The sequence below is a fragment of the Microtus pennsylvanicus genome, chromosome 2 (genome assembly GCF_037038515.1).
Source record: "Microtus pennsylvanicus isolate mMicPen1 chromosome 2, mMicPen1.hap1, whole genome shotgun sequence".
Taxonomy (NCBI): domain Eukaryota; kingdom Metazoa; phylum Chordata; class Mammalia; order Rodentia; family Cricetidae; genus Microtus; species Microtus pennsylvanicus.
Window position 1 is genome coordinate 110,300,229 of NC_134580.1, and position 144,179 is coordinate 110,444,407.

Genomic DNA, 144,179 nt, shown 5'->3' on the forward strand with positions numbered 1-144,179 from the left:
ATGAAAACACGAATCCCACAAAATCAACATCAGTAACGTTTTATGTGCATTGTGTCTCGACGCACACACACAGTGTCACCATTGGTGAGGTGCCTGTGCTATACCACAACGAGAGAAAGGGCAAGCGGCTGGATTCATGCTCACAATCATAATGCTTGCATACTTCTGTGCATATTCTGTACGTTTCTGTGTTAAGTACTGTCAAAGGGCATACCAGGTAAAAGCAATGAATCACTGCCTGATACAGTGGGATAATTTTCACTTTTTATGTCTTTGTATCGATGCATTCATCACAATAAACACATATTGCACAAAACGTCCCAAGACATCTATAAGAAAAGACCCTAAAATAACATCTTTCCTTCTCTTTATTTCTCGATTCAGCCTGGAACTGAGAATGGCCCTACTTGACCCACTGCGGCTTTTCCATGTGTGCAGACAGCTGAGTCTCGCCTGTGGAGGAGGTTGTAGTTACATCCCACAGATAACCCAAGAGCTGGTCAAAAGCTGGGTGTTTGTCTAACAATTCTGGCGACATGATAAAGGATTTGGTTGGTCTAGAAAATGCAGATGAAGTAGAAATGGACCCTACAGTTCTAGACTTGTATACCCAGACCTAAGTTCTGCCTGCCTAATTCATTTAAACACATTAAAATATGACAATCATGGCTTTATAAAAGTATCTCTGTGTGCCTTCCAGACCCGGAAAGGAACTGAAGACCAACGTAATCTAGTCAATCTGTTTTAAAATTTTATTTTTATGTGTATGAATGTCTTGTCTACATGTCTATCTGTATACCACATGCCTGCCTGGTGCCCAAGGAGACCAGGAGAGGGCTTCAGATGCCCTGGGACTAGAGTTACAGATGATCAGGAGCTGCCATGTGAGAGGTAGGAACAAACTCTGTCTTCTGGGAGAGGAGCCAATACTCTTAACTGTTGAGCCATCTCTCCAGGCCTGACTCCTGTCAGTCTTAACCCCTTAAATCCTCCCTGCATCAGGTGTCATTCCCACATTGTAAAGCACAGTGGACTAGAATGTAATCTAACCTGTGCAAAGCACCTTAATTATAAACTGGTTGGCCTATTAGCTCAGGCTTATTATTAACTAGCTCTTACAACTTAAATTAACCCATAATTCCTATCTATGTTTAGCTAGGTACGTGGCTTGGTACCTTTTTTAGTGCAACATTTTCATCTTGCTTCCTCTGTGTCTGGATGCTGTGGGAACTCCTTCAGCCAATAGCCTTTAAGATACCAACTTATTTGGGCGTGGTCTCTTATGCTATAAATGCAGTCATAAAGCTTGTGTGTGCATGCACACACGCATTCTCTCTCCTCTGCTTGATTCTGTTCCTATTCCCCATTCGTGCAGAGGACTGTGATCTGTGAGTCTATCCCTGAATAAAGGCCCCTTTATTATACTCAATCTGAGCCAGTGTGGGATTACTTTATAGCATCCATCTTCAACTGGGTGGCAACTGCAGATTGAGCTTTTCCTCTTCCCAGAATTCTCCTAGTCTGGTCACCCTGCCTGTGATGGAGGAAGATCATTGGTTAAATAAAAAGAAACTGTTTGGCCCTCATTGGTTAGAAGATAGGTGGGAGGAGTAAACAGAACAGAACGCTGGGAGGAAGAGGAAGTGAGCTCAGACTCCACAGCTCTCCTCTTGGGAGCAGACACCTCTGAGGCGCCATGCTCCCCGCTCCCGGGAAGATGCACGTGAAGAAGCTCCGACCCAGGATGGACGTAGGCTAGAATCTTCCCGGTAAGCGCACCTAGCTGTGCTACATAGAATATTAGAAATGGGCTAGTCCAGGTGCGAGAGTTAGCCTAGAAGAGGCTAGATTGAAATGGGCCAAGCAGTGATTAAAAGAATACAGTGTCCGTGTAATTATTTCAGGTAAAGCTAGCCGTGCAGGCAGCCGGGGTACTGGGGATGCAGCCCCACCACTCTTATTACTATATACCTGTACTTCCAGCCTGGTTACTGGCAAATCAGCATTTTATTAAACCAATACGAGTGACAGAACTACAGGGTACAAGAGCATCGTCCCACAGCACTAGTTGGCTACCACCTCTGCTTTTCATCAATGGGCAAAGACAAAGATTGGGATAATCGTCTACTACTGAATAACAAAACCAGAAGCTGCACCTCTAAGCTCCACTACACTTCATGCCCAGAGCCTGGTCACATGCCACACAACCACAACAAGGCTAGTGAGTCTTAACATCCTGAAACTCTAGTGCCGGGTTATTTGGCAGAAAGAGAGGGGGACAGAGCTAGACCCACCCAGACTCTCCCTGGTGCTGAGCAGGACAGTGAGTGTGGAATGACCCAGCCCTCCCCACTGACCACAGGGGAGAAACACATCCACTGAGTCGGGAGTCTGTTGAAGCGGGATCTTGTTTAATGATATCAGGCAGAAACTTATATAGGGTTGTGATGGGAGTGGAGCAGCTTGGGATGGGTTTGAGGCAGAGGAAGAAATAAGAGCCAATAATATTCTGCCACAATAGTGGTGGCTGGGCAGAGGCGGGTCTCGGCTGGGTAGCCAGAGACAGGTCTCCAAACTCGAGCCAGACTCAGGAAGTTATACTGGGCCTCCTGAGGCCCAACACTCTAGCACTATACAGGAATAGGAAAAAGGATCGTAGGGACACTGGCTGGCTGTCCTCCAGGGAAAGGACATTTTGTGCATGCCTAGCCATGGAGCTCACACAGCCTACAGGCGTCTTTGTCATCATTTCCTCATAGGTAAAGCAAATCAGGATTTTGAGGCTCACTGTCCTGGGAGGTGGGGTTGAAGTTTGGGCTTTGATAGGAGAGTTTTCTTGCTCTGCCCATGAGGGTGTCCTCAGACAGACATTCAGGCAAGGCCCATCGTGGGACATGTGTGGTAGGAAGGGGGCACACAAGGGTTGCCACTTCTGGACTAGCTTAGGACTGATGACCAAATCCAACCACCAGAGTTATTCCTCTAGTTTGAGTCTGCTTATTCCCTCAGAAGGATGGCATATTCTAGAAGACGGCATCCAGCCAGCCAGGCCAGTTATCAGGCAACGGTGCGTGTTGTGTAACACCCTCCATGGGCTCCTGCTTGGGAAAGTTGTGGAACCTTTTGGAGATATAGCCTTGCTGGAGGAAGTAGGTCATTAGGGTGAGTGAGCCTTGGGGTATTGTGGTCCAGCTCTGCTCCTGTGAACTGTCCACTCTCATCCAGCTTCCAGACTGGATGCTTTCCCTTCTAACCCTGAGCCAAAATAAGCCCAACTCCCCCTAAGTGGCTTCCTGTCAGATGTTTTCTCATAGGAATAAAAAGTAACTGATATAGGACAATGCGGGTGCCCAGGTCAGAGGTGGCAATTGGCTTCAGGGTATTGGCCCACCAGGAAGCAAAATATTGATGGGTGTGTCCCGGATAGGCAATTCCCCCTGCCAAGTCCATGGGGGTAGCTCTGACTTGTTTAATGTACAGTATTTGGGATTAAACCCAGGGCCTTCTTAGGCAAGCACCCTATCCCCACCCTATACACAGCGGTATCCCCAGCCCTTTTTCTACTGTTTGGAGACAAGATCTCATTAAGCTGGCCTTCAAGTGGCTCTGTAGTACACGTAGGCTTTTTGAACTTTTGATCCTCCTGATTCAGCCTGCTGTGCCTGTACCACTAAGCCCTGTGACTTTGGCTGAGAAAGATTTTGGCTACAAACTGTCATTTTAATGTCAAATACAATTGGAGGATATAAAAGGTTTTATGTTAGTAATATGCAGGGCATGTGTGGGCTTTTCCCATAATCTGTGATATTATCAAGTATTTGTAATTTTATATTTTCTATTGCTTTGCTGTATTTCTCAGAATAGAAAAGCAAAGTTGATATCCGGCTCATGAGATGATCTTCAGAGAAAATTACCAACAGAACTTACTGCAAATCCTACCACTAACCAAGCTCGGACTTCCTTCAATAAATGCAGTCAGAAAGAAACCCTTAAGAAATGCTTCAGCTGCCAGAAGAAAGGTGTGGCCCTGGCAGCCTCTCCTTTTGGGGTCAGCTTTGATGAGATGGTAGATGACTGGTAATTGCCCAAGGTGATTTTTCACCTCAACTTTTTATTTATAATTTCGCATATCCTTTTGTGAGCCAGCACCATGCTCAATATATCTATGGTAGAAGATGTCACTTAAGCTTGATCAATCCCCCCACCAATCCCCTAACCTACAGGAGCCTGACTTTTTATAAAGAAAACAAAACAAAAAAATTAAACGTATTAAGACATTAGCCCAGTTGGTTTTAGATTCAACAAAAATGGTTATTTTTTTCTTTATATTGATTTCTAAGACACTATCAATTTCAGAATACAACACTGGGGCCTCTAACAATCACAGCCCATGCTTCTTCTGCACACCGGAGCTTAGGAGCCTGTGTTAAGATCTTGTTACATAGTCAGATATTTGCCTGGCCGTTTGGTTCATGTGTTTAGTCCATTTAGGCCTGTTTCTTTCTCTCATATTGTAAGTCTTCTCTTTTCCCCACTACCATCTGATATATACGGCCTTACTTTGGTATCATTGTGGATTCTTTCCCCTCCTTTTGGCTATTGCTTTTTGTGGGGCTACTTACCAAGTTTCTTATTGCTGGCCTACCTATCCGTCATCACACACTTCTGTGTGAGGTTGTTTCTCTTCATGTGTAAGGACTTACCCAAAGCATTTAAATGTGAGCTTTTGGCAGCTAAGTTTCGATCTCTTGCCCCACATAGGGGTACACACTTGTCATCTTCACACTTGGGAGATGGAGCCAGAAAGCTTAAGTTTGGTGCCACTCTGAGCTGCACAAAGAGACCACATCTCTAAACCCTGAGATTGTTTTTACGGATTCTGTGTGCTCAGAGGCAGAGGACAACCCCTGGAGGGCACCTTGGACACTGAGAATGACACAGCAGCTACTGTGTCACTATGTCCTGAGCTGTCGGGGGGGGGGGGAAATCGAGGATGGAGACCGGGTCATTCCAAGTCATGCCCAGCTCCACCCTTAGCCCCCTCCCCCCAGTTCCTCAATATCCATCCTCAACCCTCACCCCAGCACACCACTACCAACTGGAGCTTGGCCACAAAAGTAGGTATGTTTGGATTTTTTTTTTTTTGGCCATTCACATGACCTCTTGGTGAGGATACTGTTTATAATGGGCTTGAAATCCCACGCTAAATTGTCCTCAAATCCAGAATGATTATTTGTCTTTGACACCTGAGGCCTGCCCCTCCACATCCTAAGGCTCCTGCCTCTCAGTGATTCAGGATATCCCCACCCCCACCCATTTGCTGACATGCATCCTGGAAAGCTGTTGGACAGGACTATGGCTTTACTGTCACTCTATCACAGACTAGATTCACCTGGGCCGGGGGCCGCACCTACAGAACTGTCCTCATTGCCTCGACTGGGCCTACAGATCACAAGGGGGCACGGAAGGTTTAAAAGAAGGAAGGTTACTGGCCTCTGGCTTGCTTGGCTGGGCCTTCTCTGGACTCGCCTGCTGCTACCGCCAATTCCCCCACTGCTGTGAACCAGTGATTCCAGGCTTCTATCCCGAGCTAAGTGCCAGCATCCTCCCAGGAAGCTTCCAGGATTATGGCACCAGATTGGGCCTGCTAAAGCACCCCACCCACCTTGTGGACTAAGCAACTACTGGGTTGTTGGCCTCTCCAGTGAGAAGCAGCCACAGCAGGACTCTAACTACTGAGGCACCCAGCCTCAAGGACAGAGCAACTACCTGGCTCTTAGCCTCTCAGGCATGATTCAGCTGTTATTTTAATGTAAGCTGACTTAAATTCATACACATACATATTTCAAATATATAATAAATACACAGTTTTTTCCATCAGATAGGTTCTGCTTTTTAAGAACCTTAAAGGACGGAGCTGGTGAGATGGCTCAGCAGTTAAGAGTACTCACTGGCTGCTCTTCCAGAGGTCCTGAGTTCAATTCCCAGCAACTACATTATGGCTCAAAACCATCTGTAATGAAATCTAGTACTCACTTCTGGTCTGCAGGCAGAACACTGTATACATAATTAAAACACACACACAACCCCCCCGCCCCAAAAAAAACCCTTAAAACATGGGGCTCTTAATTGAATTCCAGCTGAAGAAAGAAGCACACGAGAGCAGAACTACATCCAGGAGCTTTTATTTGTACGGAACAATTTTAAAAATACAGAATAAAATAGCTTTATCTCTACTATTATTCACAACATCTGGTCCAAATATTACATATTTTTAAAATACTTAAACGTTTAATGAAGCCATGTTAGAAAAACAATATGAAAATTCTTTTTAAAAACTCCATAAAAGAATTACACATCTCAAAAACAACCCCACCCCAAATACCCTCAGTATGCAAAATAAAAATTAAAAAAAAAAACCCAGAGAGATATATAGGTAAGGTCAGTCACAAAACTCAAATAAAATAGAGGCATCTCTACTGTTCTAAGGACAGTCAGAAACTGATGAACATGTCAAATCACAGTTGTTAGGAACGGACAGAAGAGGATGTCCACTGAGCTGTCAGATGCGTCAAACAGTAACATTGGTATGAATGCTCTAAACACCAGGAACCACAGCAACCTGAGAGTGCTGGGTATAGAGTGGTGACAAGGCAGTCAACCTACTAGAAGGATGGGGAGGTCGATGAGGCTGCCCAAAAGGGGTCCCCAGCACTACTGTGCTTTGGGTTCCATGGATGAAAGTTAAATGCTGGCATGTAAGGGACCTTCTTGCACTACTGGGGTTCTGACTGTAGGAAGAGTGCAAAGTAGAAGATGTCCTACTCTGTGCCCAAATCTTAAGGGACTGAGAATAAAGTATGATATGTGAAACCCTGATCCAAGAGATGGTTTCCTGGAGGCTCTGTGAAAGCTCAGGCCTAGCTGTACATAACCCAGTGTGCAGCGGACAAGCTTGGGTATGCACAGCTGGCATCCTCAACAACTGGGTAATTAGGCCCCTCGCTAATAGCCATGCCAAGCCTGACACCAGCAGCCAAATGTCTATCCCAAGCACGGCTGTCTGCAGGATGCTGCCTCTCTTCCAGTCAGATGGGCTCTAACTGAGGCTTCACCTCTCGGCACTGGCATGACTAATGATTAAACCTGCAGACTTTAAGTCTAAGTTGCTAATATCAGTGTCTCAGCAGGGACATGAATGAAAGAATTGACAGTTTAGATCCGGATCATAAAATACACACACGGGTAAATAAAGTATACACACATACTAGAGGTTCATCAATGGAGAAATTCTATCAGCACATGACATTGTCATGAAAATTATATCATTCCCTCCCTGGAAAACTGTGACTATTATCCTGGGCAGAAATGTTATTTTACTATATGGAAATACTGTGATATTCATGCATAAATCAAGTTGTCATCATGAAAGTCAGTATTCTACAGTATAAAGTAAATCCTGCATGTGAATTTGTTATAGTGGAGATGGGACACCAGTAGGACCCACAATACTTCACTCCAGCTGGCCCAGAAAAAGCCACCTCTCTTGCCTCGATCAATCCCAATAAATGTTAACACTGGAAACCCTCTTAAGATTCTGAGCCAGGTGGTGGTAGCACGCGCCTTTAATCCCAGCACTCGGGAGGCAAACAGAGACAGGTGGATCTCTGTGAGTTCGAGGCCAGCCTGGTCTACAGTGGGAGTTGTTCCAGGCCTGGTTCCAAAGCTACAGGGAAACCCTGTCTCAAAAAACAAAGCAAAACAAATAAAAAGATTCTGAGCATAAATGTCTCAGTCCCAGTGAATCAAGGTTTAACTCATAAATAAAAATCACTTTACAGAGATTAGTGCCATTTCCCACTGCCTTCCAACTGGGTCTCCGGCACAAGGAGCCGGACAGTACTGTCCTTGTTCTCACATTCTGCTTTCTGTGCTGACACAAATGTTTGCTCTCAGGTGGAGGAAGGAAGCAAGTGTTCACCTGGAGACCTAGAGGTGGAATGCCCGGTAAGGATGCTCACATCTGAAATACTCTGGAACCACCCATTGGCATACCAAACACAGCAAGTCTCAGCAGTGAAGATAAGCTGGACACAAGACCTAGCAGACAGACCACACATGGCCACCATGTCCTCCTAAAACTCCCCTCTAGGCACACATTTCCTATGTGTTCTGGGAGACTACAGGCTGCATGAAAAAAACCTTACTAGTGGTCACAGGGTGCCAATCACTCATAGCACAGAAAGTGCACAACTCCATGGAGGAGTCTGATTGGGTTGTTCTCTTTCCTCCCACATCCTGCCCCCTTCCTTCCAAGAATATCAAAAGTTGGCTCTGAAAAAGCAAGAAGAAGAAACCCTGCTTCCAATGGAGATGTTGGCATAGAACTTCCCTGATCATATATACTTGGTGAGCCCATGTCCAAGTCTAATAGTGACCAGAGCAAAATGTAGCCAAATGGGAAGACTTGGGGTGGCACTCAGCAGAACAAGTGTAGCAGGCAGGATCGCCAACCGTTCTCACGCTTCTGTGTGGACTCCTGCTCCTGCTCACAACAGCAGATCCTCAGGAGCTTCCAAACAGAAGCTGGATAAACTAAGCAGAATGCAAACTGAGGCAACAGTGAAGGCAGAGCAGAGCTGTCAAAGGCTACTCACCAGTGTGCTTCCAGAGCACTAATTACTCGAGTAGACATTTAGAAAACATACAAAACTAAATGCAATCAGAAACCCAGTTCTTTACTTAATCTGGAGGAAGATTTTGGCAAAACAATACAGTGGCTCTGAGGTGAGGTGTTATTGAAACCCAAAACTCTCATGGGTCATGAGGGCTGCAGGGACAAAAACAAAGATCTGGCAATATGGTAGTACTGAACCAGCCTAGGGGCTGGGGCAGAGAAACAGGGGGCCACTCAGAGTCACACCTTGCTAAGGAAAGCAGGAATGCCCACTGCCATGCACGATTCAGCCAGGTTCACAGCCACTGAGAGATACAATCTCATGAAGCCAGGCTTTCCTCGTGGCTTGAAAACCAAAGACAAATTCAATACAAGTCACTTGTCAGCAAGAATTTGTGTCCTAGGTTAGAACACTTCATAGATGGCACCTGGTAGCTGTTTTTCTTACTGTCTTCTGCAACAAAATACACTGGCATTTGGCTAAGGGATCAAATCCTCCCTCTGCAAGGATCAAGATCCAATGGACCTGTGACCTGACAACCCACACAAAGTCTTATTAAGTCAAATCTACCAGCAATGACTTGCAACAGAAGGAAATGGCACATTCCATATGGTGATGCTGTATTACTGTCCCAGGTTCCCTTCTTCACCAAACAAATTCACATGTAACTTGACCCATGTTTCTGGGTTCTGGTCCAGTAGTCAGTTGTGATAAATAGATTAGACATTACAGTATTTACACTTTCATGGTATAGAGCAGTACAAAACACACCCACAACAATGGTCACTGGCCTTCAACAGCCATTGCAAGAAGCTTCCCTGATGGTACCCACAGCTTTACAAACGCTGGTTCTTTTCTTAATGGGGTAAGGGGTAGAGAACAAGGAATAGGATGCAAGGTTAGAAGTTCACATGGAAAAACACTGGTTTCAAAAATCCACTATAGTCATAACATTAAATAGGAATAAAACACACATAACAGTTCAGGACAGCAGAGCCAAGACGCCCATAGACTTATCTGTGGGCACTCCATACCCGTTATGCCAGCCATCGGTGAAAATGCCAAATAGGTTGTCTCAGCCAGTAAAACAGACTAGTGTGCACTGTGCTGACCTGGGTGGGGCCAGAGTGGTCAGGAATGCCATTGACTCAGGACCTTTCCATTCCTGTCAATCTCCTACACAGACCTTATGCACGCTCACATCTGGGCACATGGCAGTCATGTCACTACGTTCAGTCAGGTCAATAGGCTCCTGGGTTTTGGGGACAACATAATCACTCTGACCACGCAGATGTGACAAAGTAAGGACATTGGTGGCCCCTTGGCCAGAGGAGGTCTCTGCAGGGCTCAGGTCAAGTAAAGAGTTGGACATAGTGTTTAGAAGCAGAAACCCCTGGGCCTTGAAGTGGCTTGCAGGAAAGAGCACTGGAAGTCTGCACAGCAGGGGACTGAAAGCAGGACCACCATGGAGTCCAAATGCCCATTCCAGCGGCAGGACTGTGATTTCAAGTTCAGTGACCAAGGCCAGCAATGGACATGGAAAGGGTAAGGGACCAATAAGGAGAGAAGTGAGACACCATATTGGACACAATCACTACCCACAAGACAGGTGGGTGCAACCTGTCTTAGCTCTGAGGTGCAGGATGCCAAAGTAGATATACAAACATATATCTTCTTGTTACTCAAGAAGGGACTAGAGATCATGCCTCACTGTGGCCAGGCCACAGGGCACAGCAAAGGCTATACTGTGGCCTGAGAGTCTTTGTCTGAACTCCGGCTGTTCTCACTCTTTCCAAAGCCTTTCCATGTGTAGCCTACAAAGGTTGGGCTAATAGGCAGGTAGCTGAAGCATCTGTATTTTTTAATAATGTTCATGCCAAATGGCAAATTGTAGGACTCCATGCCATCAAGGGACTTGCTCCCTTTGCTCACACCCTTCTTCCATTTCTTGATTCCTCTTTCCTCTGGGGTACCTGCTCCATACACAGAGAAACACAGAAAGAATACTTAATTCCCTTAGAAATGAGGATTGTTAGACAAACAGACACACACACACACCCCATTCTAGAAATCAGACCTGCCCAATGACAGCAACAGAAAACCTGAGAAGCTGAAGATGCTTAGTCCCCAGGGGATCACTAACCCTCTTTGTCAAGGAACTTTGTACTTCATGTCCTCCCTGTCCTTTGAGGTATGACCCAGGCACGTGACTGCTTTCCTGGGTATCATATTGATCCAGTCTCCCGCCTGGCTGTCTAGTCACCTCACCACACCCTCTTCAAAATCTACTATGAAATGTGATGCAAAAGCTGCCTCTCTAATACGCCAGCATAAACTACGACACCTGCCTCCTAGAGCCTCTGCACTCATCGAAGCTCTTCCTGTTTCGCTGCAGTTTGATGTGGGGATAGGAGGTGCACTGGTTCTTGGGCTCGAAGTTTTTAAGATTTCCCCTTAAAACAATCCACCACTAAAATGTCTCATTCACAAGATTTCTGGGGAGCCCATGGCAGACACACCAGACAGGTGGACTGTCTCACCTGTCCTTGAAGGCAGCATTTGACAATAGTACAGCAGCCATCTCTAAGAGACATACCAGAAGCTCGAGACTGTGCAAAGGAGTCCATAAAAGCCCATCCCAGGCTCCGGGCTCAAGTTGAGAAGGGAGACAGAGTCCCAGGATGTACCCGAGCATCCCTCTGCCTTCTCAGCATACGCAGGATGATGTGCTGCTCTTAACAGTCATTTGGATGGAGTGTCATCTCAGCTACTTAGAAGACAGTTTGTATCAATAATACCTTTGAACTGACTTATTCCTATGCCTACTCCTAAGACAGGGTTGTGAGTAGCTGGTACTCACAGGCAAAGGTCACTGAATGCTATTTGTGGTTCTTGTTTCTGTATGGCAGAGTGAGGGTGAGGGAGCCTGGGACTTGGGCTATGCTCCAGAGAGGCTTGTGCATCTAACCCTGACATACAGCACATACCTGGGATGGTGTTGTCCAAAATAAAAGCCACACAGCCTCCTACGAACATTGCAGTAGTGAGAAGTACATTCAGTACTTGATCAATTCCTGCTATACCTGGATAAGAACAGAAGCACCATTAAGGGTCATCACTGTAGCCAGGGCAGGTCTGTCCTTGACTCAGAAAGAGACAGTGGAGTGGACACCTCTGGAAGTCAACACAGGACCTAAACATATAAAATTCTCAGTTGTACACATGCACATACTCTTGCCAGTAACATTTAAAGTTACTATGCAAACTTGCAACAATAATTCCATTGCTTCAACAATGGTGTATAGTAGATGAACTGAATAAAATAACATTAATACTATAATAAATAGTGGAGGTATTGCGGTATAGTCTTATAGATGTATAAAAGATTTAGAACTAAAAATGGCTGTTATGGGGCTTTGCAGTTAAGAGCACTAGCTGCTGGTCCAGAGGACTCAGGTTGTTTCCACATGGTGGTTCATCTGTAACTCCAGTTCCTAGGGATCCAGTGCTTTCTCCTGACCACCATGGGTATTGCATACATATATGATGCAGACAAACACCCATACACATAAAATTAAATCTTTAATAAATGGTTGTTGTAATGCTGCAAAAAATTTACAAGTGAGTAACAAAGCAATTACACTATGGGGAGCGGGGGGTGGTGGTGGTGGTGGTGGGGTGATGCTGTCTATGCAAAGTCTCACTCCATAGCTTAGGGTGGCCAGGAACTCACTGTGTTCAGGCTGGTACCAAACTCATGGCAATCCTCCTGTGTCAGCCTCCTGAGTGTTGGGCTGACAAAAGAGCCACCAAGTCTAGTTGTTCACGCAACTTTTAAAAATGTTTTTTTCTTTTTTCACTGCTGTTGTTTATTTATTTATTATTTATTTGAGACAGGGTCTTTCTATGTATCCCAGGCTATCCTGAAACTCGCTATGTAAAATAGGCTGGCCTAAAATTCAGGCTGCCTGTCCAGTTAATTTGAGATGGGTATGGTAGCACATGCCTGTCATCCTAGCACTTGGGAGGTAGAGGCAGAAGGAGTAAATGTTCAAGGTCAGCCTTGCCTAAATGAGTTCAGTGTCAATCTGGACTACATGAAAGCCTATGTAAGAAAAAATCTTGAAAGAATAATCCTGAATTATTCAACTGCAAAAATAATGTATCAATAGCAACAGATATTTCTTCAGAAGGTTCCTCCTTTGCTCATTCTGCATGGCAGCAGGATTTTATTAAAATAAAAAGTAGGAGCTAAAAAGGTATTCTTTATTTAAAGATCTGTTAATTCGGTGTGTGTGTTTGCCTGCATGTATGTCTGTGCACTATTGGCATGTAACATGAGATAAGAAGACTGCTTCAGATTTCCTGGAGCTGGGGTTCAGGCAATTGTGAACTTCCATACACACAGATGCTGGGAACTGAACCCAGGCCCTATACAAGAGCCAAAAATAGCTCACAATAAGAGCTCACACCCAGGGTTTGGTGGAGAGCTGGCTCAGTGGTTAGGAACAGTCTTATTTCTCTTACATTTTATGTTTGAGTGTTCTGCGTGTATACCTGTGTGCTGGAAGAGGGCATCAGATCCCATTATAGATGGTTGTGAGTCACCTTATGGATGCTGGGAATTGACAGCTACTGTTCTTAACTACTGAGCCATCTCTCCAGTAGTTAGGATCACTTTGCTCTTGTAGAAAACCCAGGTTCAATTCCCAGGACCCACATGTGGCTCACAACTGTCTTTAACTCCACTCCAGCTCCTGGGGATCCACAGCCTCACCTGACATTCTCGGGCATGAGGCACACACGTGATACATATACATACAGGCAGACAAACCTCATACATGATACATATACATACAGGCAGACAAAAACCTCATATGCATAAAATAAAATATAAAAAAAGAAATTAAAAAAAGAGCTTATAACCACTGAGCCATCCATCTTTCCAGGACCTAAATAAGTATTCTTGAATTGAAAATAGAAAGACATATCAAAGTCTGTGAAGTTGAGTTTTAAGGAATTACACAACTTAGTACAGCATGAGTCTGTGAAATCAAAAGTTTTACAGAGCCAAAGGAGAGGTAACCATTAAAAAATGAGACCTCAGGGGCTGGTGAGATGACAATTCATTGGGCAAGGGCATGTTTGGTTTCTAGCATGGTGCCTTTCAAGAAGGTACACACATGCAGAGAAAAATTCATATACACAAAATAAAACAAAAGGTAAGCCCTTGGCACCCATACCAAGTGTTCACCTGGGGACTGCTGATCTGAAGACACCCCATAATAATGTCTGTCAGTGGTCCTGGTGGTTTCCAGAGAAATAATCAGAATAAGACTCAGAAGGAAGCAACATGCACCTGAGTTTCCAAGGTCTCTTCCAACTACAAGAGCTATTTGTGAATCTATGGCTGAACTCCCAACTGCCCTACCCAAGATTCAAGGCTTCTTTCTCCTACCTGTGACCAGAGGGTTTTGTCTGAGGTAACTGGGAAGAACAAGCCCGAAGAATATGGAGAATCCAAGCACAAACAGGTTCCGGGAAGAATTCAAATCAATGAACTGCAGGTTAGAGAGGCCAACGGCTGTGATCATTCCTGGAGAGAAAAGCGTCAGAACACAGTTCCAAAGTTTACCAACTACGACACACTGACAGGCTATCCCAGAGGCTGAGGACAGGCTCCCTGATGTCCTTTCTCTGTCCATCAGAAATCAGCTTGGAGACCAGTGCAGTGCCAGAAAGGGAAGGGCCGGGGCTAACATCTGACCCGGACGACAGCACCACACATAAGCCTCACACTACATCTTTAAATCAAGTAGACAAGTTTTAATTTTTTTAACTTTATGTATGTAAGTATTTTGCTTGCATTTATGACTGAATGAAGTGTGAGCCCAGAAGTCATTGTCAGATGCCCTGTAACTGGAGTTGTGACTGACCATATGAGGGCTAGGAACTGAACGTAGGTCCTCTTCAAAGGCAGCCAGTGCTCTAACTGCTGAGTCATCTCTTACTCTCCCTATTGAAGCATTTTGATTAAACCCACACTAGAAATCTGGGGCATGTCCACAATGACTGTATCTGAGTGATACAGATCAAACCCAAAGTCGCATAGTGAAAGTGATCAAATTTAAAGGGTTCATTTATAGGGGGAATATCTGAGTTAAATCAATTAGAAAATCTAAAGAGACTAGATTTTTTACCTTAATTTTCATAACATAATTACTTCTATCTTTAACATACATTTGGCTTGGACACTGATGCAAATTCCTAGCTTTTTGAAGCACTGTCTTTTTTTCCCCCCCTTAAGTCAGGGTTTCTCTGTGCAACAGCCCTAGTTGTCCTGAAACTCCTAGCTGTGCAGACTAGGCTGGCCTCAAACTCACAGAGATCCAACTGCCTCTGCCTCCCAAGTGCTGGGGTTAAAGGCGCATGTCACCACTGCCCAATGAAGCATCACCTTTTACAATTTAAAATGAAATTGTTAGATTTACTGCTAGATCTTATTTGCGAAAACATGCCCATTAAAAATTAGCCCGTGTGTATTGGGTGATTTTTACCCCTGTTAAGATGACTATTTTTGGTGGAGTTGAAATCCCGTTTTCAGTCTGCATTTATGTAGCTCAGTGCTTTGTTAGAAACTAACTGTTTTCAGAAAAGTATGTTCTGCATGTATTTTTAGGTACACATTTTGAGGGCTGCATTATTTTTGTGTAAAACGCACTGAATCCAGGGAAATCTGGGGATTGAAGCCTGTATATAAAAGCCTGTGTGTTTGATTTTAAAAAGAATCGGCCAGTGTGAAGAACAGTTGGTGATGGTAGGCCTCTGCATCAGGGGAGTGGACTCTTACCAAAGAGCGTGCAGAAGAGGGCTCCGAGCACGGGGTCTGGGAGGGATGCGAACAAGGCACTGAACTTGCCAACCATGCCCAAGCCCAGCATGAGTGCTGCGCCATACTGGATCACTCGGCGGCTGCCAACCTGTGGGCACAACAGTTGCAGATTACCTGTCATTCTCCAACCCAGACTGGCAGCCCGGGGCAAACGTGATGGTGTCCTGGGCAGAACCCAGAGTACTTTAAACTTCCAGTTAGCAGTGACTAGTCCTCAATACATTACTATAGAGACAACCCAAGAACGCCACTAGTCCTTGCTCCATTCTTCTTTCCACACCTCAGTTCACTGTTGCAGCTGTGGAAAGGTGACCCCAGGGATCAGGAGTTGGAGATAAGATTGCTTACCCACGCCCTAGATATAGTTACTTTTGTTCGTGGGCTTTGGCTGGGATGACCTCCTGGGCTGGAGTCGTCCGTGCAGCAGCTACACTACACATACTATTCCTGCTTCTCTCCCGGTTTCTTCATGTGACTTTTCACCAAGACAAACCCCACGGAAGTCCTTGTGGCTCCATCCATCTTTCCGAAGTCGGATAAACATTCCACTACCATTTGTGGAAGCACCTCCCCTCACAGTGTCTTGCCATAAAAGGGTGGTAAAGTGAGGGGCCTACGAATGGGGAATTCTGGAGCCTTGCTGCTGGTTTGCGTGTCCACTGTACCTCTGACTAAATGACTTGATAATGCAGCTCCTCTGGCTCCCAGGCTCCTTACTCTACCATGGATAAACTGTATGGTTTTGCCTTAAGGATCAAAGAACATGTTGCGGCTAAAGGAAAGTCAATCACGTCTGGCCTGCGCACAGATAGGAGACAGTCCCTCCTCCTAGGTTTGCTGCCTCCGATCCTTCCTTTGCTCTCTGTCATTGAGTCAACTTTCTAGACACTGCCAGTCCCTTGTTAAAATATTGTTCTATGTCTTTGGAGGCGATGGCTCACTTCTATAACCCCAGCACTCAGAGGGTGAGGCAGCAGACTGGGGTTAGTGAAGGACACAGGATGGGTGGAGCAGGGAAAGGAAGAAAGAAGGTAAAAAGAAAACAAAAAGTGCCTGCCAAGGGGAACATAGTCACAGATAATATGCAACCTCCATTGCCCCAATGTAGCCTCTACTAGGACCAAAGGACAGGTAAACAGTGGAAAAGATCATAAAAATTGCAGGCTCAATCAAGAGGGACTGACTCATTGATCCCACGAGAAGGAAGCCTCCCATCTGCAGTAAACATCTTTGAGCATCTAAAGTACGCTCGTTTGTTAGACTGGGGATGGACGGACATGAAGATGAGTTTTAAGTCACAGCCCCATGATAAAATTGCACTGTTGTGCTATGTGGGAGCCCAGGAGGAAAGGGGAAAAAATGAGTTGGGGAGAGTTGTTGAATGTTCTGCGAAGTTGAGTAAGATTTCCCTGAAGAAGAGTTGACAGGCAGAGGGACCATTCAGTGTGAAGGCTCCCAGTAGGAATGGGTAGCCCCCTACCAGGCCACAGTGGCCCAGGGATGCCCGCGACAATAGAGCTTAATAACCAAGCAGCAACTAAGCCACTCTTCTGTTCATGAATAGTACCTGAACTACAGATTTTTTGGATCTTCTTTGTTTTGTTTTGTTTTGTTTTCAGTGTTTCTCTGTGTAACTCTCACTGTCCTCTAACTCAGAGATCTATCTGCTTCTGCCTCTGAGTGCTGGGATTAAAGGTATGTACCACCATGCCTAGCTTGTCTTGTTTTTTGAGATGGGATCTTGATAATGAAGACCAGACTGGCCTAGAACCTACTCCCTTGCTCAGGCTCATGGTTTTCCTGCCTCTCTCTGCCTCCTGAATACTTGGCTCATAAACATGCATATCTATGTCCAGTTTATCCCCGCTGCCAACTGCCCTAAGATCCTGCCCTCCTGTTACCTGCTAGTTACACTAGACCTTTAAGACTCCTCTTATTCTGCCCATTCCCTGGCACCTCTTCCATACCTCCTTGCTTCTTCCTTCATGACCATCAAAAAGTCAAATTTGTATTCCTGGCTTTTCCCAGGTCTTCAATAGCATGTAATGTACCAGAGAAATGATCTCTCCTAGATACCGTCTCTAAAAGACACAATATTTGGACTTGAGAAATGGTTCAGCAGTTAAGAACACTACTGCTCTTTCCAGGACCCATGTTCAGCTCCCAGCACCCACATGATAGCACACAACCCACTTAAATTACAGTTTTGGGGATCCAATGCCCTTTTATGACTTCTAGGGTCAGAATCAGGCACATACATATGTAATAGAAACTAACACTGACACATGGAAAAAATGTAATCTGGGGTGGGCAGACTATGTTTAGGAAGACCATGTTACTCTGTTCCTAGAAATAAACCAAGTGGCAAACAATTTAAGTGACCATATCTGTAACATAGCTGCCACTTGGAACCAGCTACGCCAGAAAGCCATGCTAAACTGATTATCAAGTGAGAAATTCTATAACATCTTACAAGCTACCTTTATAGACCAGGGCACAGAGACCAAAGGAGCTACCTGCTGTCACCATGTTGAGAAAAGTGATGGGGCCAGAGCAGCCCAATCCCCGGTGTCTGTCCTGTTGCCTTCTCTGTGGAACAGGCGGACTACACTCAGCAGAGGCAGAGTAGGTAACTCAACTCTGGGAGGTTAGGAATTCCAAGTCCAAGGAATGCAGGGACTGGATAGAAGCAGCTATCAGCAGAACTGCCCGAAAATGGGGGACACACTACCCTCCTTTCAATCCAAGCATGGTTCAATGGCTCAGCCCTGTCTGTCCAGGAGACTGTGACAGTGGTGGTGTTTTCTGAATGTGCTGTCCTCTACCAGTCACTGAGCATGTGCAATGAGAGTCTTGAAATATGGCCAACAAGACTGAGCAAGTAAAATCTTAACATGAACCTATTTAAGTGAACACAGCTACATGTGCTCCTGACTGCCGTGTCAAGACAGATGGATCTAGACCTTAGGGGCTGGGCTCAACTCACAAAATCACAGGGCTAGGGTCACACACAGACATTTCTGCTCCAAGTCCCAGCTCCCTGCTCTAAGGCGTGTCTTGAATGGATACAGTTCTTGCCTGGAGAAATGGCTCCAAAGACTGGGAACAAAGGGATTCAGAGCAACATAAATTAGCTCATGCATTAGTGTTGGTGAGTTGAAGAGATAACCCGGTGCTTAACAGTTGGTATTGTTCTTCCAGCACCCATAGTTAGAGACCCACAACTGCTTATAGCTTAGCATCAAGGGGATCTGACTCTATCTTCTGGACTTGTGGGAACTGCACTCATGTGTACATTTTCCCCCTGCACAATTAAAATAAACAAACAAATAAGAAAGTGCTGTTGGGGTGCCATTTCAGAGAAGGCTTATATCACTCAAATACCATTCATTCCCTGGGCCTCTAAAGGGTACTTGCTTCCTTTCAGTGACCTTAGCTGTTCTATGTATCTGTAGAGGTACAGAAGGAGGGTGCTTGATAAACACGAGGTCCTCGGGAGTTTTACAGCCTCCCTGTTTGGAGCTAGTTATTTGCCCGTGGGCAGATGCTAAGGGGTTACTAGTTAATACCCGCTTTGTGCCCATCAAACCCTTCCTTCAGCTCCTTGGGCTCCACACTGTTGCCTATTGTAGGCAGTACTTGTACAACACTGAAGGAAGTTCCCATACCGTTCCCTCCCTCCATGCCATGTGCTGGGAGAATGGGCAGTAGATGGTGCCATTGGTCCACCTGAAGTTGAGCTTACACTGGCCCTGCCTCTAGGGGAAGATCAGCAGGTCGGATGTGCTCCCTGCATCTCAACACTGCTCCCTCTCACCTGGATTTGTAACCAAGATGAGTGAAACTTAATACTGGGTTTCTTTTTATCTGGTTATAGAATCTTGCATGAGGCTAGGGGGTCAAACAGGTCTAGAAGGCTTCCGGATTGGGTTCTTAGGTAAGGAGTCCTGTGACTCATGCAGGCTATAAAGAAAAGGGAACCAGTCTCAACAGTCTCTAGTTACACAACATCCAATGGCTGCTGGGCCAGCCAGCACTCCTCAACATCCTGGCAAGCAGCACTGTTTGCCTATGGCAACTAGAACATGAAGTTTAATTGCCCGTAATAAATCTGACAGGTCAGGAGCAGACTTTCTCACAGAAGCTGGGTTTTGGGGTGGGACAACTGTACGCTTATATGTCACTATCTAGGGTTGAGTGGGGAGGACTCCGACCCAGGCTCTGCTTCACCGTGACTCCACAGATTTCACTGAGAAAGGGCTCTGATCCAGAGGCCTGAGACTTATTTAGTGTGATTGATGGTTTCTGTAGAGACAGGCATCTCTCATCCAACACGCCCTGCTGAACTGAGGGTCTTCCCTTGTTAGGATGTAATCTCCAGCTTTCTTTCTCATCAGGCACTCCAAAGTGCTTAGAGCAGAGGCCTGACACAGGCAGGTGCTTAGTCAACATCTGGAGACAGCAGGAAGCCACAATTAAACCCAGATGCCTCTTACCCAGGGCGGCCAAGTGAGGTGAGGTCTCCTAACAGGCACTCTGAAGCTCGTCCAAGGGGGGAGGGGGAGAGGTGGGGAAGGAAGATCACAATGGAAGAGTCACAGGTCAAACCCATCAATGAAATGGACAGACAGCCATTTAACTAGGAAAACATTTGTACCTTTGTAATTCCCAAAACTCCAATATTGGGACTGGAAGATGTAGAGCCATTCCCAGTACCAAATATGCCATCGAGAACACAGGAAAGACCCTCCACAAAAATACCCCTAAAAGAAAGGAAACGGGAAAAAGAGAAACAGTCACTCACGGAAAACTTTGAAACCAGCTCTTAACATTTGAAGCCTACAAGAATGATGCCCCTTGAGAGGGGTGGGGGTGTTAAGTGGGACAGTGTGTGGACTCTCAGGTCCCTTCTCTGACAGGCTGAGGATACCCCCCATATGCTCAGCAACTCCACATTGCCCATTAGACACGAGTACTTGAAAATAATTTCAATAAAATCAAACTACTGAATCTAAGAGAAGTATGGGCTGTGCTTAGAAGTAAAGCATACCAATTTGATTCTTTGCTATTAAGATAGTTCCATCAGGAAGAAATACTTTGTAAGCTTGTACATTTTGCTGGGGGGGGGGGGGGAGTGGGATTTCTCTGTATAACCGCCCTGGCTGTCCTGGAACCTTTTTTGTAGATGGGGGTGATCACCTTGTAGAGCAGGCTACCTGCCTCTGCCTCCCAAGTGCTGGGGCTAAAGGAGTGCAGCGTGACCGCCTGGCTTTGAATCTTTTTATGAAAAACTGACACGAGTGGTCTCATCATGTGAAACAGCTCTGCTGGAGGGCTGTGAAAGCCTCAGTGAACCCCCAAAAGAGTCCATGCTAGTCATGCTGACTTATGTTGGAGGAGCAACAACAGGGAGGGTGGCCTGTACTCCTTACTCCATGTCTTCCTTAGAAACAGTCTCTTAATGACTTCCAGAAGCTAACGAGGTGCAAACCCCACAGCTCATGGGGGACACTCATTTAAAATTCTGGATCTTGGTTTTTGCCTCCCCGGAGCTGTTCTTGTCTGGTTCTGTGATCCATGACTGTGAACAGATTACCTCAAAAGGCAACTGACATAAATCCACCAACAGACCTACAGCGGTTACTATCTGATGCAAGAAAAATGTTGTGCTACCTGCCTGACTATGGCAGTCAGGACTGAATGAGAGAGAAACAGACTTTTCTTCAACTCAGAAATAAGTTCTTCGGGGATAGGGGTCCTTGAGAAAACAAGACAACACACAACAAAACCAAGCAGAGAACAACGGAAACACGTGGTGCCCGTTTCACACTGAGAAGAGATGCATCCACCTCTACAGAAGTCGGGGAGACTGGAAGGAGGGAGCGTAGAATGCTGCTCTGTGCCATGGGTGAGACAGCCAGGGCATTGAGGGCAGTGACTTGGCCAAAGATAAACAGCCAATTATGATTTGGCTGCTGTCATCTGAAGCTCTCAGTTTCTACCACAAGACTAGATGAGCATGTGTTCTTGGGACATACCTGTTGATTGCATGGACAGGAGGCGGTGGGGCGCAGGAGAGCCTGGCACAGGCATAGTAATCACCGATGGACTCAATGATACTGGCTACGACAGCACTAAGCATGCCAATGACACCAGCTGCAGAGACGGTGGGCATCCCCCACTGAACTGAGGAGAGAAAACAACCATGAAAGATGTGCACACTTGCCTCTAGGGGCTGGCACGGTTTCAAGAACCTCAGAGAACTCTGTAAGATCTGTGCAGGATTCTCAAGCTCTTGCAAACCATTTGCTTTTAAATCTTAAATCACAGCAGATGTCTGGGAAGGTTACTGAGCAGGGGTCTCAGTGAGGGTTGCCCTCCGCATCTTTACTTGAGAAAGCCATCACTAGACTGGAAGAGGTGGGGGATTCTCTTCCTCAAAGTCATGTTCCTAGTATCCACTAAAGTGTAATTCAACACTGCCTGCTATGGTGACACAGAAATTTGTTTTGCTTTGTTTTTTTTTTTTTTTTGAGACAGTGTCCCTGGATGGCCTAGTATTAAGTATACAGTCCTGACAGGCCTCAAACTCAAGACAAGTCTCCTGCATCTGTTTCTAGAGTGTGAGTTACAGGGCTGGGATTACATTCCTGGCTTGGAATAGAAATTTGTATCAGGGATTCAGAGCACAGCTGTAGACACCATGGTACAAAGTAGTGGCATCAAGTGAAAAGTTCCAGATACTCAAGTACACCACAGAGTAAATGTGACCCTACCTTGTCACCATTAGGTTTGTTAACTTTTATTTCAGAAAGCAAACAAAATTCCCATTGTAATTTCATCTGAGTATCCACATTTGCTTAATTCTTATTAGACATTTTTCTTTCCTTGGTAAAGACACATGCCCTTCTTCCTTGAACCATTAGGAATAGTAACCCAGATGCCACACAGACAGAAAATCTGAAACACGGTTCTGGGGCAGGAGCCTGCCCTGTAGCTCTGGGCACTCTGAGAAGAACACTAACAGTGTGACGGTTCAAGTTCAAATGAAGACAGGCCTTCAAAGCGGGACGTACAAACAAGGCTGGAAAGTGAGGAGAGCGTTCCTGCCTGGGGCTGTCCTACTCTGGGAGCCAGCAGAGGAGGCAGACACAGCTGGAGCAAGAGGTGCAAGGTGTCAATTCCAGAAGAAGAGTGTAACATCCCCAGAAGGGGTGTCACAGGCTGTACACTGGCGGCCCACACTTTCTCTCAGGGTTGGTTCAAGGACGTTCTTTATCTTAGAACAAGCTTTCTTCTGTTACAGTATATAGACTGTAGCATGATGGTTTCCCTTGAAGAAATCTTCCCTTCCCTGATTTTGAGGGAAGATTTCCTATTATATTCTACATTTTCAGTTGAACATTCCTAATTTAAAAATATAAAATGTTCCAAAATCTGGAATTTTTTTTAGAACATGATACCACAAGTGGAAAATTCCAAACCTAACCCTATGTGCTACACTACAGTCAAAATGCAGGTACATGGGGGGCTGGAGAAGGCTTGGGGGTGAGAGCACTGGGTGTGCTTTAAGAGGACCTGGGTTCAATTCTGAGCACCCAGATGACAGCTCACAAACACCTCAGTTCCTGAGGATCCAGCACCCTCTTCTGGCCTCCACAGACACTAGGAAGGACAATAATGCAGAGATATACTTGCATGCAAAACACCCATACAACATTAAAAATAAAATTCACTATTCCAAAAAGAAAATAAATTACCTTCAAGTTGTGTGTCAGGTGGGTGAAATGCAGATGGCCTTCATGCTTAGACCCAGCCTCACTGTACTGGGGATACAGTATGTACAGATTCCTAGTCCAAAACTCTGAATCTAAAATGCTAGGGCCCATCATTTTGAAAAATGGGAATACTTAACCTGCACCACTTTTCATGAAATACATTTTGAATTTTTCTCAGTCTCTGTTTTGCTTTTTTGCTTTTTACCTGAAGTCTTTAAGTCTGACTTCTAAAAATCCTTTATATCAACATTCAAGCTTTAAATATTTAAGTTTCTAAAGACTTACTTTTATTTTATGCATACTATGTATACAAACGTTTTATCAGCATGTATGACCATGCACCATGTGTATGCAGTGCGCACAAGCACCCTTTAAGAGGGCATCAGATCCCCTGGAACTGGAGTTATAGATGGTTTGTGAACCACCATGTGAGTGCTAGGAAGAGAAGCCAGGTCCTCTGGAAGAGCTCTCAATCACTGAGCCCTCCCTCTCTTTTAACTCGTTTGTCTCTTTCCAGTCTGTGCACACATTCCTACACACACACACACACGCACGCACGCACGCACGCACAACTAAGTTCTAGAACTTTATTTACTAATTTGTTTTGAGTCCGTGTATGTGGTCTCAACTCAGTCATGCTTTTGCCTCAGCCTCCTGAAAGCGCGTATTATCTACAAGGACATGCTGTGCCTGGCTTACCTACTTTTTCAGGGTGTTACAGCAGGTTTTAAGCTTTGGCATTGCTGACATCTTGGGCCAGAAGTCTGTATATTAACATCAATCTTGGCAACCCTTCCTATATTGAAGGCTGAGGGCACAGCTTGTGATATCTGAAAGTGTCCTCTCTAGACTGATCCAAGTGTTGGAAAGTGCGTAGAACTGGGTCTTGCAGATGGGTGAAAGTTCACTAGCTCTTGGCAGCCAAAGACTGTCCCTGAAGAGAACCCTATGAGCTCACATACTCCCATGGTGATGCCATGAACCCTGTCTACTAAGTGACACCATCTCATGGATGAGCCCTATAATGCCCCTGCAGAGTCCCTTGCAGGAACAGCTGGTGGCCTGTATTGTCACTAGGTGTCAGCTGGGAAGCCATATGCATGAGCAGGCCAAGTGGATATGCCGAGGCTCTGCTCCATCCTCCCAAGAGACCTTCAATCTCACTTTATCTTGGCTTATAGGTGTGTTTATGAACTGAGCACATTTTTCTGGAAATAGGATAGGTATATATAAATACATTCTGAGACGCCATGTGATGAAAATGTTATTTTAGAAGGCTAAGCCTGTTAAAGCTTTCAGAAAGTATCAACAACAAAGGGGAGAGCTGCAGATAGTATCACCACTCAGCATGCTTGGAGGAGGTATCTTTGACCCAACCTTAATATTCTTGGCTTTTCTTGCTTTTGGGTTTCTCATTGTAAAATAAGAAAACAAGACAGCTCAAGGGGTGATTGGCTCAACCTGGCTAAGTTCATGCTTCAACTCTAAGAAAACCGAAAATGTTTGGAATAGCATTCTAACCACTGGTTCCCGTGAGGAAGTTCAGAGCTGGGACCCAGAGAATGCTGCATGTGACTCCAGGTGATCCTTTGGGTGCAGATCCATGCTCTGCACAATGAGTTACCCAACACTGGAGCCTAAGCTCCATCTTCCGGCTGCTTGTAAGTGTCAGGTTCCTGCCACAGCTGTGACCAAAGGAAAACTATTCCATAAACTGGTGGGCAGGAGCAGCTAGCTAATCTTTCCATTGTGGCAGCCCTGGCACCAAGTAGCTTTGTGCCTGTCTTTACCAGCAGTGGCCCTCAAATCTTTGCCATCACAGCTCACATTTGGCCAGAGCACCTGCCCAGGATTTCAGAGTCTAATAGGGCCCAGAAGGCTAAGCAGTTAACCTGAGAGGGGAATTGGTCAGTAACTGTGTGTGGGTGACTGACCTCTGGGGACAAGAACTTCCCTTTTCACTGTCTGATTCTCTAATGACCAAAAAGCCACAGGGTTGGGGAGAAGGCTTGGTGGGTAAAGCGCTTGGCATTTGAAGCATGAGGACAGGAGTTGAAATTCCCAGAACCCACACAGTAGTACATATCTACAATGCCAGTGCTTCTTTCTCCAGAGAGATGGTGGTGGAAAAAGGAGACTCCCTGTAGCTCACAGCATAGCTAGTCTGGTGTATGCAGTGGCAAACAACAAAGAGACCCTATTTCCAACAAGGGAAGGATGAGAGCCACATCTGGGACTGTCCTCTGACCTCCATACTCATACACATACACACGCATATACATACACGTAAGTGATTAGAAAAATGTCCAGGTAAAGAGACATTCTCAGATCAAAAAAGGCTTTCCACGATGTAGAACCTTTTGTCTACTTCCAACCCCTCCCGGTTGGGCCTTCATGATACTTACATGGGTATGGAACCTTAAACCATGGGGCTACCAGAAGTACGCCCTTCCTGGCATCTGTGCGTGCATAGTAGCCATAGTTGGTGCTGTTGGAAGGGAAGACATCAGTCACCGTGAAGATGAAGCACAGCAGCCAGGACACGAGGATAGCCAGGATGATCTGAAGCGGTCAAGGGCAGAATCTTTGTTGAGTAACACATCCCTTTCTACCTGTACCCACCACCCCAAGGCTGCCATCGTCAGGACTATGCAGAACAACTGCTTCAACGAGACTGCACTGAGAGTTATGCAGGTAAACTCACTTTTCTCTTTCCAAAGTCTGGCTTGTAAAAGAATGGGCAGCATGCCTGCAGAGACCACCTGGGGTCACATCTCAGAGCCACTGACAAGAGTCCTTCTGTGGCAATGCAGAAGAATGTGATCTAATCTTTGAACTGGAACCTTACAGACATCTAGACTTTAGCCTGTGAGGAGTAAGTACTCCAATGCCATTATCACAGAGATGTAGGAGGGTCTCCCTATAGCCTTCCTTTACCTAGCACCTTACATGTGAACAAAGGCATACTGTGCTAGAGGTAGGGGTGGGGTGATCAGCTACTCACTGGAAACATTTTGAAAAGTTGTAATTTGTACGCAGTCCATCCTTTCTTGGATTTGTAAATTGGGAGAGGAAATTTAACATTTCTGGCATATTGCGAGAATAGTAACACTAGGAAAATCGTCCTGAGAAGAAAAAAAAATCATAAAATTAAAGGTTGTTATGTCCATGCATTAAAATACCTCAGCTTTATTGGTTACAGGTGTTGGGTTCATTCACCTAAGCCCTCCCTCCTCACTTCAATTTGGAAATGTTACTACGTGGAAAAAGATGTCACAAGCAGCTGGCCTACGATTTCTTGATTGAGTAAGGAGATTAAAGAATGGGAAAACTCACTCCGTGGAAGGGAAATGATGCCAGATAAAATAATACCAGAGAGTATATTTACAACTAGATATCAGCTCGAGCAACCAAGAAACTATTGCATACAAACAGGATTGAAGTGTGCACGCACGCCTACATGCACACTAACAGGAGGGAAGTGTGCACACAAACATATACACCAACAGGAGGGAAGTATGCACATACACACCAACAGGAGGAAAGTGTGCACACACACATACACACCAACAGGAGGAAAGTGTGCACACACACATACACACCAACAGGAGGGAAGTGTGCACACATGCCTACATGCACACCAACAGGAGGGAAGTGTGCACACAAACATATACACCAACAGGAGGGAAGTGTGCACACATGCCTACATGCACACCAACAGGAGGGAAGTGTGCACACAAACATATACACCAACAGGAGGGAAGTGTGCACACATGCCTACATGCACACCAGTAGGAGGGAAGTGTGTACATAGTGTGGGAGAATGTCCTGGATTTTGTCTATATTTTAAATAAACGCTGATTGGCCAGTAGCCAGGCAAGAAGTATAGGCGGGACAACCAGACAGGATGTAAAGGTGAGTGAATGAGAACAGGAGAATTCTGGGAAGAGGGAAGCTCCCTCTGCAGTCCTGTCCAGGCACAGAAAAAGGAAGATGTAACCTGCCCCGCTGAAAAAGGTACCAAGCCATGTGGCTAACATATAATAGAATAATGGGCTAATACAAGTATAAGAGTTAATAAGAACCCTGAGCTAATGGGCCAATCAGTCTATAACTAATATAACCTCTGTGTGATTTTCTTTGGGACTTAAGGAATGCAGGAACTGGGCAGGACAGAAACCCCGACGTGTACACACGGCTACATACACACCAACAGGAAGGAAGGATATGATCCAAAGCCAGCAGGGATCAGTTTTACATTTTGAGGTGATTACTGGATACTTTTTCTACTTTCCTTCATTTTCTGGTTTATTTATATTGAGTATAAGTTACTTTTGAAAACAAGGTAAAACTTCAGTATTCAAGAAAAGCAGACAGCTTCTTGTGGGGCAGCTTGTGATATGCTCCTTCCACTCCTTCTACACCTGTCCTAGGGGTAGGACTGCCTGGGTTGACTGCAATACTAATCCAGGGGCCCTGACCCTTCCTCATCAGCCTGAAGGCCCAAGTGGCTGCCAAGTAGGAGGCCATTTCTCATCCTCCTAGGTGGACTGTATGAAGAAAACAATACAGGGACACAGGATGTGCCGAACCACCTAACTAGGGCTAATCCTCTATCTCCAGTGGCTTTTTTCACTTGCCATCTAAGGTACAGCTGACAAGAAGAAAGTGTCCTCAAAGCTAAGCTTAAGGATTCCAACAGCTGAGACAGCAGTACCAGCAAAGAAAACCCACTTCCTGTGGAATCACTTGGGTAAACTGATAACCCATCAACTGACAACTTGGGTCAAGGTTGAAATCATTTATGGGGTCCAAGTCACTTCAGTTCCTCTGGGATAGAATTTACAAAAACCAAACAAACAAAAACAAAACAACAACAATAAAAAACCTGCCAAAACCAACATGGCAACAGAGAGTGGAAAACTGCCACTATCTATAATAATAGCCCATTGAGCACCAACCAACCCTACCTGCACTGTGCTGTTCTCTTTCCAAATACATTTAAGAGACTTGCCAAGAAGCGTGGGGGAAAGGGGTGGTTAAAAAAAGTGTAGCTTGTGTCTTAGCTGGAAGATGGTAGCACACACCTTTAATCCTAGCAGATTAAAGAGTCAGGCAGATCTCTGTGAGTTCAAGGCCAGCCTGGTCAACAGAGCTAGTTCCAGGACAGGCTCCAAAGCTATAGAGAAATCCTATCTCGAAAAATAAATCAAAACAAAAAGTGTAGCTTGTATCTAAACTGGAATTTCAAAAGAGGGGACAGAGGAAAGGTCCTGAACTAATGGTGAATCCCTACACAGATCAGAAATGGTCAGAAAAGGGCGGGCAAGGGAAGGTGGTGACCAAAGAGTAGCAAAATCAAAAACCAAAGAGGAGAAAACAGATGCAGAACTTGTTCTGGGCTGCATGTGGCAAATGGGGAGGGGGAAAGCGTGACAAAGTAGGAGTGTGGCGGCAGAGGAAATGGCTTGGGGGTCTGTGTGCCCATCCTGTGGAACAGCGAGTGAGGAGGGACATGGGAGAATTAGCTGCAGAGTTTATGGGGTGGCTTTAAGCTTGTTGTGGACATCTCTCACATAGAGGACGTCTGTGGAGGCCTCCTAGGGGAGAGTATGGTGCACGAGGAGTTCATTTTCACCATTTCTAATTCTCTAGAAGAATTTCATCGTTTTCCTTTTCTGGTGTATGGAGTTAACCCTCCATATGTGCGCACACACTATGCTCAACTCAGCCTTACCAGAAGTGGGCCTGGAAGGCTTTTAGCTCACAGATGGCTGTTGGGTATTACTTTTAACTGTTTTCTCTGTTTTTATTAACTTCCCCCACTTAGGTCACGTGGTTTGCTAGCTACTGGAGAGAAAAGGTTACACGTACTTTATTTCTCTTAAAGCTTTTAAAGTCTCTCCATAACGACACTAATCACTCTGCGGTTATCAATACTGCTAGTGTTACCAGCTAAATTATTAGCAATTGTTCCAATTTCTATGCTAACTAGGAATCATTTATATAAAATTTTTAGTTTTTTTTTAAGCTCCTATGTGGTTTTCCCCCTGAATCTTTTTTGTTATGGGCCTAAAATTTTAATATTTTTATAAACACCAGCACCTTTCTGGTACCGCATCTCACTGAGTTAAAATTCCTTAATGGCATCTACAAACACACGCCTGTATGGAGAATGGTCTGACTGACCTTTTGTAAAATTTTATTTGCAAATAAAAAGAATACTTGGATACTTTCATACACCTTGCACACCACAGCGGCAGGCGTGAGTGTGAGCTGAGTTCCAGTCAGACCACATAGACTTTGAAAATAATCTTGATCACAGACTAGCTGTGTGGCACACTGCCTCTCTGTGCCTCTGTTTCTTCAGTTGTTAGACATGTAGAACACTAGTCTCAGCCTATGTAAATACTATGCAATGTTCTATGTAATATTATATAAAGCAGAGAGATATGGGAAAAATTAATAGATGCTGCCAATTATTAAATATGGAATATTTCCCAAAACAAAAAAAATTGGAAATTTTAAAGTTTTCAAATTTTCATTCATTAGTAAAATTACAGCTTCTTGGGAGCTTTGACCTATGATAGAATCCTTTCACCTACATTACAGAAAGAATGTGAATTCTCAATCTTATGATTAAAGTCCCATATGTTCATTAGTATACAAATTGGTTGGCATCGTCAATGCTTTTGATGATCTATAGAGAAAGAAGGCAGGTCCCATGAGAAACTGGCCTTGCCATTGGAATGCACAGCTCTGATATCAGATGAGCGCTCACAGGTCCTCTGGTAACAGTGCTCTACTGCCAGTCCCATCCAAACAAGACAGCTCACTACTGTCTGCCTTTGGAATACCATGACTGTTCTCATGTCTAAACTCTGATCTAAAAGAATCACTTAATTAGCCCTCACATGAACAGAAAAAAATGAAAATGTCTGAACACTTCATCTTAATTAGCCCTCATATGAACAGAAAAAAATGAAAATGTCTGAACACTTCATCTTCACAGATTGCTTTCTTCTCTAGTTAGTGCACTGTCCCAAGTATCCCACAAGGCTGACCCCACCCTGGAGTTCTCTCAGAACACTTACAGCATGGCAATGCCCCAGTGCTTCCCTGCTCTCTCTCCTGCTGCCTGGAAACCAGAGAGGCCAATGAGGGCCACGGTGGGTGTGATGGTCAGCGGTCCAATATACCTCAGCAGAGCCCCAGGAAGGCCAAGGAGACCAATGACCACTTCTATCAATGAGGACATGATGATAGCTCCCTGAATCTGAAACAAAAAAGGGACAGTTTGCGAGTGATGTCAAACACTGAGAACGTCACCTGGAACCACGACGACATTTCTGCAAGGCTACCAGTCATACACAGCAGCATGACAACCGCTACCGTTCCCGGGCCTGCAAAAAAGGTTTCTGTGGAGGTGACTGCGGCCTAGCAAATGAATATGACGGCACTGCTGTAGGGCTAGGGCAGAAATGGGCACTGAGGACAAATCTGCCTGCCTTCTCACTGCAAGGTGAGATGGGCAAATCTGTCAGTTCTCGGATGAGCACATTTTCAATCCAGTCCAGCAGGCTATTTCAATACAGTCAGCTTTAAAAAACCAGGCCCTGGAAAGACATTCAAAAGACAGAGTTGCTGACAGAAATTCTAAAAGGAATGCCTATGTCACATAGAATGACATTTGTACTAAGTCTAAAGATTTCATGGTGACAATATGAATATATACACACACCCATCAACTGATTTTCTGTACCTGAGGACAGCTTTAATCAACTCTACTCAGATGTACTTTGGCCAAAAAACAAATAAAAAAAACAAAACAAAAAAAAACTATGTTGTTCCCCCCCCCCCCAACAAATAGGAATGACTATCAACTTGCTTGCACTGAGATGTCCATGTTAGTCAAGCAGACCTCTGAATATGCCCATCATGGAGCTTCCAGAGGCAATCAGAGAGTCGATGGGTGGCTCATAATATAAGGACATTATTGAGAGATGGGCTCTGGCTGGAGGAAGTGGACTGAGACGTGCCCTTGGGAACTCTATCTTGCCCTGGTCCCTTCTTGCATCTCTTGCTCTCTTCCTGGCTGCCACGGGCTGAATTGCTGTGAGCTGTTCCTTGAACTCCTCACCAAGATGGACAAAGCCTCTGACACTGAACTTTCTCTCTTCAAGCTGTTTTCAGCATTCTAACACAGCAACAAGACAACTAACAGACAGACACAAAGCGGCCAGACCTCTTCTGCTGAAAGCCAACAAGCCTCATTCACAGTCACCACCCCGGAAGGAATAAGCAGGCAGGCCGGGGACTGATGGTATAAAGATCAAGAGGGGAAATAAACATTCCGGTAGTTGAAAACAAAAGGGACTTAACACAACAAAGCAACTGCAGTTTCCTGGGCACAACTGGCAGCGAAGGTGAGCAGAAACACAAGGACACACGTGGCAAGTGCTCGTCTTTACCTCCTGGATCCGGGGGTGCCAGATGTGCTCCAACAGCTCTGCCGATCCGTTCGCAGCTGTAATCTCTTGAAAACAAAAAGGAAAGACCAGGTTTTTCTGGAGTGACACTAATGCTTCATAGCACATATTCATAATAACCATTAATAACTTCTTCATTGTTTTAATTGTCAATTCCTAAATAAAACTCAACCTGCGACAGTAGGGCTTATGCTTGGAGATGGACTCCCACACTAAGTAACCAAATGTACTCGTTGAAAAAGCTACTCGGTGTGCCAAAGGCTGAGTGGCGTGGTGCTACCAGCCAGTGCCAGCTTCACAGAAACCACTCTTTGCAAGCAGCTACCTGAAATGCCCAACAGCAAGGCTGTGGGTTGAGGTTTTAAAAACCTAGATAAAGAGGGGCCTTCCTTTTCCAGTTCCTAAATCAAAATCAATGGTCACAAAGTAACACACCTAGGAGCAGAGACGGCAAGGGAATCAGGAAAGCTTGGCTCCTAGACTCTCAAAATATAACTATTCTGAGTCCAACAGTTCTGACTTTCTCCAATTCCTTAAGCTTATCAGGTTCTGTAGGGATCTTTGCAATCACTAAGGAAGGGAATAAAAGTCATCTGCAGAAAACCACAGCAGCCAGATCCTTCAAAAGCAAAGATGTTTCAGAGAAGGGATGCTGATGCAGTGAGAGAGTGATTATGGTAAGTCATAAAATCCACTGAAAGAGAAAGGCAGGAAAATAGCACAAATATTTTTCCATCTATCCCCATATTTATCAGTTTCATTGGCAAACAGAAATGAAGTCATTTCTGGCCCTTGCTTGCCCTAGGGTTAGGAATGAAGAGCAGATGTAAAGACAGAAACAGGCACAGTCCACAGACTGGAGCGTTCTAAGCTGCTAAGGGCCGGTACATTCTATGCTCAACACAGGAAGGAACACTATTATTGGCAGGGTGTTCAGGCCCCCTTTCCACCTGCTTTAAAGGACCCCAATGACATATGTGGAAATAACTGCAATTACCTGTGGTGTTACATTTCCATTTATCTAAAGACAGGATGGCTCGAGCAGGGGCCAAAAATGCAAAAGCACTGGCCTGAAACAGGGGTAACCTAAAAGAAACGAGACCAAAACCATGATCACAGCATCGGGAACTACCGAGGTAGTTCACTATTTGACAGCTTAACAGTCTTTTCCATAGACAAGAGCACATGAGTAAACACAGGCACACCTGTAAGGAATCCTACACCACATAGCTGGACCACTAGCCTCTCCAACCTCCCATCCTCCTACTGCTCTAGCCTAAGGAAGTTCCAGGGGACCCCTGTGGTCAGCGCTAACACCCCAACACCAGTCCCTGCTACTGTTTCCTCTCCCCCAGAAGAGGGCACTGAGGATGTGAGCTCCTCTCTTTCCTGCTAAGCTCAGGGGCTCCCTAATAAACATCAATGTATGACCCTTCTCCTCTCTTTCAAATTCTTATTCATTATTCCATTGCTCTACTATGTGAGTTGAAAATCTGCCCCAGTCACAAAAGACAAGTATTAAAATCATATTAATGATTTTTATGTATCCAGAAAAAAGTTGTAAGTTACAATAAGAGAGTACAGATAATAAGTGTTATTTAATCATATAAAATATGTATTCTAACACATTTTAAAGGGTTCAAAATCCTGGTAAACTCCCCATTAAATCTCCTGCCCACGTTCTCAAACTGAATGCAACTAATCAAATCACAGAGAATTTGCTGTTTTTACTGGAAACATAGAGCATATCAGCTAAATTAACAGATAAGAAACTTAATCACTATTTTTCACAGTATTTGAGGGTAAAGTATAAATCCTGCTCCTGCTGTCTGCAGGACTGTGAGGCCAGTTACACATCCTTAGATGCCCTAGGCAGCCATGCCAGTGGCCTAGCTCATGAGGTAGGGACCCAGAAGCTTCCTGATGAGTTCCGCACCAGAGATGAAGACTACACAGAAATGCAAGAAGTCCTGGCCAAAGAGCAGCTGGCGACTGAGCAATCCAGAACCCAGAATGTTCCTTTCTGACACACTCCATTGTTTAAAATGCTCTCTGGCCACTCTAACCACAGTGACTGCAGTAATTAAGAGCAGGTAGGATGTGGACTGCAAGAGGGAGATGACCTCACAGGACAGCCAGAGGCCTTCCGGCCAGCCACGCACAGGGCACACCCTCCACAAGAGGGAGATGACCTCACAGGACAGCCAGAGGCCTTCCGGCCAGCCACGCACAGGGCACACCCTCCACTGACCATGTGGCTTTCGTTACTGGACTAGAGCGATTTGGAGCACAGTGGAAAAGTACATCAAAGGGAAAACAGTCACTGGCTTATGGAAATGTCTCAGACAAAATTTTAGGAATGTATTGCAGGATAAAGGGATGTTAGTATGCCATCAGAAGAGGATGTCATTAACAGCCCGAATAACATCAATTTTATCACAGTTTCACAGATCAAGCAAGGCATCTTGGGGAAACATAACATAACTGTACTTTGAGTTGAATTTTCTGTCTGTCTGTCTGTCTGTCTGTCTGTCTCTCTCTCTCTCTCACACACACACACACTCCCTCTCTCTCTCTCTCTCTCTCTCTCTCACACACACACACACACACACACACACACACACACACACTCCCTCTCTCTCTCTCTCTCTCTCTCTCTCACACACACACACACACACACACACACACACACACACACACACACACACACACTCTTTGCAGGTGGGTTCCCATGATATAGCCCTGACTGGCACAGAATGTATTATATAGAGCAGGCTGGCCTCAAACACCAAGATCTGCCTGCCTCTGTCTCCTGAGTGCTCGGATTAGGGTGTGCGGCCATCACATTCATTGGCTATTCCTGGGAGGTAACAGAAACCAAGGGTGACTCTGAAGAGCACTACTGCATCAAGCCTCACTCTGAACTTGATCCTGGCACTGAAGGTGAGCATTTTTAGCTGAGACAAATGTCCTAAAAGTGAGGTCACCGAGAATCTCACTCACTGACTGGGACTCTGGGATCCTGAGCAGGTGACACCAGAATAAAGTCTCCTAAGACAGGCTGTAAGAGCTGCTTATGTTGGCCTCATGGCCTCGCTGATTTCAGCCAGATACCTGCCTGTACAAGTTGGTAATAGCATATGATTAGTGTGGGCTCTAAAACTGTGGCCACAAACCAGAGACAACACTAAATTCTTTGGAAATGCTACAAAATCATGGGAACAATTAACAGGAGTATCCCTAGGTTGATGGGGAGAATCACTTCCCAAGGAAATGACTGAACCTGACACAGGAACATCACGAAGTCAGTCAATGCTCTCTCTGTTCATCTGTGCCTACAGCACAGCTTCTAATTCTAGGGATGGGGGAGGGGGTTCAGAATCTTTAGAAGGAGTTTTATTTTCATTTATATATATATGCTAGAAGAGGACACGGGATCCCCTGGAGTTACAGGTGGCTGAGAGCTGAACCTGGGGCCTCTGTAAGAGCAGCATAAACTCTTAATTGTTCACCCATCTTTCCAGCCCCAAATTTGCATTTTTGAATCATCACTTCAAGGTGTAGCTGATCTTTTCAAAACTCTTTAAAGCCTCAAGCTCCTTGGGATAGATCAGTGGTTTTCAATCTGTGGATCCAGACCCCTTTGGAACAACCCTTTCACAGGGGTTACCTAAACCATCCTGAATTTCAGGTATTTGCATTACAATTCACAACAGTAGCAAAATTATAGAGCTATTAATTAGCAACAAAAATAATTTTATGGTTGAAGATCACCACAACATGAGAAACTGTATTAAAGGGTCACAGAATCAGGAAGGTTGAGAGCACTGTGCTAGGTGTAGGGATTCGGGATTTGTCACTTGATGAACTCACTGACTTAACTGGTTTTAGATTTGTGATCTTCTGACTAGGTCTGCTAATGCTATGCTAAAATGCCAAATACTGAAGTTTTTGAATGCTATGCTTTTACTAATTAATTTCTTACATTTGGGGAAATGTAAGATTGTTTTAAATATGTGGAAGATTCACATTGACTTCTTAATGTATTGCCTGTTAGAGGAGCAATGTCCAGTGTTCAGCATCTGCCTGGCATAAGCACAGCTAAGGCAGATGTGATGAAAACGCTTCCCACAGTCTTGAGGAGCGCCCCTGTGAAGGAGACAATGCTCATGGTCATCTAGAAGATAACACTGTGGACAGGGTCTGTCACCTGTCACCTATGCTTGTCATCAAGATTGAAAAGCACTGAGCCACGTGGTGAGGGGCTATAAGGAACCAAGGCAAAGAGGAAAGAGGTATAAAATGGGGGCCACAGGATGGACATGGAGACACCGAAAGAACACAGACACTTAACCTCAGGGGAAGGCCCAGAGAGGGGCAGTGAAGGTGAAAGAGAACCCTCAGTAAAAAAACAAATGCTCAGGGGATTAAGCTCTGAAAGGATCACTGTGAGGGAAATGGGACAAGGAACTGTCACCTAGAAGCTAGTCTCAGGCATGAAGGTTGAAGCAAGCCATAGCGGTCTGTCCATGGCTCTAGGTGTGATCCTTGTCTAACTGACTTCCAAGTCCTTTGCTGTTGACTCAGAGCCTGCCAGCCACTTAACCTCTAATGGCTCTCTTCCATACTGGTCTGCCCTTCCTATCCTGAAGCAGTTAACACCCTGACAGTAAGATACAGCCTTTTCATTCACAATCTTATTTACAGGACCAAGAGTAAAGAATTTAAGGAGTTACTTATAAACATGCTTGAAAAGGAATTCTGTTAGAGGAGAATTAAACATATTGGTTTGGATTGAGAACAGAGCAGAGAGAAAATGTGCACAACTTTCAGGAACTTTGCAATCAGTAGGGAAGGAGAATGAAAGTCACACTCCAAGGACACCATCAGAGAATGGTCTTTGACAGCTCAAAAGGCCCCACGTCCTGCAGAAGCACCATGAAGGTGCAAACTGTATCTGCCCTGACAGAAGTCTTCACTGCAGAGTGTACAGCACGTTCCCTCCACAACCAAACCTGGGACAAAACCTTCTAATCCCAAATGAACACTGACTTGAATCATCTGGTCTACAGAACAACTTAAAAATAATAATCTTTAAGAGAATCAAATAGGCTTGGCTCCAAGCAAGTTTTATCACTGATCAGCCACTGAGAGTATGGGCTATATGTCGGTGAAGAAACAAAGTAATGTGCCAGAGAAAACTTTTTGGAACTTCGCAACACTTTGCTGTTGGTTTACTCACCCATCAATCGGCCGTTGGGAAACAGACTACATACCTAAACTATGTTACCCAAACACTTGAGCAAGCAGCAATTACAACCTTCTACATCTCCCAAGAAAAATAACAATAAAACAATAAGTAATCTAATATTCTGGCATAATTATATTTCTCTAGTTCCTAAAGTATTTGCAGTTCTTCCCACACCCAGTACAACCCAAGCCTGTTTACCTTTACCACACGCTAAGCACCCTGGCAGGAGACTGCTCAGTCATTACTCGTGACTGAGTCACACGGATGTCCCACTAGGTGAAGGTGCTTATCTAAGGTGGTGACTATCTCAGCATGTGAAAACGTTTTCTCGCTAATAACCATCTGTCAGGTAACTCTTAGACTGTGATATTACTACTAACTTTACATTCTAGCATGACGTTTAGATATTATGATTCTCTGGCAGTTAAACAATAATTTAGTATTTTGAGCAGGATCTTCTACGTAGCCCAGGCTGGACTCCTGGTTTTCCATCTATGTTTACAACTGACATCCTTTGGAGAGAACTGTTTCCCTGTTTGTCCCTTGTATCTTCATCTCCCCTTTCTCTCTCTTGAACATAACTGCAGGCACATGAATTCCTTTTTATTCAAAGTTTTATAACGTGTTACTATAAGTGTTCTTAATAACTAAATTGCCCAAACCTGCCCAGAGGGCCTGTTTAAGTCAATTCCTGTTTCTTCTGAAGGGGCCTCCCCACACTCTAGTACATTTTAGCTTTCTGGCCTGAGAGGTTCCAGGTTCAACTGATCCTCTGGGTCCCCACTCTAAGCCACTTTCTCAGAGAACACTAGTCCATTATACTAAAAAACGGTAGTGAGGAACCGAAATCTGGACACTAAGTGAGCTCACTATTACTTGGGTGGGGGGGGCTCCTTCTAGGCCCTGTGTGCAGTGAGGTGATTAGGAGTGAGATTAGATAAGTAGGAGAGAATGGAGGAGGCTAACACCCAGTCCAACCAGCACCTCTGGCACCTCTCACATATCGGATCACTTCTTTTCCTCTGGATAATCTCCCTTCCAAACACAATAGCATCAGCTATGTGGGGCATGTTAGCAAGCAGGATGTGGCATGGCTCTCTGCTGACTGCAATGGTGGCTATGGGCTGTGCACACCGGAAAACTCACCTGGCTGCACATCTTAGAAAATTAAAATGTACTTATCAGATAATGGCTATTTGTTTATTTATTTATTTATTTAACCTGTTTTTGAGAAGGGGAGGTCTCACTATGTAGCCTTGGCAGGCCTAGAACTCACCATATCAAGGCTGGCTTCAAAACCAGAGAGAGTTATAGCTAACTTAAAGGTATGAACCACCACACTAGCAAAGAGAACTTTTTAAAAAGCATGTCTATCAGGCTGGAGAGATGGCTCAGTGGTTAAGAGCACTGGCTTCTCCTCCAGAGGTCCTGAGTTCGATTTCTAGCAACCACATGGTGGCTCACAACCATTTGTAGTGGGGTCTGCTGTCCTCTTCTGGTGTGCATGAAGGCAGAGCTCTCATATACATAAAATACATGAACAAATAAATCTTAAAAAAAAATAAGCATATGTGGGAAGATAACATATTGCTTAAAGTGTGTGAAGCACTGCAGTTGTACAGCAGTCCGGAGGTGGAAGGAGCTGCCTTCCCTCCTAACATTCCTCTTACTTCTGTCGGTTACCAGCGGAGAGGTGGGAAGCATGGAGGATGAGGAAGAGAACATGCAATCTGTGGCATGGGGAATGTGCCAGGCTAGCAGGACCTGACAGTCAAATAAGAAAGGTGCAGAGAGCCAGGTGGTGCACACCTTTAATTCTAGCACTCGGGAGGCAGAGGCAGGGAGATCTCTGTGAGTTTGAAGCCAGCCTGGTCCACAGAGCTCGTTTTAGAGAAACTCTGTCTTTTAAAACTTAAAAGTGTAGAGAGAACATATAGCAAAGAGTTTCTTAATCCCTGACACTATGAAGATTTAAAACACAACAAAAGAGCAATCTCAGGTAGCACGGTCAACACCCCAGCCAGAAAACATGCAACTGAGGCAGGAGCGACTGAGGCCTCGGGAGGAGCTAGGTCAAATAACCACTAGTATTTTCTGATGGCCTCTGTCCCATCCAAGTCAGGACACTGCCTGTGTGCCCAGGTGCACACCCACTCCTGTAACATTCATCAGGGACATGCTACCCCACCAGGCTTCCTTCTCCCTTCCAGAGCTCGGGTAATAACATCAGCTCATAGAACTGACAGGGACAGGCACTACCTTGCATGATATTCAATAACATGCTTATTGTTATTTTACATCAGAGGGAATGGTCTTTGAGAAGCTAGCGAGCCTGTCTGAAATCTCAGACTAGGCTATAGCTCCAATGAGTTCAACTAGAAATGGTATCTTTCCAAGGTCATTTCCCTCCAGGTTTGCTCTGACTTCTCATTCACTGTAGCATTTAAAATGCTTCCTTAGTGAAGTAGGTAGTAAACTTTATTTTTGGGAAAACTCTACAACCAGCTATTATGTGCTGCTTAGCATGGCAGAATACAAAGGGCCTAGGATCACTGGCACAGTAATTTTGGTGAAACATTCACCCTGAATCATCCATGCTTCTGGCTCCATCTTCCAGTTCACAACAAGAGATTGTACAGCAGATTAAACAGTACCATGAGGACACAAACAGACAAACTGGGATCATGAGTAGTCGAGGAGACACCTGGCCTGACTCTATCTAAAAAGACGGAATGGGGAGGTAAGGGATCAGAGACATAGCCAGCCAGAGCACTGTATGAACTCAATTAGGCCCCGCCCCAGAGTTATAACACACATCTTAGGGACAACTGGGAAAGTTAAGTGTGGAATGAATATTAGATCATATGACAGAATAATTATTTTTGTCAAGTTGATAAACGGTGTTAGAGTTACTCAGAGACCACCATCCCCATGGCAGCTTAGGGTGGGTTGTCATGCTATCTGCAATTTTATTTTCAACTGGTTCACAAAAACTAAAACAAGCACAAGAACCCCTCAGGGAAGAAGAAACATGGGAGAACTTTCAACCACTACTCACCCCAACCATATGGGTTCAAGGTCCCCAGATGTAAGACTTAAACGTGCACGGCCGTCGGTGAGAGCACCACTTAAGCAAGGCCCCTCTCCCTAAACACACACACACCCTGGCCACAAGAAGCTAATAAAACAAAAGGCAGGAGACTTTCTCCTGCGGACGGTGGCTAATTAGAAAGCGGATACTTCAACTAGATTCAGGGGCTCTCAGCGAAGGAATCTGCTATGTTCCTTCCTAAGCAGGCTTGTGCCTGACCATGAGGAGTCCCTTTGGCAGCCTCACCTGCCCTCCTTTACTACTGGCGATGACAGAGGGAGTGCACTTCCTGGAGTAGGCATGACAGGTCCTCTGCCACATCTGTGAGAAAATCCTTGAGGCAGGAAGGCGCGGGGCTTCAGAGAACCTCCCTCACACTAACTCGAAGTGTCCGTGCAGATGCGGAGGGGGGGGGCCTCCAGACACGACGGCCGCAGGCTGGCTATGGGTTAGAGACCCTGAATAACCCTATCTCCACGGCAGGGAGATTTGATGCCAGCTCTTGGAACAAGCTCAGGGTGCAACTAAAACTGACAAAACAAACAGCCAGAGGGAGAACTGTTCGGTCTCCATTCCAGGAGCCGGGTAACAGAGACAACGGAAGTGCAAGGGAAAAGTCAGTACAAGGAAGGAGAGGGAAAGGGAAGAGGCATCCTGGAAATCACCTCACCCAAAGGACATGCTCTCAGGAACAAAACAGCCACCGACGTCCCCCAGGTGAGGCTGAGACTCACAACCCCCAGTGGGAAAGACGATGGTCCCCAAAGACAAGGAAGACATTCTTAGGCAGCAAAGCAGGGAGCGAGGACCTGTAGCAGCACTGTCCCACACCTTCTCCAGCCCTGGAGGATGCACCGGCTCTGGGACAGTATGCACCCCAAGGAGGCTGGTACCCTGGGCTTAGCTTTAGGTCTGAGGAGAGACACAGACACATCTGTTTCATCAGCTTTGTTTCTCAAAGACCAATTCTGGCTTTCTTTCTTCTTTGGAGACAGGGCCTCACTATGTAGTACTGGCTGCCGTAGAATTCTATATATAGACCAGACCGGCCTCAAACTCAAAGTGATCCACCTGCCTCTGCCTCCCAAGAGCTGGGATTGAAAACGTGCACCACCTTTCCTGAGTTCTATTTTTATAGAACAAGGTAAAGATAGGTTTTCAAGGCAGCAGTAAGAAAGGGAGTCAGACCTAACCATGGACCACTCCTTTCCCTGCTCTCTAGCTTCTGTAGAATAAAAGGCGCATCCCTCAGAGGCGGGGCCCATATACTAGCTGCCCAGTGATGGCAGCACAGGGTGTTAACAAAAGGCAGAAAAACATACATACATACATACATACATACATACATACATACATACATGCATGCATAACTTATGAACACAGATAACCACCAGCGGTTATTCTGAGAATCTGTCAAGAAATCACAAAAGCTTAACATAAAAACTTCTTCGGCTAGGGAAGCCTGAAAACTGACAAGTAAACCAAAACACAAACCACTGGCAATCCTCTAGACATGGTGCTAGGAACAGCACGGCTCTACCCCCACACAGCCACACCAGTCTCCCTCCTCCAATGTCCACCTTTGCATCTCCTTTGTGTGAACTGCTTTATGTGATCTTACTTCAAACAGGAAAATTTTAAATACCTATTGAGATGATAATTCTCAGCACCTGGTGATGGTCCCTATTACTATCTAGCAGAACCAAAAGGAAGCCCGTCTTAGTTACACTCTACAATTGCCCAAAGTAATCTGCAAAAACCACAATAGATGATTAAGATAAAGGCAAAAACTCATCCAGGAAGCAGCTCCCTCTAACCCGCCCAAAGAAGGCAGTAGCCTAATGCCTAAGGTCCTGAGATCCTAAGGTCCCACCACTGCAGAGTCCCAGTCCTCAGCCAAGTCCTGGCTTGTGCTGGTGAGAGAAATCCTGGGCAGGGTCCTTAAGTTACTGCTTTTGCTTCCACCTCTGCCAAGATGAAAGATACTCCCTTTTCCTCCTGGGCCAAAAACTCCAAGTCTCTGGGATATATCTCCACCATTGCCAGCTCTTCAAGTCATAGGCAAGACATCAGCACCGTCTCATGGCCCTATACAGCGTTCTGGGGTATGGACAGCAACATACGTGCATGATCCTGTCTGCTTGCCAGCTAGAGTCACTCGTGCCTTCCACACCGATACATCACTAGATATTTACAGGGCTGTCGATACTCTTCCTCTTTTCAAAGGTCAAGATGGATAATAGCACCCAGACCTCAACCACACAATCCCACAGCCTGGGCCCAGCATGATACATAACACCCACTCTTCTGGACAGTGTTCCTGGTTCTTAAGACGGAATACCAGACTCCTGATAAAACAGACATGGCGAAGAAGGACACCTCACAGAGCACACTGAACACCCCATGCCCCCACACAGCTGCTATCTCCAGTCCCTAAGTGGGCAGGTGGCAGCATCCTCTCTAGTTTTTCTTGGCTGACTGCCCTTTCAGGGGAAAAGAGGGGTGAACTGTACTGACCAACATTGTTCCCATGGGCTAGTGCCTGAACAATGGACACAAAGGGTGTCCTTGAGACCAAAAGCACCTGCCTTGAGGTCCACTTGCTGAGTCGTCTTATGCAAGGCTGCCCACCAGGTTCAGCAGTCACCTGGCCTGGCCTTAGACATGACGTGGGAATGCAGCTTATACAGGCACAAGAAAGAGCTTCCATCACTTCTCAATGTCAGCCAACTCCAACCACTATAGGTTAAGCCAGTTGTTTAGGAAAAGTATTTCCCCAGAGTGCCGTGCCCTGTGTACAAGGTAAAGTCAACAAAAGCTGCTCCACCAAACCTGTGACCAGAGTCTTAAACAGCGACACAAAACACCAGTGTTACTGTTGCCAAGGTTAACCGCCTGGCTTGAATGCTTTGTGAAAGGCCTGGGTTCATCACTTTCCCCAGCACATCAATGAGTCCCTGCTCCTCTCTTTTGGGCCCCTGGAGAGAATACCTCTGACCCTTCTGTTCAGGGTAGTGGCTGCATATTGTCTAGCGGAATCGAAGAACCCACACCTTGCCAGCCCCGTGGCCATGTGCAAACAGTCTCTCTCACTAGCAGACCTGCAAGGGAACAGCCATTTGCCTTCCCACTCCACCTGTACCACAACCAGACACTCCAGTTGCTAACTATCACCCGGGCAGGGTAGCCCTTGCGAGTTCTGAGGATTGATTCTAGCACATTAGAATACAGGTCCCAGCTGCCTGCTTATTCACTGTCCCTCTTGCTGCCACTTCCTAGCAGGGAAAAGGAAGCTATATTTGCACTGTCTCCCAATAGATAAAGAGACCAAACCACAGACTTTACTCTGAGGACAATCAGCAGGGCCTTGGCAAGTAGAAGGCTATGCTGTGAATAGGGTTGAATATGGAAAGGAGAGGGAAAGACCAGCTGCATTTGCTTCCTGTATTTCCTGGCTCAGCTCCATACCCAGGTACTGATAAAGAGATAAACAAGGCAAAGTGCTGGCACCATAGAGGGCAGCATGAGAAAGTGGGGCAAAGACAAGAGAAAAGCAAGCCACATTAGAAGAATGAATCCGAAGAACGTAAGACTCATTTGGAGAAATTCAGGGAGAACAGGATTTCAAGAATCTTGGGAGTGGGGGACGAGTGGGATGGAGGATATGCAGGTGTGCTGCATGGGTGGGCCACTGGGACATGCAGGAGGGTGGGGCTCAGAGGCTGACCTGGAAAACTGGGAAAGGCAGAGAACAAGGGACAGCTGTACCCCAGGAAGACTGCAGCCTGGGCAGCCCGAGGAGGGGAGTAGTGGAAAGATGGCGTGGGCTGGGGAGTGCAGAGTCACGGTGCAAGAGACCAAATGGGAACTTAGTCAAAGAGACTGGGTCTGAATTACAGTAGAGAACTGGAAGGCATGCTAAAGACTGGCAGTGCCTTGCCAGCCAGTAAGGGCAATAAAAAGGCTTTGTTTCCAGCTTGCACAATGGGGTAGTTCCCTTCGTGAAGAGAAGAAACATGGGGTCCGGGACACCTTGTAAAGGTGGGCTGGAGACCAATGGCCACTGGAATAAGCTGTAACACCAGCTGATCTGTCCAGTAGCGCTGGATAAAGGGTCCAGCTCTCGGTGCTTTGCTGGGGTGTCAATGTCCCACAGAACTCCATCTCACCTGCATCCAAATGTTGTCTGCAGCAATGTAGTGATTCCCACGCAGAAGAAAATGGTCCCGATGAGTTGGCTGGTGGCCCATTGGTCATCCCCCACGCACATGGCATCAGCCAGCAGGAAGGGCACAGCGATTGTGCCACTGAAACACGTCAGGTAGTGCTGCTCGAGGAGAGACAAGGGGGAAAGTAAATCTGCTCTTGCTTTTGCTTGATTTGTGCCTAGTGTTGCTGCTCCCCTGGTATCTTTAGGACATAAAGACCACAGGAAGAATCTCTAGGTGTACAAGTTACACATTCCGATCATGTCCGTTCAGTTTGCCACTTTCCTTTCCCTATTACCCACTTGTATTATGACAGCACCAACATGCATTCACATCAACAAAAGGAACCACTCTTGCAGTCTTGAAAGACACGCTGGTGAGAAATACAATAGGACTTGATTTCATAAGATCTTGCTTTGCTTGTGTTTTATAGAGACAGGATCTCACTTTGGAATCCAAGGTATACTGAAATCCACTATATGCCGCAAGCTGATCACAAACTCATAATCTTCCAGCTTCAGCCTTCTGATATTCAGAGATAACAGGAATGCACTGAGCCCAGCTAATGTGCTCATATTTTACCTTTGCATTCCTAAGATATTAGTCTATGTAGTTCTTTCATTTGCTTTCAGCCCCCTCAGGTCTGGGGATTATAACAGACAGTGAGTTCACAGCAGAAGGCATTCTCTGCCTTGTTCTGTGGTGACACCATTAGGCAAATATTTACCTGTTCCAGTTAGGCAGGGTTTGGGGCATAGTGGCTACAGGAATCCTTCAGAAAGAGCCCCACACTACTCTTCCTTTTAGGACTCCATCCTTACTCCTGTGGCTCTTGAAGATAGCCACAGCATTTACAATTCACTTCCCTTTCTTCCCCTAATTTTCTAGCTCTTCATTTCTATTCTGTAAACTTCTCTTTTTCTTTCCCACAGCTTCCCATTTCTGCCCAAGTCAGAGAAACATAAATATTGACTGCACCTCGGATGTACAGGTGTGTGTGTTCTGTTGAGAACTTCTCAGAGCAATGCACAATGCTCTGTGCATTGTCAAGAGCAGGAGGCAAAAAAGTTGTTCCTTCCATCTGACTATTCTAGAAACATCTATAATACAAAATCTGAAAGGTGTGCCTTACATTAGGTCCAGGGCACCTGACCTGAGTTAAGTTAAGCACCAAGCCCACTCAGCCCTCCAGCTGCAGGGTGGTGAGGAAACCCAGTTGGGCACCAGTTAGAGCCAGGCACATCCAGTTCCAAGCAAACATAGGGTCTGGGCACCAAGAGTGAGCTTCCCAGCACCTGAGAAACCTCAGAGAATTGATCACAGAAATTTGAACAAGGAAATGTAGAAACACAGACCTCAAAACAGGATCCAAACCCAACAGAGTGATGAGAAGCCAGGCAGTGAGGCTAGCGAGGAGAGAGCCCCCTGCCTACCTCCTTTATCAAAAAGTTACTTTAAATCTGAAAGCAGGACAAGGGTAATGAGGACAAGCATCAAATCTACAGTGGATTTTTCTGTCAGCCTTCCCCTCCTGCTGGAGGAAGATACAGCAGACTAAGGCTGGGAGGCAGCAAATTTCCCTTCCTTTAATAAATAGTAAGACCTTCTTCTCATGTCCTGGCTAACAGGTACTTGCCATGACCACAGACTGCTAAGGTCAGGAATGGGAGTTAACACTAATTACTGCTTTCTCTCTTTTCTGCTTTTTTCCTTCCTCTATGTTGCCTTCCCTGCAGCTACTACCTTTTCCTTCCTATTGTATCACTTTTTTTTTTGTTCCCTGAATATTTCCTTCACAGTTCTTTTCTTCTTCCTGCTGTTTATGAAATTAATGTAGAAAATTCTTATTTACCATTCTTGGAAAATAATTTAAAATAAATCTTAATTAAAAATAAAACTTGGGGACTAGAGGAATGACTCGGCAGTTAAAAGCATCTACTGTTCTTGCAGAAAAGGGGATTTCAGTTCCCAGAACCCTCATCAGGCAGTGGGAATCCAACACCTATGACCTCCACAGGCACCTGTAGTTGTATGCATACCCAAACACAATACATAGAATTAAAAGAGGAAAATAAAAAAGACTATGGGGGGCACATGCCTTTAACCCCAGTACTCAGGAGACAGAGGCAGGCCAAGGCCAGGGTAGTCTACAGAGTGAGTTCCAGAAGAGTCAGGGCTACGACAAAGGAGGGAGGGAGGGAGGGAGGGAGGGAGGGAGGGAGGGAGGGAAGAGGGAGGGAGGGAGGGAGGGAGGGAGGGAGGGAGGGAGGGAGGGAGGGAGGGAGGGAGGGAGGGAAAGTATCTTGAAAATCTAGCTGGTAACAGCACTAGCCCTGGAAAAAGCATCTTACCTGCAAACCCAGAAATATGCACAAGTACCAGGGAGGAACATCTTCTATAGTGTAAATCATATCCGACCTCTGGGGATCCAGACTCCCAGTACTGTCCAGGGTCTCTGCAAGAGAACTCTGGAGTCGAGATGAGAAAAAGAGGGGCTTAGCCACTGCCCAGAACATGTTAGCTCTTTCACCTTAGCATGGTCCTTGACTGCCCCAAACCACATTCCACTGATGCAGCCATTCTATCTTTTAGGCATTGATGCAGGGTTCAAGGACTCTTGTTCAGAGCACTAGTTCTCAGATTGAGGACTGTCTCCCTTGGCATCAGCTCATCCCCAAGAGCACCAAACCTGAGCAGACCTTCTGCCCAAGCTTAAAGACTCAGATTTTGGTTTTAGCTTTATCTAAAATAAATAAATAACTGTATATATAATAAAATATTTCTAATACTTTATGTGACAGTTTAATAAGATGTTTAAAATGTTATGTATTGCATGCTTTTGAAGGCCAAGGTCACCACAACTAACTCAGCCTACTTCAGCTTCACAGAAGCCTCAAAGAAACCCTGTCTTTCTACACAGTCTTAAAACTGCTCTGGTTTCTAAGTCTCTGCAAATAATTAATTTTATTTCTTAGACTCTGATGTGCGTATCTGTGGTGTTTGGAATGAGATGACCCACAGTCTCACTTGAGCACTTGGTCCCTAGTTAATGGCTACTTGGGGAGGATTAGAAGGTGTGGCTTTGCTGGAAGAAGAATGTCACTGGGTGTAGGTTTCTCTGCTTTCTGTTTGTGCTTCCAGATCTGAGCTCTCGGCTGCCTGCTTGCTGCTAAGTCCCCTGCAGCAATGCTCATGGAGCCATAAGCCCTAAATAAACCTTGCTTGTGGTATTTTGTCATAGTATTTAAAAAGTATTTTGCAACCTAGCAAAGTAATAGGAAACAAAATTAAAATGTTCCATCAGGAAAAAAAATTGAGAAGGTATCGTGACTTTGGAAGCCCATGTCTGACGGATCCAGCCCACAGTGTGCTGCTGGCTCCATGCAAGTCGTCCAGTTTTCCTTGGAAGGAGGAGACAAGTTCTTAAGGGGATGAATCCCTTTCCACAAACATACTAGAGTCTTGCTTCATCTTCTACAGTTACAGGTACAGTCTAATGAAGCTGACATTTGACTCAGAACCAGCAGCAGATGTTGGCAGGCTTGCACTGCTGAGTGTGTGGTATTGTCTTTTGAAAGCCATTTCTAAGAAGCTAGAATTTAAATCAGCCACACGGGTGGCCAGCCATACCTAAGAGGCTGATTCCCGATAAAACCTTCCATGCCAAAGTTCAGATGAGCTTCCCTAGTTGGCCTCATTTCGCGAGTGCTATCCATTGCTATGGGAGAGTTACAGTACTGCCTCCCTACCTGCACTGGGGGAAAGGTGAACAGAAGCCTGTGCATGGTGTCTTCCTAACTCTGCTATTTGCCTTTTTCCAACCAGGAATTTTATCTGCTGCTTCCCTCTATAAACAACTATGAGGATGAGAACTGAATCATTAAGAAATGATTGAAACCAATGGCAATTCCTGAAACACTTGTCTATACTGACAGACTGAGAACACACTGGGCTCAACATACAAGGCAAACTCAATACTGTCATATAGCTTACAAAAGTAATAAAACCTAAGGGAATCTATGTTATACTTTGCCTAATGCCCCCTGAAGTTAAATGTGCTAATGGCTTCCTTAAGAGTGGCAACATTCTTGCCGGCTGGTGGTGGAGCAAGTCTTTAATCCCAGAATTTGGGAGGCAGAGGCAGGCGGATCTCTGTAAGTTTGAGGCCAGTCTGGTCTACAGAGCAAGTTCCAGGACTGGTTCCAAAGGTACACAGAGAAATCCTGTCCCAGGGGGTGGGGGTGGGGTGGCAACATCCAAAGATATTATGGACCTTTAGGAGATGGACTTTATGGGCATAATCTTATCACTCTGGAAAATGGGGCAGAGGATAAAGGCCAGGTTAGTGCGCGCGCCCCCCCCCCCTCTCTTTCTCTCTCGCGCACACACACACACACACACACACACACACACACACCAGAGATTCTGGATCATGAGAATTTAAAATAGGGTTTCTCTGTGTAGCCTTGGTGCCTGTCCTGGAACTTCTTAAAGGCGAGCACCATCGCAGTCTGGCTGAGAACTGTTCCTGAAGTACACTGTGGAACCCTGCTTGTCCCCACCCCGCTTCTACTTTCTGGTTCAGGATGTGTGAGCCCTTGCTCTTATGTACCACCTGCTCTGAAAAGCCATCGTTGGCAATGCCCTAGGGTTGCCCATCTTCCACATCCAGACATTTTAAGCCAGGACATAACTCTCTTTACTTCATTGAGAAATCTGTGTCAAGCATTTTGTTACAGTGATATAAATACAAAATTATACAAACATGGTTGTGGTGATATTTTGTTTTTAGAATGGCTGCAAAACCAGGCAGGACAGAAAGTTCCATCTACATATCGTCACTCAATTTTTAAAAAGAAAAAAAAAAACAAATAATGAACAAGCAAAATGGCAATAACTTTATATATGTGTGTCTGTCTGTCTGTCTGTCTATCTGTCTAATCATATACGTGTGTGTGTGTGTGTGTGTGTGTGTGTGTGTGTGTGTGTGTGTGTGCAAATACAAGTATACATCTATGATGTGGGATGTCATTCTGCATGCTGTGAATATGTGCTGCTTTTATTGGATGGTGAATAAAGTTGCTTTGTCCTAAGGCAGGGAAAAATATAGCTAGGAGGGAAATCCAAGCAGATATACAGGTGAAAAGGTGCAGAGTTGAGAGAGACACCAGCAGCCACCCAAGGAGCAGAATGCCAGATTAAGCATGGTAAGCCATGTGGTGATACACAGATGAAATAAAATTGAGTTAATTTATAAACTTTGTATTATAAAATTTATAATAAAATTAATAAAAATGAGTTAATTTAAATATAAGAGCTAGCTAGTAATAAGCCTGAACTATTGGTCAATCATTTATAGTAATATTAGGTCTCAGAATGCGGGATCAGGAAGGATGAAAAGCTTCTGTTCACACATCTATACACACACATATACTACATACTTGCTTTTGAATGTCACATTGGTAGCTGAACGTTTTGGATTTCAGATATTCACCTTAGGCACACTTACCTTTTATTGCTATTTAGAAATGAAAGCTGACACCCAGAGAATCGTGGTCATTTCCTTGGAGTCTGAGTCACCTCTGTAATCAGACTTGACTTTCAGTCCTCAACCAATGTCCTCAGACATTCTGGCGGAGGCTTGAAAAATGCCTAGATAATGACTCTTACAGCTTTTAACCTTAACTGCTACTAAGATAATTAAAACCTAGCAATTATGACTCTTCCATTACAAAACAGACATGCAGACTACCCCCTCACACAGAGCTACACTGTCCCAAACCAGAGACATCGTTGGCCCTGCAGAAACATGGGTCAGGCAGTAGGAAGGGCTGAGCACGGGTACCTTCTCTGCGATGCCATTCTCCGTGCTGTAGATTGCCATGAGCTCAGTGTCTTCATTGTCCTGCTCTCCACTGGACGTGGCACCACCGTTGATCACCACCTGAGGAGAGAGGCACCACTGAAAGGCTCTTTCGGCACTTGCCGCTTCACTGTAGGCAAATGTGTTTTTTCCAGAAAGCCTCTCATAATTCTTTTAAGGGCCCTAAAATGCATTTTACATATCACAACAGCAAAGTCTGTTTTTTCTTAAGCAAAACTCCAATGTGTATATGGGCTTTATTAAATGGGGAAATGTGCTATGCCCTATAGGTGGAGCTGGGAGAGCCAGAGCCCAGCAGGGAAACATTCCAAAGAAACCTCTAGCCATAGGATCAACAACACCCTCCAGGACAAGGGAGGTGACTGGATAAGCCTGTGTTGCAATGTGGGTGACCAGGTTGCTGCTAAGTGGTGGTGTCTAAGTTACTTTGGTTAAGATGGCTTCTTCAGGAGCCAAAGCAACTGCAAGTCTGCTCTAGAAAGAGGAAAAGTTAGCTCAGAAGAGCAGGCCTTGCACCTCACCTGGGCAGCACGACAGAGCCAATCCTGTTGGCAGAGGTGTAGGTGAACCAGAACCGAAGCTGTGAGCATGGGAGAGTTGTCCCCATTATTCACCTGTTGTATGGGGACATGGGCGGGACAGAGACCCCCCCCCCAATCCATCAACACCTGAAGCAGGTGGGAGAGCTGGCCCTGAGGTCACAAGAGTGGGGGAGCTGCCCTTGCCCCTCACCAGCTGCAACACTTGAGAACACAGGCCCTGAGGTCACAAGAGTGGTTTGCAATGAACCTTGCGAATATAAAGGTGTATGGATAAAGGGGGTGGGGGGGTGGGGAGGAAGTGTTGCAGCCTGATGTGTGTAATTGCTTGGTCACTGGAAGGTAGGAGGACCTACCCATCCTGAGATGAATTCAATGGAGGTCTAGCCTCACGCTATGCCTCCTTTGGTGAGAAACAGTATGATTTATCTGGTTAGAAACAAGAAACAAAAGTGTTTTCATTCCTTAACCAAGTGGTTCCATTCCTAGGAATCGCTAAAGATACAATACTAAAAAAGAGGCTTTAATCCCAAGAAACTGAGATAGATGATAGATAGATAGATAGATAGATAGATAGATAGATAGATACAAAGACAGAAAGAATGATAATTATTTAGTTAGGGGGCTTCACCTCAGCCCCCTAGCAACCATTTTTGGAATGTTGGGCAGAAAATTCCCTTTCAAAGCTCCCTCCCCTGGGATTGCCTCAGTCCAAAATCCACCTCAGAGAAAGCCCACCAAATGGTGACCCCCCCCACAGGGAGGGTCAAAAAAGCCCACTAAAAGGTAACCCCTCCCAGGGAAGGTCAAACCACACCCACAGGCTATTTAAACGATCCCCCAGAGAATGAACATGTGGTCTCCCAGTTTCCAGTGTCCCCCTCTCCATGTTTTCCTGAGGGTGAGGGGATGCCACCTGGGAGTACTGGTAGCCATTGAACATGGGCATCTTCTAATTCAGTCTGATCTGGTCTGATTGGGATTATTTGTATTGGTGGAGAGGTTGGTCGTTTAAAGAAAAATAATAATAACCACTCATAAACTAGTTATACTCAGATACTATAAGAGAAATGACTTTCTTAAGGCTTTTATTTATGTATATGTAAGTTTGTGGGTACCTGAGGAGGCCAGAAGCGGGCATCAGGTTTCCTGAGGCTCGAGTTATGGGCAGTTATGAGTCCTCTAAAAATCAAGTGCTCTTAACTGCTATGGCATCTTTCGAGTCCCAGGAAAGTCATTCTTAACATAGACTCTGTAACATCAAGGAAAACTTCGTGTGACTTAGCTATAGTGGTGACAGTAAATCTACATTTTGTTTGATTTTTTTAGGACAAGATTTTGCTACATAGCCCAAACTGCCCTAGAACTCTAATGATACTCCTGTCTTCAGCCTCCCATGTGCTGGCATCAGGAACAATGCCACTCTATCTGGCTCCAAAGATTTTTTAAAAACACAGGATTAGAAGTCCAGCAGCAGAGGCAGGAGGATCTCTGAATTTAAGGCCAGACAGGTTTACAATGCAAGTATCAGGCCAACCAGAGCAACATAGCAACACAGTGAGAGGTGTGTGTGTGTGTGTGTGTGTGTGTGTTCATAAATGCCAGTGGCCACGTCAGAGGTGCAGCGGAGGGCAATTGAAGTTCAGGTGTTAGCCTACCAGGAGGCAAATCCCCATTGCCATCTTTCTCAGGCATCAGGCATGGTGTGAATGGGTATGGAGAGGTCCCCACTGACTGTAATGGAAACACCCTCTTCTATTGGGCATTTTTACCTGTGGATTATTATGAAGATGACGTATTCCTAAGATGCACTGTATAATTGATAAAAATAGTAATAATGTTAATTAAGAACAGTTTTGATTATTAAAAAAATAAAACAAACAAGTGTCACACAGCTAGAACACATGAGGGGCCGTACAGACGGTGGCTTAGATTAATAATCAAGAAAACAACTGAATCCCAGTAGCCCAGCTACATTCCATTCTTTTAACCTAATGTTAGATGTGTTCATAGGGCTCGGAGTGCATTATAGCTGAAAAACGCTCTGAAAATAACTTAGACTAGGATGTTCTGTCAAATAGCTTTGAGGGGAAATGTCCAAGAAGATGATCTAAGTTTAGAGAGGCACAGAGTTGAATGAGGAACTCATTATGGTCCAGGGACAAAAACAAAGTGGCCCAATTATCATTAGCTGATGACCAAAGGTGGTGATTAATTAATTCCTTATACGCATTTCTGCCCTCAATCTCCTGATATAAAAAACTATTGATAAGTGGTTATGCATTTAAAATAGAGCTGATTGTTTTTCGTGCATAAAAGTTTAAGTTTGTGATTCCTTTAAGAGTCCTTATAAGATTACCTTTCAAGATAAGTGATTGGTCCTTTCTTTGTAACTGAAAAATGCAGCCTGCCAGTAAAAGAATACCTTGCTCGCTTACATTCTGTTAATCTATAACAAGCTGCTTAGGAATGAATATACATGGGTTCCTGGGGATAATTTTTCACCTGTAATATGTAAAATGTTTAATTGTGTAAGGGATATGGAAAACATGATGTTTTTCACTTGCATTCATTGTAATCATTTACTTGAAAAATAGAATGTAACCACATTGTAATTTTTATATTGCCCTAAAGATTTTGTTGGGATATATAGGCTGTAAGGGGAAAAATGAAGAGAGTTAGAAAGAGTTAGAAGGAAAACATCAAGAATGAGAGAAGGAAATCACTAGGAAAACAAAGAATAGAGAGAAGACAAAAGAAGAATAAAGATAAAGTCTGAAAAAAACCATCAAGAAAGAGAGTATGTGTGTCTTTTTCCCTTACCTTCTCAGATAAAAAAAGTCATAGTACAGTCAACTCTGTGGACTCCCTATGACCTCCAGGCCTCCCAGGCAATGATAATAACTCAGTCAGTACAAACTACATTGGTTAGAAATATATCATTGTAACACAAATTCCATATATAGGAACTGGAGGGGTGGCTCGGTGTTTAAAAGCACTGGCTGTTCTTGCAGAGGACCAAGGTTCAATTCCCAAAATCTACATGGAAAATTCAGAATGAGAGCCTATCTCAAAAACTACAACAACAACAACAACAACAACAACAAAAAACCATAAGATTAGCAAAAGACACATACACAGTTTAAATTCCAGCACTGTGAAATAACTACACAATAGAAAACAGTGATGATGGTCTAAGATAAACTATGTGATGCAAAAGAGAGAAAAGGGACTAAACCAACAATTCATACAGAAAACTCCAGACCAACAAGGGAGGGGAAGAAAGCAAGAGAGGCCTGTATAAGACCAAGCATAAAGTAGGGGCTCACAAGGCCCTACTCCTAGGTGAGGAAAATCGGCAGTTGATGGCTACTCAGAGGAGGAGAGTCAATTTTCTTTAGGGGTATTGCCTAAGCTCTGGTGGATGGCTCTATACCAATGGTTCTCAACCTGTGGGTCGGGTGATGATTCCTTTGGCATGTCAAATGACTCTTCCACAGGGTTGCATGTCAAGAATCCTACATATCAGATATTTGCATTACAAGTCATAACAGCAACAAAATTACTATTATGAAGTAACAACGAAATAATTTTATGATTGGAGATCACCATAATATGAGGACAGTATTAAAGGGTCACAGCATTAGGAAGGTTGAGAACAACTGCTTTGCACCAAAGCACATACGGCGGCATTAACTGGACTGCAATGTGAAGAAGAGGATGGGGTGGGGTGGGGTGGGGTGGGGTGGGGTGGGGTGGTGAGGGAGTGTGGGGAGGTTCTGGGAGAGCTGAAAGGTGGTCAGGAAGTTGACTATACTTGTCTGGGCTACACAGCAGGACGAAAACGTTGGATGAGACAGGGGGAGAAGGAGGAAGGAAAGGAAAAACTTTGAAGCTGACATACTAACACAAGAAAAATATCTAAAAAAAACTATAATAGTATCAGCACAAAAGCCAAAATTTAAAACAGACGACAATAACAACATACTCCCAAACATTAACAGGGGTTGTCGTTAATCAGAAGGCCATTTTACACTCCTTTTCCTTCACTGCACTTTGGTAGTTTCCTATATGAACAGAAGTTCTTTGTTCAAGAAGGAGTCGTGAAAAAGACTAGAGTTTAGCAACAGTGGGCCTAAAGTTCCTGGGACTGAGGAATTCCAGAGGGATTTCCAATACACTTGCTTTTGTGTCTAAGGAAACTGAGCCAGGAAACAATTAAATTTCTCATTTGAAAGCAAGTTTTAAAGTCCATGTTTAAAGTCTGCCAAAGATCTTAATTAACACACTGCAACAGAGCAGAATTTTTTTAGTACTTTAAGCAAAGGTCTGCTTTAAAAGTATTTCTATCCAGGTACAGTGGTGCATACCTACAATCCCTCAGAAGGCTGAGGCAGAAGGACTGTGGATCTGGAGTCAAACCAGACCAGTGCAAGATCCTACCCCGAAAACAAAAACAAACAACAGACAGAATTCCACAGCACACCACAGCTTCTCTGAACACCTGGGTTTGTGGCATTGGTTTGCCTGCACTGGCTACAGCAATATCCATGTTCCCAGTCAAATTCAAATCTGCACTTGAGGCGGCTACAGCATTCTCACTGCAGCACAGCAACACTGCGGCACTCAGCCCCCACGCAGCCCAGGGGAACACACAGGCAACATGAACCTTCCTAAGGTAACACCAAGTGACTCCATCAGAGAAACCGGAGTCTGCAGTAGAAAAAGCCATGGGCAAGGCCGCCCCGCTCCTTGGGTACCTCTTAGGGAACAAGGGTGTTGGAACTGGCTGGACATGGTAGTTACACAACACTGTGAATATATCATATGTCTCTGACAACTTTATTTCAAACTTTGTTATACAAACTGTACCTCAAGAAAAAATTTTGAGAAAGGGTCTCAAAATGTAGCCCATGCTAGCCTCCTGACCCTCTCTAGCCTTGGCCTCCTAAGCCAAGGAAAGTAGTACAACTACAGTCAACCTCAATAAATTTTAAGATCTGACATGATACCAAAACCAACAGATTTTAGCAAGAGTTCACAATCACAACTGCTTTCTAGTCATGTACACATGGCAGATGCTCCTTGAACTAAATGAAAGCTCAGATACTTATTTAACAGATCCTAGCTGTGTCCCAGACAAACAAGACTCAGCCCTGATACTCTACAGGAGATCCGTCCAGAGCGGGTGCCAGGTGCCAGGCTAAGGAATTCTCAGTCACTCCAGCTACAGCAGAGGGTGGGCAGGCAGGCTAACGCCAAAAAGCAGCAGCAGGAGCTGAGGTAGCAGGGGCAGATGGAGGATAAACAATGGTCTGGACATAACCGTCCCACTGAATGAAGCACAAGGGTACAGACTGATGCTCTGAGGTAGATGGGGGCTTTGTGATGAGTACAACTCCAGACCAGATGCTGGGACAGAAGATGTCTTAGCATACACATGGCTCTGGGCCACATGCTGGGGAAGATGATGTCTTAGCATATGCATGGCTCTGGACCAGATTCTCGGGCAGAGGATGTCTTAGCATATATACAGCTCTGGGCCAGATGCTAGGGTAGAAGATGTCTTAGCACACGCATGGCTCTTGGTTAGACAACTTAACACCCAAAAGAGAAAAAAGTCATGTTAAAACCAGTTCTTCATGACAAGTACTGAGGGGGTGTGTGAGTGTATGTGTCTGTGTGTGTACACGTGTGTGTGTTGTGTGTGTGTGTGTGTGTGTGTGTGTGTGTGTGTGTGTTTAAGGAACAAAGATTAAAAAACATTGATAATTGTGTAACATTTTCACTTTGTGACCTTCTGAACACAATTTTATCAAAGAAACTGAACGGTCTTAGAAGGCTCTTTAAAACTTAGAAGACTTGGTTTTGATCTGCACTATTAACATATCTTGTAGGGTGCTGAAGAGATGGCTCTGAGCAGAGCCGAAATTGAGCTAGATGTGGACAGTGGGGTGCAGCCACAGCAAGGATGACTTGCAGGGGTAGATAGGGAAAGTGGGCGCACTGGTTACACATCACTGAGATGAGAAACACAAACGTAAGTACAATTCCCAGCACCCATATGGTGATAAAACCCACTCTAACTGCTGTCCAGGGGCTCCAATGCCCTCTTCTGGCCTCTGCAGGCACTGCATGTATGTGGTACACAGACAAGCAGGCAAATCACCCATACATATAAAATAGAGGTTTAAAAGAAGAAAAAGAAAAACAGTTGTTTGTGGTTCTGACCCAAGTTTCAGGGGCTGTGTCTGGTGACGGCTGTTCTGCCTACAGAGTCTGGGAGCTATGGAGAACAGCTCACGATGAAAGATAGGGAATGGACCAGAGACTAGCTAAGCTGGCTTTCATAGCCAACCCACTCATTAATCTCTTAATCACATTCACTCATGTGGGGCTTAAGGGCTTGGTAGGCGCCAGACAGGCACTAGTTACCTTAGTGCCATTCATCCCTTTTTATGTGTGTTTCTTTGGGACTGAATGACTGTAGGAGCGGGGAGACAGAAATCTCAGTCAACAAGTTTTTAAAACATCAATAGGAGTATATACTTCCTTCCTGGGTTAACTCAACCAAGCAGGTACCCTGAGGCTGGCTGAGAATACAGCCAATGCTGGGTTGTCTCAAAGACATAAGAGGCAGTTGATTTTCAATGCCACAATGTTCACTGAAAACACAGATGTTAAAGTCTACCCTACATCTACTCCCAAGAGAAACTAGAAGGCAAGAGATACCCTTACCGGGAGAGTGAAGAAATTTGGGTGCTTTGCATCCTCTTCATATTTGCCTTCCGTGGAACCCCCAGCCTCCGCTGATTTGGAGGTGGTGTTCTTGCCAATGCCCATCATTAAGAAAGTTGAACAACCAATAAAACTGCAGTAAAGGCTTGTTCACACCAGGAGCTCAAGCAGAGGCAGCTCTTCAGCACCTGGAGCACGGGATTCTCAGACGGAGATTACTGTCATTTCTTATCACCTGCAAGAGACAGCGCAAGAAAGTCAGAAGACAGTGAGTGACCCAGCATCAGACTTGCTACACAAAAACAGTCCAAACAGCTGACAAGATACCACCACTGCTTGTCAAGAACCCACCCGCTTCACCTACAGTCAACCACCTGTTGAAAAAAGGAGCACAAGTATGGTGTGAAAAACATAGAACACAGGACGAAGACAACAGCTAAGGTAGACCTCTGACGTGCACTAACCAAGCTTCCTGACAGAACATCTCCAGTGCTGAAAATGTTCTGTGCCTGCCCTGTCTAGCAGAAAGCACTAGTCACCTGGTAGTTAAACAGTGCCTTGTACTGACACAGAAGTGAATTTTAATTAAAATTTAAGATAATGCAAATATAGTCAATTTGTCATGAATGGCAACACGACTTAAGGAATTCTAAATTCCCTATATATGTCCCAGAGAAGGCAGAAGGCATTCAACATCCAATAAGAGACAGATTGCTAGAATTAAGTGGCTATGCAGAAGCCAAGAAAGGCGGCACCAGGATGAGTTCTTAATTGATTACAACACCAAAAATAAGGAAATCAAAGCATGCGGGCTCAGCCACTTATAGCATAAGCCTAAAATGAAGCCCAGATCTTTCTCCAAAAATAGGAGGTAACACAAGAGATGGGAAGGGAAAGATCACCACTACCAAATCCAAGGTGGATATGAAAGTTTGAAAAGTATAAGAGATCACATTCAATAAAGAAACATCCAACATTCCAAACTAAAATAAAACTAAGAAAAATTCAAAATCAGGAAGCCCCTCCAACAATCATATGCAGATAAGTTTTTTTTTTGTTTTGTTTTGTTTTGTTTTTTTTCGAGACAGGGTTTCTCTGTGGCTTTGGAGCCTGTCCTGAAACTAGCTCTGTAGACCAGGCTGGTCTCGAACTCACAGAGATCCGCCTGCCTCTGCCTCCCGAGTGCTGGGATTAAAGGCGTGTGCCACCATCGCCCGGCTTGCAGACAAGTTTTTAAAAGAGAAAAAAATTAAAATAATTTCAAACCACATAGCATAACCGGGACAAGACAACTAATCCACCCCGGATTAACGAACATTTGGAAAACTTGTCTTCAGAAATGAGAAAGCACAAGGATACAAGGGCTGGCACATGTCCAGTAAAACATGTCCAGGTATGCCAGGCTTTTTATAAAGAAAAGAGTGATTCAAGCAGGCAGGAGTGGGGCGGGGGAGTGATGCCAGATATGCCCTCCAAAAGGAAAAAAAAAAGTAAGCAAACTAAAGGGTGTATAGAATGCAAATTGGGAGCTTCCTTTTCAGCAATTTCTCATTTGGACTGGGTTGGGAACAAGGGCACACGAGAACAAGAAAAGATGTGAAAGTTGAGCACTCAGCAGTCTTGAGAGTCCAAAGGAAAACAAAACACTCAGCTTGTTTTAAACCTTGTATGTATGGGTATTCTACCTTCATGTATGTCTCTGCACTATGTGCGTGCCTGGTGCCTGGAGACCCAAAGAGGCCATCAAACCCCTGTTTGTTGGCAACTATGTGAGTGTTGGGAGAGGAACCTGCGCTCTTAACCACTGAGCCATCTCCCAATCCCAAATTGCATTCTTGAACAGAGAAAACCCAAGACACCCACCAAATCTTTCTGAAGTAGCTACTCATTTACATCCTTATCGTACCCACATCTACTTAAAATAGTACTTCTCAACAGGACTGACTGCACTCCAATGGCAATATTTGTATTTGGCCACAAGTGGGAGAGCTGGTTGGGAGGAGGCAGCAGTGCTGACCAACAACCTCTAAAACACAAACCAGGTTCTGAGGAAGGCTTTGGGGAACACGGATCACTAAAGAATGTGGGGCCAGGCAGTGGTGGAGCATGCCTTTAATCCCAGCACTTGGAAGGCAGAGACAGGTGAGTTCTGTGAATTCGAGGACAGCCTGATCTATAGAGCAAGTTTCAGGACAATCTCCCAAACTACAGAGAAACCCTGTCTCGGAAAAAAAAAATTGTGGGTGCTAGAGAAATAGCTCAGCAGTTGAGAGCACCTGCTGCTCTTGCCAAAGACCTGGGTTCAGTTCCTGACACCCACATGCGGGCTCGGAACTGTGTGTAACTCCAATTCTAGGAAATCCAACGCTCTCTTCTACCCTCCAAAGGCTTTTACACACAATGGTACAGATATACTCTCACAGGCCCACGCATATACACAAAATAACAATAAGAGAGAGAAGAGAATATTAACAGAAAATCAGAGAGAGAGAGAGAGAGAGAGAGAGAGAGAGAATGAATATTAACAGAAAATCTCCCAGAAACTCCAGCAGTAGGGGAAGATTATTAATCGGTGGTGCCCCCAAGGTTCCCCTTCCTGCTTCTGGCCAAATGACAGAGAATGAGCCAGGCTACTTGCTGTCTGGTCCTTGACCACTTGACAGGAGTGGTTGAGGGATGATGACGACAATGGCAGTAATAATAGCCATTTTCTATGTTAAGTGGTCATGTATGCAGGGCACATCATGTATCTTTTATTATATAAGTAGCAATTATTCTGGCCTGTGATCATAATCTTATTTGATTTTCCATTGAAGGGATTTGAGCAACCACTGAAACAGAGTGTTCCTGGAGCTACTGCAAGGATATTCATTTTCCAATCAGCAAAACTGATAAAAATTTAATCTTAATACCGCTAAAAATTCCTAAAAGAATGAGCAAGAATGGCTATAAGTAGAGTTGGATATTTGGTACAAGCCTTTAACTCCAAAAGAAATGAAGCCTCAAATATTTGAAATATTATAAAAAGAATGCCTTCTCTCAGCTTGAAACCCTAATACAGGGCTGCTGAGATTTAAAAAAGAAGATATGAAAACAGACTGGCTCATTCCAGATACTGAAAAATTCAGACTATGAATATATGATATATGTAGTGGCACTTCAGGGTACATCAGGGAGGGATTCAGTTCACTACTCACAAAATCAAGGAAAGATCTAAGTTTTTTTTTAAAAAAAAAACTACTACGTGATTACATATTGGGACGAGGAACTCGTGGCTTATCATTAAAGATTTACGAACAAAAAAAGCACTGGGGAGGCAGAAGCAGGAGGATCTCTGTGAGGCTAGTCTGGTCTACAGAGTGAGTTCCAGGTCAGCTAGGGCATTACACAGAGAAACCCTGTCTCAAACAAACAAAACGATAAAAAAAAAAAGACTGATAGATTGTATAAGTATAGAGAGAAATCCAATAAAATTAGGGGTCAAAGCCAGGCAGTGGTGGTGCACACCTTTAATCCCAGCACTTGGGAGGCAGAAGCAGGTGGATCTGTGAGTTCAAGGTCAGTATGGTCTACATAGCTAGCTCTAGGTAGATTAGCCAAGGATATATAAAGAAACCTTGTTTCCAAAAACAAAACATAAATAAACAAATAGAATAAAATAGGGGGCAAAATACATATAAGCATTCTTACTTTCTAAATCAAGCTTAGAAATGAAGACACCCTAACCCTCTGTGTACAAACAAGCAGGATGGTGCTAGTGCTCAGTCTCCTACTAAACACAAACAGCACGATGAGATGAAGAGCCGCCTTTGCCTATGTTATCTATTCTAATACCCTCAATGAAAGGATGATGGAGAAACAGATACTCATATATTCTCAGTGAAAAGTGAGTTGATGAGAAGGTGACTTGGTTTTATGTTTTGTAAGAATCATGGCTGCATGATGGTGATGTCCGCCTTTAATCCCAGCACTCAGGAGGCAGATGCAGGTGGATCTCTGTGAGTTCGAGGCCAGTCTGGTCTACAGAGTATACTCCAGGACAGCCAGGGCTACACAGAGAAACCATCTTGAAAAACCAACCAAAAAAACAAACAAAACAAAGAATTATGATGAATATTCATGCTCATATTGGAGTCTTGGAACTGAACTTGGGGGCTGCATAAGCTATTTAAAATTTGTCTTGAGAATGTTACTTTCAGCAGTATATTCTAAGACAAAGACTTAGTGGTATGGCAAAATTATGGTCCATTCATTAAAAAGCCATGTCATAGAGCTACTTAAAAAGACTGCATAGGTGTTAGAGTGCTCAGCAGTTAAAGAGCACCTGCAGCTCTTACGGGGGACTGGGTTCCTTCCATTCCTAGCACCCATATGGCAGCTTACAACCTTCCTTAACTCCAGTTCCAGGGGATCTGGTGCTCTCTTCCAGCTTCCTCGAACACCAGCAGAGCATGTGGTGCACAGACAACTTCAGGCAAGAAATTCATACATATAAGAAGAATGAAACAAATTAAACTGCACAGAAATCTTTATTCACACTGAAACTGTTCACACTAAAAAGAAAATTAAAAAACAGCAATGTAAAACCTTACACTAAGTGAAAAAAGCAAGTCACACAAGAGGAAGTAGCTTATGTTTCTCTTCTGAGATCAGCTGTCTAGGGCAGTCAAACTCAGAAATAAACAATAGGCTGATGGCTACCAGCTTAGTAGGGAAGAGTTGTAACTCACAGGTACAATGACTTCAGTCTAGGCCAAGTATGGTGACAAAGCCTTTAAACCCAGCACTCAGGAGGCAGTGGCAGATAGATCTCTATGAGTTCAAGGCCAACCCAGTATTCATAGAAAGTTCCAGAAACAGAAGAAGCAGCAATTTCAGAGTATAGCTCGCTAGGTAAGGGAAAACTAGTGCTGTGGCTTAGATGTTCTGGCTATGCTGGAGACTTGGTCCTCAGTGTGATGTTTACACAGGGCCAATGGGAGGACACAGAGGACTCTGCCCTTGAGATGAATGGCAGTTCTCCTGGAAGCCCAGCTATTTCTTCCAAGAAAGCTGCTATAACAGGATGGAAGTCAAATCCTGCATCCCACTCTGGCTTCCAGTCTTATTATCAAGTGATCTCTCTTCTGACCCTGGCCATGATGTCATCTAGTGGGAGGTGATTACAGTCAGGCAAGCCCATGGCCTCGCTAAAGCCCTGAATCTGGCCTTTCACAAGTTAGTACCATGTGGTAGACCTCTGGTCTCCCAGATGAAGAGAAAAATGATGCTTTCTTTACACTGTGGGTCACTCAAACCAAGTCTCAAAGCCACTGATGTAACTGAGCTCTGCAGTGACACAGAAGCAAGAGTCATGTGCCTGGATGTGCCACTTGCTACGCACAACACACTCAGAAAAGCCTGACAAAGAGAGTGCGCAGAGCAGGATGCTTGACGCTGGCTACACAAGGCCCTTGCACAAACGCGGAAAGTGCCCACTAACAGCAAGAGCAGGCTTTCCCACAAAACCTGCGTGGATTCTATCTCCAGGGACTTCACAGGAAAGATTACTTTTTATACCCTAAGACACTGGTAAGCCCTGTCATTGTCTTGGCTTACAGACTTGTCCTCCATAGAAAAGGGTCATTTTACTTTTTTAGTTATTTTTTTTATGTGTATAGGTGTTTTGTTTGTAAGTCTGTACATCACATGTGTGTCTAATAGCCACGGAGGCCAGAAGAGGGCATTAGAACCTCTGGAACTGGAGTTACCACTAGATGCTGTGAATTTAACCTGGATCCTCTGGAAGAGCAGCCAGGACACAAAACTGCTAAGCCATCTCTCTAGCCCCCAAAATTTTAAAGAGAAAGAAAAAGCATTTCAAGAGAAGCAGATGAAGCTGCGGAATCTAGGTTCCATGGCAAGTTCCACCTCTGAAACTAGGTTCTGTCTGCAGAGCCCCAGGAGGAACAATCGCTCAAGAAGCCATTCTCCCAGGGCCTAGAAGTGACCATCACCCTACAAAAGGTCAAGGCATTCACTTATGCTCAACTGGGGGAAGAGGCAGAGATTGTGCACAGCAAAAAGTCAGTACAGAGCTTATTTTGTTAGCTTGTACATACAAAGTCCATCAACAATCTATTTTTTCTCTGTATATGTGCTCATATGTGCTCACACGCTTTAGAGGCCAGAGGTTGACAATGAGTTTCTTCTCAATTGCACTCCACCTGGTTTTTCAAAGACAAGGACTCTCAGCCTAGACTTTAGCACTTCAACTTACAGTGGCTTCCACTGAGCCCCGGGGACACACACATGACTTCTGTACATATAGCTCTTTACCTGAATTCTAGATCAAACTCAGATCCTAATGTTTGGCCTCTCCCAAGCCCAACAATCTGTATTTCTGACCTATATGCACATCAGAAGCTTTACTGCCAACTCTGCTGGAGGATTCCAGCAGAAACTGCTATCCCAAACACTATTATAAAACTCTAATAAAAGGTATCTTTTCACCTCCACATCCTGGCTATTCCTCCCCAGCTCCAGCTGCCATCCACATTGACCAGGTTTGAACTCCGGGGGCCACCTCCTCAGATGCATACCTAAACTGTCTCTTTTTCTACATTTCCATGGCACTTGGCATCAGTCCAGCTTCCCCAGAAGGCAGGGCAGACATACAGTGACAAGGGCATAAAAGGCATTCAGTTTTTAGGGAAACAGCTTTTCCTAAAGGGCATTCTAGTCACATGGAGAAAAACAACATTTAACTGCTGTTCTCCGGGTTTATTCAGGGAAATCTTGTGACTGGAATCTGGAAGGGGAGGAGAGGTAGGACCAAAATTAAAATATAAATGTAGGGTGAGTGGAGCTGGGTGGTAGGGTGCTTTCTTGGCATGTGCAAACCCTGAGCTTTATCCCTAGCACCTGAAAACAAGCAAACAAAATCAATATGTTGATCGCCAAACATCACAGAAGCCCGTGGAAAACTGTGTGGGCGTGCATGGAGTGCGCTCATGGGTGGGAACGTGTGCATGCTAGTGAGTGTGGAAGCCAGATGTCAATCTTGGTGTCATTCCTTAGGAAATGCCCACCTTGTTTTTTGACACAAGGTCTCTCATTGGCCTGGAGCTCCTGAGTAGGCTAGACTGACTTGCCAGTGAGCCCCCAGGACCCACCCGCCTCTGCCTCACCAGCAGCAGTACTAGAAACTATACCAGCATGGCTAATTTTTCACATGGGGATCAGATTCAGGTTTTCATGCTTGTGTGGCAAGCACTTTGTAGACTGAGCCATCTCAATTCTCCTATTTCTATTACATATTAACAATAGAGAAAGAATGAATACGTAATAGATGCATTTCAGATGCAAATAGGATGCTCTTTAACCCTCTTAGAAATTCTGGTAAAGGTTGCTATCTCTATTCCAAAGAAGAGCAACTGAGGCAAAGAAGTTGTTACATCCTTGCCAACCAAAAGTGGACTGGGCAAGGACTCTGAGTAGGCATTGTGCTCCCGTGTAGGCTCTGTCCCTAGAGAACAAGGCTTTGCACTTTCTTTTTCTCTAGAGGACTTCTCCTAGGTAGGCTATACTTGCTCTGATGAGACACTATGACCAAAAGTAAACCGAGGAGAAAAGGGTTTATTTGGTTTACAACTCATCACTGAAAGAAATGAGGACAGGAACTCAAACAGGGCAGGAACCTGGAAGCAGGAGGTGACACAGAGGCTATGGAGGGGTGCTGCTTACTTACTGGCTTGCTCCCCACAACTTGCTCAGTCTTCCTCACAGAACCCAGGACCACATGCTCAGGGGTGGCCCCAGCCACAATGGGCTAGGCTCTCCCCCATCAACCACTAATTAAGAAAATGTCTTAAAAACTTGCCCGCCCAGGCTTCAGGAGGCATTTTCTCAATTTCTCCTCTCCAATGACTCTAGCTTGTGTTAAACTGACGTAAAATTAGCCAGGAGACCTGAGTTGGATTTCTAGCACCATGTGGGGCAACTCCAACTCTAGGATGCCCTCTTCTGGTCTCCACATGCACTGCATGCATGTGCACACAATTTAAAATTTAAAGTAAAATCGTTTTTTAAATGAAAAACAGAAAAGAACAAAGCTCTGAAAAATGGTAGCCATTTTGGAACAAGCCAAGGAAGGCCAAGCCCCTGAATTATTGTCAAGAAGTACAGACAGCTGTCTCTTTTTCCAGGTCTCCAATGCCCTCCCCCTCTTTCTAACATGAAAAAGACCTTGGAAGCTAGAGTAAGTTCCAGGAGACGCTATTCCTGCTCCCCTGCTCTGTTGTGCTGGGTTCCCTGCTCCATCCTCTCTTTGCAGCGCCACTGTCCTCTGAAGAGGAGGCCATGAGTGAACTCTGGGGTCACCTTCCACTTCTGCTCCCCGCTGAGAGGAACTGTGGGTGTCAGAAGAAGCATTTCTGACGCGTCCATCTCTTCCCTTGCACTCTCTCTGTGATATTCTTTGGATCACACCAATCCACTTTGGAATGTTCTCATCTTCTCCTTGTGCCTCAAACATCAAAGCCAAATCTCCTCACAATCCCAGAAGCCCCTCTCCACTTCCTTACACCCCTGTTCACGTGTCTGTCCACTTTTGCTTGATCAACTGCTTCCCCCTCCATCTGTAAATCTTTGTCAAAGCCGTTTTCTGCCCACCTACTTGGACTGCATCTCACCAAGAGTCACCCTTTATCTGTAGGCTCTCCCTAGAGAAGGTCAGGGAAATTCACCTAAGGGATCGATGACAAGGGTTTACAGTGTAATTACCTAAGCGGGGACTACAATCCTTACCCAGGTTAAACCAATATAAGGTGATAAACAAGGGTCTCTCTAATCTTCCATAAAGGGGAGCTTAGGGAACCATGTTGCCCATTTTATCCTTGCAAGGGATAATGTTCCTCCTTAAAAAGCCCTTTTAAAGTGGGATTTTTTTTTTCACAGTGGCACACAATTCTAAACCCAGGCTTTCAAGAACCTAGGGCAAGAGGGCTGCAAATTCAAGCCCAGCCACGGCAACATTACAAGATCCTATGTCAATAATAGTAATAACAAAACAAGATCTACCTAACACTGAAACTGTAATCACTTAGAGTCAGACACCACAGAGATCATGTTTTTTTTTTTCTGTACTCAACCAAATATTCTTTTTCTGTAGTCGACCAAATCTAAAAAACTTACAAGGATTAAAGAATGAAGTACTCCATTATAAAGAGGCCCAGATCTTCATGAAATGTGTTGTTTGCATTCCTTTTTGTTTATATACTTGCTTTTCTCCAAAGCCCTAACAGGCTGTAAAAAGGAAAACAGACAGGAACACACAGAGCTCTGTCACCCAAGCTGGGCATAGAGGAAGGAAGCAAAGCCTGGGTGTTCTGCCCTTACTCTCTCACAAGTGTAACAAGGGGCATGGTCTTCTGAGAGCTGCAGAAACGCTAATGTTCAGTTGCCAATATTTAAATAATGCCTGGTCTGGCCACACTGGAAGACTGAACATTTTCTAGTAGCACAGCTGCATAGAATTGAACTAGAAACTACTCATCTACCTAAAATCAATCTCAATCTCTCTCTCTCTCTCTCTCTCTCTCTCTCTCTCTCTCTCTCTCTCTCTCTCTCTCTCTCTCTCTCCCCACTCTCTGGGTGTATGTGAGCTCTCACAGAAAACCAGGCACATGGCCAGACATACTCACACACAGGTACATACATGGTCACAAATGCACATGCAGAAACAGTCATAGACATGTTCAGACACACAGTCCAGGGAGCCTCAGAACTCATCCCCCAAAGCAGAGCTTCTGTACCAAATAATGGTCATACCTTCAATGGAGCCTCAATCTGTCCACAGAACTGTCCTGGAATCTGTGCAAAAGCCACCACACCTGTGCAATGCTGTGACTGTCCTGGGATGCAGCAGGAGCCGCTTTTAAGGTGCTGAAGTAATTTCAGCTCTTATAACCCACATGAGCTGGCCAAAATTGTATAACTAACCACACCTCCTCAGAAATGCTACTTGTATTACACAACAGCCACCGCCTGGCCACGAACAGTCACTGCAAGCCCCTATTACAGTCTTAAAATCAGTGTTGCAGCAGGCTTCTTCAGAGCAATCTGGATATTCTATTATAGAACCCCAGCAGCTGCTGGGATTGTATTTCTCAAACCCAAACAAAGAAGAGAAATTAAAATCTATCTTTTCAAACAGTTCAGATGAGCAAGTCTGCCCATGTTGCTGCCAGCTCAGTGAAAAGGGAGATTAGTTTTATTCACTGGCAATTTTTCTTTTCCCCAGTCAGGAGCCCAAAGACATCAGATTGCAAAACTCAAAGAATTTCAGTGATGTCAAGGTAGGACCCCATCATTAAACAATAAGCAAAGTCAACAAAAATGAACACTGAAGAGCAAACCACACAATTCGAGTCCCTGGGTGTCTGATAGACAGGCTCTAAGTGCACAGCCCCCGAAGAGGAAAAGTCCACACAGGCAGCCATGCGGTCCTCCTTACTCCTGACTCCATCCCAGGCAGGCACAGAGTGGGGCGGGAGCAGGGCCACTCTGGGATGTGCAAGCATCTGTTTCCATCGCCCTTATAACAGACTGCATTTCCCCACACCCGAGGAAGACCAAACTCAGATGAGAAGCAGGGAGGCAGGATCACTGGACAGCTGAGAAGAGGGGCCCTGGGATAGACAGAACCGGGAGAAAGCCACCAAAAGTGAGGATAAAGTACGGGGAGAAAAGCCACCGGGAATGAGGGTGAGGAGTGCCACTCATTCACATGACCTTGAAGAACTGGGGGGCAGGGGGGTGTCCACTGTGGGAGCAGCGGAGAAGTCATCTGGAAACAGGATGGAGAAGAACTGTAAAGGCTCAGGATGGAAGTGTACACTGCCTAAAAGGCCAAGAACACAATCCCCACGTGTCTACCATCTGAGGGTCAGAACACCCAAGGAGCTGAGCACCGGTCAGAATGCTCTGAGGACCCCAGAGAGGATGAACTGTAGGGAGCTAGAGAAATTCCCAGAACAGAAAAGAGAAATCAGGCTGTAGAGATGGCTCCATGGTTAAGAGCACTGTTCTCACAAAGGACCAGACCCCAGCACCCATACGGCGGCTCACAACCACCTGTAACTCTAGGTCTAAGCAGTCCAGCGCCCTATTCTGGCCTCTGTGATATTCATACATGCATGCAGGCAAAACATTCCCCTGTGATCATTGCACATGTGATGCACACACATACATGCAGGCAAAAACACTTCTAAGCATAAAACTAAACAAATCTTTAAGCAACAAAAATGGGACCAAGAGATAAACCTAAGTAAGATACAGTGTTGAAAGATACTGACTAAGCTGCTCTGAAAACGAGAAAGGCCAGAAAGTCAGAAGAGAACCTGTGTCTGGACAACCGAACGATGAAAGAGAGACGGGCCAGGGACACAATGTCTGCTTTCTAATTTAGTTTTAACACATATTTATCACCAATTTTTAGCCAGAGAAAGACCTCACACACAATGGTACCTATGTCATTCAGCCAGCATGTCTGCAAGTGACGCTAGGTGGTAACCTCTACGAAATGCAAACAACCATGTTTCCTAGAGCTGCTGCTCAGAAGCTGCCTCCTTCACTAAGTGCAGTATGGCAGTATTTACTAGCATTGCCCCAAAATTTCATAATAGGAAATGCCACAAGACAGTAAAGCATGAACATAAGCTGAGGAAAGATTAGAACTGTATGTATGCCCAGGTCAGGTGGCCTCCGTGTACAAAAGTCAAACAAGACATTTTTCAGATACCCAGCCTAAAACAGAAGCCAAGGAGACCCACTACAGCCAAGGCTACATACTACAGATGCTGTATCAAAACAAAAGAACAAAGTAAAAGTCACTGGATGTGGCTAAAATATCAAATTCATAAGCTTTTAGTCTTTCAGTGAAATAAAACTCATAACTATTAAATGTAGGCCAATGGCCTACACTTAACTGTATCTAATTACCACCAAGAGGGTGGGGAGACAAGCAAGGGACTCTCCTAGCCTTGAAGCATGTAGGAATCTGCCAATGTAGGGAATGGCGTTAACATGAACAGGAGGGACCTGTGCACAATTTAAAAAAATAGAGCTTCCTCCCCAATGATCAGGATCATTTGTGGGAAATGACCGTGAGTCATGTCACAGGAAAGATTTGCAATGCCCTCAAAGGCAGCCTCTGTATCTCTCAGTATCAAATTATAATGGTCTTGTCAACACACCTAGACAATGAGGAAGAGTAGATCTTAACGAGAAAATGCCTCCATAAGGTTGGCCTGTATGCAAATGTGTATGGCATTTGCATTTTCTTGGCTAATGATTGACATGGAAGGGCTCCACCCACTGTGGTCCTGGAAACTATAAGAAAGCAAACTGAGCAATCCATAATAAGCAAGCCAATAAGTAGCACTCCCTCATGGCCTCTGCAACAGCTCCTGCCTCCAGGTTCCTGCCCAGTTGGAGTTTCTACCCTGACTTCACTGAGTGATAGGCTGTGCTGAAATAAGCCCTTTCTTCCCCAAGCAGCATTTAGTGACGATGTTTTATCACAGCAAGAAAAAGACTAAAACAAGTGGCTGGACAGTGGTAGCGTACACCTTTAATCCCAGACCTCAGGAGGCAGAGACAGGTGGATCTCTAAGTTCAAAACCAGCCTGGTCTACAGAGTAAGTTGCAGGACAGGCTCCAAAGCTACAGAGAAACCCTGTCTCAAAAAACAAAACAAAAAAAGACTAAAACAATACCAAAAAGATACAAAATAACTATAAAGTCCGGGCTAACAACGTAAAAATATGAAACTTCAGCAGTTGAGAATGCTTATTTCTTACAGCACCCACATGGAGGCTCACTGCCACCTGTCACTCATCTCCAGGGTATGTCCTGCTGCCTTCTAGCCTCCACGGAACCTGCATTCATATGGCATATACTCATACGGACCCCTAAATAGAAATAAGAATAAATGCATACTCAACAAATAAGCAGGGCTGGAGAGATGGCTCCATGAATAAGAGCACACACTGCTTCAGCTCCCAGCATCAGGAGAGAGGGTTCACAGCCACCTAACTCTGGGGTCGGGGCATCTGATGCCCTTTTGATCTCTGTGGGCACCGGACTTAAATAGAATGCATAATCCCAACATACATAATTTTTAAAACTAGCTATTTAAAAGCACAAATTTAAAAACAAAACAAACAAAACCACTAAAATGACCCTGCAGAGAAGCCAAAAGATGTTAAATGAACCCAAATTCTCCTATGGACTAACTGGAATGAATTCACGCACCTCCTCACACTTCCAGTGAGCTGGACCCACACTGCATGGTGCCGAGGGAGCTGGGCATCCAGCAGTGTCCTGCTACTCTTAAGTCTGTGTGGATTTAAAACTCCACTCACGTCTCTCTACGTGGTAAGAGGCAAGTGAGCAGCTTTACTCTTAGCAACAATGTAAGGTTAAATTCAAGACAGAAATAAGAGACAAATACAACAAAAGAATGTCGGAATTGCCAGCATTTAGCTGGGCACGGTGGCATACACCTTTAATTGCAGCACTCTGGAAAGGGCAGGTGGATCCACAGAGCTAGTTCCAGGGCAGACAGGGCTACACAGAAAAAAACGTTATCTAAAAAAAAGGGGGGGGGGGGTGTGGTGGAGTATGGTGGGGTTGGGGAAATAACCAGAATTTGAGACATTAGAGAAATAACTTTGCTGGTAAAAGGCTAGCTCTGTGAACTTGAAGCCCAAACTGGACCATCAGAACCCATTTAAAAGGTAAAAGGCCAGTTATGGTGGTGAGCGGTTGTGACCCCGGTTGCCAGGGAGGTGGAGAGAGGAAGATTCCTAGTGCCTGCTGGACAGCTAGTTTAGCCTGACTGCAGACGAGAGAGAGAGAGAGAGAGAGAGAGAGAGAGAGAGAGAGACAGAGAGAGAGAGACAGAGAGAGAGAGACAGAGAGAGAGACAGAGACAGAGAGACAGAGAGAGAGAGAGAGAGAGAGAGAGACAGACAGACAGAGAGAGAGACAGACAGACAGAGAGAGAGACAGAGAGAGAGAGAGAGAGAGAGAGAGACAGAGAGAGAGAGAGAGAGAGAGAGAGAGAGACAGACAGAGACAGAGACAGAGAGAGACAGAAGAGCGCTGTATCTCAAAGGAAATAGTAGTCTTGTGGATAGCACCCAAGGTTGTTCTCTGGCCTCCACATGCATGTGTGCACATATATGCATACATACAAAATGCACTTTAAAAAGAACTAACTATACACTTGAAAATATCTCATTTTACTAATGTAATGGTATTTTTTTGTTTTCCTTTTAAGAATTAAACTAGAAAGCATACCAAGGGAGATAAGACAAACAAGGTACATTACTTCCAAATTTAAACATAAGTATTGTTAAGTCAGGAAACTAGAAAGGGGCCCATGGGGGGGGGGGGTAAAGAACAGAGGTAGAAAGGTAAAAGACCACCTGTGATTTGAAAATTGAAGTGACTACTGGGGCAGGAGGGTGCAAACTGAGATGGGAACTGGGAGATAACATGCAAGGGCATTTGGGGTGGGATGATACAATCAAAAAGAAGTATGAATGAAATTGCCATGGGAAATTGTTACTTTGTATGTTAATTAAAATTTTAAATTAAAAAAATACTAAAGTATGGTTTGACTGTAACTTTCCAAACAAATGTTATAATACTGACATTTCCGTGCTCTGGTCCTATTAACCTGAGAACATGACAGATTTGAGATTACCAGATGAACAACATCTATGCTGGCTCCTTAGAGAGAGGGGAGAAGCTGTAAGCAAGGAAAGCAAAGCAAACCTATTACCTACCAGCGCCCTCTGGTGTCATAATAATTAACTGGCACTGATATAAAGGATTTTAAAAAAAAAAAAAAAAAAAAAAAGTATGAAATACAAAATTTTCCAGAACAGGAGCCAGGGTTTAGGTAGAGTGCTAGCCGGGCATCTGCAAGACCTGGATGAATCCCACACTGAAGACAAGGCAAAGAAATTTAATTTGGAAATTTCTAACATACAAAACAGAATTAAAATACATTTATTTTGTACCCAACTTACTTTTAACTACTGGTTTCTGACTCATGGAGCAACTCTTGTGTTATCAACAGGCAAATCTTTATTTCTCATTCAATTAAAAATTCAGCTAGTACCTAGGCTCTGAAGCCGAACAAAAAGCTACACAGCCAAATGTTTCCAGTATGTTATGAAGCTAGCTAGACACACCCAGCTCTGGTCAGTGGGACTGTGGGGGGGGGGGGGATCACCCCTTCTCATGGCTCTCTTGTCCTACTAGCTACAGGGACCATCTAGGACTAAAGCGAGTGTGTTTAAAAAGAGCATGAGACAGACTGTGCAAAGTTTCCGTTTCATTCTCTAAGCATATTAAAACCCAAACTACCCCCTACCCACACACATGCAGACACATTTTATACACAAAGCAATCTGAAGGCTGGTAAAGTGGCTGCCTAGTCTACCTGAGGCCTCAGTTTCAAACCCAGCACAGTGGAAATAAATGAAGAAATTTTATAGTCCCCGCACCCCCACAGCACTAGGATTCACGCATACCATGCAAGCACTACTGAGCTATACCCCAGCCCAACAAACATTTATTATTTAAGCAAACTATAATGGTCATATTTCAAAAAAAAAAGAAACCACACATTTAAAGTAAATGTAGAAATGAAACCTGGAGAACTGACAAAACCCAATCAAATCTGGGGGTGTGGTGAGGAAAAGCTGGGTTTTCCTTCTGTGGGACGGATGGAAGGTCACAGTGAAGGGCCAGTGTCTGGCTGAGAAGAATGGGTTCACTGTTCACCTTGTCTATCAGACTTATTAAACTGTCTCCTTTGGCACTTGGAGCGGGCCACTGATGGCTGTGAAAGTGTGCCTGCAAGCACCTAAAGAACTCAGGTCACAGGTGGAAATAAACCTCAGCCACGGGGAGCAGCCTCCTTTGCTCAAGACCCATCTCTGTGTCCTGGGTGGCACCAGGCACGAGGGAGAGTGGGAACCAACATTCACAAGGGGTTCAAAGGCCCTCCCCAGTGAGCATGTGCCAACCATGCGTACCAGCAATGCAGTGTGGGTCAACAGGAGAGCAAAAATCAGCTCGTTTTGCTTCTATTATAACTGCATGATTTATCTCAAAAAAGTACATACTGAAAATGAGAAAAGAAAACACTATCTCAGAGTACACAACAATGTGATCGTGACTACACCCATGTTAACTTTTTAGCGTGTGGTCTCTGGGGCTGGAGAGACTGCTCCATGGCTGAGTGGGCACTGATCTAAAAGACCAGAGAGCAGATTCCAGCACCCTCAAAGAGTGATTCACACCCACTTCTAGCTCCCCAGGGATCCGCAACCTCTGGCCTCCAGAGTCCCTAGACTCTCCTACAACACACACGTAATTAAAATAACTTTTTAGAGAAAAATGTGTGGTGGCCCATGCCTTTAATCCCAGAACTCAGAGGTGGGCAGATCTTTGGGGGTTCAAGGCCAGCCTAGTTTACAGAGCTAGTTCGAGGACAGCCAAGGCTATACAGACAAACCCTGTCTTGAAAAACAAAACAAAACAAAAAAGAAAAAGGAAGAAAAAATGGGAAAGAAAGAGAGAGTAGGGAGCCAGAGAGATGGCTCAGCAGTTCAGAGCATTTGTTGCCCTTGCAGAGGATCTGAATTGGGTTCCCAGTACCCACATGACATTTCACAACCATCCTTAATTCCAGTTCCAGGGGATCTGATGCCCTCTTCTGATCTCTGCAGGCACCAGACATGCATGTGTTGCACATACATACATACATGCCAGCAAAACAGACAGACACATTCATGCATGCGCCATAAAATAAGTCTTTACAAAGAGTATTATGTCTCAATTACTGTCCTTGCCTTGACAAAACACCAGGACAAAGGCAACTCATAAAAGAAAGCATTTTACTGGGCTTATGGCTTCCGAGGATTAGAGTCCATGATGGCAAAGCAGTGGCAGGAACAGCTGAGTGCTTACATTTTAAACTGCAGCTAAGAGGCGGAGAAGGAGCAGCAGAATGGCAGTCTTCTGAAATCTCGAAACCCACCTCCGGCACACCTCCCACAAGGCCACACCACCTAATCCTTCCAAAGGCTTCTACAATGGGAACCAAGTGCTCAGACATAAGCCTATGGGGGCCGTTCTCATTCAAGCCACCACAGTATATAATCTTCTGATAACTTGATTTACACATATATACGCATGCAAAGGAATAACCCCATCTTAGTTCAAATACCACCAAAGCCTCTAACTCAGTGATTCTCACTCTTCCTAATGCTGGGACCCTTTAATACAGTTCCTCGTGTTATAGTGACCCCAGCCATAAAATCATTTCATTGCTACTTCATAACTAATTTTGCTACTGTTATGACTCAGTGTAAATATTTTATATGCAGGCTATTTGATATGTGACGCACCCCCCTCAAAGAAGTTGAAACCCACAGGTTGAGAGCGGCTGCTCTGCTATCTATAATCAGTCTGTATAGAGGTAGTAGATGTGGTAGCCTAAGCTTTCACACAAGGCTAGAAGAGGAAAGAAACCACGTGCGAGGAACTAACATAACAAGCTTCTGTCAAAGGAGAAAGGAGCTCTTCTGGGAGCTCGGACCAGCACAGAAAAGCTAACAAAACACTAGGCCACAGGGAAACTGCAGAAAAGAAACTGCTAAACTTCAGGCTAGCCAGCAAATCTGAAACAAAATAATGCCTGTCTTCGAAAAGGGATGATCACTAAAAAGACTAAATGAACACACTAGAGGCATTTTCCACACCATGGAGAAAGGCAGGGAACAACTCATTTATATAAACAGTTGGTCTTAATCCAGCATCAGCTGCCTGATTTAAAAACATTTATCCCCAGCTGAAAAGTCCTGACCTGCCTGTAATCTCCGTCATGGCAACCATTACATAACTGGCCATCTTTCTCCTTACCTTTCTTCTTGTACAAGTCACCAGCATTGTTTACATGGGTTCTTGAAACGACCCAATTTCTTTGGTAAATATTTAATGGTCTTGTTGCTAAGACTCAAACTATAAACAGTACAGCATTTTTGTATAACATGTTTGATAGTAAGAAAGTAAGAGGGTGATGACAACAGCACACAGACTAAACCCAAAACAAAACCCCAGAGGCAGTAAGGTCTTGGCACAGACACCGATAGAACAAGAACGCTCCCCTCGCTGTTGAAAACTGTCAGTAGACTGATACCCACATCATTTTGCATCTATGGTCCTAGCTCTTTCTACAGTGGTCCTCAATCATGCTCCTAGCCCTAGAACACAGCAGGTGTTCTCAGCTGTGAAGCCAAGGGCGGTGTTGTCATCTCTTGCTCTCAGGCAGAGACGAAAAGTCTGTCCGTTTAGGAAGAGCTTAGCATCTCGGGCTCGGCATTGACAGTCTCAAAGCAAATGGAAGGAGATGAGTCATTCACAGATTCCTGACCGTGATGCTGGTCTGTGCTCTGAGGTCAGAATGGACCATACCGGAAGCCATGTCTCATCTAACTGGACAGTCTGGAGTGAATAAGAGAACCACACACATACAAGCTACACCATGAGTAAGACCCCAAAAGGACTCGGAGCCAGTCGTATAGAGTGAGTAGAATCCCAGGAAGAAAGTTCTCAGGAAAGTCTACGTGGGGGTATGAAGAGTCTCCAAGCATGGTAAGCACCAGCCTAACCACAGCACACAGAGCAAAGGGAAAGAAGACAATCCCTTACAGGTCAGAGGACTTGAGAGCCATCCGCAAATGGAACACACTTTGGAAATCCTGAGTTTCAGAGTTCTCTGCAATCGTCTCAAGAAGACCAAGAGGTACAAGGCCAGGTGTGGTAGGCTCATGCCTTTAATCCCAGTATTTGGGAGGTAGAGGCAGATAGATCTGAGTCCAAAGCTAGTCTGGTCTACATAGTGAGTTCCAGGCCCTGTCTCAAAAAAAGGATAAACAAACTGGACGGTAGTGGTGCACGCCTTTAATCCCAGTACTCAGGAGGCAGAGGCAGGCCAATCTCTGTGAGTTCGAGGACAGCCTGGTCTACAGAGTACATTCCAGGACAGCCAGGACTGTTTCACAAAGAAATTCTTTGTCTTGAAAAACCAAAATAATAATAATAATCAAACAAGCTAATCACTGTAAGTTTGGTTTCCAACATGAACTGTTTCTACAAACCCCTCCAAATCAAAACACAAGTCCTTAAATGAACAATGCTGTGCTGGCATTCCCATGCACAGTCATGGACACTGCCTGTCTCAGAATCCCAAAAACAACAAGAAGGCCATGGAGACAGCTGTGAACTTTATTGTTTAAATGTGAAGGCAAGAAACAGAAGCCTGCATATTTTCAACACAAGTACAATTCTTAGCCGGGCGGTGGTGGCACACACCTTTAGTCCCAGCACTCGGGAGGCAGAGGCAGGCGGATCTCTGTGAGTTCGAGGCCAGCCTGGTCTACAAAGGGAGTTCCACGACAGGCTCCAAAGCCACAGAGAAACCCTGTCTTGAAAAAACAAAACAAAACAAAAAGGAAAAGAAATAAGATGTATTTGATGAAGCAAATCCAAGGATGATATAGACAAGCTGAACCTGGTGATACATTTGACAAATGTCAATTAGAGACAACCAAATATAAAAGAAATTCAATGAAACAAGAGCAGAGAAAATCTACAAAAGAAAATGAGGGTGGGTGGCGCTCACCTTTAATCCCAACACTCAGGAGGCAGAGGCAGGCCGATCTCTGTGAGTTCAAGGCCAGCCTGGTCTACAAGAGCTAGCTCCAGGAGAGGCTCCAAAACTACACAGAGGAACCATCATCTAACAAAAAATAAAAAGAAACGTTGTTGCAGTATCATTTGTAACATCAAAACTAACCAAAACTAGGACTCAGCCTGGTGGTGTGTAAGCTTGGGAGAATGAGACCGGCTGTCTGGGCCACAGAACTTAAGCCCAGGCTGAGAGACCTTGCCTCATTTTTTAAGAAAGAAAAAGAAAACGGGGGAGGGGGTGCTGTGGGCAGAGCTTGGTGGTAACGCATGTAAGGGCCATGGGTTTGTTTCATGCACTGAAACAAACAAGCAGACCTGCTACTGTCCGTCAAGCTTTGAGATAAGAAAAAGTAGGAAAGGTGGGAGGAACGATGTTTCTTAGTGATAGGCTAGTGCTTTGATGCCATTAATTAAACCGCAGTGATTTGAGAACACTCTACTGCCATGGCGACCCAAGGAGTCAATAGCAGCACACTCAGCAAAGCTCTGCTAATAAGGATAGCCAAAAGCAAAAGAAGCAAAACAAATATTTACCTCCTACCTTGTAATTAATATGTGCCAAGACTGAACACGTTTATTTTTTAATCTGCTTACTGAAGGGCTCTGGCAGGCCTTGCCCTTCCTCCATTCCCTCTTTCCTTGCTAAACTGTTAGATTACATTCCTAAAGCTAGCCAAGGTCTATTCCCATATTTGGCCACTTCCTCCTGAGGCTGACTCCCAAGTTCCAGCTATCAAAATATTGAAGCCCAGCAATCAGAAGGCCCTTCTGACACAAGTGACAGGTCATGCTGGTGAGGACATGGAGCAAGGGGAACACTCCTCTACTGCTGGTGGGAGTGCAAATTTGTACGGCCACTGTGGGAATCAATATGGCTGCTTCTCAGAGAACTGGGAATCAACCTACCTCAAGACCCAGCTAGAGCACACCTAGACGTAAACCGAGGACGCTCCATCCTATCACAAGGCCACTTACTCAACTATGTTCACAGCAGCTTTATTCGTAATAGCCAGAAATTGGAAACAATCTAAATGTCCCTCAATTGAAGAATGGATAAAGAAAATGTGGTATATTTACACAATGGAGTACTATACAGCTGTTAAAAACGATGACATCATGAAATTTGCAGGCAAATGGACGGAACTTGAAAAAATTATCTGATTGAGGTGACCCAGACCCAGAAAGGCAAACACGGTATGTACTTACTCATAAGTGAATATTAGCTGTAAAACAAAGAATAACCAGGCTATAATCCACAGCCCCAGAGACACTAACAAAGAGGGCTTAGAGGGGGCCAGGACAGACAAGAATCTCCCTGGGAAGGGGAAATAGACTTTGTGGGTGGACAGGCAGGTGGGGTTGGGAGCAGGAGGGATGAAGTGTGGGGAAGTAAATACTAGGAGAAATCGGGACGGCCAAGTGGAAACCGAGTACAAGGAAACTCCACGGAATCTACGAGAGAAGCCTAACAAAGACTGCTAGTAAGGGGACACGGAGCCTGAACTGGCCATTTTCTATAACCAGGCAAGGTCTCAAGTGGAAGGATTGGGACACCAACCCAGTCACAGAACCTTTGACCTACAGTTTGTGATGCCTACAGAGGAGGCCTGGCAGAATCCTCAAAGGGACCAGAAAGACTCCATCCAGCTACCGGTAGGAGCAGATGGAGAGTCCCACAGACAAACCTTAGCTCTGGGAGTCAGTCCTGCAGAGGAGGGGGAGAATCAGGACCAAAGGAACCAGGTGACAGGGACACTATGAGAACACAGACCCACAGACCCAATTGACTAGGACTCAGGAGCTCTCAGGGATCAGGGAGCCTGTAGAGGTCTGATCTAGGTCATCTGCATATATGTCATAGCTGAGTAGCGTGGTGTTCTTGTGGGATTCCTAAAAGTGGGAGCAGGGGTGGTTGCTGACCTTTGGCCTTTTATGGGACCCTTTCCCTTCATCCTCAGGCCTATAGTCATAACTACCTGAAACACTGAAGCAGGAGGCTCACAAGTTCAAGGCCTGCCTAGGCTACAAAGTAAGTTTGAGGCCTGCCTAAGATACATAATAAATTCAAGGCTAGTCTCAATCACTTACTACCTAGTATCAAATAAATCAATAAAAAGTATGAGCTAGGGATGTAGTTCAGTGTTTGGAATATTTATCTAGTGTGTTCAAATCCCAGCACTGCCAAAATAAAATTCTCTGTTGCACAAGATAGCCCCCCCCCACTCACCCACCAGGTTTCTCTGTGTAACACCGGGCACTCTGCCAGCCTCTGCCACCACCAGCTGGAGCACAAAATATTTTCAAAGACAGTACTTCGGAAGAATACCTATAAAATCAATTTTGCTCTCAGCTGGAATTTCTTCATGGATTTAAACTTCATGCCCTTAGCATGGGGCTTTGATTGGAAACACAAGCATGTTAAGTCTACTCTAAAGTAGTGCTGGCAAGTTTATCAGAGAACATGGCTGCAATTGTCCTAATTGTTAGTTATTGTTGTTACTTACTATACCCACTCATATCTTTACCCTAAGGGTCTGAATTTTTTTTTCTTTCCTGGTTTTTCAAGAAGGGTTTTTCTGTGTAGCTTTGGAGCCTGTCCTAGAACTTGTTCTGCAGACTAGGCTGGCCTCGAACTCACAGAGATTCACCTGCCTCTGCCTCCCAAGTGCTGGGATTAAAGGCGGGCAGTGTGCACCATCACCCCCCTCCCCCGAACAGTAAAGGGGTTTCTTTCCTGCCAGGTCTTGGAGCACAGAGTGATAAAAGTAGGGGGGTCAAAGCCATCAGGACAGCAAAGCCCCTGTATTAACCACTGTTCCAGGTTGCCCAAACACTACCACAATCAAGATTTAGTAACATACTAAGACGTGTGCTTCTCAAAACGGTTACACTCTGCTTCTGCAGCTGAAGTATGGGTGGCTGCACAGACTCCTTCTATAATCACTAACTGGAGCCTGTGGGAATGAGGACTATCCCGCATAAGCTCGTGCATCTAAACACTCGGTCCTTGGCTGGTGGCACTACTGGAGGTTAGGGAACTTCTAGGGTACAGCACTGGGGGAGGACTTACAGAAGAGTTTATAGCCCAAGCCCACCTCCAGTTTGCTCTCTACTGTGTGTAGCTGGAGATCTCTCAGGTTTGTGCCCTGACCACCTGCTGCCATGCCTGTGCCTTGACTATGGATTCTCCTCAAACTCTAAACCAAAACACTCCTCTTCCTTCTATAAATTGCTTTAGTACATTTCCAGTACAAACCCAGAGCCAGACTCAGTGGCCATCTCATGCACGGTCAGCCCAGCCCCGCTCAGGGCCTGGCCCAGGAGTGCTGAGACAGCCAACAGTCCGGGCAGACCGACTGGAAAGTCCTAGCTGACAAGTTTCCCAGCTGTTACTGAAGGAGTTGGTCTGGCATCAGCATTTACCAGTAGGCTAGGGGTAAACAAGCACAGAAGTACCAGAGTCTGGCCTTCAATCAGCCATCATGAGCCTGCCTTTCCCACCCCAATTTCAGGAACACTAGTCTTTAAATGGATAGCTGAATGGATAGATGGGTAGAAAATTTTTTAAGTAATTAAAATGTGAATGAAGAAATGTATATGTTTCCTTTTTTAAAACAATGTAAAACTTAACAAAATAAAATCTTCCTAACTCTCAGAAAAGAGGCACAATGTAGCAACCACCACTAAAGATTATTCAAGAGGTATAACTGGGTGGAAGCTGAGCGCTTGCTGCCAGAACCTCTGTGAGGAGCAGCCAATTGTTTCTAACTGCAGCCCTCTTCTGGGCCTCCGCAAGCACCAGCACACACAACTCACACAGACACATACAGAAAAAAATAAAAACATTTAAAGTAAAACTAAAAAGTATATGGATAGAAGATGAAAAAGTAGTCTTTTTAAAATTGCTTGCTTATGTTTTCAAAAAGTGTACTGTTCTTTGAGACGTGCAGGCTACACAGTTATCTACCACATGACCCTACCTCAGAGAAACATTAATACATACATGTATGTGCATACACTGATAAGGACAAACCTCAGGCTGCTTTGAAGTGGGAGGAGGAGCATAAGATTATGAGTCCACAGATTCAATGCAATGCCCATCAAAATCCCAACAAAATTCTTCAAAGACCTCGAAAAAATAGTACTCAACTTCATTTGGAAAAGCAAAAAAAACAGGATAGCCAAAATAATCCTGTACAATAAAAGAACTTCTGGGGGCATCACAATCCCTGGCTTCAAACTCTACTACAGAGCTACAGTACTGAAAAGAGCCTGGTATTGGCATAACAGTCAGGAGGACCAATGGAACCAAATAGAAGACCCGGATATCAATCCACACATCTTCGAACACATGATATTTAATAAAGAAGCAAAAAATATCAATGGAAAAAAGAAAGCATATTTAACAAGTGGTGCTGGTATAACTGGATATCAACATGTAGAAAAATGAAAATAGACCTATATCTATCACTATACACAAAACTCAAGTCCAAATGGATCAAAGACCTCAACATAAAGCCAACCACACTGAACCTTATAGAAGAGAAGGTGGGAAGTATACTTGAAAGCATTGGCACAGGGAACCACTTCCTAAATAGAACCCCAGCAGCACAGATATTGAGAGAAATGTGACCTCCTGAAACTGAAAAGCTTCTGTAAAGCAAAGAACACGGTCAACAAGACAAAATGACAGCCTACAGAATGGGAAAAGATCTTCACTAACCCCACATCAGACAGAGGTCTGATCTCCAAAATATACAAAGAACTCAAGAAATTGGACACCAAAAGAACACATAATCCAATAAAAAAGAAATGGAGTACAGACCTAAACAGAGAACTCTCAAGAGAGGAATCTAAAATGGCTGAAAGACACTTAAGGAAATGTTCAACATCCTTAGTCATCAGAGAAATGCAAATCAAAACAACTCTGAGATTCTATCTTATACCTGTAAGAATGGCCAAGATCAAAAACACTGATGACAGCTTATGCTGGAGAAGTTGTGGGGAAAAGGGAACACTTCTGCATTGCTGATAGCAATGCAAGCTGGTACAACCCCTTTGGATGTCAGTGTGGTGATTTCTCAGAAAATTAGGAAACAACCTTCCTCAAGACCCATTAATACCACTTTTGGGTATATATCCAAAGGATGCTCAATTGTGCCACAAGGCCATGTGCTCAACTATGTTCATAGCAGCATTGTTTGTCATAGCCAGAACCTGGAAACAACCTAAATGTCCCTCGATGGAAGAATGGATAAGGAAAATATGGTACATTTACACAATGGAGTACTACACAGCAGAAAAAAATATCAACAGCTTGAATTTTACAGGAAAATGGATAGAAATAGAAAATGTTATTTTGAGTGAGGTAACCCAGACACAGAAAGACAATTATCACATGTACTCACTCATAGGTGGTTTTTAAACAGAAAGCAAAGAAAGCCAGCCTACAAACCACAATCCCAGAGAACTTAGACAACAATGAGGACCCTAAGAGAGACATACATAGATCTAACCTACATGGGAAGTAGAAAAAGACAAGATCTCCTGAGTAAACTGGGAACATGGTGACCTTGGGGAAGGGCTGAAGGAGGGAGGGGAGAGGCAAGGAGGGGAGCAGAGAAAAATGTAGAGTCCAAGCCAGGCAGTAATGGCGCACATCTTTAATCCCAGCACTTGGCAGGCAGATCTATCTCTGTGAGTTCGAGGCCAACCTGGCCTCCATAGTGATTTCCATGACAGCCAGAGCTGCTACAGAGAGAAGCCTTATCTTATAAACCCAAAAAGGAAAGGGGAAAGAAAAAAATGATTGTGAGACCTTCCTAATTTATACAATTCTGAAGACGCTGAATTATTTTCTAACATGTATATGCTTCTTTTGATATAGAGATATATCGTACTTGACAGGTAGAAGCTGGAGGATCAAGAGTTCAAGGTCAGTCAGGGCTACAGGAGACCCTGTCTCAAAAAAAAAAAAGGCTAAAAGTATTAATTTTAAAAATAAAATAAGGGTTCCACAAGGGCAAAATTCAACACTCACAATTAACAAGGTATCATTTTAGCACACAAATTACATAAAAATCTAGGAATTGCAAACCAAAGTCCTAGACATTTTACAGACGTATTTGGGGAAGTGTTTAATGCTGACTGGAAAAACGAGTGGAAGGACTGGCTTCCTCCTCTACTAGGCAAGGATCGGAGAGCAAACCACAGAGCTGGGTCACAAGTTCTAAATGCAAATCAGCATTTCGAGAAAGGAATCTCTAAAGAAGAGTTAACAGAAGTCCAGCACCACAAACCAACCAGGCCTGGACACTGAGCGAATGCCCTTCCACCTAGTCTCCTCCCCGTGCAGCATCCTCCAACCACAAGGTCACAGGCCTCAGATCAAAGTGGCACTCCTAGAACAGACCAGGACATCTCTGAGCATGGGGTCGTCCAACTCTCTCTCCCACGAACGTCTGAGCATCTACCTCTATTGCTCATAGTAGGTTTGGTTACAAAGGAGTCTTTAATCCCAGCACTCGGGAGGCAGAGGCAGGCGGATCTCTGTGAGTTCGAGACCAGCCTGGTCTACAGAGCTAGTTCCAGGACAGGCTCCAAAGCCACAGAGAAACCACGTCTCGAAAAAACAAAAAAAAAAACAAACAAAAAAACAAAAAAAAAAAACCAACAACAACAACAAAGGAGTCACAAGGTTAAGTAAGCATCTCTAATCAAAAATCCCAAATCTGCTAACAAAAGTACACAATTTACACCATGAAACTTTAGGGTTTTTTTTTCTTTCGTTTTTATTAAATGTTTTACATTAAATATTTTACATTTTTCATTTATTTAGTTTCTCCTCCCTCCTCTCTTCCCATTCCACCCCCCCACTTCCTGTCTATCCTGCCCCCCACCCACCCACTTCTCCATTCAGAAAGAGGCAGATCTCCCATGGGAGTCAACAAAGCAGGTCATATTAGGTTGAGGCAGGACCAACTCCTCCTGCATGGAGGCTGGGTGAGGCATCCCTGCATCATGAAAGCCATCCATGAAGCTTTGTTTAAACCACAAAACTATTTTAAAGTATTGCATAAAGTTACCTTGAGGCTATATGTATATGAAGTATACAAAACATAAAATGAATTTCATGTTGAGAGCTGGGTCTTACCCTTAAAATATCACTATATAAACTCGCCATTTAAAAAAAAAAAGTAAAATACTTCTGGTCCTAACCATTCTAGAAAAGGGATATTCAACCTGCGCATGTTGCAGTTGCCAATCTTTGATTTCACACAGAAAATACATAAATAAAAATCTCCAAAAAATATGGAGTAGAAATAATACAAAATTACCATCAATTACTGACTCTCACCATCATTTCCCTAAAGACATTTACTGTTCAGAAGCAAGAAGAGAAGTCGGCATCTCTCAGCTGCCAGATATGGCATCAACTTAGCAGATGAAACAGTAATCAGCTGACAAAAATACCACGTCATGATCTAAATAACAAGACCCAAAACGCATTTAATTCGGATTAAAGCTATGCGCCTGAAAGCAGCGCACACTCAGCACAGACCAACTCTTCAGGCTTTTAAGGACTTAGTGGAGAGACACCTTACAGCTGCAAATCTGAACAAAACAGGAACTTCTTTTTGTTGTAGTTGTTTGCTTTGAAAACCTAAACAAGTAACTAAGTGACTGCAGAAAATGACAAAAGCAAATGACTGCCCCAAAGCGGTGCCACTTCCCAACCTCCCCACAAGAAGCAGGAGACCACAGAAAACAGAGCTCACAATTCAGCCACTGTTTCTTCCTTCCAGAAACAAGCTTTGAGAATATCTGGACCCAGTCTTGACTCTTTTGGTCTTCTTTTAGAAACTGTGGGTACTCACTTGTAAGAGCTTCTTTGCTGTATTGCTATTTCTAACAGGACGTAAAAAACCACTTAAAAATATTTCTAAGTCAAATTAAGGATAAACCTTTCTAACACTTTCAGGCTTAGCATGGCCTCCGCTCTGAAAATCGGCCACTGAAAAGTAGCCACCATTTACAGTTAAACACTTCTGGTCAAAAATAAATCTAAATGTTTCTTTAAAACTTTCTGTTGTTGTTGCTGGTTTTTCGAGACAGGGTTTCTCTGTGAAACAGTCCTGGTTGTCCTGGAACTCACTCTGTAGACCAGGCTAGCCTCAAACTCAACAGAGATCCTCCTGCCTATGTCTCCCAAGTGCTGGGGTTAAAGGGGCATGCCTCCACTCACGGCATATAAGTGTTTTAGATAAAAACTATAAATCTAAAACCAAAAAACAAACAAACAAGGGCCAAGCGGTGGTGGCACACTTTAATCCCAGCATTTAGGAGGCAGAGGCAGACAGATCTCTGTGAGTTCAAGGCCAGCCTGCTTCACAAGAGCTAGTTCCAGGGCAGCTAGAACTGTTACACAGAGAAACCCTGTCTCAAAAAGACCAAAAGGAAAAAACCAACAACAACAACAAAAACCTATAAAACCTATGGGCTAGAGAGATGGTCTGGGGTTAAGATCATGGACTATTTTTTCAGAGGACCTGGGTTTGATTTTTAGCGATTGAGTCAAGTGGCTCTCAACTGCTATGACTTCAGCATTGCCGTTCATCATCGAAGGAAGTCAGAACAGGAACTTAGACAGGGCAGGCTCTTGGAGCTGATGCATAGAGCATGGAAGGGTGCTGCTTATTGGTTTGCTTCCATGGCTTTGCTCAGTCTGCTTTCTTATAGAAAACAGGACCACCAACCCAGGAATAGCACCACCCACCATAGGCTGAGCCTCATCAATCACTAAGAAAATGCCTGAGAGTTGGATCTTATAAAGGCATTTTTCTCAATTGAGGGTCCCTCCTTTCAGATGACTCTAGCTTGTTTTTTTTTTAAAGATTTTATTTATTACATATACAATACAGTGTTCTGCCTCCATATCAGAAGAGGGCACCATATCTCATTGTAGATGGTTGTGAGCCACCATGTGGTTGCTGGGAATTGAACTCAGGACCTCTGGAAGAGCAGTCATGTCCTTAACCTCTGAGCCATCTCTCCAGCCCAGACTCTAGCTTGTTTTAAATTGACATAAAACTTGCCAGGACAACATGTTTAATCTATTATTACAAATAGTATAATATATTCTCATCTCTAGAAATATGGAGGTAGAGAAAACTAGGGCTTCACCATCCTAATTATAAAGACCTAAGTAATAAAAATACAATTCTAGGTAAATTCTAGGCAAAAATGGCAAAGTTTAAAAGTCTAGTGGCAATCAATTATCAAAGTCAAACTTGGTAACACAGTGATCCTGCTTCCCCTTAGTGAACTGCATCTTCACTAACTAGTCAGCCTTCAATCACACTGAAAAGGCCATTGTGTGTGCACCAGCCAAAACCTAAAGTCTTTCCCAAATTGTCTTAGCATGATCACAATTAGAGGATGGGCACATTACAGTGACTCAGGTCACTGCCCAAAACCAAAGACCTGGAAATGGTCCTGCCCAGACCACGGTAAGGGAAAAGGCAAGCACAGGGCACTTGGACATGCTGCAGTCCCACCGTCTCCACAGGGCAAGGGACGACAGAGAGCTGGACTCACACTCTGCCGGCAGCCGCTCACCAGTTGCTCAGGGAACAGAGGTAGACCTGTCCCATCTCCTTTCTCAATTGACGGAAGTGCCAAGGTGCACTCTCAGCTCTCAACAGGATGCAGTGTCCTGCTGGATACCTGAAAGCCACAAACAGGACCTCAGAGTCAAAACGGCCAGCAAACATTAATCCTATTGAAGACATGGTTCCAGAACGTGACTGCTAAAGGAGGCTCCGTTCAAACAAAGCACGACAGACTGCATCAGCCTTCTAGGGCTAGTTTCTAAGCATGAAGGCAGTTTTGAAGTTTATTTTGTCATTCTACTGGAGCAAAACAGACTCAAAAAGAGCACTCTAATGTCAACCCCAGACTCAGACCAGGAATGTTAAGTGTGGAGACCACACCTGGTGTCCCTCTCTCATTCTCTGGGGTAACAGACTCTAGTCTACCTTACTTTCACTGCAAAAACACCATTGGGGGGAAAAACTGGGAGTGGGTCAGATCAAGGCTCTCTAGTTAAGAACACTAGCTTCCAGAGAACCCAAGTTTGTTCCTAGTACCCATGTGGTAGCTCACAACCAAATTCCAGTTCCAGGGATCTGGTGCCTTCTTCTGACCTCACTAGGCACCAGGCATGCCTGTGGTGTACATACATAAATAGAAGCAGGCAAAAACACTCATACATATAAAATAAACTAAATCTAAAATAAATGTATTCAAATTTCTAAGTTCAAGGTGGCAGCTGGTTTTTCCATGCATATTTTAGTAAACAATTAAATTTGAAATCTAAAATATACTTTAAATAAAATCATGATCTGAAAGATTTTTCTTCATCCTTTAAAAAAACAAAAAAACCGGTTTTGGAAGAAGGAGTTGTTTTGAAGCAGGGTCTCACTATGCAGCCCTGGCTGGCTTCAACGGCAGAGATCCACCTGCCTCTTGTCTCCCCAGTGCTACCAAACCTCACTAAACTTTACTATTTGAAAAACAACATTTTTCTGCCAGGCAGTGGTGGCATGCACCTTTAATCCCAGCACTCAGGAGGCAGAGGCAGGCGGGTATCTTGAGTTCCACAGCCAGCCTGGCCTATGGACCAAGTTCCAGGACAGCGAGGGCTATACAAAGCAACTCTGTTGTGGGGTGGATGGGACACAATATTTCTTTTTTTTTTTTGGTTTTTCGAGACAGGGTTTCTCTGTGGCTTTGGAGCCTGTCCTGGAACTAGCTCTGTAGATCAGGCTGGTCTCGAACTCACAGAGATCCGCCTGCCTCTGCCTCCCGAGTGCTGGGATTAAAGGCGTGCGCCACCATCGCCCGGCTGGGACACAATATTTCTAATTTGAAAATTAAACTAGAGAAAAGTGATCTTTAAATAAAATTTATTTCTCAAATGCATCATAAAATAAGATTACTAGAGAAGCTGTAGAAACTCAATGTTTTATTAAAATACTAATATTCTTGATATAGATATATAGAGAGAGCTATTATAAACCACCAAGAAAAACAAACTAAGAAAAATTGGGAACAAATAAGCCAAACAAAATATAACTGCAAAACAAAATCATTAAAAGTGCACCAGACTGTGAGTTCGAGACCAGCCTGGTCTACAAGGGCTAGTTCCAGGATAGGCTCCAAAACCACAGAGAAACCCTGTCTCGAAAAACCAAAAAAAAAAAAAAGTGCACCAGAGACTGGAGAAATGTGGTTCAGAGCACTTTCTACTCTTGCAGAGGACCTGGGTTCAGTTCCCAGCACCCATGTAAAGGCCTGGCACGCATGTAATCCCACCACAGAATCCCTATGACAAGCTGGGAGCAAGATTTCTTTTTTTAATTTTATGTGCATTGGTTTATATGTCTGTGTGAAGGTGTTGGGTCCCCTGAAACTGGAATTACAGACAGTTATGAGCTGCCGCGTGGGTTCTGGAAAAAGTCAGTGCTCAACCGCTGAGCCATCTTTCCAGCCCTGCAAGCTCTGGCAAGAGACACTGCTCCAGTATAAAGTGGTGAGCAGCTGAGGAAGAAATTCAGTCACAGGCACTCACACACATGCATGTGCACATACATGGGCAACATTCATATACACACATTACACACATGCAAATGATAATAAAAATCCTTCAAACTGCAAAAGATGCCCCTTTCAAAAATTTAAATAACCAGAAAAATGCACATAGATTTTCATAAAATGCAAATCCCCATTGTATATTGTTCACCATGGCAAGAAAAAGTGGGGGGAAGTCAAAGGTTCAACAGAAGGATTTGTCATGTCAATTGAGATGCATTGCACACAAAGAAGCTGTTAAAAATCGAGCTGTAAAGAAGTATTTAGTCACATTCCTAAGGCAGAGTGCTAATGGCTTAGTTTTTTACGTTAATTTCTTTACTGAAAAGGAGACCCCGCGCGCCTTAGCACACTTAAAGGTGAGAGAACAACTTGTCAAAGTCAGTTCTCTCCTTCCACGGGCGGGCATGGAGACTGTCCCCAGGTCATCCGCTTGGTGCAAGCACCTTCGCCCACCATGCCACCTCACTGTTGTCTGATCTCTGTGTTGGAAGTTATACTTGATGGGTGCATTTCCACATACACGGAAAGTTTACTTTCAAATACACCGTGAAACCCTGAGTGTTCAGTGAGTTAAAGCAAGGAGCTACTTCACCACAAGTCTTGCATTTCATCACTGTGAGCAGAAGGATGCCTGTCTCACTTCCAGAGAGCCTTCCAGTAATTCTGACCAACAGCTTCAGTGTTCTCTATAAGACAAGTCCCAAAAATATCTGTGACCTGCCAGCATATTTTTTTCAATCCATTTCTTTTTTATTTATTTATTATGTATACAATATTCTGTCTGTGTGCATACCTGCAGGCCAGAAGAGGGCATCAGACCCTATTACAGATGGTTGTGAGCCACCATGTGGTTGCTAGGAACTGAATTCAGTCAGGACCTTTGGAAGAGCAGGCAATGCTCTTAACTGCTGAGCCTCTCTCCAGCCCCTCAATCCATTTCTGATTACAAAAAAAGAACAAAAAACAGGAGAGGAGAGGAGGGGAGGGGAGGGGAGGGGAGGGGAGGGAAGGGGAGGGGAGGGGAGGGGAGGGGAGGGGAGGGGAGGGGAGGGGAGGGGAGGGGAGGAGAGGAGAGGAGAGAGTCAGATTTTGACACCCTCCAGGGACTACTCGATCTGCTTTCTACACAGATCAAGGACAACTCTACATACCCAGGAGAACTCAATTTGCAAAATCATTTCATTTATTGGGAGAATAAAGTCAGCAACGTTGGTGGCCACACTAAATTAAGAGATGGCAAACAGCCAGCTATGGTGGTGCACGCCTTTAATCCCAGCACTCAGGAGGCAGAGGCTGGTGGATCTTTATGAGTTCAAAGCTAGCCTGGTCTACAAAGTGAGCTCAGGACAACCAGGGCTGTTACACAGAGAGACCCTGTCTGGGGGAGGCGGGGAGGAGCTGACAAACAAAGCAGATATCTAATTCATACACCAAAGAGACAGGGGCTCCACGGTTAGTAACGCGTGTTTCCCTCCATTCCCATCATCAATCAACTCTGCAGGGCTCTGAAAGTCATACATGTCTGAGCTGTAGCTCCTTTAGAGCGCTGGTTCTCAACCCTGGCTGCACAATGAAATTGCCTTGAAAAATCTTTAAAACTCCAATACTCCAATGAATGTAGAAACTGCATCTCAGATTCTGGGGTGAGACCAGGCATCCACGGTTTCTCCAAATTCCCCAGGTGATTTCAGAGTGCTGTTAAGTTGGGGACCACTGATCTCAAGCACCTTTTTTCAAACAGATAATGAACAACCCATAAGGGTGACGGTTGGGGGTGGGGGAATAAAGCAATGACTGAGGGTCAGCAAATTTTTAATTCCTTTTTTTTTTTAAGTAATTCTTGGTACCACCACCAAATCTGATCTACCAATTCCATGAAATCACTATCAAAAAATCCCATCGGCCTTTTTGGCAAAAGCTGACAGACTAATCCTCAAAGTCACATAAAAATACACTGGTCCAAGAATAGCAAAAGAACAAAACCAGAAGCCTGCTTTTTCTCCAGCTTCAAAACTGAACAGAAAAACATGGTAATTCAGACAGGGTGGTATAAGGACAAACACAATGTTGGCATAAGGACATACATAGAAACTAATGGAAGGAATACAACAGAGAACCCAGAAATAAACCCTAACACAATTCAACGGGGTAGAGAGTAGTCTTTCCATCGAGTGTTTCTAAGACATCCTGAGTTAATATAAGACTTTCCTGGGAGATGCACAGTGATACATCTTGTGGGAAAGTAGGGCAGTCAAAATGAAATCTGGAAACGTATTTTAAGAGTTGATGGACACTGAAAGAAATAAAAGTGTGAGATTTCAATCCTGAAAAGAAATTTTAAAGAGTTTAAAACATTTGGTACATCAACCTTAATCAGTACTGAGCAAGTAAACTCAACTGGTATCTGTCATGAGTAATATTATAATGCAGATTCCCTGCACAGTCAAAGGGCTTAGAAGAGCTTCTACTCCTAATCAGCTTGTAGTCCTGCAACCGTGGACCCTAGATGGAGGTGTTGGGGAAGGGAGCACACACCAGAGAAAGCAGGAGGGACGCCAGGCCACAGGGTGAGCATCCCAGGAGCTCACAAGGGGCTTCAGCGATGATACGGGAGCCTCAGGAGCAAGGGGGTGGACTGAGAAGGGAAAGGACAGAAAGCTGCTGCTGTGCATATACTCAGCCTATCTGCACAGGGAGAGGAGACCTGTCCCATAAAACTCCTCTGAGGAAGAACGTTTTCAAAGACTGACACAAAAGGGCAAGCAGCTACACAATAGAATGGCATGAGCTAAAAACAAGAAAGCCCCTGGAACGGACCTGAAGAGAAATATAACTAATTCCTCCTGGCAAGAAATGTAGAGTCAGCCGGGCGGTGGTGGCGCACGCCTTTAATCCCAGCACTCGGGAGGCAGAGGCAGGCAGATCTCTGTGAGTTCGAGGCCACCCTGGTCTACGAGAGCTAGTTCCAGGACAGGAACCAAAAAGCTAGAGAAACCCTGTCTCGGAAAATCCAAAAAGAAAAAAAAAGAAAGAAAAAAAGAAAAAAAAATGCAGAGTCATCCTCAATCCAACAGGGAAGGTGAACTTACTGGAGAACTACCACAGTGACCAGGACAGACCCTACCAGGATCCCTGGAAGCTCTAAGGGGCTGGGAAGGTGGCTTGCCATGCTCAATAACCTGGCTTCAATGCCCAGAACCCACGTGGTGGTAGGAACTGACTCACCACAGCTTGTTCTTATAAACAATTTTAAAACCCTCCACTCTTCCTCGGGCTGGCAGGGGTGGGGAACAGCTCGACAGCAGAGGGTCTGAGACAAGGTCTGTGTAATTCAAGCTGGCTTTGAACCTTATTATATATCCCAGACTGGCCTAAGCCTCAGCCTCCCAAGTACTGGGATTACAAGTGCAGTCATCTTTCTCAGCAAAAGTATTTTTTGAATATAGGGTAGAGAGATGTCTCAGTGGTTAAGAGCACTAGGGAAGACCTGACACCCTCTTCTGGCCTCCACAAGTACTGCATATGTGTGGTAAAACATGCATACAGGAAAAATACCCATATACATAAAATTAAAAATTTAAAAACTCTAAATAAAGGACAACAAACTGAAATCTATTGACCTTGTTTGGTGTTTGTTTATTTGTTTGTTTGTTTTGTTGGTTTTTTTTTTTTCAAAACAGGGTTTCTCTATAGCTTTGGTGCCTGTCCTGGAACTCGCTCTTGTAGACCAGGCTGGCCTCAAACTCACAAAGATCCGCCAGCCTCTGCCTCCCAAATGCTGGGATTAAAGGCATGCACCTCCGCTGCCCAGCACCTTGTTATTTAAAAAAGTAAAGAAACTATGTTTGTTCTCTTCATGGAAAGAACAAATCAACATTATAAAGGTACTTTAGGGAGTGGCTCAATGGTAGAACACTTACCTAGAATGTGCACAGTTCTTAGTTCAATACATAGCAACACACACACGTTGACAAGACTCTTCAAACTAACTTGTGTTTACATTTAAACTGTTTTGAAATTCTAAACTGAAAAACACTTAATTGCAAAAGCAAAAAAGAGAGGGAGGGAGGGAGGGAGGGAGGGAGGGAGGGAGGGAGGGAGGGAGGGAGGGAAACACTTGAGGCCAGGCATGGTGATTCATGCCTTTAATCCCAACACTCAGAGACAGAGGTAGGAATATCTCTGTGAGTTTAAGGCCAGCCTGATCTACACAGTGAGTTTCAGAACAGCCGGGGCTATAAAGAGAGACCCTGTTTCAAAAAGAAACACAGACAGACAGACACTTGAGGCCAGGGATATAGCTCAGTTGGAAATGTTTGCCTACAGTGCATGAAGTCTTCATTAAAAAGCATAAAAACCCGTGTATAGTGGTCCATGCCTGCAATGCCAGCACTCTGAAGAGGCAGGAGACTCAGATGTTAAAGGGCATCCTCAGTGATACAGGCCAACCAGGGCTACGTAAGACCTTTGCTCAAAAAAGTAAAAAAAGGTTAGGTAAACCGGTGAAGGCACTTGCCACCACACCTGATAACCTGATTTGATCCCAAGGACCCAACAGTGAAGAGAACCAATTCCTTCAAGTTGTCTCTGACCGCTACACAAACAGCTGTGACAAATGTGCATACATACGTAATAAAATCGATGTTTTAAATGTTTAGTGACAGAGGCAGTTAAGTAAAGAACAGAAAGAGGGATCAAATAGCACATCCCATGGCAGGTCCAAGGACTTAGAACCGTGGTTAAGTTAGATGAAGTCATGAATGGTGATGGAAAAACAAACTGGGAGCAGTAGGAGGGAGGTCCCTTACTTCATACTGTACTCCAATACAAATACCTGATTAATTACAAACTTTAAAAACCAACAAAAAGTAAGAATGTATACTTATGAGATATTGGGTGTAAAGAAACTATAGAAAAGATTTTAAATCAAAATTAAAGAGTCTACAACTTTCGGACTTAAGGACAAAAATGCAAAGGCAATAAATAGCCTTTTCTCATTCATTTCTCACGCAGAGTGGCTGAAACGAGCAAATGCAACACTGGGTGCCGGGACTGGGAAGGACCAAGTGTAACACTGGGTGCCGGGACTGGGAAGGACCAAGTGTAACACTGGGTGCCGGGACTGGGAAGGACCAAGTGTAACACTGGGTGCCGGGACTGGGAAGGACCAAGTGTAACACTGGGTGCCGGGACTGGGAAGGACCAAGTGTAACACTGGGTGCCGGGACTGGGAAGGACCAAGTGTAACACTGGGTGCCGGGACTGGGAAGGACCAAGTGTAACACTGGGTGCCGGGACTGGGAAGGACCAAGTGTAACACTGGGTGCCGGGACTGGGAAGGACCAAGTGTAACAGTGGGTGCCGGGACTGGGAAGGACCAAGTGTAACACTGGGTACAGGGACTGGGAAGGACCAAGTGTAACAGTGGGTGCCGGGACTGGGAAGGACCAAGTGTAACACTGGGTGCCGGGACTGGGAAGGACCAAGTGTAACACTGGGTGCCGGGACTGGGAAGGACCAAGTGTAACACTGGGTGCCGGGACTGGGAAGGACCAAGTGTAACAGTGGGTGCCGGGACTGGGAAGGACCAAGTGTAACACTGGGTGCAGGGACTGGGAAGGACCAAGTGTAACAGTGGGTGCCGGGACTGGGAAGGACCAAGTGTAACAGTGGGTGCCGGGACTGGGAAGGACCAAGTGTAACACTGGGTGCCGGGACTGGGAAGGACCAAGTGTAACACTGGGTGCAGGGACTGGGAAGGACCAAGTGTAACAGTGGGTGCCGGGACTGGGAAGGACCAAGTGTAACACTGGGTGCCGGGACTGGGAAGGACCAAGTGTAACACTGGGTGCCGGGACTGGGAAGGAGCAAGTGTAACACTGGGTGCCGGGACTGGGAAGGACCAAGTGTAACACTGGGTGCCGGGACTGGGAAGGACCAAGTGTAACACTGGGTGCAGGGACTGGGAAGGACCAAGTGTAACAGTGGGTGCCGGGACTGGGAAGGACCAAGTGTAACAGTGGGTGCCGGGACTGGGAAGGAGCAAGTGTAACACTGGGTGCCGGGACTGGGAAGGACCAAGTGTAACACTGGGTGCAGGGACTGGGAAGGACCAAGTGTAACAGTGGGTGCCGGGACTGGGAAGGACCAAGTGTAACAGTGGGTGCCGGGACTGGGAAGGACCAAGTGTAACACTGGGTGCCGGGACTGGGAAGGAGCAAGTGTAACACTGGGTGCCGGGACTGGGAAGGACCAAGTGTAACACTGGGTGCAGGGACTGGGAAGGACCAAGTGTAACACTGGGTGCCGAGAGTGGGGAGGGAACAGAAAACAGTTCACAGTGGGTTTTAGACAAAACAAGACTTGAAGAAAATGTTCTAGTCTTAGAGACTTGGACACTCATACTCCCCCACATCGCACATTTGTAGAATATTTGGTAAAGCAGTATCATGAAAGCTAAAGAGCTCTTGATAAAAAGAAATGTATGAGCTCCGGGATTCTGTCAGCACTCACGACACCCTCCATGAAGTAGGGTCGGCAACCCTTCCTTACAAAGGGCCAGATAGGAAATACTTGCAGGTTACATGGTCTACAGCAGTGGTTCTCAACCTTCCTAACGCTGTGACCCTTTAATACAGTTCCTCATGTTGTGGTGATTCTCAACCATAAAGTTATTCTCATTGTTACTTTATAACTGTAATTTTGTTACTGTTATGAATTGTAATGCAAATATCTGATGCGCAAGATGTCTGATATGCAACCCCCCAAAAGGGGTCTTGACCCACAGACTGAGAACCTCTGGTCTAGAGTATACATGCCCATGTTGGAACAAAACTTTGATAACCAGCATCCACATCACCTAGGAACTTAGGTGCTAGAAATGCACATTCCCAGGCCCTACCCTGACCTTCTGAATAAGACACCAAAGTGTGGAATCTACCACCTTAGACTGAAAAATGGTTGTGGTCAATCCCAGCCAGGAGATACACTTCTGGGGACAGCAGGGATTTTGGCCAGCACTGCACGAAAACAGCCAAATGAGGCTGACACCCAACTCATATAGGATGTCTGAAACACTGCATTCACCGTCAAATGCATGAAGCAAGCTGTGCTTTCAAGTCCAAAGCAAGGTAAAGAGAGAGCTGTCACACACAAACGAAATGTCAGATTGAACTGCTCAGTCAATTTTAATTAAGTCAATAAATCATATCTATCTACTTGAGCAAAGAGAAGCCAGTTTAAAAAAATCAAACAACAACAACAACATCAAACCTGAGTGATGAGGTAGAGATGAAATGCTATGGATAATTCCTACTCTAACAAAAGGTCTCTAACAGGCCTGCTACAGCCTCCTCCCAGCCCATTCAACACGGAGTTTTAGAGAAAGCACCTCTACGCTCTTTTCTTTCTTTTTTCTTTCTTTCTTTCTTTCTTTCTTTCTTTCTTTCTTTCTTTCTAGTTTTTTGTTTGTTTGTTTTGTGTTTTGTTTTTCAAGACAGGGTTTCTCTGTATCCTGGCTTTCCTGAAACTCACTCTGTAGACCAGGCTAGCCTTGAACTCACAGAGATCCACCCACCTCTTCCTCCCAAGTGCTGGGACTAAAAAGTGTGCAGCACCACCACCTAGCTGAGAATGTGCGTCATAAGTACATAAATAAGTCACCTACTATCTTCTGGTGGCTTTTCACCAAGATGGTGTCAAAGGCCCTTTTGATTTCAGCCATCGCGCTTTTAGCTGCTCAACTGTACCAGTGTGTGCTTCCTCTCATGGTCCTTTCCCCTTTGCTCACCATCATCTCTCCACAAGTGCCGTCAGACCCATCAATCTCAAGTCCCTGATAGGCATCCCAGATCAAAAAGGCAGAGTAGGATGATACTCTAATTTGAGTTTGGCAACAGACTCAAGAGACTCTGCTACTCACTGGCACCGTGACCATGAACAAGCTGAAACCTCCAAACCTCAGCACTCCCCACAGTACAATGGGCACAGTTAACCCCACAGGACTAAATTACAGCAATGCCACAATGAATGCTGGGCATAGCACCCAGTACACAAGAGCTACTGGCTTCTCCGCTCTCTTCATACCACCAGGAACAAGATCTGGAAGTGGAGTTCTATCAAGTGCCCAGAGTTTTAAGGGTCATTTCAGAATTCACAATCAGTAGTTACCCTAGAGATACGGATCAAACACAGAACAGAATCACCCTGTCGGTGGTCACACTAGCAATGCTGACCTCAAGTGCCCAACATATCACCTATACCTGTCAGCACAAACACCATTCCACTGGCCACTTCGTGGGCTAGCTGCCTCGCCCTTCTAGGGTCCCTGTTATTGCTTAGACAGGTTCTGATACCTTATTTAGCTATGTTCACTTTCAACTGCAAAAATGGGAGAACTCAATTAAGATACACACGCATACTTTAAAAAAAAAAAAGGCTAGGCTAGGGAGATAGTTGCTGCTAAGGTAAATTCCTGGGGCTGGGTGGCCAGTCAACCTAGCCTACCAGGCCAGTTCCAGGCCAGTGAGAGACCTTGTCTCAGTACATAACAAATAGTAGCTGGGTAAGTGAAAACAGTTAAAAACATGGGCTGCTCTTCCAGAAGACTAAGGTTCAATTCTCGGCACTCATGTGGCTCCTAACCCCCAACCCCAAAGGCAGATATGTCTCTAAGAACATAAATGGTCAGTGTACCTTGAGAGGTTAACACTGGCTGAACACAGTGCCTAACACCTCAACCCCAGGAAATAAACACACCAGGTTACCACTTCTGTTCCACCTCCAGCAGTCAAAACACACTTTCTAGGAAGATGGCTCAGTGGTTAAGAGAACTGGATGCTCTTCTAGAGGACCCAGGCTCTATCCCCTGAACCCATATGGCAACTCTCAATCCCATGATGCCCTCTTCTGGCCTTCAAGAACACTGCATGCATAGATATACATGCAGGCAAAAGACCTATCCACACAAAATAAAAATATGACCTCAAAAATTAATAATACAAATAAATGTGAGCAGTACCTGAGGAACAATATCAAGGTTGTCCGTTAGTCTATACATGTGCATAGACAAACAGACATTTGTGCAGGGGCAAACACACATACAAAGAGGAAATGGTCAGCTACCTGGGAAAGGGTATCACAGGTACTTAATGAGACGGACGTCTAGATATCTGATGCCTTGGAGGAACTCACAAGTGAAGGAAGCTTTCCTAGCCGGGCACTAGACAAGACTCCTCTCCTTCGTGGAGTTAACTCCCAGGAAGGCTGAAGACTGCCTACACTTAGAGAGAGAATTAAGGGTACTAAGAAGATACCGGGAAGATTTACATTTCCAGACAGGAGGAAATTCCATCACTCTCATTTCCGGACTTGGGTTGACAGGTTGGCACTACAACTTCGCTCACCCTGAACTTGCCCCGCGGGCATCTCAGCTGCAGCCACTTTCTGTCCAAGCGTCAGGCCTGAAGCCTCTGTCTTCCTCTTCTCCTTGCTCCTTTACTCCTCCTGTGTCTCTAACCCTACTCTTCATTCTCATCGTCTCCCCACAATAAATCACTCTGCTTTGACCTCCCCACCACTTGAGACCTATCCTATCCGCACCCATTCTCAAACAGCGACGGCTAGACTAAGTGTTCTTGCTGTAAGTAGTACCAGGGCTAGGGGTTCTGTAGTAGAACACATGCTAACATGACAGAGCCATGGGTTCAATCCCCAGCATGAAAATTAAAAAGACAAAGCTATCTGACTCTGCTATGGAGTAAACGGTTTCAGTCTCTGAAACAAACCCATATAGTTATCAGAAAATGGCTGGCACGAAACTCAGTTGTACAGCATGCACAAAGCCCTGGGTTCAAGTCTTAGCACTGGAGTGTGGAAGGAGAGAGAAAACACTAAGAAAAGGGCGTGTGAGTGAGCACTCAACGAGAAAGTGGCTGCCTATGAGCCAGAACCTTGACCCTGGACTTCCTAGTCTCCAGAACTGTGAGGAATAAATGACAGAGGCATTTTTGTGACAGCAGTTTGAGTCCCCCTGGCCTTTTTGCTCCCATGCCTACACCAGATTCCACAGGCCTTCTAAGATTCTTTGGAAATCCTATTTTCTGCTCCTACACTAGAGAGTACCACACTCAGAAATCCAAGTGCCTCAAAACTCTCCATCTGGAAAGGAAACTCTCCCTGCATAAAAAACTTCCCAGCTGACCATAAGAATACAGTCCTAAAAAGAGTAGTCACTCAACAATGTATTTTTTTTTCAACAATGTATTAAGTGTTGTAAACGCCAGAAAGGCCAGGCCGGGTGATCAGGTAAAGGGAAATTTATGCAGGAGTTCTGTAAGCCCAGAGTTTTGAGGCCAGTCTGGGCAACACAGCAAGATTCAGTGTCAAGATAAATAATGAAAGGTACAAGCTGAAAGCAGAGCTTAATATGAAATAGCCAACAACCTAGAACCTATGACAAGATAGAAACAGCAAAGCCAGGAAGAAGATGGCAATCCCAGAGAGTGCACAAAGGGCTCCTTTAAACCCAGAGGAAGTAATGCAGGCTTAACCAGGAGCAAGAATGATAGACTGAAGTAACACAAAGACACCCCCACACCCCCCCCACACCTTCTGAGCAGAGAACTGGAGGAGCAGCAGGGTAAAAGCATGAGTGAGGAACCAGACTCTGGAAGTAAAGCCTGTAAACAGGTTGAGGGAAGGCTTATCTGTAGGCACCACACGGGGCCACAAACGTGGCAAAAAGAAACCCCTGGGGCTGGAGAGATGGCTCAGAGGTTAAGAGCACTGGCTGCTCTTCCAGAGGTCCTGAGTTCAATTCCCAGCAACCACATGGTGGTTCACAACCATCTCTACTGAGATCTGGTGCCCTGCTCTGGCATGCGGGCATACATCAAGGCAGAATGTTGTATACATAATAAATAAATCTTTAAAAAAAAAAAAAAGAAAGAAACCTCTGAAATAGCTCAAGAAGCAGGCCAAGGAGGACAGGGAAGATGAGGTTTTAAGCAGAAACAGAGGAACAGAAGAGACTCGAGGAGCTGATGCCAAGGCTGCAGGAAAGGGACCCTTGTCCACAGGTGGAATTAAGAAATCTGGCAAAGCCGGGCGGTGGTGGCGCACGCTTTTAATCCCAGCACTTGGGAGGCAGAGGCAGGCGGATCTCTGTGAGTTCGAGACCAGCCTGGTCTACAAGAGCTAGTTCCAGGACAGGCTCCAAAGCCACAGAGAAACCCTGTCTCTAAAAACTAAAAAAAAAGAAAAAGCAGAAGAAATCTGGCAAAAAAATAAGCTGTTCCTCTTATCTGAGATGATGGTGACCCTCTTCTATTTCTATTTAAACATCCAGATTCCCTGAGATAACATCTTTGCCACTTACAGCTAGAATAAAGTGTTATCCTGGAGCCTGTTGTACATTGTAATAAACTTTTGTAAAATAATAATAATAATAGATAAATAAAATAAGTAATACAAAAGCATGAGAGTAAAAGAAATAAGGTTTTTTTCAAAGCTTACATTTATAGGTTCAAAGTGCCATAAAGATAAATTACTGGTGATGGCTTCATTCTCTTAACCAAAACCAGTGGGATCAAGTCCAGAACCCCAGCTGGAGCCCAGGGTTCCTTTGGAACACTGAAGAGCTCGACAACAGCCAACGCAGTACTTCCCATAACCAGCAAACAAAACGAGAGACCTCTCGAGTGCAAACACCTTGGTTTAATTCAAGGATGAATTAAATTTGTTCAGTCGCAGCTGGCACCTTATTAGTGGAAGAATGGGTGACCGGATGGGGGCAGGCTACACTAGCTTACCCTTCGGACAAAAAGCTCACTTCTAAACTGTGAAGTCTACTAGACTGCTATACAAATGAGGCAGGTAGTATGGCACAAAAACTACCTGACCATCCACAATGCTCCAAACAAACATTTCTTTTTTATTTTACTTTTGAGATTATAATTACATTTCTCCTTTCCCTTTCCTTCCTCCAGACCCTCCCATAAACACATATGTATATGCTCCTACCTATAACCTATTCAGTTACTTGTATGTTTTCAGGACTGACAATTTGGCACTGGACAACTGATGTGGGATTCCCCTCTGTATGCTGTAAATATCATTGGTTCATAAAGTCTTGAGCCCGTGATAGGGCAGAACTTAGGTAGTTGGGGAAAACTAAGCTGGGAGAAAGGAGGCAGAGTCAGGGAGAAGCCAAGTGGCCCCACCAGAGATAGACGCCAGTTAGAATCTTGTGAGGGAATAGACAGATTACTAGAAATGGGTTAAATTAAGATGTAAGAGTTAGCCAATAAGAAGTTAGAGCTAATGGGCCAAGCAGTATTTTAAATAATATAGCTTCTGTGTGGTTATTTTGGTTCTGGGCAGCCGGGACGAACAAGTGGCCTCCTCCTACAAACTGGCGACCACGTGGCCAACTAAAATTCACTTAAAACCTGAGAAAGTTTAAATAGGAATTCTAGAAACACAAAAATACAGAATTTAACACAGTTTCTTGCGATTTGCTGGCGGCATGCTGCAGCTCCTTTAAAAGAGGTTTTCTTGATTCAGTGGTAGCAGAAAAAAAAAAAGCCATGCCACTTTAAACTTGCCGGCTTTCTGGGCTGTGCTGCCAGAGTTCCTTTGGAACTCTGACTCTTTCTAGAGGTCCGGCTATGGAGCACTTGAATGGAGTTTGTGGACCTGGGTGCTTGTAGGCCTACTTGGGAAAGTAGCTGAGACCATACCCACAGCTCAGCGCCCCCTGACCTGGGCAGGAGGCAGGACCAGGACTGCTAGGAGTGCACAGGCAGGAGAGCCTGGAGGATTCCTGCCACCATACACAGAGGTGTTTCCAGGCCTCGCAATGCTCTGTATGGAAGATTTAGCTATTACTCAGATAGAAAGGGTTTATGTGCTACATGCTTAAAGTGCTGAGTGTGGCTCCTACCTGTAGATCCCAGAGCTGGCAGCAATGGTACCTCCACCATTTTGAAAGCTGAGAGAGGCAGAGACAGCATCCAGAGCCACTGCAACCGAGCTGCTTACCATTTTAAAAGCTCTTCAAGACAGTTAAGAATTACAGGTACACAATAGGAAAGATTCAGACATAAAAGACCTCTAAATGAGTCACAGTGTTGGATAAATGTACACAAGCTTGGGGGAGAGAAGAAAAAGAGTACAGAGAGTTGGAAAACAAGTAAATGGTCTAAAAAAAAAAAAACAAAGTTTTTAAAGAGACAGAGTACAGACAGTCATAGATTAAATAATAATAAGCCACATAAAGATGGAAAATACAGAGTCTGGAATATATATATATATATTATTGTGTTGTCTTTAAATTTTTTTGACTGTGAAGGAGCTAAGTAACCAACATATGTATTTTAAAGGTATCTTAATTTCAGAAATTGAGTCTAAGGATATGTTGCTTTGGAAAAGAGGTTCTTCTTTTGTTTCCATAGAGGATGAAAACCTGTGGAATCCTCCCAGACTAATGTGGTTTGATGGCCCAAGATCCCCTAAAAGGTTGCTATGAACACCCCTCCCAAATTACTTCACCCAACTGCTGACTGAGATAAACCTAGCACATAGGATACACCATGAAAGACCTGATTAACAGCACCCCTAGTCAGCAGGAAGTAGCCCAGAGAACTATGCCCATATTCCCAAATATTGTTTATAAATGTTCCTTTACATTTAAAGGGGGATATGCTATGGAGATTTTCATTGGTATGGATCTTGGTTTATCGATACAAACTTAAGGTCAATTTTGTTATATATTTCTGCTCCTGATTAAGGCACTGTGTTTGTGCAGCTCATTTAAAAATGGAATGTATAATTAAAAAAATTAGATTTTAGATAATCATCTATAATAGTCAAGTTTGTAGTCATGTTAGTTAGATTTTCTAGATGTACAGAAATGTATTTCAGATGGATAGGGATTCTTCAAATCTTTCAAAGACTATAGAATATGGCATTTAAAATGTTTTATTTTTTATTTATTTATTAATTTTTGGTTTTTCGAGACAGGGTTTTTCGAGACAGGTTTTGGAGCATGTCCTGGAACTAGCTCTTGTAGACCAGGCTGGTCTCGAACTCACAGAGATCCGCCTGCCTCTGCCTCCCAAGTGCTGGGATTAAAGGCGTGCGCCACCACCGCCCAGCTTTAAAATGTTTTAATAACTTAGGACTTTTAATGACAATGAGACACATCTGGTCCTGGCAGCACCAATCTACTACAAGAGGAAGATGGGCATCAAAGAGGCTCCTTCTGGAGTTGTTTAGCCATTTGGGCAAAAAAACTGCTCTTGCCTGGACTGCTTGATGAACTGAACATGCAGGACCCGCAGAGAAATGACTGCTGAACTTAACTAAAGGTGAGACCGTCCTTTGGGGTTCCTGCTTCATCAAAGAGTCTGCCAGACATTCTGCAGCACACAAAAGAAAGTGACTGACAAACCTGCCAATATAGGCGGGACTGTCTTTGAAATTTCCTGCTTCATGGAAAAGTCTGCTGGATACTATGGGCCTGTAGGCTGAAGATGGATCATGCCTCAACGGTACAGAAGAACTTTGGGTGACTGTCCAGGAAGCAAGATGTCTCTGTCATTTCTAGAGTTTTAGAAGTTACTTACAATGTACTTCCTGTTACTTAGGTGATATCATAACCTTCTTAAGTCTTTGATGGAGCAGAAGAATTTATAGTTATAATTATAGTTTTCCTTAGTTATGATAAAAGATAAAGAGATAAGTAGATATAAATATTGTAACCATAATTCTTGGTTGATAACTGTCTTGTTGTATGTAATTTTACTATGCTAAAGTTAAAAATCTTCCTTTTTATTTAAACAGAAAAGGGGAGGTGATGTGGGATTCCCCTCTGTATGCTGTGAATATCATTGGTTAATAACGAAACTGTCTTGAGCCCGTGATAGGGCATAACTTAGGTAGTTGGGGAAAACTAAATGCTGGGAGAGGAGGCAGAGTCAGGGAGAAGCCATGTAGTCCTGCCAGAGACAGGTGCCGGTTGGAATCTTGCTGGTAAGCCACAGCGTCATGGCGATAGACAGATTACTAGAAATGGGTTAAATTAAGATTTAAGAGTTAGGCCGGGCGATGGTGGCGCACGCCTTTAATGCCAGCACTCGGGAGGCAGAGACAGGCGGATCTCTGTGAGTTCAAGACCAGCCTGGTCTACAAAGCTAGTTCCAGGACAGGCTCCAAAGCCACAGAGAAACCCTGTCTCAAAAAACCAAAAAAAAAAAAAGATGTAAGAGTTAGCCAATAAGAAGTTAGAGCTAATGGGCCAAGCAGTGTTTTAAATAATACAGTTTCTGTGTGGTTATTTTAGTGCTGGGTGGCCAGACTAACGGGCAGCCTCCTCCTACAGACAACCAGTTGGTATGCTCTTGCCTAGGGCACCTCTCCTGCTCCCAGCTTTGCTCGGTTGCCTAGAGTTCTTTACACAGGGTTGAGGTAGCGTGGGCTTTCCCCCATCCACTTTGGCACGTCCACCGGCTCATCCTTCAGTTCACATTTGGACAGCCACGTTGGGTCAAGGACTCTTTTCACTGTGTGTCTGTGGTTTCCTGGAGTGTGTGTCTGTCCACGTGTATGCAGTGCTCACAAGACAGGCCAAAGGAGGGCATTACATCCCCTGGGACTGGCGTTAAAAGGTGATGGTGAGACATCATGTGGGTGCTGGGAATTAAGCCCAGACCCTGTAAAAAAGCAGCCAGTGCTCTTAACTGCTGAGCCATCTCTCCAGTCCTCTGGGCAAGTACTTCCATTAAGATTTTTTTTTTAACTTTCTTGCTGGACATAGTGGTAACTACCTTTAGTCCCAAGCCTGGAATATGGCAGCTCTCTATGGCTTCAAGGCAGCCAAGGGTACACAGCCAGACCTTGTCTCAAAATAAATAAATAAATAAATACTTTGTGTTGTCTTACAAGGCTAAGTCTTGCCCTTCATCCCTTGCTGGCTTGGAACTTGTGAGCTTCCCACCTCCACCAGCTGGACTGAGTGGCTAAAATTATACATTTACATCACCACACCCAGCTTAATCGTTTTTTAGTAGAGGTTTAATCTCAGGGTAATGTGCCACTCAGAAAACTAAATACCAGGCAGCTATCTGGAACAAGGGGGAAAGAGGCACAACTTTAATCCAGGGCTTAGGAGCTCACGGTAAGTCTGAGGCCAGCCTGGAGCAAGTTCAGGTCAGCCAGGAAAAAAGAAACAAAAAACCTGCCACTATAGAAAGCCCCTCAAACACCTACTTTCTTTCTTTCTTATTTATTTCTTTGGTTGGTTAGTTGTTGTTTTTTTTCGAGACAGGGTTTCTCCATAGCTTTTTGGTTCCTGTCCTGGAACTAGCTCTTGTAGACCAGGCTGGTCTCGAACTCACAAAGATCAGCCTGCCTCTGCCTATCGAGTGCCGGGATTAAAGGCGTGCACCACCACAGCCCGGCTGGTTGGTTAGTTTTGAGGTAGGGTTTCCTCTGTGAGCCCTGGCTGTCCTGAAGTTGCTCTCTGGGGGGGGGGGGGGACACGACACCACGATGACGACACACCTACACGCCTACCTTCCCGGGTCGGGGAGGCAGGTGGATCTCTATGAGTTCAAGGCCAACCTGGTCTACAAGAGCTAGTTCTAGGACAGGCTACTGAGAAACCCTGTCTCGAAAAAAAAAAAAAAAAACAAACAAACAGACATCTGGGGTGGAAATGCCCAGGTATACAGAGAAAGAATCTGTTAACAGTAGGCAAAGGACATTGTCAAGAAAGCAGCTAGTTACCTCCTGCCTCAATGTCTGGCTGGGAATACTGAGTGTCTCCTTTGAACTACCAGACGCGTCCTGAGCAAGCTGACACGGTGCTCAGCCTTAAGCGCCCAAATCTATAACTTTTGGTGTAGTACTACATTCCATAATGACCCTGATAAGGTCAAGTATAACCCAGCACAGAATCCTGAACTTCTAAGAGGAAAAGGCCTCTCGTAAACTTCACCTGAGTCAAACGCCTTAAAGGAACAAGGCCAGCAAAGTCCCGTACTAGGATGAAAGGCAGATGCGGATAACACGTTCGGAACATGTGAGGCCTGAGCCCAATCAATCAACAGCGCTCACACACAAAACACAGAAAGGTTTTAGTCACCTTGGGTCTAGCTCACTAGAGTAAAGAGGAAACTGCCTGGGGGAAGTCACATGGCCGGTTAATGACAGCTCAAACCAGGCTGTCTCAGGACTCAGATCCCAGATCCTCACATCCTAGGGCCGCCTGCGTTCAGAAGACCCAAACGTCAGAAGGGATAGCATCCTCCCCGTCCCGTTTCCCAGCGCCGCAAAAACTAGACTAACAGCCACTGCACATGCCCCATCCCCAGGAAGCCCCCCAAAGCTAACTTTCTTCCCCCCTCTGCACTTGCCCTCGCTTACCCTTTGCGCTGACAATCAGGAGTTTCCCACCAGCCCCGATTAAAGCCCCTCACCCTGAAAGAAGGCCGAGTTCCTATAGGCTACCCAGCTAATGGGACATCTCCGGCCAAACGATGGAGACAATTCTTCACCTTCGAATTATCACGCTCCAATGTCAATTTCTCTGTCAGGAGTGGCGGCAACAGGGCGACCCGGGACCCCCGGGGGCAGGCCAGCGGGAAAGGTCGCAAGGTCGGAGCAGCGGCATCTAAAATTACTCGGTGTCGCCTCCGCAAAGAGGGAAGGAAGCCAGCCTGGAAAGCGCACCACCATCCCCCGCCCCTCGGACTGACCCTGAATCCCCGGGCTCCGGGATGCGGGGCGCACCACCTGGGGAGGGGCGCACAGCGAGCCCCGCAGCGCCCCGCGTCCACGGCGGCCGTCCCGGGGACACCCGGCTGGGCAGCAGTGAGCGCCAGGGACGCACGGCCTGACGCGGCAGCCGGGGCCACCGGGCCGCGCGAGCCGGCGTGGGGGCGCAGGCCGCGCCGCGGGTGGGTGACAGCGCGCGGGGGCCGCGCGGGCCGGCCTCGTGGGCGCGGCGGGCAGCCGAGGCCGCCGGCAGGTGCGGCCGCTGGCCCGGCGTGGGGCGTGGGGCGCGTCGGCCCCGCTCTCACCTGCCTGCAGCTCGCGGAGCTCGCGTCCCGCCGATCGCACCGCTCGCGCCGCAGTGCCTGCCGCCGCCTCGGGTCCCCGCGGCAGCCGCCTGCAAAATGGCGCCGCGGAGGGGCGGGCCGGGGGCGGGAGCGGCGCAGCCGCCCGCCCCGCGCGCCGGCCCCTCCCCGCCCGACCCCCGGCTCCGCCCGCGCGCCCCGGGGCGCTTAGCCGCAGACCCTTCCCCACACACCTGCTCGGGGCCGGCCTGGGAGGCTCGACGCCCGCCCGGCCTCTCCTCCGGAGCCTCCTTTTAACCCTGCAGGACCCCGAGCCCTGCAGTAGCCGCGGGGTGACAGGGAGCGGGTGGCAGTGCACCCGGCCCAGTGGGTAACGCGCTTTAAAGCAATTTCACGGCTTATCCAATTGGGGTTCGGAACTCACTGGGGAAGAGATCCTCCTTGTTCGTGCAGACGCGGGAGAAGACACCCGGCTTGATTTCTCCCGGGCGTGTCAGAAGATCGAGCGGGTTTGGGGGGCGGGGGCAACCTGCGATTCTGTATTTCTCAAATGCCCCCAGGGGATGCCTGCTGGATGGGCGCTTAAGCTGTTGAGTCGGGAGGCCGTGTGTCAATAAACTCATAACGCTTAGACCGGGCAGTCTTGCCTAGAGGGCCATTAAGACTCACCAGCTGGGTACCACCCCCAGAGGTGATGAAACAGGGGATTTCAAGTGTGGCTTCAGAATTTGCATCTCCAGTAAGTTTCCAGGTGATGCTGCGGGCGGTGGTTTAAGATACTAACTCGTGAGGCACTGCAGAAACCACGTCCTTACCTCCACCATAGAAAATAAAAATAAATAAATAAATAACCCTAATGATTAGCTCTTTCTTCCATCTTCCATCTTGAAACCACTGTCTTGGTTGTTTTACTAACCGAGTAGTTCCTCACATCTCCAAGCAACTCCTGAGAGCCGCAAAGAATGGTGGACCGCGTCTGACCTCACCTGACAAAAACAGACTTTATTACTGAATTATTCATGTTTGACAGTCTTGAGGACTGGCAGCACACTCATCAATAGGGGCATACCATAACCAGCAAGGACTGGCATTTTATAAAGTAGGCGACTGCACCCGAGCTGAATCTTTGAGAATCGATATGTAATTCTCTAGATCATCTCACACTAAAATAAAGCCAGTGAGGCTTGGTGGTGCACACCTTTAATCCCATCATTTCGCAGGTGGAGGTAGGAAGAATATGAATTTGAAGTCCGCCTGGGCTACTTAGTGAGACCCCTGGCTCAAAAAACTGAAAAGCAAAAGTTGAACTGTAAAATCCAATACACCCTGGGAGACCAGGTGAGTGCTTCATCTTCACCGAAGATGGAGAAAGGAAGAGATGATTCTGTGACCAACATCAGAGAAACACACAAGTACTATCTCACAAACAACTCCTTCTATGCCAGAGTTTCCAGACACTTTTTAAAAAATAACATTGTGTACTCTGCTCAGCAAACAGCGTGGAACCTTCTGAAATAGAGGGGCTGAAATCAAGATCCCCTGATCCTTTCAGTTTATCCCTTTTCTGGTTTTTATTTCATTAATGTTTTTTTCCCCATTTTTCATTATCTCCCTCTCCCTCCCTCTCCATTTACACTTTTACCTGTATCCTAAAACACCGCCTCACTTCCAGGGTCCCCAGCTCCCAATCTTCCGGCCTCTCCTCCTCCCCCACCCTCAACACTCAGCAAGCTCTTTAAAGCACCAGCAGTCTCCCGCTTTCTCCGACGTCATCTGTGACCTTCTAAGTACCAAATCCTTTCCCCTGTTTACAGTCCTTTTCTTCTTCCCTGGCTCAGTAACATTCCATTGACTAGCCCCTCCAGGAAACGCTTTTACGTGATAAAGCCAATCAGCCTTTCCCACTGTACCATACTTGCCCTCCACCCAAGTTAGTGATGGGAGGATTGCTCAGACTTGGGGCTCCAGAGATGCTCTTTCCTCCCCAGTCTTCCCCCCCCTCCTCCTCACGGTTCTCTTCTTCCCTTGCCTCTCTTTCCAGGCCAGTCATTTCTCAAGTTCTAGACACACAATTCTGACATGTCACCAGACAACTTCCCAGATGTCCTCCAGAAACTATAAATATACTGTTTGGACCCACAGAGTCTGCATCTACAGCATCAAAATTCCCAAGCAGTGGAGTGATTCCCAACTGGATAGCATCAGGATGATAAAGGGTTGACTTTTCCCTTGGTCACCCCCTACACACTACACATTATTTACACGGCATTTGCATTATATTGGAATTACAAATAGTCTACAGAGGTTTCTGTAGGCTACACGAAAACAGCATGACATTGTATATAAAACCAGTCAGTCCCCTGTGTTCAGAGGACGGTGGCCCATCTCTGCTATCAGACTCATCGAATATGGTTTCTATCTGGGTTCTCATTTTGCCACCAAAAAAAACAAAAAACAAAAAACCTGGCGTTGTCTTTGACTCTGTGTCCAGACACCTGCAGTCACTGAGGGAGGTGTTTTATGACAACAGAGACACAGAGTCTCACTTGTTCTCCACTCTCCAACCTCATGATTTAAGAATTGCCTCCTGCCAGGTGCTGGTGGCCAATGCCTTTAATCCTAGCCAGCATTTAGGTGGCAGAGGCTGCCAGATCTGACTTCAAGGTCAACTTGGTCAATAGAACGAGTTCCAGGACAGCTAGGGCAAGATAGAGAGGGAAACCTTGTCTCAAAAAAAAAAAAAAAAAAAAAAGGTGGCCCCCTAAAACCATCTTTGTTATCATCTCAAAACACAGCTGACCATTTGACATCCCTTCTGAGAATCCTTCGGGGCCCCTTAGTCTAAATAATGACCCAGCAAAAAGAAAAAGAATCTAAACTCTTCTCGGACATAACAGTCAAGACCCTTGACCCCTTGACTTTCTAATCTCATGCTTTTCTTTTCTAGAAAAAGTACTGCATTCTCCTGCTGGCCGACTGGAGTTGCTATCAAGGGCCACCCTGACTTCAGCCTTTCCTGGCTCTAATGAGGACCGAATTCGGTCATGCACACAAAATATTTACTCAGCCCAGCAACATATAAGCATTTTTTTTCTTTTTCATATAAGCATTTTTATCATCATCATTAATTCAAAAATGACCTGAGCATTTTCCCTTCTCGTCTCTTCTCTTCTATTTTCCTTTCTTATACCAGGAATTACAAACAAGAAACTGCGCCCAAACTCATTAACTTCTCTTTTTTTTTCTTTTTGGATTTTCGAGACAGGGTTTCTCTGTGGCTTTGGAGCCTGTCCTGGAACTAGCTCTGTAGACCAGGCTGGTCTGGAACTCACAGAGATCCGCCTGCCTCTGCCTCCCAAGTGCTGGGATTAAAGGTGTGCGCCACCACCGCCCGGCTAGCTTCTCTAAACTCAAATCTACAGAATCTATCAAGAATGTTGTATGTTCTGGTTAATTTGATTGAAATTCCCCTCATACACTGGCTATGTTATTTTTTTGAGCAATGACTGTAGCTTGTGGCTAGTCCATCTTCATACAAACTTTTCAATATTATTTCTAATTTCTCTGGAGTTTATATAAAACAAACTTTTTCTGGAAAAGGTCAAAAAGTAAAATGTTTTGTATTTTATGCAAAAACAAATTTCTGTGCTTTTTGGTTTTGTTTTTTAATGGAATTCAAAATACAATAAGAATAATTAAGTCACCAGGCGGTGGTGGCACACGCCTTTAATCCCAGCACTCGGGAGGCAGAGGCAGGCGGATCTCTGTGAGTTCGAGGCCAGCCTGGTCTACAAGAGCTAGTGCCAGGACAGGCTCCAAAGCTACAGAAAAACCCTGTCTCGAAAAACTAAAAAAAAAAAAAAAAAAAAAAAAAAAAAAAAAAAAAAAAGAATAATTAAGTCTATTTAAGTCTATTAAGTATATTCTTCTCCTTCAGGGAGGTAAGGTGTGGAACCCAGGTCCATGCGCATGCTGGACAAGTGATGTAGCACTGAAATACAGCCTCAACCCCAGACTACAGTGTTTGGGTAAGATTTTTACTTAGTTTGGAGTTCACCCATAAAAAGCATTCTTGGCTCATACAAAAGCAAACAGTTGATCCTCCATTTGCTGAGCCTCCATCTAGGCCATAACTCCCAACTTGGAGTTATCTCTGCAGGTTAATTCGGGCAAAATATTCCTAACTTTGAGGAGATCATACTGAGTGATGGAAAAAGGTCTCAAGGCCCCTTTACCTAACGCTGGGCTAGTGCTCGACAGATGAAGAGCTCACACACTCACTTGGCTTTCTGTCAGCAGAGCTCCACTCTGCAGCCCAGGGCAGCCCAGCTCTGTGTGAGCCGCCTGAAATGATCTGTTTTTTCAGACAAGGTTTTACTACATAACTCCGACTGGTTTGAAACTAGCATGTACATCAGGACGGCCTCCGATTCACAAAGACCTAACAACTTCTGCCTTCTAAATGCAGAAGACCACCTCACCACTTTTTTTCTCCTTCCTTCCTTCCTTCCTTCCTTCCTTCCTTCCTTCCTTCCTTCCTCTCTCTCTCTTCTTTCCTTCCTTCCTCTTTTTTTTTTTGCTTTTTGTTTGTTTTCAAGTTCAACGTTATCCATTGCAGCAATATTTCAACTAGCAAGCAAACAAAAACAAACTAAATGTTTTTAGCAACAAAAAAAAATGCTGAAAACAAACTTGTAATCTCAAAATCCAGAAGCCTGAGGCAGGACGAAGAGTTAAAGGCAGCCTCGGCTACATAGTGACCTATGTGTCACTGGGTTGAGAAGTAGTCAATGGAACTGTGATGATGTAAGCATTCTGTCCATCATAGGCCCTTTTCCTGCCGATCCCCATGCTTTCTTTTTTTAAGTTGATATATAATTCACACACCATAATATTCTCCATCTAAAAATACAATTCAGTGATATAACCATTGCTACTGCTTCATTTTAGAGTGTTTTCAGGTCGATAATCTCATTCCCCTCCTCTTCCTACAGCCCAGGTAATCATATGATCTTCTTTTAGATTTATATATGGTAAATATAGAATAGACTCATCATATATGATTTGTTTGGGGATTTTTTAAATATTTATTTATTTATTATGTATACAATGTTCTGTCTGTGTGTATGCCTGCAGGCCAGAAGAGGGCTCCAGACCTCATTACAGATGGTTGTGAGCCACCATGTGGTTGCTGGGAATTGAACTCAGGACCTTTGGAAGAGGAGACAATGCTCTTAACCTCTGAGCCATCTCTCCAACCCTGTTTTGGGATTTTTCAAGGGGGCAAGTGATGTTGTTTGTTTGCTTCGGCTACTGAGTGCTTAATGTAGTTAAAGTGTGCACAGCCATGCCCTGCCCTTTAACATTCCTAATAATACTATCTTAAAGTGAACCCATGTTTTGGGGTTTTTTTGTTTTGGTTTGGTTTTGGTTTTTTCGAGACAGGGTTTCTCTATGTAGCTTTGGGGCCTGTTCTAGAATTGGCTCTGTAGACCAGGCTGGCCTCAAACTCACAGAGATCTACTTGTCTCTGACTTGAACCCACATTTTGAAGCCATCACCCCATCTGGCTCCAGAATTTTCCCCTGCAATTTGAAATTCTATATTCTTCAAACGCCAATGCCTCCCTCACTCCCCGCCTCAGTCCTGTAAACCACATTTCTTTCTGTATGAAAGTGCCTGCTCTTGTTATCTCATAAGTGGAGTCAGATAACTCTAGTCTTTCCTTTCTAATATTTTTTCACCTATTTTAATATTTTCAAAAAATCATTTCTGTTTTAGGATAGATCAGAATTTTATTTAAAGGTTGGGAGTTTGGGGTTTGGGTTTTGGTTTGGTTTCATTTTGTCCTTTAGCTACAAGCCCAGCCTGGCCTTGAACTTGCAGCAATCCTCCTGTCTCTTAAATGCTGTAATGACAAGCAAGCATGTGCAAACACAACCTTTTTCCTCCATTCTGTTTTAAGACCTGAAAATATTACGCTGTATTGCCGAGCCGTGAAACAAATGAGTGACTTGGCAGCACCTGGTTGTCCTCCAGGAGGACAGTCCAGTGCCGGAAGCCAAAAGGCAGTGTCCTCAGGGTACCCGTAGCAACTAGGAGTGTGGAGGACGAGAAATCTGCACGAAAAAGCCAGCCACGCACTTGGGAAGAAGATAAGACTAGAGATCTGGGTGGGGATAATCTGTCCAGATAAGGGTCCAGCCTGGGGCAAGCAGAGGAGAGGGACAGTGATTGATCCCTGATCTTTGAGGACTGGTGATTTTTCTCTGCCAAAAAGGAACAAAAATTTAGTCATTAGTATAATTTCTCACCTTACCAGAAGGACAGAGATTAATTGCATCATTACGAGTGGAGGAAAAGGGAAATGGACTCTCTTATTAGAATATGACTTGGCGAGGTCTATCAAAGTCTAACTCAGAGAACATTAGTCCTGAGAATCTTTCCACATACTAGCACACACTAAGGGGCACAGGGCTTATGGATCAGAGATCTCAAAACATAGTCCACTGTCCTTTACTCTCTTGACGCTTTCACTCCTTCCCAGGGATGCCCACAGCGGATCAGAGTCAGTCACAAAGATCTGACCTATGATGGCACAAAAGGCGTGGCTCATGGTTTCCCGGATTGTGCAGTCCTTGCTCCTTTATTTGGTCTTCACAAAAGACCCTTTTGATCTGCAAATGGCCTCTAGTCCCCTAAGTAAACACTTCCCCTACTCCTACTCCTGGCAGGGAGCTCTGTTTCTTGCTCTCTGATGCTAGATCTTGAGATGCGCCTCCTCACTCCGTACACGAATTCTAACCCACAAACCCACGTTCCCCTGAAGTCCTCTTTAACCAACCGACCATGGAAAGCTCTTGAAGACCCCTGTCCTTCAGGCACCCTCTGTGTTTCGGCGCCGACCATCTTTCCCTACAGCATTTATGCTCCTCCCATCCGTGCAATCAGCTCCTTACTCCAGCCGGCTTCTAGAAAGTACCACCTTGAGCACACTTCCACCATCTCATTACCAACTAGCAATCTGGCTTCCGTCTCTGGTTCTGCGCTAAAACTGCCCAAGCAAATTAGCCACGTTCTCCAAATTACACAATCTAGGGATCTTTACTGGAACGTTCTGGAGGCATTTGGCACGGCGGGTGCGACGTCCTGTCAGGAAGCTCGTCCTCATTTGGCTTTGCAGATGCATTTCCTGCTGCTTCATCTACTTCGCCGAGTGTCTACAGATTTCTTACTCCTCTGGCCCTTGTCTAACACCAGCGTTGGTAGCAAAGGGAGTGAGTGCTTCGGGGTTCAGTCTTCAAAACATTTTTTTTTTTTTGAGACAGGGTTTCACTGTAGTTTTAGAGCCTGTCCCTGAACTAGCTCTTGTAGATCAGGCTGGCCTTGAACTCACAGAGATCCGCCTGCCTCTGCCTCCCAAATCCTGGGATTTAAGGTGTGCGCCACCACTGCTCAGCTCTTCAAAACCCTATTTTTAGCCAAGCAGCAAAGTGGTGACGCAGGTCTTTAACCCCAGCATTCAGGAGGCAGAGGCAGGTAGATCTCTATGGGGTCGAGGCCAGCCTAGTCCACATAGTGAGTTCTGGGACAAACAGGGCTCACAATAAATAAATAGAAAAAAGAAATATTGGCTGGGCGGTGGTGGCGCACGCCTTTAATCCCAGCACTTGGGAGGCAGAGGCAGGCAGATATCTGTGAATTCGAGACCAGCCTGGTCTACAAGAGCTAGTTCCAGGACAGGCTCCAAAACCACAGAGAAACCCTGTCTTGAAAAAAAAAAAAAAACAAAAAAAAACAAAGAAATATTTATTTTTTGTTTTTACTGTCTGGCCCATTTGAACTTTCCTCTTCTTAATTTTTAAGAATTATTGTTTAAAAATGAAAGCGTTGTTATGTGGGAGGCACACATGCCCCGGCTTACTCGTGCAAGTCAGAGGACACGTTTGCCCTGAACCATCTTGATTGCCCCACTTCTCCGGAGCATTCTCTCTCATATCTCACCTTAGCCTCTCTTGGAAACTCTCCAAGTCTCCAGGTTGACGTAAATGAACTCTCTCTCTACGCTTCTTAGCATTTAGAATGAAATCATACTGACTGATGCCTGGCTCTCTAAGTCTCTCTCACGGTACCTGTCTGTCTCCTGATTCATGCACTTCCCTGTGCCCATTCTTCAAACAGAGCCCACCACAGGGTCAGCACTCCTGTGCACAAGGGCCTGAGCTGTTCATTGAACAAAGCCCTGAAGGTGGCCTGTGAAGGGAAAGGAGGAGATGGGGAGGGGGGTGTCAACCTCCGTGGCTCCTGGAAAACTGGAAACCTAGCTGGACAAGATCTCCAAAGAAACAGAAAGACGTGCAGAGACTAGGGAGAGGAGGCAAAAGAGGAAGGAAGGGAGGGAGGGGTTAGGATGTATGAGAGAAGAATAAAGTTTAAAAAAGAAAAAAGAAGCTGAGTGGTGGTGGCGCACGCCTTTAAATCCCAGCACTTGGGAAGGAGAGAGGCAGGTGGATTTCTGTGAGTTCGAGGTCATCCTGGTTTACAAAGCAAATTCCAGGACAGCTAAGGCTACATAGAGAAACCCTATCTCAAAAAGAAAGAGAGAGAGGGAGAGAGAGGGAGAGAGAGAGAGAGAGAGAGAGAGAGAGAGAGAGAGAGAGAGAGAGAGTTTTTTTTTTTTTTTGTTTTTCGAGACAGGGTTTCTCTGTGGCTTTGGAGCCTGTCCTGGAACTAGCTCTTGTAGACCAGGCTGGTCTCGAACTCACAGAGATCCGCCTGCCTCTGCCTCCCGAGTGCTGGGATTAAAGGCGTGCGCCACCACCGCCCGGCGAGAGATTTGTTGAGTGAATTTATTTATTCACTCAATTATAACATCAGGGCTGGAGAGATGGCTCAGAGGTTAAGAGCACTGACTGTTCTTCCAGAGGTCCTGAGTTCAATTCCCAGCAACCACATGGTGGCTTACAACCATCTGTAATGAGATCTGGTGCCCTCTTCTGGTCTGTAGGCATACATGCAGACAGAACACTGTATACATAATAAATAAATAAATCTTTAAAAAAAATTATGACATCAGAGTGTCTCATGATGTCCTGGCCTGAAAGCAGCTGAATCAGAAAAGCTGGTGGTGTAACTCAGTCTGAGATGGAGGACCTGGGAAGTCTGATGTCGAGATCATCCCAGCTCCTGAAGGCAGAGCAGAATCTGGCTTTGCTTTTCTTCCGACTTTTCTTTCTACCTGTCCGTTCCACAGAAGCGGCCCAGCCCGCCCACTTGATGGAGGTCAGGTTTCTTTGCTGATTCAAATGTTAATCTCTTCTGCAAACAGCTTCTCAGACTCTGCCGCGCCCAGAAGTGGGGCTTTAATACCATCTGGCCTTCTCTGGGCTCAGTCAAGTCGATATGTAAAATTAACTACAGAAGCCCGGAAGGAAACAGTCGAGAGGCAAAACACGGAATGTCTCTGATGCTGGGGTAGAGGAAAGCTTTCTACAAGTGTCAAGTGGGGATGCAGGATAAAAAGAAGAGGGTAGAAGATATTGGGAGGATGTGTATAACGTACAGTAATATCCTTAATACAGTATAATGTATATTGAATATATATGAGTCATTTAAAAAAAAATTAAAGGCCAGGCAGTGGTGGTGCACATCTTTAATTCCAGCACTCCGGAGGCAGAGGCAGGTGGATCTCTGTGAGGCCAGCCTGGTCAACAGAGGGAGTTCCAGAACAGTTAGAACTACCCAGAGAAATCCTGTCTCGAAAAAACAAAATAAACAAAATCAGAGGCTGCTGGCCAGATGTGAGTTGAGGAGCTTGGAATTATTTGAACCTAGCACCCCTCTAACACACTTCGGAAAGGGCATAAGAAAATTCTAACAGCACAATAGACGGACGGAAATGGGAAAGCGGTGGAACTAAGCTGTTGGAATTGCAGATGTCACTCTGTGGTTGACAGTGACTAAGCAGAAGCAGGGAGCTACTGAGGAGCTTGCCCCCTGTTGATGTGAGGGCCAAACACTGAGAAGTTTTATTATGCCACAGATTTACAAGCATCCTTCTGCATGGACACTACAAAAATGCCTAAACACGACTGTTAAACTTAGGGGGGAAATTCCACTTAGCAGATCTACATCTGTGTAAAGTAGCATAGTTCACATCTGAGAACGGGACCTGGGACAGAGGGTCAGACCCAAGGAGGTGAAGCTGTTAGAATGTGTGCCTTAGGCAGTAGAAATCTGTACGTAGGCTATAAGGATGTATTTATCTTTGTAGTATTGGCACCTGAGACTGTCTACACTTTAAGCAGTCTACCCTTGAGCTGGATGCCATCCTTCCTTGACTATTTGCTGCCTGGCAGACACTGGGTTCATGGCCTTTGTTAGTCACCTGTCCTACAAAGCTCTCTGTTAGGCATTTTTCCTATTGTGAGCTCTCTGCCAAAGCAAAATCCCAACCAAGCCAAATCAAAACAAGCCAAATTAAAAAAAAAAATCCAGGTTTAGTGGGATTCCTGCACTCTCAGGTGGCCCTGAGGGGGAACCCGGAGGCTGTGAACACGACCACCAGGAGGAAGGAAAACAGACCACGTGATCCTCCTTTGGGAGTTCACTTAAATACTCTGTGGGAGTGGTCCTGAGGGGGGGCGGTTGTCAGGACCTGTCATCCTGGGATTTGGAGTCCAGACAAATACAACTCTCAACTTGGAGGCTGGGGGCTATGCTCCCAATGTAACACCCTCACTCTGCTAAATATGAGAAAAGAGAAAGCACTGGGTGTCATGCTTGGCTGGCTCCGAGTATAAGAAACAGACTATGAGAAATAAACATGGAGGCTGGAGAGATGGCTTGGCTTGCCAGTTACGTGTCAAGCACTGCCGGCTTTACCAGAGGAGCAGGGTTCAATGAGGACCAGCAACTCCTGCTCCAGGATATCTGATACCACCTTCTGGCCTCTGAGAGCACCAGGTACACACATGGTATACATACATACATGTAGGCAAAACCCTTAGATGCATAAAATAAAAAGTAAACCTTATAAAAATAGAAAAAACTATCCAGGCAGTATTGGCCCATGTCTTTAATCCCAGCACATGGGAGGCAGAGGCAGACAACTTTCTGTGAGTTCCAGGATAGCCAGAGCTGTTACACAGAGAAGCCCTGTCTTGAAAAACCAAATAAATATATAAATATGAAATTAAAAAAGAAAAGAAAGAAACATAGTCATATTACACATCGAGATGACTCTGTTTGCTGTGCAAGATGGACCTGGGTCAAGAGCAGTGAAAGTGGAGAGAGGGGACATATGTAAAACACTCTGAAGCGCCTAGAATTCTGAAGAGAAGGAGGATGCAAGTGTAGCTTTGGGACTCGGAGCATGGACAAAATCCCACGACACAAAGACCACCATTTATTTACTCATGTATTATCAATGGATATTCAGTTGCTCCTAGCTCAGGAGTAGTACCTGAAACAGATTTTCTTGAACAAGTCTTCTCTAAAAGGATTGTGGCTCGTGTTCATGTAGCCCAAAGAACAGCCAAACAAATATTATTAAACAGCAAGAAGATGGAGAGGACACACATCCCTAGCTAGGGTTGCTGTGTCTGGTTGGAATATCATAATATATATACTTTATCCCAAATTAAAACAGAACTGAATTTCCCATAGTTTTATTTGCTAAATCTACAATCCTGTGCTCTTATACACGACGGATTAGTTGTTTTTGCCTTTGCTTTGTTTTTGTTTGCACAAGGCAAGTATTCTATTGCTGAGCTTACAGCCCCAGTCCTGCCAGGTTTCGCACTTGTTCAGGATGGTTTGTTTGCTTTTGTTTTCTTCTTGTTGTTGTTGTTTTTAAATTAAGATAGGGTCTTGCTCTAAAAACCCAGAAAGGCCTTAAACTTGAAAGGTAGACTTGCTGACCTTAGTGAACTCTGCCTCCTGAGTGCTGAGGTCAAAGGCACACACCACCAGGCCTAACCAGCCTTGAATTCTTTTTTATCTATTTATTTATTGATTTTGAGACAGACTTTCTCTAAGTAACCTTGGGTGTTACCTTCCAGGAGGAAGTTACTACTTAGAGTTAACTGGCCTTGAACTCACAGAGGTAGTTTTGTCTCTGGCTTTCAAAGGCTGGGATAAAAGGTGTGGCTCAGTCTTGAATTCTTCATCCCCCCCACCCCCTACCCCCAACCCCCCTAACCCCCCCACCCCCGCCTCAGTCTTCCATACTGGAAATTCAGCTGTGAGCCAACACAGCTGGCCCTATGATAGGCTTTTGTTTTTGTTTTATTTGGGGAGAGTTGTGTTGTTTGAGACTCTGTAACCCTAATTGATCTGGAACCCATACTAGTTTTCCTATCTTTATCTCCTACGTACTGGGATTATAGACAGGCACCATCATGCCAGATCACAGTGAGATTTCAATAAAATATTCTTGACTGTGTAAAATGTGGCTCCTCCATAGGTATAGTCTTGGGTGGAAAAAGTCTGCTTATGAATTTAGCCTGGAGCTGTCCATCCAGGTGGCTTCTGCAAATATCTTCATTTGCCTGATTTTCTTTTAGTAATGGGTTTTATTCCAGAATCCAAATTTAGCATATGGAGGGTGGAACTCCATGTCAGACAATGCTGCCAGCCTCTGGAGAGCCTGCCATCTAAATGGATTGGTTCTTCTTCCAGTGTTATGGGTTCCACCTGCCAAGGTACCTCACCAATGCTTTTTCAGCATTTGCCTGTGGAATATTCCTTTAACTGTGTGAATATATGTCACTGTGATAATAAAGAAGCTGACTGGCAATAGCTGGACAGGTGGAGGTTAGGTAGAACTTGCATACAAGGAGGATACCGGGAAGAAGGGCAGAGTCTTGGGAGTCATGAGCGGATGCCATGAGATGCAGAGTGAACAGGATGGGGAATACATACATGAGGTAATTGACTTCAGGGCAGCATATAGATGAATAAAAATGAGTTTATTTAAGTATAAGAGCTCGCTAAGGGCTGGAGAGATGACTCAGTGGTCAAGAGTGTTGGACCCTAGAGTCCAGTTACCGAGGAGGAGTCTGTTACCCCCGTGGCAGTAGGCAGCAGAAATGCTGTAGGTCCCAAATGGTGGCGGCGGGCCATGTGGTGGCAGGCAGCGGGCCCTGGGAGCAGCCAGTCCCAGGCAGAGACAGCTGCTGGTCCCCGAGCAATGGCTGGTTCCAGACAGGGAGACACATGGCGGGCGGGGAGAAGACAGAAACATGGATAGACACGACATGCAGGGTGAGGTTGAATGTTTATTCAGGGGGTTATGGAAGAGGAAGGGTGAAGGGGAGGACAGAGAGAGAGGGAGAGAGAGAGAGAGAGAGAGAGAGAGAGAGAGAGAGAAGAGGAGAAAGAGACAGAGAAGGGGGGAAGCAGAGAAGTGGGGAGAGAGGCAGAAGCGAAGCTGCCTCTCCGAGAGGAATTCCCAGCACCCACATGGTGGCTCACACTATCTATAATGAGATGTGGTGCCCTCTTCTGGCCTACAGGCATACATGCAGACAGAACACTGCATACATTAAAAAGAGAGAGAGAGAGAGAGAGAGAGAGAGAGAGAGAGAGAGAGCTAACAAAAATGAGCCTAAATTATCAGTCAAACATTTATAATTAAGTCTCTGTGTGATTGTTTTGGGGAGCACCTGGCAGAACAGAGAAGTCCACCTACATTTGCCTCTGGAGTCTCAGACAGGAAGTGCTGTCTAACATTTCAAAATGTCTTCCCCAAGGTGCTAAATGTCTCATTTGTTATGCATTCTGCCACCTCTCCTTAACTGGGGACTGAACCCAGGGTCCCATGAATATAAGGCAAGTGCTGTATAATCAAGTCACACCCTGAGCTCTCTATTCATTTTGTACTTATTTTGAGACAAGGCCTCACTATGTAGCCCAGGATATCCTAGACCTTGTTACCTAGACCATGTTGGCCTCAAACTCATAGAAAGTCACCTGCCTCCGCCACATAAAGACATGTGCCACCATATCAAGGTCTACTTTATTTATTAAAGAAGAAAATATAAGCAAAAGCTCAGCTTAGCAGCTTATTTAACAATACAATAAATGAGTCCACAGTAGAAAAATTTACATACAGATTTTTTAAATTAGATAGATCATTAAGAACCAACGTTATTGTTAATTCTTAGTTTTTGTCATGACAAAGACTCACAATAAACTATAGTGTTAATCCCACTGGTTGGTGAATAAGACCACTACCACAGTTGAAAGCCAAATTTGAAGCAAGTTTTAATTAAATACCAGCCAGGTGAATGGACTCTGGCCAGGTCTATGCCCAGGTTCCTGGAAAATGGTCCAGAATCACAGTTTGCAGCAGCTTAAGAAGGAAAACCCATAACTCATTGCATTTCTCAAGAGGTCCAGTCAGGGGCAAACATACATCCTGACATATTTCCTGCGCTCACGTGATCAAGAACATCCAATGCAGACAGGTCAAACACACTTGTTTAGGGAGTGAAAACAGGTGGTTTGTTATCTCCTATGAGCAATAGCTTCAAAGTGGTTCAGGAGCTAATTTGTCCTTGGGCAAGAGGCTTGCAGATCAGAGACATTTTTGGTTCATGGATCTCTAAGGCATAGTAATTAAATTGTAAAACATAACTTTGGCTCTCACATTCACCCTTTGAGTTATATCCTGAGTCAAATTCTTGACCCTGTGATGGGTACCCATTTGTATTGGGATTTAATAAACATCACTTTAATGGTACCCAGGCAGGAGTTATCATTTAGTTAAGGCATCAGTGAAGGAAGAACCAACAGAACTTAGCAGAAACAGAAGGGCCAAAGTCCCTCTGTTGGCTGACATCAGAGTTACTATCTAGAAGGAACCTGGAAATGAGGATGGAGACCAGTTATTTACTTTATCTTAGGTTCCCTTTTTTGCAAGTGCAGACAGATTATTTATTTTTTATCTTTTTATTTATTTATTTAATTTTGGTTTTTAGAGACAAGATTTCGCTGTAGCTTTGAGCATGTCCTGGTACTAGCTCTTGTAGACCAGGCTGGCTTCGAACTCACAGAGATTTACCTGCCTCTGCTGAACAGCGTATGCCACCACTGCCCAGTTGTAGCCAAATTATTCCTAATGATTCTCTTAAAGCTGTACAATAACCTCTCTGTTTTAATAGATCAGGCTGAGTGCCCTATCCTACTATAGATCTGTTTCAGCTAATGAATCTTCCTATTGATTGATCGAGGTCTTGTAGGCAGACTTTTCTTTCCTGCCCTCCAGTTCCCAAATAACTGACATGGAGACTCAATACTAATTATAAATGCTAGGCCAATAGTTCAGGATTATTCCTAACTAGCTCTTATAACTTAAATGAACCCATATTTCTTATGTAAGGTCGACCAAATGGTTCATGGCTTGTTACCTCATTTTATACATGTCCAACTTCCTCTGTATCTAGCTGGAAACTCCCCTGACTCCACCCTTCATTATCCCAACACACTTAGTTTGGTTGTTCTGCCTATACTTTCTGCCTGGCTATCAGCCAGTCAGATTTTTATTAAACCAAATTGCGTGACAAATATTTGCAGTATACAAAAGAATTTTTCTCAGCAGAGTCTACTTGGTTTTATAGGTACCTTTCTTGGTAATCCTATAGGCACTCTATGTAGCTACTTTGCCCTCTATGCCAGAGAGTTTCCTTTTGATCCAACATGTCAGTCTGTTGGGGGATAACGGACAACGTACTCCCTTCTGTAACTACTGCCTGCTGAGACTAGAACACTGTCAGCAGGGCCCAGGAAGGCTGGAATGCTAGTCAAAGGCAAGGAAGGAATTCAGGCAATGGGGCTCGGTAAGAAGCATGTGGTTTACTGACCCAGCTGAAGAGAGAGGGAGCATTCACATAAACTGGACTGGTCCACATCAGCTCTCAGCAAGGCCAGGGTTCATGGTCATTTGGAGCATGCTGTAGTCAGCAGCTGATGTTTAGACATGCCGGCCAGGCAAGTAAAAATGTGCTGAAAATGACATGGACTAGGGGCAGAAGTTAAAATTTAGGAACTTAAAGGAAAATATTACATTTGGAACTTTCAGGCCCATAGTCCTAGTAATCAACGAAGGGGAGGAGTCCCAGGAGCAAGAAAGAGAGAGGCAATCATCAGGAATAGACAGGTGGAGAAGCTTAGACTATATTTATCTGGATCCTTTTGACCTGTGAGAAGTGGATTCAAGTCTTATGACTCCCTCGATTCTTTGAAGCTTACAGGAATTTTTTTAGTTTACAAAAGACATAAAAGTTTTAGATATATTAGCATCACCAATCTATATTGAAATCCACATTGTAGAAAAAAACAAATGACTGGTATCTGTAAAACAACTGGAGTAGACTCACACTTTTGAGTCCTGGCAAAAGATATAAATTTGGGATAGGAAACATGAACATTTTTCCTCTCTCCAGAGAGCCAGATATAGATTGGACAAAAGTGTCTTTAGCCCAATGAGAAGCACCTTTAAGTCTATACTTAGAAGACAACCAAAAAAAATTTAAAATCTTGAGCTTGTGACTGAGCAATAAGAAGTCAATGCTCTATCACTTTATCAGAAGTCCATTGATCAATGTTAAAACTCTGAACTTTTGAAATCCTAGTGTAACAATAGCATAAAATGGGAAAGAAATCCAAAACATTTTCTATTTTTCACACAGCTTAAACCATATACTTATACCTTTACAACTTGCATGTATATCTTAAATCATAAGCTCTCACATCCTCAGACATTTTTTATATCTTAGAACATTTTCTTAGACCCTCAATCTTGCATAGATTTTTTTTTTTTTTTTTGGTTTTTCGAGACAGGGTTTCTCTGTGGCTTTGGAGCCTGTCCTGGAACTAGCTCTGTAGACCAGGCTGGTCTCGAACTCACAGTGATCCGCGTGCCTCTGCCTCCTGAGTGCTGGCTTGTTTCATTTAGGGCAATGTCCCCGAGGCAGGGAGAACCTATGTGGTCTTGTCTACCAGGCAGGCATGCATGTGGTACACCACAGACATGTATGCAGACAAAACACCTATACACATAAAACAATAAAAGTTTTATAATTTAAAAGGACATGTATTCGCTCTATCCCAGGTACCCTCCCTTGCAATAGTCATTCTCACAGCCTTTTTCCTGGGGAATAAATAAACAAATAAATAAATGTACACATGCACACACATTCTGTGCACAGGTAAGCATGCTACCACAGATGACAGAGCCATGCTTCCTTCCGTTTTCTGTCCTCCTCGCCCGTCCCCATGCCACCCCAGGTTAGAACATTCTGTTTCTTTATTTATAACTTCTCAAAAATGAAATGTAAGTTTTACATTGGCTGCCGGGATTTAAAAGTGTGAAGGTTCCAAATTGGAGTCTGGATTTCCTGCTCCTTTTGAAATGATTCCAAAGTCCTGGCATTGCCTCCGAGTGCCTGTGCTGGAGGGCTGGGGCCATCCTTCTGCCGTGTTCCAGGCTCCGTGCGTAGGCCTCCTTGCTCATTCCTGTACTTCTTTGGCTGCCCATGACTGGATTTGAAAGCTTTTGTTCGGGTCCTCAGATACAGGTTTGGAGTGTTTCTAAGTCATATACAGTCAGAATCCAGATCCCAATGTACTTTGGGATGCTGCTTTCCACCGAGCGTTCAGGTAAGAGTGATGTTGGTGGCCAGGGGAGCACAGCCTGGGATTGAGGATCAGTCTCCCTGTCCCTTAGTCCACTCTGTATATCATGGTTCTCCATCGTCTAAAACAGCACAGTTGTTGGTGAGTACCTACGGCAGCTGCTTTTCCCTATTTCTTGTGTTTGCTTTGTTTTGTTTCACTTTGAGATTGGGTGTAGCCTGGAAAGGCCTAGAACTTTCAGTTTTCCTTCCCAGGCATCCTGAGTTCTGGGACCATCGGGCATGTGGCATTATATTCAGCAGGATCCTGCTTTTTGGCTTCCCACAGAGTAACCTGACTCCCACTCCTGTGCACAGTGCACAAATCAGATATCATACAAATGCTAACCCCAGTCAAGGAGGAAGCTTTGAAAATAAAAGCTTTGACATTCTCCTCCTCACTGATGACCACATCCAAGAGGTCAACCCACAGGAATTCCAAACGACTCCGTTTACGAGTCAGAGTCTCTTTCCCACAGTCTACCACAGTCTGGGAGTCACTTTTCCAAGGCTACACTGCTGCAAACCCTGGATTTCCCAAAACTCCTTTTAAAGACAGACTGGCCTGGAATTTGCTCTGTAGGCCAGGAGACCAGATTAGCCTTGAACTCACACTAATCCACCTGCTTCTGCTTCCCAAATATTAAGATTAAAGCCTTAAGCCACCACTCCTGACCCTCTGCGTGGTTAATACAAGGACACATTCATTCTCTCCTCCCCTCCCCCATCCTTAGCTTCACCGTCATCCTAATACCTCCTGACTCCTTCAAGGGTTCTCTCTCTCTCTCTCTCTGCCCCCCCCCGTGTGTGTGTGTGTGTGTGTGTGTGTGTGTGTGTGTGTGTTACATGTATATTTATTTACTAGCATTTGGACATTTTCCCCTACCACTCCTTCAATATCTGATTCTCTATTTCTGTGTGTGCACACGCACGAGTTTGTCTAGAACCTGGGGGTTTCTGAATAGGCTGGCTAACCAGTGATCCTCAAAGATCTTCTTCCTTTCTCTGCCTCCCCAGTGCTGGGATCACTGGAAAATGCCACCACATCGAGCTTTTTTCTTTTGTTTTATTTATTATGTATACAGTGCTTTGTCTGCATGTATGCCTGCAGGTCAGAGGAGAGCACCAGATCTCCGATACAGATGGTTGTCGGCCACTATGTGGCTTGTCCGGAATTGAACTCAGGATGGGAGCGGGACGGTGGTGGCACACGCCTTTAATCCCAGCAATCGGGAGGCAGAGGCAGGTGGATCTCTGTGAGTTCGAGGCTCAGCCTGGTCTGTCTACAAGAGCTAGTTCCAGGACAGGCTCCAAAGCAACACAGAGAAACCCTGTCTTGAAAAACCAAAAAAATAAATAAATAAAAATAAAATAAACAAAAAATAAAATAAAAACAAGGGCTAGATACGGTGGCACATACCTTTAATCCTATCACTTGGAAGGCAGTGCAGGCAGATCTCTGTTAGTTCAAGGCCAGCCTAGTTTAGATAATGAGTTCTAGGTCAACTACACAGTGAGACCCTGTTTCAAATAATTAATTAATTAAATTTAAAGAAGAAAAGCAAGTTTGTGTCTTTCCCTCTCTCTTACCCAACTTGGGGATCACCTTCACTGGAAGCCAGCTTTGGCTTTCCAACTCTTTCCAGTGCGGTTCACCGAAGATGAAACATTTAGCGAAGCACCGAGAACCAGGCAACTTTGTGATACAGTTGTGCATCCTTGATTTTTGGTCTCAAGGTCTCCATCCTCATCGCCTGCCTCATCTCCACGCCTGAACGAGGAAGTCACTGTCTTCTCTTGCTGGGCCCACCTTCAGCTGGAACCACCTCTGTTTTTCGTGGCTGCTCTGCAGTCCTGCTCACTCAGAATGCGCCTGTTCTTTGATGAAGGTTGTTCCCACCTCCCCCCATGGTGCTAGTGATCCAGCTCAGGACCTCACACAGGTTGGGCAAGTACTGTACCACTGAGCCTCTTAGCTTTTAATTAGATTCTTAGGGTTATACTAAATGTTTGAGGAATGAAACTGGGGATGTTTGAGAAGCAGGTGGCCTCTTTGAGCCTGTGGCTCATCACTTTTCTTTGTTCCCTTTCTGAACTAGGTAAGTCAGACTAACCATTTGAAAACTTAATTGAAATAAATACTGAAAATATCAACTACTAAAGGTTATTCAAGAAGAAACAAAAATTCTTGTTTAATGCTGACATTGAATCTAAATTAAAAATTCTAGGCATGCCAGGTGGTGGTGGCACAGGCCTTTAATCCCAGCACTAGGGAGGCAGAGACAGGTGGATCTCTGTGAGGTCAAGGCGAGCCCGGTCTACAGAGCTAGTTCCAGGACAGCCTGGGATACCAGAGAAACCCTATCTCAAAAAACAAAGCAAGCAATCAAAAAACAAAACTAAACAAAAAAATTCTCGCCACTAAACACTTCACCAAACCTTGTGTCCATGAGTGACTGTCTTAGCCGTAGAGGAACAGAAACCTTCTGCCTTACCACAACTGGAAACAAAACCAAGTTGCTTTCAGGAGATGTGTCGTCAGACTGGAAAGGAGAGTGAAAGGAAAGTGGTGGTTCTGCTTCTCTCCTAACAGTTTTGGCAACTATGATAAAGCATTGGCTATGCTTCCTGGGGGCGGGCGGGATAAACACCATGATTGGGATACCTACCATGAGCCATGGCACTCCTGATTGCTACCCTGTGATTTCCTCTAATGTGGGAAACTTGAATACATAATTTGTGATAGTGGGAGACTGTGTTTGCAGATTCCCTCAGTGACATATAAAAGAAGAATCGCCCAGAAATGTTCATTCCAAGAGGATTTAGCAAGAGGAAAACAGAGTGAAGGACTGGGAAGGAAACAACAAACAAGCCTGCTATTATTTGCAGGCAGTATGGTTGTCCAGAAAAATCAGAATTGTTGGGTGTGTCGGTTAGCTAATGCTGTATAAGAAGTCATCCCAAATTAGCAATTGCAAGCAAACATTCACTACACTTTCTGAGAGTGAGGAATATGGGGTAGCAGGGTTGCCTGGGCTCTCAGGAGGCTGAAGGCAAGTTGTTGAGAAGTTTGCCATCATGTATGTGATGGGAAGAGGACCCACTTCCCATTCTGTTCTTATGGCTTTGGGCTGGCTTTTGTCTTTCACATGGGCCTATGCATGTCCTAAGTAGCCTACAAACACATTAAAGATCAGATTTCACACACTGTGGCATTATGACAGTAAGTTTCCCCTGGAGAGGCAGCTACGAAAGTGACCAGATGGGACTAAGGTGTGCTTCAGTGATAGAACACTGGCCTGGCATGGGTGAGGCTCTGTAGCTTTAATCAACAACACTGAAGACATGCAGAGAAGTGGAAGCTGCAGTCTCCTATTCTATTTGAGTGAACCACTGTCCAGTTTACAATCTACAGAAGGGCACAACTCAATACCAGGATGATCAGGCTGCCAGCCATAGTGTCAGAGCTAAAATGGAATCACTTGTGTCAAACCCTAACAAAAAAAATGTAAAGAGGAAATCAATCCAGGAGGTTATGAAAGAGTTGAGGTCTCATGTGCTTACGCCTGCTAACTGAGGCCATCAGTTTGTAAGAAAGGAAAGTCTCATGGTTCGTGGTTTTGAGGTTTCGGTCCATGGTCACTTGGTCCTGCTGTGTCTGGACCTATGACAAGGCAGGATGTCACAGGGTGTGGGTGCTTGCCTAGCATGACTGAGGCCCTTCTGAAAAACAAACATACGTTCTTTATTTTGGCTTAAAAAAAAAAATCCCTACAGAGAAACCCTGTCTTGAAAATCAAAAAAAAAAAAAAAAATCCCCTGCCTCAAGCTCTGAGTAACTCATATTTTACTGTGCACACATGTTATATTGCAATGATCTGCCTCCCTCAAACAAACTCAGGATCTCTGGGTCAAGGCACACGTGTGTGAGGGAAGGGGCCAAGGGAACACATGTGTAAGGGAAGGGGTTGAGGCACATGTGTGTAAGGGAAGGGGTTGAGGCACACGTGTGTAAGGGAAGAGGTTGAGGCACATGTGTGTAAGGGAGGGGGTTGAGGCACATGTGTGTGAGGGACAGGGCCAAGGCACATGTGTGTGAGGGACAGGGCCAAGGCACATGTGTGTAAGGGAGGGGGTTGAGGCACATGTGTGTAAGGGAGGGGGTTGAGGCACATGTGTGTGAGGGACAGGGCGGAGGCACATGTGTGTAAGGGAGGGGTTGAGGCACATGTGTGTGAGGGACAGGGCCAAGGCACACGTGTGTAAGGGAAGGGCTGGGGCCAAGGCACATGTGTGTACAGAGGGAAGGAGCAGATTCACAGTAAATATGACTGGAATGATGAGGTTTCCAGAAAGTGAAAATGCACTGGTCAACTTCAGGAAAAGCAAAGACTGAGTTATTTAAAAGAAAAGTTCGAGCCAGGTGGTGGTGGCACACACCTTTAATCCCAGCCCTCAGGAGACAGAGGTGGGCAGGTCTCTGTGAGTTCGAGGCCAGCCTGGTCTACAGAGCTAGTTCCAGGACAGGCTCCAAAGCCACAGAGAAACCCTGTCTTGAAAAAACAAAACAAAACAAAAAAACCAAACCAAAACCCATGTATATAAAATAAATAAAATCTTCTTTAAAAAGAATGAGTACACATGAAATTCAAAATTTATCTATTAAAGTTTTTAAGGACTTATTACAAAGGAACTCTTAAATAAAAAAAAGGAGAAGTTTCAATTAATACAAAAGAACAGGGAAACATTAATCAATAACTCATACTGAGACAGCTGATTAGTAATTAGAGGAAGAAAGCATTGAAATCATTCATCTAAAATCAACTTTGAACCCAGGTGTTTAAGCCTAGCAGAGGAAGACAGATCTGTGAGTCCTAGGCCAGCCTGGCTTACACAGGGAGTCCCAAGCCATCAGGGCTATATAATGAGACCCTGTCTCAAAAAAACAAAACAACCCCCCCCCCACCACCACCAAAAGCAATATCAAGTAAGTTATATACTCTCCCTAGGACAGATTTTCAGAACTGTAAGATGTGTAAGCACAGCAAAGTGCACACTATATACATTTACCACCTTAGCTGTTCTAAACTGTAGTGTGCTGCTGTGCAGTCCTCCTCTGTTGCCACGCTTCTGTCTCTCAAACCCTGTGCACTGGCAAAGCTGAACCTGTACCTGCTGTTTGATGCTCTCCATCTGCGACGTCCCTAGCCCCTGGAAACCACACTCATTGTCTCTGTGAATGTAGCTGTTTGTCTTAGTTAGGGCTATGATGAAACATCAAGCAAGCTGGGGGTGGGGGGAAGGGTTTATTTGGCTTACACTTCCACTCATAGGCTGTTATTGAAAAAGTTGGGACATGAACTCAAGCAAGGCTGGAACCTGGAGCAGGAGCTGATACGGACGTCATGGAGGGATTCTGCTTACTGGCTTGCTTCCTGTGACTTGCTTGACTTGTTTTTTATAGAACTCTGGATCACCAGTCAGGGGTGGCACCACCCATGATGGGCTAGGAAAATGCCCACAGACAGGCTTTTGTACAGCTCTCTTGTGGAATATTATTTTAAGATGTGTTGGCATTCGTTTATGCTGTGGAATATCTATTCAATGATGCAAAGATGTGTTGCATTCTTTTATGTTACCTTTGTTTAACTCTGTGAAACTGAGTCACTTTGCCTGCCTAAAACACCTGATTGGTCTAATAAAGAGCTGAGCTCCAATAGCGAGGCAGGAGAAAGGATAGGCGGGGCTGACAGGCAGAGAGAAACCACTTCCCTGCCATCAGGAACACCTGCTCAGAGCAGCTGCAAGCATTACAAGTTGTTTACCAGAAATTCAGGATCTGGGGGATTCACAGCTCCCAACACAGTGAGTCAGAGGAAATATAGATTTCACCCAGGAGACCTGTATATATTCCAATGGAATGAGCCCATTCCTAAGCAGGCTTAGTGAATTATTCTATTCAAGAGTATGCCCATTTTAAGGTAATTCTTTTTTTCAAAGACAAGGTCTCTTTACTTAACCTTGGCTGTCCCGAACCTCTCAAAGGTTCACTTGCCTCTGACTGGGATTAAAGGCATGCAACACCATGCCTGGCCCAGTATATAATTTTTATTTTTAATTTTTTGTGCATCGGGGTTTCACCAGCTTGTATGTCTGTGCGAGGGTTTCAGAAGCCCTGGAACAGAAGTTACAGACAAGCATGAACTGCCATGTGGATGCTGGGAATTAAACCCAGGTCCTCAAGAAGATCAGCCAACTCTCCAGCCCCAAGGTCACTTAAAAAGAAGACTGTAAACATTCCTGTGTACTCTTAGCTCAGTCACAAAACACATATGTAAAAGGTAAAAGTGATGGGCAGAAACGCCTCAGGGCATGTTCAGCTTGCACTGTGAACTTTAAATGAAGATACCAGTCTTGCTCAGTCACTAACACTGGGAACTCTGCTTTGATGTATTTGAGGGGCCACCACACTTTCTGCACTGGCTGCACCATGCTGTCTTCCTGTCACCAATCATCAGCCTCCCCATCCTTGCCAGCACTTGTATTTGTCTTCTCTTCTTTCTGTCATCCAAAGGGGCACGGAGCGCAGTTGGTGGTTTGACTTGTACTCCTGCAAGATTAATGACATCAGTATCTTTCGTGTACTTATTGCCCCATTCCTAAAAGGTTTTCAGGACAGGACAAGGTTCTAGGAAGCCACACTGCCTTCATGAGTCACCAACTCAGTGCAATTAAACTAATGAGGATCGTATCAAAAGAGTCGGAAATAGGCCTTGCTGGGTGGTATACCCCTTTAATTCCAGAACTTGGGAGGCAGAGGCAGGTGGAGGCTGGTCAGCCTAGCCTACATAGTGAGTCCCAGGCCAGCCAGGGCTACAAAGACTTGGAAAGAAAATAACACACATACACAAAAGATGAGGGGCAGGAATGTGTGAGAAAGAGTGTGCAGAAGGATTGGAGAGAGTGGTGAGTCAGTGAAGTGAAGAGGACAAACCAGATCAAACCATGTCATTTACACAGAAGGCATAGACGGGAGGGAAGGAGAAAAAGCAGGATACGACTGAGCTTAAAATTCTCCAAGCCACATTAGGAGTTTTAAGAACAAGGGAGGCAAAAGAGTGAACTTTTTCCAAAGGCTGCAAGCTGAAAACTGAAACTAAACCTAGATGATAAAAAGGTAACCAGGAGGGAGGTTAGAAAAAAGGGAGCTTCTTAAAATCCACTAGGGCAGCTGCGGAGAGATGAAAGAAGGTTTCTAGGCCAGGCCGAGGTCCTAAAATAGGCAGGAAAGCCACAGGCCCTGGCGGCGTGTGCAACTCCATATCTGTGTCTCAAGCTCTTTAAGAGACCTGGGCAGAGTTTTCTAGAACACTGTTTCTAGGGATAGGGTCCCAAACCAATATTTGCCTTCCAGCAAGATCAGCAGAGGACCTGAGCATACCCTGGAAGCTGAAACTCCCACCTCTCAGGTCTGTTGGAAATGCAGAACCCCAGGTGTCCCCTCTCCCCTCCACCCCAGGTCCCAAACCAATATTTGCCTTCCAACAAGATCAGCAGAGGACCTGAGCATCCTCACCTCTGAGAAGTGCTACTTGAGCAGGTGAGGTGGCACTCAGGAGACAGAGGCAAGGATCTCTGTGAGTTTGAGGCCAGCCACGTCTTCACAGTGAGTTCCAGGGCAGCCAGAGCCACGTAGTGAGACAGTGTCTCAAAAAAAACAAAGTGCTATTTTGGAAGAATACAATAGTTCTTTGTATGCCTTAGTTTACTGTTTTAGAGCAGCTAACTTTGACTCACAGTTTCTGAGGTTTCAGGCCTTGTTGATGCTGTGGCCTTTGGCAAGACAGAATGTTATGATGGTCGGAGCTGCTCATACACAGTGACTTGGGAACACAAAAGAGAGGAAGGGAACAGCTGGGTTGCAATATCTTTAAATGAGGAGTCCTAAGGGCCTGACTTCCTTCTACCAAGTCCCATTACCTACATGTTATTTAACTCTTTGAGTTTTCTTAAAAATAAATTTTACTAATTATTAGTTGATTCTCTATCTGATGCATTTTATTCCTCTTTTTTGTTAGTTGTTTTCAACTGTTTGAAAATAAATCTCAGTTCCAAAATCTTTATTGTTTTAGAAAAGATGATCCATCCACCCAGTGGAATGAAGAGTTGTATCCTGGGATCCAACAATAATGCTGAAAAGGACCATGGTTTATCTGCTTCTACTCATTAGACCCAGCCATAGACACAAGACTTGTAGTCAGTCTTTGGGCTTAAACCATAGGCTGATCTTCTCAGCATTTGCTACTAAATCTCTGCCGTGATGTTCCTGCCAACCTGAATGCAGAGATCCTCTCAAATGGTCCCTGCCTTAGCATCAACTGTTTTGGTTGGTCTCTTCCAGAATCACGAGGCCTACTGCAGCACATTGAACCCCTCTCAGACCATGGCCACCATAGGCCCTGAGTTCATATACTTCACCAGCCCCAGGAAAGAAAGGATGATCTTTCAAGTCAATTCAGCGCTGCTTCAGGTGTCCTTCAGAAGCCCAAAGGAACTTCAGGGCTACCAGGAACTCATGCCAGCTGGCCATGATCTGAAAGCTGAAAGGTCACTGGTGTCTGCAATAAGTGGTAAGAAAGAAGCTAGAGTTCTCTTGTTTTGTTTTGTTTTGCTTTGCTTTGAGGCAGTGTTTCTCTGTGTAGCCCTGGCTGTCCTGGAACTCACTTTGTAGAACAGGCTGGCCTCAAACTCAGATATCTAGCTACCTCTGCTTCCTGAGTGCTAGGATTAAAGGCATGCACTGCCACTGCCCAGTGTAAGGGAGAATTCTTAAAGATACATAAGTTAGGGCTGGAGAGATGGCTCAGCCAGGCAAGAGCACTGGCTACTCTTCTTCCAGACGACTGGTTTCTCTTCCTAGCACCCATTTCAGTTGGTTCACAACCACCTGTTATTCCAGTGTGCCAGAGGATCTCATTTTCTCCCTGGCCTCTTCAGATACCTGCATGCACATTGTTCACATAAACTCACCCAGGATCCTACTGTGCCTCCCAAACCCCCAGTCTAATCAATCTATCGTCTATCTATCTATCTATCTATCTATCTATCTATCTATCTATCTATCTATCTATTATCTACCAATTTATATGTTATATGTTACATCTACCATATGTTATATACTACTAGTTGCAAGCTAATTTGTTGTTATTGTAGTTTCTCTGTGTAACAGCCCTAGCTGTTCTGGAACCCACTTTGTAGACCAGGCTGGCCTCGAACTCATAGAGATTCCCCCTGTCTCTGCTTTCTGAGTCCTGGAATTAAAAGTGTATGCCATTACTGAAGGGCCCTACATGTCAATTCTTTTTCTGATCCATTGTCTTTCCTTTCTATGTATTAATTAGTCTTTTTTGTTCCTTTGGTTGGTTTTGGTTTTTGTTTTTCAAGATGGGGTTTCTCTGTGTAACAGCCCTGGCTGTCCTAGAACTTACAGAGATCTGTCTGCCTCTGCCACCTCAGTGCTGGGATTAAAACCACCACTACCCGGCTATTAGTCTTTTTGTTTATTTTATTTTTTTTCCCTTTCCTTTTGGTCATGGGTTCCTTACTGGTCCTGTTTCTGTGAGTGGTTGAGACCAAGGAAAGAAGAAGAAGAACCATCTGTCTCAGAGAGGGTCATTTCCACAACATCCATTTACACACAGAACAGAAAATCTCAAGAGTCACTATTGCAATTAGAAGTTGGTTGCAAGGGATGGGAAGGGACTGATGTTGAGTACGGGTGCTGTTAAAACTCCTCTCCCTCCCCGCAAAACTGGGTAGCTGGGAGGAGTTTGCTCTGCTGCAATCTAAGAAGAACTGGGTGATCAAAAGTGAGCTGGGAAAGCCAGAAACTTCAGCGATGGAGTGAGCAGGCGAGTTCAGGCTGTGGGAGTGACATTTGGCAACTGGGGTAAAGGGATTGTCCTCCCCCTGCTAAGATTCTCTCTGTCTGGAGGAAGTGGGCAGTCTTGCAGCACCCAAGAGGAAGATGAAACGCCCCAGGCAAGGGCACGAGGTGACTCACAAAGGCTCACCTTCAGGGAGATGACGGTGCTGCCACCTGATTTTACTGTCCGTGTGCAATGGTCCCTGGCCTCTTCATGGCACTTGCTCATAATTCACCCTTGATCCTTGCTTCTTCCTCATAGAACCCTTGAAGCTGGCATAGATCAATTTGTTCTTAAGGGTGTACTCTAAGGTCTCAGAAAAATGAGCAGCTGGTCCTCCTCCTTGCTGTCCTTGGCTGGGTTACATCACGGAGAGAATAGTGGCAGTCTTCATATGACAGCATCTTTTTTTTTTTCTGGGACAGTCTTACTAGTCCTGGAATTAATTTGCTGTGTATGTAGATATAGACCAGGCTGGCCTTGCATTTATAGAGATTCACCAGGTCGTGGTAGCACATGCCTTTAATCGCAATACTCGGAAGGCATATTTTTGTGAGTTTGAGGCCAGCCTGGTCTACAAAGTGAGTTCCAAGGCAGCCTGGGCGACACAGAGAAACCCTGTCTCAAAAGACTAAAAAACAAACAGAACAAAACAAAATCCAAAAAGCAACATTTATGTAGATTCAACTGTCTCTCCCTACTACTATGTAGAGACCCTATGTCAAAGAGAGGGAGAGCGAGAGCGAGAGCAAGAGAGAGAGAAAGAGAGGGGGAGAGAGAGAGAGAGAGAGAGAGAGAGAGAGAGAGAGAGAGAGAGAGAGAGAGAAGAGAGGCCTGGTGGCACATGTCTTTAATCCTAATACTTGGGAGACAGAGGCAGGCTAGTCATTAAATTCATTTTAGTCTCCATAGTGAGACCCTGTCTGAAACTTAAAATTTTTGGCAATTCCATGTATGTATACATCGTATGGTGGTGCTAGCTCTCTATTAGTTCCGTGACCTCCCTCCTGTTCCTGCTTTCCCCTTCCTTCTTCCAGCTAGCCTCCCTCTGACTTTATTTTTGTGACTCACTGTTTTTAATTAGGGTTGGCTGCATGTCCCTAGGTAGGAGGTCATTTACAAGGGCACCTTCCCAGTGACTACACCGCTGGAGAAATGGCTCCCCCTCTATCAACAGCCATTCGGAAGGGTGAGGATAGCGGTTGGGTGTTCACGATTACAACGGTCAGGTCCTGTCCAGAAACTTCACAGTACTCCTACTTGTTCTCATAATCTCTCCACCCACTTTTCCATGGTCCCCGAACCTTGTAGGGGGTACAGATGTTATGTTTAGACATGGTGGTTTGAAAGAAAATGGCCCTGATAAGAGTGACACTTTTAGGAGGTGTGGCCTTGTTGGAGGAAGTGTGTCACTGTCGGGGCGGGCTTTGAGGTCTTCTATGCTCAAGCTATGCTCAGTGTAGCACACAGCTGCTTCTGCTGCTTGTGGATCAAGATGTAGAACTCTAGCACCTTCTCTGCCTGCACACACCACCATGAAGATAATGGACTAAACCTCTGAAACTGTAAGCAGCCAAAATCAACAGTTTTCCTTTGGAAGAGTTGTTATGGCCATGGTGTCTCTTCAGAGCAATAGAAACCCAAACTAAGGCAGAGTCTCTGTGTTATCTATCACACGGCAAATAGAAGCTTCTCTAGGCCAGTGTGGTGGTCCACACCCGTAATCCCAGCACTCACTCAAGAGGCAGAAGCCTGGGGCTTTCTGTGAGTTCAAGGCCATCCTGGTTTACTGAGTTCCAGGACAGTCAGGGCTGTTAAAAAGAGTAACCCTGTCTTGAAAAGCCAACAAGCAAAAGCTTCTTTGACTAAGGGTGAGAGCAGGCATTGTTTCATTGATGTAAAATATGTAGGGGCTGGAGAGATGGCTTATCAAGTAAGAGCCGGATGCTTTTTCAGAAGACTCAGATTCAGTTCCCAGCACCCACATGGTGGCTCACAACTGCTAATAACTCCAGTTCTAGAGAATCTGGCGCCCTCTTCTGGCCTCTGCAGGTGCCGGGCAGACACATGGTTACACAGACACACATGCAGGTAAAATGCCCATAAAGTTTAAAACAGGTAAACATAAATATTAAAGTTAAATTTTATTTTTGATTATTAGTATATGTACACAAACAAGTGTGTTCATGATGTGCATGTGGGTGCTTGTAAGAAATATTAAATATGAGTCTTTTCTACTCAATGCTAGAAAACTTGTGTTTGGGACAAGGAATTAAAATCTTTTTATTTCCCTCACTTTGTAAGACTTTTATACAAATGTTTCAAACCTCCTCACCCAGTCAAACCTTTGTTTAGGAAAAGGTCCACTGCTCTTCTAGGAATTTGATGTCCTGGAGTAGTAGCCCTTTTCCCTTCCTCCAATTCCTGTACCCCAATTCTTTTCAGGCTGGCCAATGAATATACCCCAGCCAATGGAGGAAAGACACAGCCACCACCTGAGTTAGAATAAAACCAGATGCACTTCCTGTCTCTGTGTGTTCCCTCTTCTGAACTCACCCTCTTGATCAAGGGTGAAGTTTTCCTGCCCAGACGTTTCAGTTGGAATCTTTGCAATCCCCAACTCATTCCTAACAGTTCCCAAGCCACAGTGGGCACTGTGGGCATAGGTACACAAATGCAGGTAAAGCATTCATACACAAACATACATACATACATACATACATACATACATACATACATACATAAAACCCTAGTTCCTGAATAGCCAGTCATTATTGCACCAGGGCACACCTTGCTCACCAAGTTAGTAGTATCATAGCATGCAGGATTTACCACTGAGTAAGACCACTGATGCCTCTTATCCCCCAGCACCTTCTGGCATTAAGAATGCTAGCCCATAGGGAAGAAGCTTCCAGCTCAGTCCCAGCTTCATTTCTCTGTCTTGCAACCAAAGCTTGTGGTGTCTGCAGCAAATAGGTCTTATCATCTAGTTCTGGTGGGCAGCCACGAGCATTGGCAGTAGCTTGTATTGTTTCCGGAGCCTGTGGTGTCCCTCTGACCAACAACTCATAGGGAAGTGTCCCACGAAACTTCCTTATCCGTTCATCAGTCAGTCGATGGGAATCTAGGCTTGTTACTCACAATGTAGCGATTGTGAGTGGAACAGCGATAAACACGGATGTGCAAGTACCTCTGTCATGGGTCTGTTCTAGTTGGTTCTCTGTTGCTGTGGTAACACTAACCAAAACAACCTGGGTAGAGAAGGGGTTATTTTAGCTTACAGGTTGCAGTTCATCATTGAGAGAATTCAGGGCAGAGCTCAAGGCAGGAACTGAGGCAGAGACCATGGAGGCCTGTTGCCTACTGGCTTGCTTCCCTCTGGCTTACTCCATGGTCTTATTTACTTCATCAGCCTAAGGATGACTGCACCCGCAGCAGTCTGGGTGCACATCAGCTGCCACCAGGAAGATGTTCCACAGATATGCCCACAGGCCAATCTGAGGGAGGCAATTTTTCAGCTGAGACTCCATCTTCCCAGACATATGTAGGTTTGTGGCCAGTTAACAAAACTAACCTTTATGCATATGCCAGGGGTGGGTCAGCAGTGAATAGGGTTCTTTCTTGAATCACACTCACACCAGAATTTGGGGTTAATTTATTTATTTAGACAAGGGTCTCTTTATATAGCCCTGGATGTCCTGAAACTCTATGGAGACCAGGCTAGCCTCTGCCTCCCAGGTGCTGGGATTACATCATGCCCTGTTCCCATTTGTTTTCCTTCCTTTCTTTCTTTCTTTCTTTCTTTCTTTTTTTCGTTCTTTCTTTCTTTTTTTTTTATAATTTTCAAGACAGGGGTTCTCTGTAGCTTTTGGAGCCTTTCCTGGAACTAGCTCTTGTAGACCAGGCTGGCCTCGAACTCACAGAGATCCACCTGCCTCTGCTTCCCGAGTGCTGGAATTAAAGGCCTGTGCCACCACCGCCTGGCTTTTCTTGCATTCTTTAGGTTGTCTCTTCACTTGATTGACAATTGCCCTTGCTGTACAGTGTTGTAGAATATTACTTTAAGATGTGTTACATTTGTTTATGCTGTGGAATATTTGTTTAATGATGCAAAGATATGCTGTATTACTTTGTGTTACATTTGTTTAACTCTGTGAAGCTGTGTACCTTTGCCTGTCTAAAATACCTGACTGGTTTGATAAAGACTTAAATGGCCAATAGCGAGGCAGGAGAGAGAAATAGGTGGGGCTGGCAGGCAGAGAAGGAGAAAAAGATCAGAAGAGAACAAGGAAAGGAGGATGCCAGGGGCCAGCCACCCAGTCACACAGCCACCCAGTCAGAAGAGTGAAAGTAAGATGTGTAGAAACAGGAGAGATGAAAAGCAGCAGACAAAAGCTAGATGGGATAATTTAAGCTAAGAAAAGCAGGTTAGCAACAAGGCAAGCTAAAGCCAGTTAGCAACAAGCCAAGCTATGGCCGGGCATTTTTGAGCATGAATAAGCCTCCGTGTTTGACTGACTGGGGAGCTGGGTAGAGGGCCCCCCCCAAAAAGCAAAGAGCTAAGAGCAAAAAGAGCAAAAACAACAACAACAAAAAAAAATTAACAACAGTAGAGAACATTTTTAGCTTCCTGAAGTCTCATTTGCCAATTACTGACCTTGCTTCCTGAGCAACCAGAATCCTAGGAACCAAAGCCTTATCTATGCCTATTTTTGCAGTATGCTCTCTAATTTGTCCTCTGGCACTTTCGGAGTTTCAGGTTTTATGTTGAGGTCCGTAATCCATTTGGAGATTTATTTATTTTAATGACAATAAGACATGTCTGTTCCTGGAAGCTCCAACCTATTTCGGAGAAGATGATAGGCATCAAAGAAACTCCATATGGCATTTACTTTCTTTCTTTTTTCTTTTTTTAAATTTTTTAAAAAATATTTATTATGTATACAATATTCTGTCTGTGTGTATATCTGCAGGCCAGAAAAGGGCACCAGACCTTATTACAGATGGTTGTGAGCCACCATATGGTTGCTGGGAATTGAACTCAGGACCTTTGGAAGAGGAGGCAATGCTCTTAACCGCTGAGCCATCTCTCCAGCCCCCTTAAATTTTTTTATTATGTACACAGTGTTCTGTCTGCATGTGTGCCTGCAGGCCAGAAGAGGGCACCATATCTTATTACAGATGGCTGTGAGCTGCCATGTGGTTGCTGGGAATTGAACTCGGGACCTCTGGAAGAACAGCCAGTGCTCTTAACCACTGAGCCATCTTTCCAGCCCTTGGGAGATGTTTGGTTTTTTTTTTTTGTTTGTTTGTTTGTTTGTTTTGTGCAGGGTGAGAGGTCAGTATCTAGTTGCATTCTCTACCTGTTGATACCCAGTGGGTTTTTTGTTTGTTTTGGTTTTGTTTTATTTTTTTACCATGTGGGTTCCAAGAATCGAACATAGGATTTGGTAGTAAGCATCTTTACCCTCTGAACCCTCTTAACCTCCCAGAAATCAGGTTTAGTAATACCTCCAGCATCGTTCTTTTGACTCAGGAATAATTTAGCTGCCTGGGGTCTTTCTCACATCCAGGTGATGTTTAAGGTTGTTTTGTTTTTCTCTGCCTGTGAAGAATGACTGGAATTTCGGTGGGAATGCATTGAAAGTCTAGATCCCTATTGGTAGGATGGACACTTTCAGCTATTCCTTCCTCTGACCCAGGAGCATGGAAATTCTCTTCCTTTTTTAGTACTTTTTCCAATTTCTTCCTTCAAGGTTTGAAGGTTTTTATTGTAGAAGTCCTTCAGTTCTTTGGGTAGGCTTTTTCCAAGGTATTTCTTTCCCCCAGGGTATTTTATTGAGGCTGTTATGAATTGGGTCATTTCCCTGATTGTTTCCCTCAGTATTTTTGTGATTGGCCCATGGAAAGACTACTGACTTTCATGCGTTATTTAAGAACACTTTACTCACATGTGCATTAACATTGAGGTTGTTTTCTTGGGGTCTCTTATGTACAGAATCATATTATTGGTATATAAGGATACTTTTTGACTTCTTTAACCCTTTTATTTCCTTCTTTTGTCTTATTGCTCTAGCTAAGACTTCAAGAAGGTGTGGAGAGAGCAGACACCCTTGTATGATCTTTATTTTAGTGAGACTGCTTCAAGGTTTTCCTGTGAGTGTGATGCTGGTAGACAGTCTGTGGTATAGAGCTCCTAATGTTAGTTTCTCCACGTGTTTATCAAGAAAGATGCTGGATCTTGTCAAAGTGCTTTTCTGCATCACGTTCATGTGATTTCTGTCCTTGAATACTTTTATGTAGTGAATTAGATTTATGGATTTATGTATGTTGAACTATCCCTGCCTCTCTGGTATGAAGCCAGTTTGATCGTTGTGATATGATCTTTCTGCTATGTTCTCAAATTCAGTTTGCATGAATTTTACTGAGAATTTTTGTGTTAATGTTCACCATATATGTTGGGATATAATTGGTGCGTGTATATATGTGTGTGTGTGTGTGTGTGTGTGTGTGTGTGTGTGTGTGTGTTTGCTCAACATTATGCTGGATTTATAGAAATAAATTAGAAGCATTCCTTCCTTTCTGTGTTATGGGGTGATTCAGGAAACATTGGTTTTAGTGTTTCTTCAAAAGTTTTGTAAGATTCTGTGGAGATGCCATCTGGGCATTCTATTTCAGTTGGTTCTTTTTTCTGCTTCAATCTTGTTGCTTGTTAGGATTCTCATTAAGTTGCTTGTCTCATCTTAGTTTAGCTTTGGTAGATCATATGCATCTAGAAATTCATCCATTTCTTTTAGATTTTTTAATTTCATGGAATATATATGCATCTATCTATAAGGTACATCCTTATGATATTTCTCAGCTTCACAGCTATCTGTTGTAATGTCTCCTTTTTATTTCTAATCTTTTAAATTTTGATCTTATTTCTCTTTCTTTTAGTTAATTTGGTTAAAGGTTTCTTAATCTTGTTTATCTTAAAAAATGTTGATTCTTTCCTTTTTTTCCTGCCTTGATCTTAGTTATTTTTTTCCTATCTACTACTCCTGGGTTTGATTTGTGCTCCCCCCCCCCCCCAAAGTCTTAAGGTTCATCATCATCTACTTAAGTGCACTCAAATTTTGTAGTGTAGGCATAAAATCAAGAACTTTCCTCTTAGGATTGCCTATACTGTTTCCCACAGATTTTGGTATGACATGTTTAAATTTGTATTAAATTCCAAGGACTTTTTGTTTCTTTCTTGATTTCTTTAATGACCCATTTATTATTCAACAGTGTTTTATTTAGCCTTCATGAGTTTGTTTATTTTCTGAAGTTTCTCTTGTTATTGATTTCTAGTCTTATTTTCTTGTGGTTAGATAGAATATAATAAGTTATTAAAATTTTTCTAAATTTGTTGAGACTTGCTTTTGTCCTAATATGTGATTTGTCTTAAAGTAAGTCCCATGGATTACTGAGAAGAATGTGTGTCCTGTTATGTTTGGGTGGAATGTTTTACGTCTGTTAAACCCATTTGAGGGCTAGAGAGATGGCTCAGTGGTTAAGAACACTGATTGCTCTCCCAGAGGACCTGGGTTCAATTCCCAGCGCCCACATGGTGGCTCACAACTGTCTGTAACTCTAGTTCCAGGAGACCTGACAGCCTTACACAGGTATACACACAGGCAAAACACCAATGTCCATAAAAATAAAATAAATAAGCTGATTTGATACACAGCATCATTCAAATTTTTAACTTCAGTGTTTCTCTGTTTATTATTTTATTTTTATTATTTGGAGTGACTGTGTGTGTGTGTGTGTGTGTGTGTGTGTGTGTGTGTGTGTGTGTAAAATCAGTTCCCTCCTTCCACTGTGTGGTTCTGGGTGGTCAGGCTTGGTAGCAGGTACCTTTATCCTATGAGCCATACCACCATGCCTTCTTTGTTTATTGACCCCTGCTCGTCATGGCAGGAAGCAAATGGGCATGACACTGGAGCAGTCGCTGAGATCTACAAGCAGCAAGCAGAGAGAGGGCTAGGGGATGTACTGATATTTCCTTTGTATTTTTAATAAACAAAGCTTGCCTGAAGACCAAAATGCAAAACAGCTACACTAGTCAGCCCTATAGGCCAGGCAGTAGTGGCACACACCTTTAATCCCAGCAGCCACACTAGCTAGCCATAGAGGTCAGGCGGTAGTGCATGCCTTTAATCTCAGCACTAGAGAGGAATATAAGGCAGGATGAGACAGGAACTCGGTGTCTTTCAGCCTGAAGATTACATAGAGGTAAGAGCTCTCTAGTGGCTTCGCTGCTTTGCTTTTCTTCAGGTTGAACCCCACTATCTGTTCCTGGGTTTTTATTATTCGTGGATGGGGGAGACTGAGCCTGGCAGGCTTGAAATTTCAAAGCCCACCCCCAGTGACACACTTCCCCCAATAAAGCTACACTTTGTAATCCTTCCTAAACTGCTTCACCAATTGGAGACCAAGCATTCAAACATATGAGTTTATGGGGGAGGAGGGGCATTCACTTTCAAACAGCCACGGTGACATATTAAAGGTATTCATTATTTTTAAGAGATTTATTTATTTTGGTTTTTATGTATACGAGTGTGTTGCCAGAATGCATGTATTCGCACCATGTACATACAGGCAGAAGCAGAAGAAGGCATTGGATCCCCTGGAACTGGAGTTTTGGATGGTTGTGAGCCACCACCATGTTGGTACTGGAAACTGAATGCTGGTCCTCTGCAGGAGCAACCACTGAGTCATCTCTCCAGCCCTGAAGCTATTCACAATTGCTGTGTTGGGGTTACTCTTTATACATTATAGTATTTATACCACGAAATTAGGTACCCCTGTGTTTGATATGTGTGATAGAATTGTAATGGACTCTTGTTGAATTGTCCTTTTAATCAGTATGAAGTGACCTTCTGTCTTAGTTAGGGTTTCTATTGCTGTGAATAGACATCATGACCACGGCAACTCTTATAAAGGAAAACGTTTAGTTAGGGCTGTCTTACAGAGGTTTATTTCATTGCCATCAGGGAACATGCAGGCAGACATGGTGCTAGAGAAGGAACTGAGAGTTCTACATCCAGTTCAGCAGGCAGCAGAAAGAGAACTGATTTGAGCTTCCGAGACTTTGAATCCCATAAGCTCCAGGCCAGTCAAGGGTACATTGTGAAACCCTTTCTCAAAAAACAAAACAAAATACAAACGTGTGGGATTATATTTTCCTATGAGACCTGCTAATCTTGCTAGTCTTTGTCTTTTAATTGGATAATTGAGCTATAAATCGTCCTACATTAAAGTTAGCCTTCTGCATAAATCTTGAGATATAATTTTGCTATTTTCTTCTCTTTCTCTTTTTCTTACCCTCTTTTCCTTTTTTGGTCTTCTTTTCAACTCCTTTTTTCATGATCAGGTCTTACTGCACATGTAGAGATGGCCTTGACGTCACTATGTAACCCACTATGTAGATACTCCTACTTTGGT

At 44.7% G+C, this 144,179-nt stretch overlaps 1 protein-coding gene across 8 annotated transcripts; it reads right to left on the minus strand.

The window, feature by feature from the left end:
• Nucleotides 1–6,169: 6,169 nt before the first annotated feature.
• Nucleotides 6,170–107,779, minus strand: Slc23a2 (solute carrier family 23 member 2). Of its 8 annotated transcripts, none has more exons than XM_075962244.1 (17): nucleotides 107,105–107,195; nucleotides 86,985–87,092; nucleotides 57,549–57,783; nucleotides 50,233–50,331; nucleotides 46,739–46,855; nucleotides 44,349–44,506; nucleotides 32,835–32,923; nucleotides 31,820–31,884; nucleotides 30,443–30,624; nucleotides 26,353–26,473; nucleotides 25,754–25,910; nucleotides 21,609–21,756; nucleotides 20,228–20,333; nucleotides 15,529–15,658; nucleotides 14,137–14,274; nucleotides 11,666–11,761; nucleotides 6,170–10,651 (listed from the first exon to the last, which is right to left on the minus strand). In XM_075962244.1, the coding sequence occupies exons 3-17, from the start codon at nucleotides 57,654–57,656 to the stop codon at nucleotides 10,419–10,421; spliced, it is 1,947 nt and encodes a 648-aa protein (XP_075818359.1). In that variant the 5' UTR covers nucleotides 57,657–57,783; nucleotides 86,985–87,092; nucleotides 107,105–107,195; the 3' UTR covers nucleotides 6,170–10,418. The 8 variants fall into 8 exon arrangements, 7 of the variants coding, with proteins under 7 accessions (XP_075818359.1, XP_075818360.1, XP_075818365.1 ...); XM_075962245.1 differs by having other exon boundaries at nucleotides 86,964–87,092; XM_075962250.1 differs by lacking the exons at nucleotides 86,985–87,092; nucleotides 107,105–107,195 and adding an exon at nucleotides 107,526–107,779.
• Between the last annotated feature and the right edge of the window lie 36,400 nt (nucleotides 107,780–144,179).

Coding starts and splice junctions, on each gene's coding strand:
- Slc23a2 (XM_075962250.1), bottom strand. CDS start 57,656: ATGATGGGCATTGGCAAGAACACCACCTCCAAATCAGCGGAGGCTGGG. Junction 25,911..26,352: donor AACTTTTCAAAATGTTTCCA/GTGAGTAGCTGA, acceptor TGACCGCTTCAG/ATCATCCTGGCTATCCTCGT. Junction 10,652..11,665: donor TTTGGACAACACCATCCCAG/GTATGTGCTGTA, acceptor TGTATGGAGCAG/GTACCCCAGAGGAAAGAGGA.